The 144,179-nt window shown below is 47.0% G+C and overlaps 1 protein-coding gene across 1 annotated transcript; it reads right to left on the bottom strand.

Annotated features, from left to right (window-relative positions):
• Positions 1–74,103: 74,103 nt before the first annotated feature.
• ZNF541 (zinc finger protein 541) lies at positions 74,104–143,880 on the bottom strand. The gene is made up of 15 exons (XM_088477181.1): positions 143,625–143,880; positions 140,001–140,223; positions 127,758–129,069; positions 95,730–95,788; positions 94,496–94,619; positions 93,848–94,009; positions 92,987–93,302; positions 92,700–92,763; positions 92,497–92,618; positions 90,077–90,180; positions 89,175–89,250; positions 85,593–85,681; positions 85,270–85,416; positions 85,049–85,185; positions 74,104–74,242 (listed from the first exon to the last, which is right to left on the bottom strand). The coding sequence occupies exons 1-15, from the start codon at positions 143,878–143,880 to the stop codon at positions 74,104–74,106; spliced, it is 3,330 nt and encodes a 1,109-aa protein (XP_088333307.1).
• Positions 143,881–144,179: the final 299 nt, after the last annotated feature.

Raw genomic sequence — 144,179 nt, 5'->3', positions numbered from 1 at the left:
ATCTCTGTTCTCTCCCTGTCCGCTATCTCTGTTTTCTGGTCACTCCATGACCATTATTTCTGTTCTTTCCTTGTCCCTATATCTCTGTTCTCTCCCTGTCCCCATATCTCTGTTCTCTCCCTGTCCCCATATCTCTGTTCTCTCCCTGTCCCCATATCTCTGTTCTCTCCCTGTCCCCTATCTCTGTTCTCTCCCTGTCCCTATATCTCTGTTCTCTCCCTGTCCCCATATCTCTGTTCTCTCCCTGTCCCCATATCTCTGTTCTCTCCCTGTCCCCATATCTCTGTTCTCTCCCTGTCCCCCTATTTCCGTTCTCTCCCTGTCCCCATATCTCTGTTCTCTCCCTGTCCCCCTATCTCTGTTCTCTCCCTGTCCCCTATCTCTGTTCTCTCCCTATCCCCTATCTCTGTTCTCTCCCTGTCCCCTATCTCTGTTCTCTCCCTGTCCCTATATCTCTGTTCTCTCCCTGTCCCCTATCTCTGTTCTCTCCCTATCCCCTATCTCTGTTCTCTCCCTGTCCCCTATCTCTGTTCTCTCCCTGTCCCTATATCTCTGTTCTCTCCCTGTCCCCTATCTCTGTTCTCTCCCTGTCCCTATATCTCTGCTCTCCCTGTCCCTATATCTCTGTTCTCTCCCTGTCCCCATATCTCTGTTCTCTCCCTGTCCCCTATCTCTGTTCTCTCCCTATCCCCTATCTCTGTTCTCTCCCTGTCCCCTATCTCTGTTCTCTCCCTGTCCCTATATCTCTGTTCTCTCCCTGTCCCCTATCTCTGTTCTCTCCCTGTCCCTATATCTCTGTTCTCTCCCTGTCCCTATATCTCTGTTCTCTCCCTGTCCCCATATCTCTGTTCTCTCCCTGTCCCCCTATCTCTGTTCTCTCCCTGTCTCCATATCTCTGTTCTCTCCCTGTCCCCCTATCTCTGTTCTCTCCCTGTCCCCATATCTCTGTTCTCTCCCTGTCCCCATATCTCTGTTCTCTCCCTGTCCCCCTGTCTCTGTTCTCTCCCTGTCCCCATATCTCTGTTCTCTCCCTGTCCCCATATCTCTGTTCTCTCCCTGTCCCTATATCTCTGTTCTCTCCCTGTCCCTATATCTCTGTTCTCTCCCTGTCCCCATATCTCTGTTCTCTCCCTGTCCCCATATCTCTGTTCTCTCCCTGTCCCCATATCTCTGTTCTCTCCCTGTCCCCATATCTCTGTTCTTTTCCTGTCCCCATATCTCTGTTCTCTCCCTGTCCCCATATCTCTGTTCTCTCCCTGTCCCCATATCTCTGTTCTCTCCCTGTCCCCCTGTCTCTGTTCTCTCCCTGTCCCCATATCTCTGTTCTCTCCCTGTCCCTCTATCTCTGTTCTCTCCCTGTCCCCATATCTCTGTTCACTGTTATCTCCCTGTCCCCCTATCTCTGTTCTTTCCCTGACCCCTATCTCTGTTCTTTCCCTGTCCCCATAACTCTGTTCTCTCCCTGTCCCCATATCTCTGTTCTTTCCCTGTCCCCATATCTCTGTTCTTTCCCTGTCCCCATATCTCTGTTCTCTCCCTGTCCCCCTGTCTCTGTTCTCTCCCTGTCCCCATATCTCTGTTCTCTCCCTGTCCGCTATCTCTGTTTTCTGGTCACTCCACGACCATTATTTCTGTTCTTTCCCTGTCCCTATATCTCTGTTCTCTCCCTGTCCCCATATCTCTGTTCTCTCCCTGTCCCCTATCTCTGTTCTCTCCCTGTCCCCTATCTCTGGTCTTACCCTGTCCCCATATCTCTGTTCTCTCCCTGTCCCCATATCTCTGTTCTTTCCCTGTCCCCATATCTCTGTTCTTTCCCTGTCACCATATCTCTGTTCTCTCCCTGTCCCCCTGTCTCTGTTCTCTCCCTGTCCCCATATCTCTGTTCTCTCCCTGTCCCCATATCTCTGATCTTTCCCTGTCCCCATATCTCTGTTCTCTCCCTGTCCCCCTATCTCTGTTCTTTCCCTGTCCCCATATCTCTGATCTTTCCCTGTCCCCATATCTCTGTTCTCTCCCTGTTCCCCTATCTCTGTTCTTTCCCTGTCCCCATATCTCTGATCTTTCCCTGTCCCCATATCTCTGTTCTCTCCCTGTCCCCCTATCTCTGTTCTTTCCCTGTCCCCATATCTCTGATCTTTCCCTGTCCCCATATCTCTGTTCTCTCCCTGTCCCCCTATCTCTGTTCTTTCCCTGTCCCCATATCTCTGATCTTTCCCTGTCCCCATATCTCTGTTCTCTCCCTGTCCCCCTATCTCTGTTCTTTCCCTGTCCCCATATCTCTGTTCTTTCCCTGTCCCCATATCTCTGTTCTTTCCCTGTCCCCATATCTCTGTTTTCTCCCTGTCCCCAAATCTCTGTTCTCTCCCTGTCCCCATATCTCTGTTCTCTCCCTGTCCCCATATCTCTGTTCTCTCCCTGTCCCCCTATCTCTGTTATCTCTCTGTCCCCCTATCTCTGTTCTCTCCCTGTCCCCATATCTCTGTTCTTTCCCTGTCCCCATATCTCTGATCTTTCCCTGTCCCCATATCTCTGTTCTCTCCCTGTCCCCCTATCTCTGTTCTTTTCCTGTCCCCATATCTCTGTTCTTTCCCTGTCCCCATATCTCTGTTCTCTCCCTGTCCCCATATCTCTGTTCTCTCCCTGTCCCCATATCTCTGTTCTCTCCCTGTCCCCCTATCTCTGTTCTCTCCCTGTCCCCATATCTCTGTTCTCTCCCTGTCCCCTATCTCTGTTCTCTCCCTGTCCCTATATATCTGTTCTCTCCCTGTCCCTATATCTCTGTTCTCTCCCTGTCCCCATATCTCTGTTCTTTCCCTGTCCCCATATCTCTGTTCTTACCCTGTCCCCATATCTCTGTTTTCTCCCTGTCCCCATATCTCTGTTCTTTCCCTGTCCCTATATCTCTGTTCTCTCCCTGTCCCCATATCTCTGTTCTCCCCGTCCCCATATCTCTGTTCTTTTCCTGTCCCCATATCTCTGTTCTCTGCCTGTCCCCATATCTCTGTTCTCTCCCTGTCCCCATATCTCTGTTCTCTCCCTGTCCCCCTATCTCTGTTCTCTCCCTGTCCCTCTATCTCTGTTCTCTCCCTGTCCCCATATCTCTGTTCACTGTTATCTCCCTGTCCCCCTATCTCTGTTCTTTCCCTGACCCCTATCTCTGTTCTTTCCCTGTCCCCATAACTCTGTTCTCTCCCTGTCCCCATATCTCTGTTCTTTCCCTGTCCGCATATCTCTGTTCTTTCCCTGTCCCCATAACTCTGTTCTCTCCCTGTCCCCCTGTCTCTGTTCTCTCCCTGTCCCCATATCTCTGTTCTCTCCCTGTCCGCTATCTCTGTTTTCTGGTCACTCCATGACCATTATTTCTGTTCTTTCCTTGTCCCTATATCTCTGTTCTCTCCCTGTCCCCATATCTCTGTTCTCTCCCTGTCCCCATATCTCTGTTCTCTCCCTGTCCCCATATCTCTGTTCTCTCCCTGTCCCCTATCTCTGTTCTCTCCCTGTCCCTATATCTCTGTTCTCTCCCTGTCCCCATATCTCTGTTCTCTCCCTGTCCCCATATCTCTGTTCTCTCCCTGTCCCCATATCTCTGTTCTCTCCCTGTCCCCCTATTTCCGTTCTCTCCCTGTCCCCATATCTCTGTTCTCTCCCTGTCCCCCTATCTCTGTTCTCTCCCTGTCCCCTATCTCTGTTCTCTCCCTATCCCCTATCTCTGTTCTCTCCCTGTCCCCTATCTCTGTTCTCTCCCTGTCCCTATATCTCTGTTCTCTCCCTGTCCCCTATCTCTGTTCTCTCCCTATCCCCTATCTCTGTTCTCTCCCTGTCCCCTATCTCTGTTCTCTCCCTGTCCCTATATCTCTGTTCTCTCCCTGTCCCCTATCTCTGTTCTCTCCCTGTCCCTATATCTCTGTTCTCTCCCTGTCCCTATATCTCTGTTCTCTCCCTGTCCCCATATCTCTGTTCTCTCCCTGTCCCCTATCTCTGTTCTCTCCCTATCCCCTATCTCTGTTCTCTCCCTGTCCCCTATCTCTGTTCTCTCCCTGTCCCTATATCTCTGTTCTCTCCCTGTCCCCTATCTCTGTTCTCTCCCTGTCCCTATATCTCTGTTCTCTCCCTGTCCCTATATCTCTGTTCTCTCCCTGTCCCCATATCTCTGTTCTCTCCCTGTCCCCCTATCTCTGTTCTCTCCCTGTCTCCATATCTCTGTTCTCTCCCTGTCCCCCTATCTCTGTTCTCTCCCTGTCCCCATATCTCTGTTCTCTCCCTGTCCCCATATCTCTGTTCTCTCCCTGTCCCCATATCTCTGTTCTCTCCCTGTCCCTATATCTCTGTTCTCTCCCTGTCCCTATATCTCTGTTCTCTCCCTGTCCCCATATCTCTGTTCTCTCCCTGTCCCCATATCTCTGTTCTCTCCCTGTCCCCATATCTCTGTTCTCTCCCTGTCCCCATATCTCTGTTCTTTTCCTGTCCCCATATCTCTGTTCTCTCCCTGTCCCCATATCTCTGTTCTCCCCCTGTCCCCATATCTCTGTTCTCTCCCTGTCCCCCTGTCTCTGTACTCTCCCTGTCCCCATATCTCTGTTCTCTCCCTGTCCCTCTATCTCTGTTCTCTCCCTGTCCCCATATCTCTGTTCACTGTTATCTCCCTGTCCCCCTATCTCTGTTCTTTCCCTGACCCCTATCTCTGTTCTTTCCCTGTCCCCATAACTCTGTTCTCTCCCTGTCCCCATATCTCTGTTCTTTCCCTGTCCCCATATCTCTGTTCTTTCCCTGTCCCCATATCTCTGTTCTCTCCCTGTCCCCCTGTCTCTGTTCTCTCCCTGTCCCAATATCTCTGTTCTCTCCCTGTCCGCTATCTCTGTTTTCTGGTCACTCCACGACCATTATTTCTGTTCTTTCCCTGTCCCTATATCTCTGTTCTCTCCCTGTCCCCATATCTCTGTTCTCTCCCTGTCCCCTATCTCTGTTCTCTCCCTGTCCCAATATCTCTGTTCTCTCCCTGTCCGCTATCTCTGTTTTCTGGTCACTCCACGACCATTATTTCTGTTCTTTCCCTGTCCCTATATCTCTGTTCTCTCCCTGTCCCCATATCTCTGTTCTCTCCCTGTCCCCTATCTCTGTTCTCTCCCTGTCCCCTATCTCTGGTCTTACCCTGTCCCCATATCTCTGTTCTCTCCCTGTCCCCATATCTCTGTTCTTTCCCTGTCCCCATATCTCTGTTCTTTCCCTGTCACCATATCTCTGTTCTCTCCCTGTCCCCCTGTCTCTGTTCTCTCCCTGTCCCCATATCTCTGTTCTCTCCCTGTCCCCATATCTCTGATCTTTCCCTGTCCCCATATCTCTGTTCTCTCCCTGTCCCCCTATCTCTGTTCTTTCCCTGTCCCCATATCTCTGATCTTTCCCTGTCCCCATATCTCTGTTCTCTCCCTGTTCCCCTATCTCTGTTCTTTCCCTGTCCCCATATCTCTGATCTTTCCCTGTCCCCATATCTCTGTTCTCTCCCTGTCCCCCTATCTCTGTTCTTTCCCTGTCCCCATATCTCTGATCTTTCCCTGTCCCCATATCTCTGATCTTTCCCTGTCCCCATATCTCTGTTCTCTCCCTGTCCCCATATCTCTGTTCTTTCCCTGTCCCCATATCTCTGATCTTTCCCTGTCCCCATATCTCTGTTCTCTCCCTGTCCCCCTATCTCTGTTCTTTCCCTGTCCCCATATCTCTGTTCTTTCCCTGTCCCCATATCTCTGTTCTTTCCCTGTCCCCATATCTCTGTTTTCTCCCTGTCCCCAAATCTCTGTTCTCTCCCTGTCCCCATATCTCTGTTCTCTCCCTGTCCCCATATCTCTGTTCTCTCCCTGTCCCCCTATCTCTGTTATCTCTCTGTCCCCCTATCTCTGTTCTCTCCCTGTCCCCATATCTCTGTTCTTTCCCTGTCCCCATATCTCTGATCTTTCCCTGTCCCCATATCTCTGTTCTCTCCCTGTCCCCCTATCTCTGTTCTTTTCCTGTCCCCATATCTCTGTTCTTTCCCTGTCCCCATATCTCTGTTCTCTCCCTGTCCCCATATCTCTGTTCTCTCCCTGTCCCCCTATCTCTGTTCTCTCCCTGTCCCCATATCTCTGTTCTCTCCCTGTCCTCCTATCTCTGTTCTCTCCCTGTCCCCTATCTCTGTTCTCTCCCTGTCCCTATATCTCTGTTCTTACCCTGTCCCTATATCTCTGTTCTCTCCCTGTCCCCATATCTCTGTTCTCTCCCTGTACCCATATCTCTGTTCTTTCCCTGTCCCCATATCTCTGTTCTTACCCTGTCCCCATATCTGCTTTCTCCCTGTCCCCATATCTCTGTTCTTTCCCTGTCCCTATATCTCTGTTCTCTCCCTGTCCCCATATCTCTGTTCTCTCCCTGTCCCCATATCTCTGTTCTCTCCCTGTCCCCATATCTCTGTTCTCTCCCTGTCCCTATATCTCTGTTCTCTCCCTGTCCCTATATCTCTGTTCTCTCCCTGTCCCCATATCTCTGTTCTCTCCCTGTCCCCATATCTCTGTTCTCTCCCTGTCCCCATATCTCTGTTCTTTTCCTGTCCCCATATCTCTGTTCTCTCCCTGTCCCCATATGTCTGTTCTCTCCCTGTCCCCATATCTCTGTTCTCTCCCTGTCCCCCTGTCTCTGTACTCTCCCTGTCCCCATATCTCTGTTCTCTCCCTGTCCCTCTATCTCTGTTCTCTCCCTGTCCCCATATCTCTGTTCACTGTTATCTCCCTGTCCCCCTATCTCTGTTCTTTCCCTGACCCCTATCTCTGTTCTTTCCCTGTCCCCATAACTCTGTTCTCTCCCTGTCCCCATATCTCTGTTCTTTCCCTGTCCCCATATCTCTGTTCTTTCCCTGTCCCCATATCTCTGTTCTCTCCCTGTCCCCCTGTCTCTGTTCTCTCCCTGTCCCAATATCTCTGTTCTCTCCCTGTCCGCTATCTCTGTTTTCTGGTCACTCCTTGACCATTATTTCTGTTCTTTCCCTGTCCCTATATCTCTGTTCTCTCCCTGTCCCCATATCTCTGTTCTCTCCCTGTCCCCTATCTCTGTTCTCTCCCTGTCCCCTATCTCTGGTCTTACCCTGTCCCCATATCTCTGTTCTCTCCCTGTCCCCATATCTCTGTTCTTTCCCTGTCCCCATATCTCTGTTCTTTCCCTGTCACCATATCTCTGTTCTCTCCCTGTCCCCCTGTCTCTGTTCTCTCCCTGTCCCCATATCTCTGTTCTCTCCCTGTCCCCATATCTCTGATCTTTCCCTGTCCCCATATCTCTGTTCTCTCCCTGTCCCCCTATCTCTGTTCTTTCCCTGTCCCCATATCTCTGATCTTTCCCTGTCCCCATATCTCTGTTCTCTCCCTGTTCCCCTATCTCTGTTCTTTCCCTGTCCCCATATCTCTGATCTTTCCCTGTCCCCATATCTCTGTTCTCTCCCTGTCCCCCTATCTCTGTTCTTTCCCTGTCCCCATATCTCTGGTCTTTCCCTGTCCCCATATCTCTGTTCTCTCCCTGTCCCCCTATCTCTGTTCTTTCCCTGTCCCCATATCTCTGATCTTTCCCTGTCCCCATATCTCTGTTCTCTCCCTGTCCCCCTATCTCTGTTCTTTCCCTGTCCCCATATCTCTGTTCTTTCCCTGTCCCCATATCTCTGTTCTTTCCCTGTCCCCATATCTCTGTTTTCTCCCTGTCCCCAAATCTCTGTTCTCTCCCTGTCCCCATATCTCTGTTCTCTCCCTGTCCCCATATCTCTGTTCTCTCCCTGTCCCCCTATCTCTGTTATCTCTCTGTCCCCCTATCTCTGTTCTCTCCCTGTCCCCATATCTCTGTTCTTTCCCTGTCCCCATATCTCTGATCTTTCCCTGTCCCCATATCTCTGTTCTCTCCCTGTCCCCCTATCTCTGTTCTTTTCCTGTCCCCATATCTCTGTTCTTTCCCTGTCCCCATATCTCTGTTCTCTCCCTGTCCCCATATCTCTGTTCTCTCCCTGTCCCCCTATCTCTGTTCTCTCCCTGTCCCCATATCTCTGTTCTCTCCCTGTCCTCCTATCTCTGTTCTCTCCCTGTCCCCTATCTCTGTTCTCTCCCTGTCCCTATATCTCTGTTCTTACCCTGTCCCTATATCTCTGTTCTCTCCCTGTCCCCATATCTCTGTTCTCTCCCTGTACCCATATCTCTGTTCTTTCCCTGTCCCCATATCTCTGTTCTTACCCTGTCCCCATATCTGTTTTCTCCCTGTCCCCATATCTCTGTTCTTTCCCTGTCCCTATATCTCTGTTCTCTCCCTGTCCCCATATCTCTGTTCTCCCCGTCCCCATATCTCTGTTCTTTTCCTGTCCCCATATCTCTGTTCTCTCCCTGTCCCCATATCTCTGTTCTCTCCCTGTCCCCCTGTCTCTGTTCTCTCCCTGTCCCCATATCTCTGTTCTCTCCCTGTCCCCATATCTCTGTTCTATCCCGGTCCCCTATCTCTGTTCTCTCCCTGTCCCCCCTATCTCTGTTCTCTCCCTGTCCCCCTATCTCTGTTCTCTCCCTGTCCCCTTATCTCTGTTCTCTCCCTGTCCCCATATCTCTGTTCTCTCCCTGTCCCCATATCTCTGTTCTTTCCCTGTCCCCATATCTCTGTTCTCTCCCTGTCCCCATATCTCTGTTCTCTCCCTGTCCCCCTATCTCTGTTCTCTCCCTGTCCCCATATCTCTGTTCTTTCCCTGTCCCCATATCTCTGTTCTCTCCCTGTCCCTATATCTCTGTTCTCTCCCTGTCCCCTATCTCTGTTCTCTCCCTATCCCCTATCTCTGTTCTCTCCCTGTCCCCTATCTCTGTTCTCTCCCTGTCCCTATATCTCTGTTCTCTCCCTGTCCCCTATCTCTGTTCTCTCCCTGTCCCTATATCTCTGTTCTCTCCCTGTCCCTATATCTCTGTTCTCTCCCTGTCCCCATATCTCTGTTCTCTCCCTGTCCCCTATCTCTGTTCTCTCCCTATCCCCTATCTCTGTTCTCTCCCTGTCCCCTATCTCTGTTCTCTCCCTGTCCCTATATCTCTGTTCTCTCCCTGTCCCCTATCTCTGTTCTCTCCCTGTCCCTATATCTCTGTTCTCTCCCTGTCCCTATATCTCTGTTCTCTCCCTGTCCCCATATCTCTGTTCTCTCCCTGTCCCCCTATCTCTGTTCTCTCCCTGTCTCCATATCTCTGTTCTCTCCCTGTCCCCCTATCTCTGTTCTCTCCCTGTCCCCATATCTCTGTTCTCTCCCTGTCCCCATATCTCTGTTCTCTCCCTGTCCCCCTGTCTCTGTTCTCTCCCTGTCCCCATATCTCTGTTCTCTCCCTGTCCCTCTATCTCTGTTCTCTCCCTGTCCCTATATCTCTGTTCTCTCCCTGTCCCTATATCTCTGTTCTCTCCCTGTCCCCATATCTCTGTTCTCTCCCTGTCCCCATATCTCTGTTCTCTCCCTGTCCCCATATCTCTGTTCTTTTCCTGTCCCCATATCTCTGTTCTCTCCCTGTCCCCATATCTCTGTTCTCTCCCTGTCCCCATATCTCTGTTCTCTCCCTGTCCCCCTGTCTCTGTTCTCTCCCTGTCCCCATATCTCTGTTCTCTCCCTGTCCCTCTATCTCTGTTCTCTCCCTGTCCCCATATCTCTGTTCACTGTTATCTCCCTGTCCCCCTATCTCTGTTCTTTCCCTGACCCCTATCTCTGTTCTTTCCCTGTCCCCATAACTCTGTTCTCTCCCTGTCCCCATATCTCTGTTCTTTCCCTGTCCCCATATCTCTGTTCTTTCCCTGTCCCCATATCTCTGTTCTCTCCCTGTCCCCCTGTCTCTGTTCTCTCCCTGTCCCCATATCTCTGTTCTCTCCCTGTCCGCTATCTCTGTTTTCTGGTCACTCCACGACCATTATTTCTGTTCTTTCCCTGTCCCTATATCTCTGTTCTCTCCCTGTCCCCATATCTCTGTTCTCTCCCTGTCCCCTATCTCTGTTCTCTCCCTGTCCCCTATCTCTGGTCTTACCCTGTCCCCATATCTCTGTTCTCTCCCTGTCCCCATATCTCTGTTCTTTCCCTGTCCCCATATCTCTGATCTTTCCCTGTCCCCATATCTCTGTTCTCTCCCTGTCCCCCTATCTCTGTTCTTTCCCTGTCCCCATATCTCTGATCTTTCCCTGTCCCCATATCTCTGTTCTCTCCCTGTTCCCCTATCTCTGTTCTTTCCCTGTCCCCATATCTCTGATCTTTCCCTGTCCCCATATCTCTGTTCTCTCCCTGTCCCCCTATCTCTGTTCTTTCCCTGTCCCCATATCTCTGATCTTTCCCTGTCCCCATATCTCTGTTCTCTCCCTGTCCCCCTATCTCTGTTCTTTCCCTGTCCCCCTATCTCTGATCTTTCCCTGTCCCCATATCTCTGTTCTCTCCCTGTCCCCCTATCTCTGTTCTTTCCCTGTCCCCATATCTCTGTTCTTTCCCTGTCCCCATATCTCTGTTCTTTCCCTGTCCCCATATCTCTGTTTTCTCCCTGTCCCCATATCTCTGTTCTCTCCCTTTCCCCATATCTCTGTTCTCTCCCTGTCCCCATATCTCTGTTCTCTCCCTGTCCCCCTATCTCTGTTATCTCTCTGTCCCCCTATCTCTGTTCTCTCCCTGTCCCCATATCTCTGTTCTTTCCCTGTCCCCATATCTCTGATCTTTCCCTGTCCCCATATCTCTGTTCTCTCCCTGTCCCCCTATCTCTGTTCTTTTCCTGTCCCCATATCTCTGTTCTTTCCCTGTCCCCATATCTCTGTTCTCTCCCTGTCCCCATATCTCTGTTCTCTCCCTGTCCCCCTATCTCTGTTCTCTCCCTGTCCCCATATCTCTGTTCTTTCCCTGTCCCCATATCTCTGTTCTCTCCCTGTCCCCATATCTCTGTTCTCTCCCTGTCCCCCTATCTCTGTTCTCTCCCTGTCCCCCTATCTCTGTTCTCCAGTCCCTCTCTGACCCTTATCTCTGTTCACTGTTCTCTCCCTGTCCCCCTATCTCTGTTCTCTCCCTGTCCCCCCTATCTCTGTTCTCTCCCTTTCCCCCTATCTCTGTTCTCTCCCTGTCCCCCTATCTCTGTTCTCTCCCTGTCCCCCTATCTCTGTTCTCTCCCTGTCCCCCTATCTCTGTTCTCCAGTCCCTCTCTGACCCTTATCTCTGTTCACTGTTCTCTCTCTGTCCCCCTATCTCTGTTCTCTCCCTGGGTTCTATTTACTACAATCTGCATTTGTAATGCAGATTGTAGTGTGATATTAACTACTGAATTCGCATTGCGAATTCAGGCAATATCACAGGGATTTGCTAGAAATCCCTTGCGATAAAGCTCTGTCCCTGCGAATCACCTTCGGAGCCTTATCACGGTATTTTCGCAAAAAATACCGTGATCAAGTGCCCGCGCATGCACCGACCGGTCACCGTTGCTACCCCCCGGCGCTAAGCCCCGCCCCGGTGCTAAGCCCCGCCCCCCGCGATCGCGCCCCCCTCGACTCCCCTCTCCCTTAATTACACTTACCTGCATGCTCCAGGCCTCCGGTGATGTTCTCCATTCCTCCGGTCAGGTGATCTCCCATACTGCACTGGGACCCGATCACCTGATGACTGGGCAGCAGTGCACTATGGGAGACCAGCTGACCAGAGGGGAGACATCACCGGAGGCCCAACCACCGGTCCCTGGAGTCAGGTAAGTAATTTTTTTTTTTACTATTTTTTTTTTTTACAGTAATCAGCTTGCGGACTGTTTAGACCACACAGCTGATTACTGGGACCGACTCATGGTTCTGCTCTCCCCGTTAGAGCAGGGCAGGAGGCCGGTAACCGGGGGAGACCCTGGATAACGCCACCTCCAGGTGGCGTTATTATCACAGGGCTTTCCCCGATATTTTTTCACATTTTATTTTTAGTAACTCTGGTCAGATCACATTTCCCATTACAGTTATGGGAAATGCGATCTGCTTTACTAAAAATAAGTGATACTTAGGGGTTGGAGTAGAATTTTATGAATTCTACTCCAATTGCCCTGTAATAACTATAGGTGATACTAAAATAATGTGAAAAGGGTGTGAAAACACCCCTTTTCACTTTATTTTAGTCAAAATAATGTTAATAAATAGTGTCTCTGTTTTCTGGTCACTCACTGTCCCCGCTGTTTTCTTGTCACCAACTTTCCCTCTCTGTTCTCTGGACTGTCTATGTCCCCTCTCCGGACTGTCTATGTCCCCTCTCTGATCTCCCTTGGTTATACAAGCCTATGCTTCCACCACACCACCTTCATCTGTTGGACATGGCACTAGAAATTAGGCTGTGTGTTTGGGGTGGGGGTAGCTGTCCTGTCCGGCTGTCAGGCTGTTTGATGGATGGGAGGTGGTAAAGCTGCAGAAGGAAGCAATGGGGAGTTGGAGACATTACACACAAATAATAATAAAGACATTAATCATTCTCTGACAGTTGCCAGTCACCCCTCTCCAACCTCCACAGCTGCTCCCTCTGCTTACTCCCCCCAGCACCTTGCATGCAGTCCCAGACATGTGGCATTTGATATGCACTGGAGCTGTTTTCTAGGGAGGGAAATCTGCTCCCTCTCTTCCTACAGCAGAGAACGGTCTAGTGTCTTAGCCAGGGAGTACAGTACTTCACCGGCATCATAACAATACTATAATATAGGGGACATTATATATATGTATACAGTCTATAACCTATTATAAATAGCAGACACAAAGACACATATTTTTATGTGAAATTTACAATCTGCTGAAATATCAAATTATTGTGTTAAATTAAAAGGAACCTTCAGTTCAGTGATGCAACCAGGCATTATAACAAAGAATGTGCAATGCAGATGTATAAAGCATCACTACATATGCAATAGTCTGAAAATAGCAGCAAATTTAGATTACAATTGGGAGCACTCTTACATCTATCAGCCATGGGAGCACCCTCACATCTATCAGCCATGGCAGCACCCTCACATCCATCAGCCAATCAGCCATGGCAGCACCCTCACATCTATCAGATATGGGAGCACTCTCACATCTATCCAACGTGGGAGCACCCTCACATCTATCAGATATGGGAGCACCCTCACATCTATTAGACATGGGAGCACCTCACATCTATCAGCCATGGCAGCACCCTCACATCCATCAGCCAATCAGCCATGGCAGCACCCTCACATCTATCAGATATGGGAGCACTCTCACATCTATCCAACGTGGGAGCACCCTCACATCTATCAGATATGGGAGCACCCTCACATCTATTAGACATGGGAATACCCTCACTTCTATCAGATGTGGGACCTCACATCTTTCAGACGTGGGAATACCCTCACTTCTATCAGATGTGGGACCTCACATCTATCAGATATGGGAATATCCTCATGTTTATAAGCCATGGGAGCACCCTCACATCTATCAGCCATGGAAGCACCCTCACATCTATCAGTCATGGGAGCACCCTCACATCTATCAGTCATGGGACCACCCTCATATCTATCAGACCCTTACATCTATCAGACAAGGGAGCACCCTCACATCAACCAGACATGGGAGCACCCTTACATCTATCGGACATGGTAGGAAGCTAACATCTCTCAGCCATGGGAGCACCCTCACATTTATCAGCCATGGCAGCACCCTCACATCTATCAGACATTGGAGCACCCTCACATCTATCCAACGTGGGAGCACCCTCACATCTATCAGATATGGGAGCACCCTCACATCTATCAGACGTGGGAATACCCTCAGGTTTATCAGCCATGGGAGCACCCTCACATCTATCAGTCATGGGAGCACCCTCATATCTATCAGACCCTTACATCTATCAGACAAGGGAGCACACTCACCAAACATGGGAGCACCCTTACAGCTATCGGACATGGTAGCACCCTCACATCTATCAGACATGGGGGCATCCTCACATCTATCAGAGTTGGGAGCACCCTCACATGTATCAGACATGGGAGCACCCTCACATCCATCAGCCATGGGAGCACCACATGTATCAGACATGGGAGCACCCTTATATATCTATCAGACATGGAAGCACCCTCATATCTATCAGACATGAGAGCACCCTTACATCTATCAGCCATGGGAGCACCATCACATCTATCAGCCATGGGAGCACCCTCACATCTTTCAGACATGGGAGTACCCTCACAACTATCCGATGTGGGAGCACCCTCACATCTATCAGACGTGGGACTACCCTCACATCTATCAGATGTGGGAATGTGGGAGCACCCTCACGTTTGTCAGCTATGGGAGCAAGCTCACATTTATCAGCCATGGGAGCACCCTCACATCTATCAGTCATGGGACCACCCTCATATCTATCAGACCCTTACATCTATTAGTTACGGGAGCACCCTCACATCTATCAGACATGGGAGCACCCTCACATCTATCAGACATGGGAGCACCCTCACATCTATCAGACATGGGAGCACCCTCACATCCATCAGCCATGGGAGCACCACATGTATCAGACATGGGAGCACCCTAACATCTATCAGACACGAGAGCACCGTCACCTCTATCAGACATGGGAGCACCCTCACATCTATCAGATATGGGAGCACCCTCACATTTATCAGACATGGGAGCATATATATATATAGTATTTACTTTTTATATGGATGCATATTAGTATTTTTGCTGTACATATTTTTATCCATTCTTATCAATTTATTTGTTTCTGTTATCGCTAGAGCTAAAAGTCCAGGTCTACGCGTACGGGAGCCGGCTAGTCAGGCCCCGCATTTGCATATTCGCTGGGAAGCGTTAAGTTAAGCCAAGCTCCAGGCCAGTGTTGCGAGGTAGTTTTGAATGGTAAATTGTGCAATAGACAAATCAGTGTTATCGCCACAGCTTGATGAATAGACCCGAATAGGTTAAATTCACCAGCCCTGCTGGGTTATGTCAGAACAAATATTTTTCTTAAACCGATATAAAACCTTAACACAAGCTATGTAGCATGGAGAGGGTTACAGCTGCTAAAATTATATATTATTTTTTTTTGAGGGGTGGAGGAGCTTTTACACGTAACTACGGGGAGGGGGATCAGAAATGCTGCTCTTTTCTTTCTGCCAATTTAATTAACCAAAAACTACCAGAGAGCTGACAAATTTATTGCTCGGAGAATGGAAGTGGAGCCTTGGAGTGGAACAGAAAACACTCAGGATCTGTCTATTTTTTCTTGATTTTAACAGGTCGGGAGATTTACACAATCAGGTAGCAGTAAATAAGGCAGCACTGGAGTGGCAGCCGGGCTCCTGTGATGTATGGATCAGCTAATGGGCTGAGTGTACTGGGGTCACTCCTCACAGGCCCTGAGCCTCAGCCAGCAGGCTGGATCCTGTCCAGTGTCCACAGAACTGTGCTTAGACAGGAGAACACAGCAGAGGACACTGGGATATATGCTGCAAACGTCTCTAATTCACGTTGCTTAGTAAAGTGTGAAGAGTATGTCTATGAGCTGTGCTGTTTTAGGTACATCTTTCCCATATAGTGCCCTTTGCAGGAACTCATGTTATCATTATCACTTAATTTCTACAAAAGCAGGTGTAACTGAACATTTATACCTACTTTGGATAAATTAAGTATTGGGGCGATTCATTATAAAGGTAATGCAGGAGATGTCACTAATATCTGCTGCTAATCTTTCTCTCCCAATGTGGCACGCTGTCCCCATACACTAATATAGGGACCTAAATTCATCAAGCTTGACTGTGGAGCACTCGCTATCTTCAGATTGCGTTTGCTCCCACACACCCTATGAGAAGGAGTCCCAGGTCGGTTCCCTTCAGATCTCGTCACCCCTGTATGGCTTTTTCCGACGGACGCCGGGGCTTTGTTCTCCTGCGTCAGACTCAGCAGTGCTAAGTTTCACTGCTCCGAATGATTAATTGCTCCGGAGCTCGGCGCAACCCCGATAATTAACATAATGAATAGACCTCTAAGTAACTAGTATTGCACGTAATTCATTATTTTTTTCCTGGATAGTGTACATCATTAATTTTACATAGCGTTGTACACTTTTTCACTCACAAGCTTCAGTATTTTATCTAGAGATGTGCGGTTCGGATTTGCTTAACCCAAACACACCCGGACTTTGGGGTTCCGAGTCAAACCGTGTTCCGGCTCGGATCACTTTTGGGGGTCCGTGTAGAACCGAGCCCCAGCTCGGGTCTACTGTAAGTTAGGAACATGGATTTAAAAACTAAATTTTGGCTTTGGATTGCATATAAACTAGGGGTGTGCACCGGCCACTTTTCGTGTTTTGTTTTTTGGTTTTGTATCTGGATCTTTCTTCATGTTTTGGATCTGGATTGGTTTTGCCAAAACCACCCTTGTGGGTTTTGGTTTTGGATCTGTATTTTTTTTAAAAAAAGCATAAAAACAGCTAAAATCACAGAATTTGGGTTTTTTTCTGTTCCTACGCTATTATTAACCTCAATATCATTCATTTCCACTCATTTCCAGTCTATTCTGAACACCTTCAAGTTTTGTTTTTAGGCCAAAAGGTTGAACAGAGGTAGCTGGATGATTATGCTAAGTGACACAAGTGGGCGGCACAAACACGTGGTCCATCTAGGAGTGGCACTGCAGTGGCAGACAGGACGGCAGTTTGAAAAACTAGGCCCCAAAGAGTACATAATGCAAAGAAAAAAAAGAGGTGCAAGATGGAAATGTCTCCCACCCACCCATATGTTGTAAAAACAGGACATGCACACTTAACAAACCAATCATTTCAGTGACAGGGTCTGCCACACAACTGTGGCTGAAATGATTGGTTCATTTGGGCCCCCACAAAACAAGCTGGCAAATAATCGGTCCCTGCACAAACTGTCTCTACAGAGGCAAGATGTCGTCCTCATCCTCATCCACCGATTCCTCACCCTCTTCAGTGTTGTGTACATCCTCATCCTCCAAGAGTATTAATTCATCCCCACTGGAATCCATCACCACAGGTCCCTCTGTACTTTCTGGAGGCTGGCCTTCTCGGAAGAATTGATAATTCATTTTGATGAACATCATCTTCTCCACATTTTGTGGAAGCAACCTCCTACGCAATTTGCTGACAAGGTTCCCGGCTGCACTAAAAACTCTTTCGGAGTACACACTGGAGGGGGGGCAACTCAGGTAAAATAGAACCAGTTTGTACAAGGGCCTCCAAATTGCCTCTTTTTCCTGCCAGTACAGGTACTGTCAGGTGCTGTCACCGATGTAATCCTCCATCATTCTTTCAGTGGTGACAGCATCATATGCAGTGACAGTAGATATGTCAGAAATTGTTGGCAGGTCCTTCAGTCCGGACCAGATGTCAAAACTTGGTCTGCCTGCCCTGCATCACCGCCAACAGGTTGGTTAGGATATCTAAGTTGTTTCCTGGCAGCCCCAGTTTCGGGAGAAAATAAAGAAGGAGCTGTTGACGTGTCACGTTCCGCTTCAGCTGTGTTTTCACCAGCAGGTCTTTGCACCTCTGCAGCCTTGTGTTGGCTGGAAAGAGAGACACCACATAGGCACGGTGGCCAAAATGTAGTGGTCTGATTTCAACAGATTGACCACCCTCGGATCCTGGCAAAGAGAATGAAGGGCTTCATCCACAAGTCCCACATACCGAGCGGATTCGCTCCATCTTAGCTCCTCCTTCACTTTCTCCAGCTGATTCTGCAAAAACCTGATGAGGGGAATGACCTGACTCAAGCTGGCAGTGTCTGAACTGACTTCACATGTGGCAAGTTTGAAGGGCTGGAGAACCTTGCACAACACGGAAATCATTCTCCACTGCACTTGAGTCAGGTGCATACCCCCTCCTTTGCCTATGTCATAGGATGTACAGGCTTGAATGGCCTTTTGCTGCTCCTCCATCCTCTGAAGCATATACAGGGTTGAGTTCCACCGTGTTACAACCTCTTGGTTCAGACGATGGCAGGGCAGGTTCAAGAGTGTTTGCTTGCGCTCCAGTCTTTGGCATGCAGTCGCTGAATGGCGAAAGTGGCCCCTGGAATTTTTTCAAAAACATGGGACGTGCTGGAATTTGCCCAGATGTAATGCCTGCACAATATTGGTGGCGTTGTCAGATATAGAGGGTTGAGTTCCACCGCGTTAGGACCTCTTGCTTCAGATGATGGCAGGGCTGCTACTGGTGATGCTGCTGTTGCTGCTGCGTAAGGCGATATATCTACCCAGTGGGCTGTCACAGTCATATAGTCCTTAGTCTGCCCTGTTCCACTTGTCCACATGTCCGTGGTTAAGTGGACATTGGGTACAACCGCATTTTTTAGGACACTGAGGACACTTTTTCTGCCGTCTCTGTACATTTCAGGATCGCCTGCCTAGTGAAGTGGAATCGAGATGGGATTTGGTACCGGGGACACAGTACCTCCATCAATTGTCTAAATCCCACTGCACTAATGGCGGATACCGGACGCACGTCAAACACCAACATAGATGTCAAGGCCTCAGTTATCCGCTTTGCAACAGGATGGCTGCTGTCGTACTTCATCCTCCTCGGTAAGGACTGTTGGAGGGTCAGTTGCTTAGTAAAATAAGTAGTGGTGATCCAACTTCCTCTCTGGGATGATGAACGACTCCCAGCAGCAACAGCAGCTGCGGCAGCAGTAGGCATAGCAATGCAGGATCCTCAGGAGGAATCCTGGATAGGAGAAGAGTCAGTCATGCCAGTGACATGGCCTGCAGGACTACTTCCGATCCTGATTGAGGAGGAAATTGACGAGGAGGGAGTTGATGGTGTGGTTTGCAGGCGCTTGGATACAACAGGACAAAGGGATTTAGGTGTTCCTGGATGAATTATGGTCTTAGCCACAGTTTCTGAACTTGATAGTGACTTTTTATGAACGTGCTGCAGGTGACGTATAAGGGAGGATGTTCCCAGGTGGTTAACGTCCTTACCCCTACTTATTACACCTTTACATAAGCTACATATGGCAAGACAGTTGTTGTCAGGATTTGAATAGAAATATTTCCAGACCAAAGATGTGGAATTTTTGGTCTTCTGCACAGGCATGACGATGGGCTTTTTCATCCCACGGACAACAACTGACTCCCCCGGTGCCTGATTTAAACAAACCGCATCACCATCAGAATCCTCCTCGTCAACTTCCTCCTCAGCGCCAGCTACACCAGTATCCTCATCCTGTTGTACTTGAACAGTGACATCTTCAATTTGAATATCAGAAACTGGACTGTGGTTACTCCTTCTAGCACCTGCTGAGGGCGTGCAAATGGTGGAAGGAGCCACCTCTTCCCGTTCAGTGTTGGGAAGGTCAGTCATCGCAACCGCCACCACACTTGGACTCTCCTTGGGGATTTGTGATATCTTCTTAGAATGCACAGTTCTTTGCTGTGCTTTTGCCAGCTTAACTCTTTTAATTTTTCTACCGGGAGGAGGAGGGCTTCCATCGTCATGTGAAGCTGAGCCACTAGTCATGAACATAGGCCATACTGGCAAGTTTCCGTTTCTCCTCAGACTATTTTAATTAATTTTTTGGGCCATTTTACTGAACTTTGGCTTTTTGGATTTTACATGCCCTCTACTATGACATTGGGCATCGGCCTTGTCATAGTAGATGGCATTTCATTGTCTATCTCATGACTAGTGGCAGCAGCTTCAGCACTAGGAGGAAGTGGTTCTTGATCTTTCCCTATTTTATCATCCAAATTTTTGTCCTCTATTATTTTTATGGAGTGCATTATTTTTATGGAGTGAATAACCCCTGTAAAAATTATTTGTTTAAAGGGCACCGTACCCCTACACCACACAGAGCATACGATGAATAATTATTTATTTGAAGAAGGGCAGCGTACCCCTACACCACACAGGGCAGCTGCCCTGTAAAAAAAATATTTTTTTGGGGGGGGGCAGCAGCCCCATGACATACAGGAGCACAGCTCCCCTGCGCACCTACGCCGATGACAGGTGTGGCTAACACGCACACAGAAAAAAAAAATATATTTCTTTTCACACTGGGGGTGAGTGCAGAGAGCACCTCTGAAGGACAGAGCACCCCCTGGACAACACAGCACTACAGCCAGCCCCTATAGACAACAGTAGCCAGCCAGCCCCTATGTATATGGACAACAGTAGCCAGCAAGCCCCTATGGTCAGTTCAGCAACAGCTCCCAGCTCCCTCCCTTTTCATAGTAGCCAGCTAGCCCAGTACGTAATGTATATAATATAAGTACTTTATAACACACAACAGTAGCCCACAGCTCCCTCTGCACGCTCCACAGCCGGAATGAAAAATGGCGGCGATCACGGGACCTTTATAGAATCCAAAACCCGCGAGAATCCGACAGTGGGATGATGACGTTTTGTCTCATTCCGGGAAAACCCGAGCCGGACTCGGTTCCCAACTCAAATCGGGGGGGGGGGCTCAGATTTCGAAAATCTGAACCCACTCGTCCCTAATATAAACAGGTCCAAATGACATGATTTTACCTGTTTTTTACTTTTTATACATTTTACAGAAATTCAAAACCAAAACAGAAAAACACTTGTGGGTAGTTTTGGCAAAACCAAAACGGGGGTCTGCGCACATCTCTAATTTTACCATCTTTTATGGGCTGAAAGTGTGTGTATTTCTTTTGGACAAATGATTACATACTTATATAGACTATATACTGGTAAAACTCCAACAAACAAAATGTTATAATTACTGTTGCTTGTCGTGTACATACAGAAATGCTCAATTGCTGCCATCTACAGCCACTGCAAGGAGCTCTGCTGCCCACACTGAGGATGTGATCATGGGAACAGATTGGATTTAGTTTTTTACTGCAGATAGATAGATAAATAGATAGATAGATAGATAGATAGATAGATAGATAGATAGATAGATAGATAGATATCGATAAAAGCAGCTAAAATGTCAGAATGCAAAACCCGAGTTCGGTTTTAAAGTCCGAGTTCCAAACCGGCAAAAGTTCCTGACTGGCACTTGGTTCGAACTGGGTCACAAAAGTGAATCCGAACCTTTACCCGGTTCCACTTAGATCCCTTAAATTCGGGTGTGCACATCTCTAATTTATAGGTAGGTAGATAGATAGATAGATAGATAGATAGATAGATAGATAGATAGATAGATAGATGTCTAGATAGATAGATGTCTAGATAGATAATATGCGATAGATAGATAGAGAGAGAGAGAGAGAGAGAGAGAGAGAGAGAGAGAGAGAGAGAGATGCTACCTTACATTGTTACCTTTGGAAGCTATCTACTTTATCTGTTTATTTGCTGCATAATTAGACCATAGCTCGCCACACTCATTTCACTACATTTAGCACCCATCAGAAAGAATGAGACAGCCCTATTAACAAGCAATACTTATTATACAGGAGTAACCTGATCAACTAGCTAAAACAACAACAAAAAATGGAGCCTAGTACCAATATGTCAATCTGATATCTCTAGTAAAAAAAAATCTTTTAGCAATTAAAAATCCTCCTGCAAGACAGATGCTCCGGCAATGCAAGTCCTGACAATAGGGAGGAAGGGGTTAACAGGGGCAATGGGTGACACCAGATTATGGCAGATGTACAAGAACAGAGAGGCTGTCATCTTACTGTCAGACCCCCCCAAACGCCAACCTAACTATTTGGGGCGAGCCCGCTTGGGGTCAGAGGGTATGCGGAGAGGGGGGAAGCGTTGCCCATCAGATCACTTTGGGGACAGAGTGGGATAGGGCCTGGTTCAATTGGAGGGTAATGAAGCCACATCAATCATGCAATTATATACCTGTCAGGGTGAGAACAATGGCAGAATGCCTAAATGTAGAGCGGGGGGCTGGGGAGAGGTGCAATCATTCAGAGGAGAGGCAGTGATTGACAGGACATGATGATGTGTGGGAAGCCATGGAGAATCTGATCACATAGGAGAAAGGCTACACCTGTACACGGCATTATCTACAGTCAGTACCAAATCCACAGCTCAACAAAGCAGTATTTCCCATAAACTAATATAAATGGGAACATCCACCATCTAACCTAGGATTCCTAATCTGTATCTGACCCTCTGCAAAAACACATCCCCCAGGCTATTCATCCTGGGTCCTGGCGTCTGTAGATCTATGGTACATGACCCATCCAAACACTAGTAGGTACTTTCTGATCACTACATAGTGCTAACACTTAATAAAAATAATATATTAGAAAGCCAGTCTGAATGTATAAAATCTTGGAGAAAGATAAAGTGGAGAGAGATAATGTACTAACCAATCACCTTCTAGCTTTCATGTTACAGGCTGTGTTTGAAAAATGGTAGTTAAAAACTGATTGGCTGATACTTTTTTATCTGTCTCCAGTTTATCTCTCTACAAGGATTGATGCATCTCCCCCTAAGGGTAGTTTGGACAATCAGTTTGTTTGGATAATTGGACATGCAATAAATTAAGTATTTGATGTTTTTATTTTCATAATTTTATGATACAATTTAGTTTTATGGCTAATATACCATCAAATAGTATTTTACGTTCCTGTCGATAGAGTTCGGATAGTCAGCGCTCTACTGTATACCAAATTTTAGCCAAATATAAAGTGGAAAACAGGTTATATGTAGGTGAGACTGAGAGGTTATATGATTTTATATTGAAGAGACCATAGTATGTAGCGATCGTTTATGAACCGGAAAAAAAAAAATAGACACGCAGATACCCCGGAAATTGTACACGCTGGAGACAGTAAAAAAAAAAATTTTAAATGACTTTTCAGATTATCCTGCTAAATACCTGCCCGGTTTATCCTCATGTACTAAACGTACACTGATCACCACAATGGGATTATTTTGGGGCCCATTTATGAATGATGACATTTGCAATGCGATCTGGGCATGACATTACAGCCAATGATCGCACTGCAAACTGCGATCATAGCGCCGGGGTGTGTCATCCGGCAGCCTCAGGGACAGGGGCTCTGAAAGGAGCCCGCTCTGTGATGTGCCCGGGGTGCTATCTGGGCTACTGTGTATGCGCAGCGCCATTGCCGGGGGAGGGTCCCTATGTAACCCTCTCCCGATAATAGGAACCCTCCCCCGATAAGTTTTGCAATGTGTAGCCCATAGGCTAGAATGGGCTAATGCCATCTACAGATGCCGTTAGCTGCAGGGGCCAATATCTGGAATGCATCGCATTACAGATGTTGGTAAATTTGGCAGTATCGCGTCCCCCATGGAAACGTATGGGGGGATGCGGCTGCCTGCGGGAACGGAGGGATCGCAGCAGGCATCGGCATTACCTACTGCGGTCTCTCCTTCCTACATCTGGGGGAACTTAATATTTGCAGTTAACCCCCAGAACGGTTGTTTTCGGGGATTAAGCCGCAATTATACAATGATAAATGGGATCCTCAATCCCTCAGAAGCCAACAGCCAAATCTAACCAGTGGCAAGTTACTTATCACCCTGTCCTATTCTGCTCAGCATCTGCGGGATCTGGGCAGCCTGGTTTCAGCTTCCAGTTCTAAAGAATTTACAAAATTATAAAATTAAAGTTTTTTTAAAGACAAACCCCCCCCCCTAAAAACTGAGGGTTTCATTCAGACCCGCTCGCGAGCGCTGTACGCTCGCAAGCGGGTCGATGTTACCCAAATGCGCATGCGCATGACGGAGGCGCCTCCGTCGTGCGCATGCGCGAGACCCGGCGAGTGACGGGGAAGCCGTCGCTCGGGGTCTCGCACCAAAGGGGGCGTGCTGTCGATGGTGAGTGACAGCACGTCCCCTTTGGTGGGCGTGCCGGGAGCGTGGCTGCCCAGACGGAGGCGTTCCCATGGGAACGCCTACCATCTGGGTCCGCCCCTACTGACATCACTAGTGATGTCAGTGGGAGTGTTTTTGGCTACCACAAGGATCTCGTCGCAAGGCCGATGGTTGCGATGGTCTTGACCATCGCGACCATCTTTTTGGCCGCTCGCATAAGCTGTGGGTGGTCACCCACAGCTATGCGAGCGGCCAGGAGGCCGCTCCAATTTTAGGTAGGCCGGCCCTGATTCAGAGTGAGCGCTCTGGTCAGAGCGTCCGGCTGTGAATCAGACCCTGAGCTCAGTGGTCAGCATTACAGAGCTATTATATAGCATGGCATTTTCTTCAGGGGTGGGAAAATAGTTCCATTTCTATCAAACAGATGCAGGGTGGTGTCACACAATCATTTTTTACTGCTGAGTTTCTTTCCCAGCCTTAAGGGCCAGATGAAAAACAGTTCAATGTTATTTCTGTGGCCCCCGCCACACAAGTGATTATACAGCTGCTAGAGAACTGCTTGGATTCTAACTATACATTTTCAGGCAGCGTTTTTTTTTTTTTCCATAGCGCAGATAATCGCACAGAGTCAGCTTTCCTCAGCGCTTACTCACGCGGTATCTATGGCACAACCTTGTAGTTTGCTCACGTCTTTAGCACTGTGGCTATGATTCAGGGATGTAGGTGGGTAATGCAGCCACTCTTGTAATAGCGGTTGCGGGAATATGGAAATGCTATCCTCGGCCTTCCCTTTGTGTGGGTGGATGCGATGGGGTGTGCCAGCGGCGAGGCGCCCACTTACAGGCTGCGTGGCCCAGAGCCGTAACTAGACTTTTTGGTGCCCTGTGCCAGAGAGAGCATTGGTGCCCCCCTCCCCATATTTTAAATAGGGACATAAGATAGTGCACCTGAAAAAGGGCCATGGCCTCATGGGGAAGGGCAGGGAAGAGATAGGGGAGGGCAGGAGATGCTGGGGATTAAAGAAGAGGAAGCTACAAGTGAGAATGATGATAAACAGAAAATTGACAGGCCCAAACAGTGCCCCCTGCCCTGTGGTGCCCTGTGCCATGGCTCTCTTCGCTCTACCCTAGTTACGGCCCTGGCGTGGCATTTACGATGGGGATTGTAATGATACCAACATTGATGCAACATCAGTCACACCATGAACATTTGTGGTAGCCTATGATCTACTCTAGCTACTCTCCTCAAATCCAACTAAACATGGCTTCTGATGCTGTGGATTTGCGATTGGGAAACACAATAGCGCCCCAGACATGCCCATAACACGGCCTTCTTTATGAATACTGTAGGTCACCTCCCAATCTCCACCCTGAAACGCCCTTGAATCGCAAACCTCTTCTCAAGTGTTAGCGATGACGTTTGCAATTGTGAACGACTTAGGCCACTTGGTTGTGTACATGCACAGTAGGGATGGCCATCGACCATCGATGTTTCCAAAACATTGATGGCCGATGTTGATGTTAACTAGTTTTGCCATCGATGACAGATAATCATTGGTTCTATGACATCGATGGATAGGTTGGAGCCGATGTTTTTTTATTTTTTATTACTGAGTGACAGTACGGAGCTTAGCCCTGTACCCGGCGGCTGCTAAGCTACAACCCCATTTTGATTGGCCTGCGGCCGACATATAAGCAGCAAAGGTGACCATTGAGGGGGTGCAAACCATCAATGGTTCACCATTGATGGTTTGTGAGCCATCAGTGTTAATCACCGATGGGCTCATCGATGGCAACCAGCGATGGACACCCCACCGATGGCCATCCCTAATGCACAGTAAGGATTTCTCTGACTTTTCACGCATGCGCAGTAGCAAATAATTCACTCAAGTGCGGGAACATTGAAACTGCTTCCATCACTGAATCAGGCCCTTTGTGTACAGGTTCTTTCACTTCATTATTTTTGGGATCTTGGCATCAGAATAATTAGGCTTTGGTAATGCACATTACACAACTTTGGAGTACTTGATTTCAATACAGCATGGGGATGATCCAACTTTCCACCATATGCTGCCGGAATGCAGAAAACAAGAACAAAGATTCCTTATAAATAATGTAATATGCGCAGGCTGACATCACAGCGCCACAGCGCGTATAATGGAATTACCCCTTATGTGTATGAGATATATTATATGGCTAATAGACCACAGAGAGATATACTGTATTATATGGCTAATAGACCACAGACAGATATATTATATGGACAATAGATCACAGACCGAGAGGTTATATGTAAATGAGACCAAAGTCAGAGAGCTTATATGTAGAAGAGATAACTGGCCAAGCGATTATATGTAGAAGAGAAGGGATGCGGTCAGTATCCTGGTGTGCGGGATGCTGATGTTTAGAATAATGACGCCGGAATATCGACACCTGTCAGAATCCAGGCACCGGCATCCCGACCGCCAACATCCCGAAGGTAAGTAACGGGGTTAGAGGGAGGGTTAGCGTTAGGGTTAGGCACTAGGAGGAGGGTTAGCGGTTAGGGTTAGATTTAGGGTGCGGGGAGGGGGAGATTAGGTTTAGGCACTAGTGGGGGAGGTTAGGAAGGTTTAGGAAGAGGGGGAGGGTTAGGATACCGACCTACAGGTGTCATTATCTTTACCTTGTCGAGATTTTGACCGCCGGGATCCCGAGCGCAGGCATCCTGTACCCAACCCGAAGAGACAACAGGCAGTGAGGTTATACGTAGAAGAGACAACAAGCAGAGAGGTTATACGCAGAAGAGACAACAAGCAGAGAGGTTATACGCAGAAGAGACAACAAGCAGAGAGGTTATACGTAGAAGAGACAACAGGCAGAGAGGTTATACATGAAAGAGTCAATAGACAGACAGGTTATACGTAGAAGAGACAACAGACAGAGAGGTTATATGTAAAATGACCGTGTGGCTCTCCAGCTCTTTTGAGACTACCCTCCCACCAATGACTGGTGACCAATCAGCTGGTAAAGCATGCTGGGATGTGTAGTTTCACAACAGCTGGAGAGCCACAGGATGGCCAGGCATGTTCTAGGGCTAAGAGACCACATGCAGAGATGCTATATGTATAAGGCAGACATGATAAGCAATATGTAGAAGAGATAGATATTATATGGAAAATACAGTATATTCAGAGATGTCATATGGAAAAGAGACCACAGACATGTTATATGCAGCAAAACACTATTGAAAGATGCACTGAATACAGAGACTATAGACAATAAGAGACAAATATGCTATATACAGACCACAGATAGGTGATATGGAGACAAGACCATACACACAGATGTTATACATAGAAGAGATACCATATAGAGATGCTAAACTGACTATGCAGCATTTTGCCTGGTTCCTATCCTTTCTTCCCAGATGCAGATCTATGTGACATAATAGAATTGTGTCCTGCAGGAATGTTAGCTGTGACACGTCTCTTTCAGCCCCTCTGTCACTTTGTACCCCCCTGGGAAGTGCCTCCTTCAGTCTAGCTGGATTCCTGGGATAGTTCTTCGGCAGAAGAAAGGAGGAGAGTAGACACCTGCCCGGTGCTAACAGCTGGCTCTATTCTGCACTGCGTGAAAGCCATTCTGACCCAAGCCTTCCATTTACTGCAGAACCCAAGCAGACCCACCACACAAAACAGCACCATTCCCAGCAAAGAAAGGACATTTCTCAGAATCCAAGGGTTCTTTTCTTTTGGTTGCTCTTGTCTGTACCTCAGATTCACAGCAGAGAATTACATAAATACCTCTGGGAATGCCCGCCATACATTTGTAAAGAAGCTATTACCTCAAGGAAAACATGGCCAGACTGTCTCCAAACTGGTATAGGGAACACTATTCATGACCAAGTAATACTGGACACCATTATGGTCCCACACAAAGCCTACACATATTGCTAACACTTCCCGGCATAAGGTTATTTACTAACCGGTCCATCCATTACATGGCAAGATGCTGTATCAGATACCTATCCGCCTAGCACATATATAGCTGCACGGCCCTTTGTGCGATTGCGGATCTAGATGAAAATCATATGCTGGAAATGATAAGAAATCTTCTAGGAAAATACCTTTACTCATTTCAGCTTACATATCTAAATGGTGAGAAAAAGGGTCAAAGGGTCACATGTTACATGTATGTATCCAAATGACTTAAATGACATTGGTATTTGAATAAATAAATTTTAATTCTCGTGCAACAAATGCTCCTGGAAGATGCAGAGTGCCCTCCCATGGAAAGTAACTGGTGAATTGTGATTAATACCCCTTTCAGACATACAACCCGGGAAATTTCCTGCTCAGACACGGGAATTTCTCCTGTGCAAATTCCCGGGTATTTGGTTGAGAATCCCCCTTTCACACTACAGTGTCTACCCGGGAAATTCCCAGGTAGACCCCTTTCAGACAAGAGCAGGGTTTTTCTGCTTACCTGCCTCTTCTCTGCCGTCTGCTCCTCCTAACCTATCCCCTCTCTGGCTGATGATGATGATGTCATAATTTGTCTGCAGGAAGCCGGCCAATCATAATGTAGCTTTTTTTTTTCTTTTATTATTATTTTTAAATTTTTTCAATTTCTTTTATTTCATTGCTGGTCCAGCGGGAGTGCGGGTGGCCCGCTGTGGCAGAGACCCATCCGGGTGGGGTTCTCTGTACACAGCCGGCCGGCGCTGGGGGTGGTGAGCAGCAGCGCTGAGCATCCTATAGGACGCTCTGCGCTGCCAACTCAAAGCAGCAGCGCTGAGCGTCCTATAGGACGCTCTGTGCTGTCAACTCCATGTAAAAGCTGCTTGGGTAGCACCATTCAGGCAGAAGCAGAGTAATTTCCCGAGACTTAAGTCCCGGGAAAAACCCTGGTCGATTGAAGGGGCGGCTACCCGGGAACGTGTTCCCGGGTAGGTACCTTTCAGACAGACGCGGCTACCCGGGAATTTGGCTGAGGCAGGCCAAATTCCCGGGAATCTCGAGATGTCTGAAAGGAGTATTACAGAACCTGCAGAGTACCCATAGAAAGCAGGTCATATCCCAGGAGAAAATTGTGTGTATATTCACTTACAGTACTAGTCTGGGTACACCCCTAACTTGCACATTCACCAGCCCTTCATGCTTATTTAAATATCTCTTTATTGGATGTGTGAGCAAAGGGAGGTGCATGAGCGCACATAGGGGCCCATTTATCCATAATCACATACAGTGCTCAATGTGATCTGGGCACATTACTAGCGCCCACGATTGCATTGTAGTATACGATAATACATTCCGGACGTATTAAAGAGCACCCGCAGGGACAGGGGCTCCTCTGAAACCCTCTCTCGACTATTTTTGCAATGTGTAGCCCATCTTTAGATGGTGTTAGCTGCAGGGGCCTAGCTACTATAGGAGAACGCCATCTTGGTAAATCTGACAACATCGCAACTCCCACAGAAACCTATGGGGGGTCGTGACTGTTGTCAGAAATGGAGGGACCTCAGCAGATATAGGAGATATCTTTTGTTATCACTCCATAATCCATCTGGGGGATACTTAATATTTGCGGCTATCCCCCGAAAATTGGTGTTTTCGGGGAATAAGAAGCAAATAGTTAATGATAAATGGGCTACATAGCCTATATTCAATAAGAATTGCGATGATCAACCCTCTGATCAGAAGGGACAAAGGCCCTCATTCAGAGCTGTACGCTCTGAGCAGAGCGCACGCTCTGAATGAGGGCCGCCCTCCATGAAAATGGAGCGTCCTTCTGGACGCTCATATAGCTGTGGGTCACCACCCACAGGCTATACGAGCGTGCATTTTGATGGCCGCGATGGTCGAGACCATCGCGACCATCGAAATTGCGAGCCGGAGCCTGCGGTTGAGGTTTTCAACCGCAAGCTCCGGAGTGATTTTGGATCTATCAGAGCCAAAATCACTCCCACTGACATCACTAGTGATGTCAGTGGGCCGGCTTTTGACGGGAGGCGTTCCCGTGGGAACGCCCCGTCAGGGAGGCACGCCCCCGACACGCCTACCAAAGGGGGCGTGCTGTCAATCAACATTGACAGCACGCCCCCTTTGATCGGACACAACGAGCGAAGGACTTTCCTTCGCTCGTCGCGTCTGGTGCATGCGCACGATGGAGCTCCCTCCGTCGTGCGCATGCTCAGTCCAGAACATCGACCCACTTGCGAGCGGACAGCCGCTCGCGAGTGGGTCTGAATCAAGCCCAAAGTTTTCCCGAGCACTCCAATCCCTCCTCTTTTTGGATTTATAGCATATTGTAAATGTTGAAATATGGATGGCGCATCCTTACATGAAGCATTCTCCTTTACCAAGATGGCTGCCGTTTGGTCTTCTGCACATGGGCGGCGCCATCTTGTCTTGTCACTGTGTATAAGCACCACAGTTGGCCCTTAATTTTTTCCTCCAGAGACCATGGGCCTGATTCAGACCCGCTCGCAAGCGCACAGTGCTCGCAAGCGTGTCGATGGTCCCCCACTGCGCATGTGCGAGCCCCGTAGTGAGAGAGAAATTCTCTCGCTCCGGGACTCACTACAAAAGGGGCTGCTGTCGATGTTGATTTCAGGGGAATCACAGATTCTCTTAAGCCACATATCCAGTAGACGAGAAAAATGAGCGATTGAACGATTATGATATCGTTATATCGTTCATTAATCGTGCAGTAAAATGCCAGCAATGACCAGCGAAGCGCGCTCCCGCTGGATGTTTCCAGTATATGTCATCGCCTGAACATGCAGGCCAACCTGCCGATAGACTTGTAGTGCATGCTTGGGGATGAGGGAGGGTGCCTGCACTGAACGACATATCGTTCAGTGTGGGCACATTGGACCTCATTCAGAGTTGGTCGCAAGCGCCGATGCGCTCGCAACCGACTCGATGGTTAGACCTGCGCATGCACGGCGGCCGCACTGCGTGTGCGCAAGTCCCGGAGCGACAGAGAAACGCTGTCGCTCCGGGACTCACTACAAAAGGGACGGCTGTCGATGTTGATCGACAGCTCGTCCCATTTTGTAGGTGGGGCGGAGGGTGGCTACACAAATGGAGGCGTTCCCGAAGGAACGCCTGCCATTTGTGGGCGGCCCTACTGACATCACTCGTGATGTCAGTAGGTTGACTTCCTGCTCTATTAGAGCAGGAAGTCCACTGGGGCTTGCCGCCACGAGACCCTGCCACAAGGGACTCGTCGCAAGCCCGATGGTCGCGATGGTCTTGACCATCACGACCATCACCTGGCCGCTCGCATAAGCTGTGGGTGGTCACCCACAGCTATGCGAGCGGCTAGGAGGCCGTCTTTAAAAAAAAATACGCCCTGATTGAGAGCGAGCACTCTCAAAGAGCGTCCGGCTCTGAATCAGGACCCCTGTCTGTATATATCATGCGTATCCTGCATGTACCTGCACCGCTATATTCATACATCACTGGCTCGGCCCCATTCAGATTACATAGGAGCCTATTCATCATCGAAGGTCGTATGGCCTCCGATGATGAAGTATTGAACTCGTTGCGAGGGATACTTAAATAACCAACTCGCAGCGGGGGAAGCCTGACACCAGAACAATTCATCATTGTTCCGGTGAGGGGACAGCTGCTCCGAAAAGCAGTTGTCCCTGTGGTTATCGGACCCCTGGTAATGAAGAGTCTGGTAATCTAAATATGCGTTTGAGAATGGTTACCGGGCCATTTATCGTATGATGAATAGGCCCCTAAGTGTATAACTGTGAGTACGGCTTCAATAAACCTCACACCTGGTTAAGTACTTGGGATGCTTAGTGCATCTGGAGTCTGCTGGTGCTTACTATTATAACCTGCATTCCACCGCCATTAGTACACATATCAACAGCAAAAACTCAAATATCACACTGCTGTATCTTACATCACCTTTCCCAACTTTCCCACTGTAAGCGGAACAGTCCTAACCCTAGTTGGAGTCCTCTGTCCTTCCCTCCCAGCTTTGTCTGGGTGGCAGTTGGATAGGTATGTTATCTGCAGATGGTTGCACACCAGCCATGTTGTGCACAGGCTGCAATTTGTGTTTTCATGGGAGGGGTAGGTACAGGGGGTAATCTTGCGCATTGGAAGCCCTGTGATGCACGGTTATGTCCCCTTTTCATGTGCACCAGAACTTGTCCCAATTGCCCAACAATAAATGTTGGAAGATGTGCCATTACAATGTAACACCAACCCGCTCCTCATGTGATCCCAAGAAAACATGCTTCCATTTTCTATTATGTAGAAAGAAATGTTGACTACTGTAAGTGATTTCACCAGTAATTATCCCAGCTGCTGTCCTAGGGGGAATCTCACCATAGAGCATGCTGGGGGCTGCTATAGTGTAGTCACCACCTAAGCACAGTGGGTGTACTAAGGTGGACTGAAGCAATGTTCCAGCGAATGCAGCCTATCAATTGTCTAAATAAAGGTACCTACACACTTGGCGATATTTTACCTGATCTGGTCGATTCCGGTGCATCGGAACGACAGATTGTGTGAAATATGCCCAAATCGTGAGTCCCCACTCATGCTCACGATGGGATGCACGTCCCCGCTGGTCGCACATCGCATCGTCAGATCTGCCGTGCTGTAGGGCAGATCTGCCAATCTGGGACACAAATGCACTGGAGAAAGGCTGGATGCACGATAGATCGTTGGTAAATTACACATTTTAAACACCAAATCGTGTGCAGAGCTGCCGGGGAGGAGTTTCAAGGGAAATCGTACACATCGTGGGATCGTGTGCAGATCGCCAAGTGTGTAGGCATCTTAACAGTAGCATCACTGAGACTCAGGCGCCTAATCAGTGGTGTAGCCCACAAAATGGCTCCCTAGAATGGGGCCAATTAAGTGCTGATCCAAAAACGCAGGCACAATTTGTGTTTGTTAGGAAAGCTGTAAATGCATTTATATGCATAGCTGAGGCTGTCACAAGTTACGTGCAGGCAGTGAGGCAGGCACCAGGAGCATATGTGCCATTTTGCTAGCAATTTATTTTCCCTAATCTATACCATAACCATCCCTTTGGTGCCTAACCCTCACCCTCCCTCCTGGTGCCAAACCCTAACCATCAGGGTAGGTGCCTTACCTTAACTGTTCCTTTTAGTACCTAACCATAACCCTCCAGTAAGTGCCTAACCCTAACCCTCCCTCCTGGTGCCTAACCCTAACCATTGGGGAAAGTGCTTACCCCAAACCATCAGGGGAAGTGCCTAACCCTAACCCTGAAAAAAAAGAAAAAACATCATGAGTCGACCAATGTTTTTTTTGTGTCAACCATTTTTGTTTGTGTTGACCTGTTGTACGCGTCGACCTTCCTACAAGTCGACATTTAGTGTGTCGACCTTTTGTCCCTGTCAATCTTTTGTCCCAGTCGACCTATTGACTGTCTAACATCTGGTGACATCCAGACATTGTTGACCTTTTTACTGTCTATCTATAGTCCGAAACCCATTTATTAGAAGATGCAGTAGTGGATAATATTAGGGACAGATGAGAGGATGTGGGGGTTCACCAGAGTCCAAAGACGAATGGGGCCCATGACTTTGGCTGCATCCAACCTAGTGATGAACAATATATCAGTATTATAGTAATGTAATGGTACCAAAGCTAGTAAGGCAATAAAACATATTTTTTATTACCACTGTGTTATTTATATATTAGCCTTTATTATATAGTAAGTATATATTACAGATCATTTTGCAGACAATATTTAATCATTCACATCAGCCCTTGCCCTGGTGGAACTTATAACCTATATAGTCCCCAATCATCCCATGGTCAGCCATAACATTAACACTACCTACCTAATATTGTGCAGGCCGCCAGAAACATGGACTCCACAAGACCTCTGAAGGTGTCCTGTGGTATCTGGCACCAAGACATTAGCAGCAGGTCCTTTAAGTCCTGTAAGTTGTGATTTGGGGCCTCCATGACTCAGACAGATGATCCATCGAATTTAGATCTGGGGAATGTGGAGGCCAAGTCAACACCTTCAACTCTTTGACATGTTCCTCAAACCATTCCTGAACAATGTTTGCAGTGTGGCATCCTGGTGTCATCTCTTCCCCAGGAAAATGATGTCCGCGATCCTGGCCGTCCACATGATATAAAAGAACTTTGGTAGGTACTAACACCGTATCCACAAGACGTGCCGTTTTGGAGATGCTCTGACCCAGTCGTCTAGCCATCACAATTTGGCCCATGTCAAAGACGCTCAGATCCTATGCTTGCCCATTTATCCTGCTCCCAACACATCAACTTCAAGAATGGAGTGGCCACTTGCTGCCTACTATATCCCACCCCTTGTCAGCTGCCAACTCTCTCATTGTAAGGAGAAATGAGATAATGAATAATGAATGATATTCACTTGACAGTGGTTACAGTAAATGTTGTAGCTACATTGTGTGTAAATATATATATATATATACAGTATATATACAATACATATACTTACTGGTATTGCTAAATCCCCTTCAAAATGAGATACTTAGTACGAAAAACTTATACAGCCACCATGGTATTCAGAGTATAATTTTTCAACTTTATATTAAACTAAAATTATAATACATATAACTAAAAGTGCCAAATGAAATGCCTTACATATAGGCAGGCTGGCTAACATTAAGTAACGCAGCTACAGAAGTAGCTGCGTTACTTACCGCCTCCCCGTCGGCATGGTTACGCATGTGTGACCCGAGGTCACACATGGACACAGCCGCTGGTGAGTCCGCGAGAAGACGGCGGAGGGATCCCTCTTCGCATCCCCGGATCTCCTTCCCATAGGGAGATGCAGGGATCCGTGAACAAGCGTCGTCTGGAAATGGCGCTTGTTCTCGTGAGCAAACCCTGAAAGCTTTCAGTTCTTGGAGTTTGCTGAATATCAGGGCCACTGATGATGAATGGCCCGGTAACTAAAATATGGCGAAACTAGTGTTTCCGCATGGTTACTGGGCCATTTATTGATGATGAATAGACCCCTGTGTCTGGTATGGGGTACTAGGGCATAGATACATTGGACTGATATTCAGCACAATGATACTTACTCTGACTAGTACCTTTGGGTTCCTGCTTCACTTGTATTATAGCGTATGGAGTTTTCGTTTATGTAGGTTTTACTTATTAGGGGCTCTATTTAAAGTATTTATTAACATTATTTTTACTAAAATAATGTGAAAAAGGGTGTTTTCACACCCTTTTCACATTATTTTAGTATCACCTTAAGTTACCAAAGGGCAATTGGAGTAGAATTCGTACAATTCTACTCCAAGCCCTAATTATCACTTATTTTTAGTAAGCAGATCGCATTTCCCATAATTGTAATTGGAAATGTGATCTGGCCAAAGTTACTAAAAATAAATTGTGAAAAAAATACCGGGGAAAGCCCTGTGATAATAACGCCACCTGGAGGTGCTCAAATGTTATTTACAAAGTACAACAATATCACTGTAATAACTAAATGCATTTTTATTTTCTATGAAACATTTTTTTTTTTCATTTTAATTAAATTACTTTCAATTATTCGGTTATTAGCCAGGGGTTAAGTATGAGATCCTGGTGGTCGGGATGCCGCTGGTCAGAATACCGACAGCGGCCTCCCGACAGTCAGAATCCCGACACCCTGAAGGAAAGTAGGCAAGACTAACCCTAATCCCTACCCTAACCCTCCCTGGTACCTAACCCTAACCTCCCCCTCCCACACTCTAAACCTAACACACCCTCCTCGATGCCTAAACCTAACCTTACCCCCTAGTGCCTAAACCTAACCTTCTCCTCACCGCACCCTAAACCTAACCCTCCCCCCTTAGTCCCTAATCCTATAACCCTCCCCCTAGTGCCTAACCCTAACTTCGCACCCTAACCCTCCCCCTAACGCCCGATACTTACTTTCGAGTTGCCGGCAGTTGGGACTCTGGTACCAGGATCCCAACGCTGACGGGATTTCGGCGCCGGTATTTCGACCACCGGCATCCCACATGCCGTGATGCTGACTACAACCCGTTAGCCAGATTTTTTTTTTTAACAATTTTAGTAGCTCTTCAGGAGGTTTCATTTTTCTAAAGTAGCTCACACCTCAATTAACGTTGGAGACCACTGGTGTAAAACGCTTTAGACCTATGGAGGCTTAGGAGCAGGATATCTTCCAATCTCTCTCCCGCAGCCTCCAGCTGGAGGTGGAAACTAATACTGTGCGCATACGCAGTCTCAACTTCCCCCAGAGAAAGCAAAATGCTGGGAAAGTGATTCGCAGGGACAGCGGTTATTGCTGCCGCTGTCCCTGCGAGTAAAGAGCGGGGATATTTTCATTAGCAATCCACGATATGGATACTGAATAATCGCAGCAGTTCAGTGATCATTATATATACTTAATGTTTCGTCTACTGTGCTATTTACTAGATATCCTGTGTTAGGAATCCCTGCTTCCCACTGTGCCGCTCACTCTGTGCTATATTACTATGTTCTGCCCTCTTCCGGTCTGTCACATTCATTATCCTCTCTTTAGTTGTCTATTTTCATAGGTCTCACAGTGATACGTGTTAATTGTTATACTTTTGTACACTGCTCCTGTCTCTCACTTATATTGTCTGTTGTGTGTCTGTGGGTATAGACTACAAAATCTTATAAAGAAACACAAACTCAGAGGCTAAACAGAACAATGGAACTTAGCAACATTAAGATGTATTATATATTAATGAATGAGGGTCTGATTCACTATGGAACGTAACTGCGAATGCAATAGCGATTACGCACGCAGTTCAACTATGACAGTATGCTAATACATTTCTGCTGCACTACATAAGGACGCCCACTTTACCTTACACACACCTGTAATGTTTAGTAAAACTGCGAAACCATCAGTACCATCGCAGCCTCACGCACACGGACACAAGCCCTGACCTTACTCAGGAATTACTTACTTCCACGCACGCTATGTATGGCATCGCAGTGGATAATTTATACATGCCCCTGGAATGGCGTTCAAAGGCACTGGCACGCCTGCGTTCGGACGACCATCCCCCCGTTACCTCCCACAAACGGAGCTTCCTTTCAGCCACTCTGCGATGGATCTACGTAGTCACTGCGATCGCAGTCCCGATCGCAGTGGCTGGTTCGTGCACTGCGATGTATACGCATGCAAAGTATGCAACAATCAGCCGATTGCGTGTGTATTAGCAACTGCGATCGTTGCTGAATCAGGCCCTGAATTCAGGATTTCCCTCACCTGGTAACTTGTACTATTTTCCCTGTAACCAAACCTAAAAGCTGCTCTTGTTCTCAGGGGCCTATTTATCAAATAATATTTGAGGGATATTCCCCGAAATCACCCATTTTGGGGGGATAACCACAAATATTAAGGCTTTCCCGAATATATCTCCAATATCTGCTGCCGCCAACCATTTTCGACACCAGCAGTGGCCCCCCATAGGTATTTAAGGGGGCTACGAAGCTGTCACATTTACCAAGATGGCGTTACCCTATAGTAGTCTATGGGCTACTATTTTGCGAAAAATTACCGCGAGAGGGTTCCTCTGGTACCCTCTCCGGCTATGGCCGCCTCCATGCGTGGTCAGCAGACCGCATGCGTACAAGGGCCCCGCCTCACGATATAGAAAGGAAATTATGGCTTTTGCTAACATTTCACTTCTTTACACAATGTCCTGGATGTGATTTATAGTACATTCGGGAGAATGTGAATTTCTTATTGCTGCAAATAGTGGCTATAAGAATTTCTAATTATTAGCTCTGAAACCTGATAATTAGTAAATATGCCCATATATGAGGAAATTTAGTAGCCAATTAATTCAGACGTCTAAAAACGAGCTTTAAAGGCCTGCATCACACACACTGACCTACTGTAGTGGTAGTACAGTCTCTTTAATCAGTGTTCATGTTCCAACCATCAATCAGTGTTTCTCTTTTCAATGTTTAGATTTCCCGGTCTCCAGCAGTTTTTTCCTGATGAAAAAAATTTCCTGTAATTTCCCTGGCAAATAATTTTCTTACAACGCGGTGGTAATTACATAACAGGAGAGCTGACAAAACGAATGGTCCCATACCATACTCGCCTACCCTCCCGATTCGTCCTGGAGCCTCCCGAAAATTGCGTGTAGCTCCCGGCCCCCCGGAAAAGCAGGCAAGCCTCCCGGCCCCAGCCGCCCCCCCCCCCCCCGCAGTTTGTTTAAATCCCGGCAGCGGGGGGCCGGTGACACGATTTGCGCTGAATTGAGTCATCGTGGCCCCACTCCCTGCTTCACAATGCCATTGATAGCGGAATTGTAAAGAGGGGGCGGGGTCACAATGACATGTTTGATTGGCACGCCCCCCATGTCCTGCCCCCAATGATGCATCAGCTGCTGGGCCACACCTCTTTTTACAGCGACACGCCCCCCGCTGTGAAAGCCCAACAGCTCCCTCCAGGGAGCTAAATGTCGGCAAGCATGCCCCATACACTAGCGATGGATTGTCGTAATTCTGCGATCCCCAGATGCCAGGTTGGATTTCACTAATTTGCCGATCACAATAAAATATGATTGCGAAGTCCGTGAAATTTAACATATATGATTTCACATATCGTCTGACAGATCGTGGCACATCGATGCCCGCCGGTTGGCATCGGGCAGCAAATCGCAGGAGTGAACAATACATTTGTAGGTGTATGGGGGCCTTAACTACAGTAGAAAAAAGTCCAAAAGATAAAAACACTATACTGTAACACTGCCAGATTTCCCTTTAAACAGGCTGCTGCAAACCAGAAAAAGCAGGGGGGAAAAAAATCTTAAAGCGGAAACACAATATAACTCTTATTGTTTATAAAGACACCGTTTTCTTTGCAAAGTCTTTATCAGTGATTCTTAACTCCAGTCCCCAACAGGTCATGTTTTGTGGATTTATTTCATCATACACAGGTGAGTTGATCTAATGTGCTGAGTCAGTAATTATCCCACCTTCTCCCACAGACATGACCTATTGGGGATACTTGAGAGTTGAGGATGAGAACCACTGAATTTATGTTACTTTCTAGGGTTGTTGCTTGTTGCTCTCTTTAGCATGAGATGTAAAGTGCATCACAGAGGACATCTGCTGGCCAGACAGTGCCTTGCACACACTGAGAAACATGACTGATCACTGATAAATATGACTGACGTGAGACTGAGGACATCTAGTGGTCACCTGTGGAATTGATCCCTGTCATGCTCACTGAGGCATGCCTAAATGTGATCACATTAAAGGTCACATCAGTATATGTCCCCCTTAGCTGCTATTTATCTGACTGTGATCAATTAAGTCTCAGCTTGGTTCAAGAGAGGCTCGATCAATAAAATAAACTATATAGATCTAATGGAGCGTACACACGGTCAGATTTGTCAGACTTGTCAGATTTGTCAGATGAACGACTGAACGATTGAACGATTTGAACGATTTGAACGATTTGACCAAAGTTTTGAACGATTTGAACGATTGAACGATTTTTGACTGCATTAAAATGAATGGAATCGTCCAAGTCTGACTGCAAACCCATCAGATGTCAGATATCGTTATCTGACAAACGGGAACGCGCATCGTTGATCGTCCATCGTTCAGGCATGTCAGATATGTCAGATTTTCCTTCAGATATGAACGACTGAACGATTTTTAAATCGTTATCGTTCATATCTGAAGGAAAAATCTGATCGTGTGTATGCACCATAAGACTGTACAACTAGAGGCACATGCTGTGAGTGCAGAGTCTGTAAGAGAGTATCCTGCAGACTCGGCGATATCATAAGGCAGCTGTCTACAGTGCAAAACCTGGAGGCACCACTGAGTTCCCGCTGTGGTCCACAGTTATATGGCGAAGAGTTAATGTAGGCTGCTGGCCCGAAGGCAACAGCGATAACAGAGTAGTCATGACCATCGATGGTGAGCCACCAATGCCAGAGAACCAATGTTTCTCCACTATCAATAGCAGAGATAATTTTCCCCTCTTTGTATGGTGCTTAGCCCCACCCCCTGTTGGCAAACAGGTGGGCAAGGGTGGCATGTGAGGGAAAAGCTGGTGTGCAGGTGGTCATGTACAACAACGACTCTCACCAATTTCTACATTCACTTCTCCTGAGACTGCTGCATCACACTTAAACCAGATTCTAGAAAAAGCCCTCGATGAAGTAGCTCCAGCTACCCATCACACACCAGGTAGACTTAGACGTCAACCGTGGCATTCTAACTTTACAAGGCATCTACAAAAACTCTCACGTAAAGTAGAACATCGGTGGCGAAAGTCTCATACTCCAACTGACTTCCTCACATATAAGACTATCTACAACTCTTATCGTACTGCTCTGGACACCAAACAAACATATTTCCAATCTCTGCTGAAGCCTCTAACCCCAAGCGACTTTTTAATACATTTAAACTGTTTCTTACCCCTCCCTCACCCAAACCACCTGCTACTATCTGTGCGCAAGTTTTTGCTTCCTATTTTAGGGACAGGATTGATGAGATCCGAAATGAAATGGTATGCTCTTCCTCAGCTAGTGACCTGCTCAATTCGCTACCTGAATCCTCTGGTACATTCTCTACATACTACAACAAGTATCTTCCCACTTCTCATCCTCCTACTCTATTACCTCTCCTCTAGATCCTATACCCTCACAAATCAGTAAAGCTCTGTCTCCTGTGATTATCCCAACCCTAACTAAAATCTGTAATCTCTCTCTCTCTCTCTACTGGCAACTTTCCATCACTGTTCAAGCATGCAGTGATTACTCCTATTATGAAAAAACAAAACTCTGACCCCAACACTCTCTCAAATTACCGTCCTATCTCCCAGCTCCCATGCCCCTCCAAGCTACTTGAGAGACTTGTATACACCCGCCTCACACACTTTCTTAACTCACACAACTTATTGGACACACTTCAGTCTGGCTTCCGTTCCCAACACACAGAGACAGCACTGACTAAGGTAATAAATGATCTGGTCACTGCCAAGGCTAAAGGCCATTACTCACTCCTAATTCTTCTAGATCTCTCTGCTGCTTTTGACACTGTTGACCACTCTCTTCTCATACAAACACTACAATCCCTAGGTCTTAAGGACACGGCTCTTTCTTGGTTCTCTTCCTACCTATCTGATCGCTCTTTTACTGTTAATTTTTCTCATTCTGCCTCCTCTTCACTACCTCTATCAGTTGGAGTACCGCAAGGCTCTGTCTTAAGGCCTCTGTTATTCTCAATCTATACATCCTCTCTTGGCAAACTAATCAGCTCTTTTGTATTTCAGTACCATCTGTATGCGGATGATACTCAAATCTACCTATTTTCCCCAGATTTATCACCAACTGTACTGGTCCGTGTCACTGAATGTGTTTCTGCAATTTCATCTTGGATGTCATCTCGCCACCTGAAACTTAATATTTCTAAAACAGAATTATATTTCCACTAGCCAATAACAGTTACCAACCTGATCTCTCTATCACTGTTGATAAGTTGACAATCCACCCTGCCCCACAAGCTCGCTGCCTTGGTGTCATCCTTGACTCTGAACTGTCCTTTGTTCCCCACATTCAATCTGTCTCAAAATCATGTTACATACATCTAAGAAACATATCCAAAATTCGACCATATCTCACACAAGACACTGCAAAAACTCTAATCCATGCACTTATTATTTCCCGCATTGACTATTGCAATAGCCTCCTTACCGGTCTTCCCAAAAACAGGCTATCACCATTACAATCAATTATGAATGCAGCTACAAGGCTTATCTTCCTTGCCAAACGTTCATCGTCTGCTGCCCCGCTCTGTCAGTCCCTCCATTGGTTGCCAGTTTTCTACCGTATTCAATACAAAATACTCTTACTTACACATAAGGCTATTAACCAAACCACACCAACATACATCTCTTCACTCATCTCAAAAAATCTCCCTACCCGACCTCTCCGCTCAGCACAAGATCTGCGGCTCTCATCCCCATGCATTACTTGCTCCCACTCACGGTTACAGGACTTTCTCCGGGCTGCACCCACTCTATGGAATGCCTTACCACGCACAATACGACTTTCCTCTAATCTCCAATCCTTCAAGCGATCCCTGAAAACTCACCTCTTCAGGCAAGCTTATCAGATCCCAGAACCGCCCACATAACCTTCATAGCTTCCATATCTAATTACATCCCCTTTCACAGTCCACACACAACCTCACACATCGTCTTTCTCTCACATCCTCATGACATTTGGCCGACTTTTCGGTGTGAATGGATCATGCAGCCCACCAAGAAACTCTCCATTCTGGCTGGACCAAAATGCAATATATAGCACCTATCCTTGTGTATCAATGCCTATTTCCCTATAGTTGTAAGCTTGCGAGGAGGGCCTTCCTACCTATATATCTGTCTGTTATTACCCAGTTTTGTTCCATTAATGTTGACAATTGTAAAGCACAACGGAATATGCTGTGCTATATAAGAAACTGTTAATAAATAAATATAAATGTACGGGATAATCTGTTGAGAGTGGGGCATGTAAGGGAAAATCTGTTGGGCAGAGGGGTTGGTGAGTGTAAAGCTGTTGGTTAAAGGGATCTGTGAAGGAGAAGCTGGTTGGCAGCAGGGTATGTGAAAAAAAGGCTGGTGGGCAGTGTGAGGCATGTGAGAAAAAAGTTGGTGGGTAGATCTGCATGTGAAGAAAAGCTGGTGGTTAAAGGACATGTGAGGGGAAATCTAGTGGACAGGGATGGCATGTGAGTAAAGCTGGTACGCAAATGGGCAAGTGAAGAAGCTAATGGGCAGAGGAGGATGGAAAAAAATCTGGTGGGCAGATGGTCATATGAGGGAAAAACTGGTGTACAGAAGGGCCTATGAGGGAAAATATGATAGGTAGACTTATGTGAGGCAAAAGCTGGTGGGGAGATGAGCATGTGACATACTTACAGATTTTATGTATCTGCTCTTTGTGAGAAATCCAGAGAGGAGATGCAGCTGACCACTTCAGGGGTGGGGCCAGGATCTTTATGTCATTAGGCCTTGTCCCTGTTTTGGCAAATGCCACAAATCTCAGTCCATGCGGAGGGTACTATGGCCCTCATTCAGAGCCGTACGCTCTGAGCAGAGCGCACGCTCTGAATGAGGGCCGCCCTCCATAAAAATGGAGCGTCCTCCTGGACGCTCGTATAGCTGTGGGTCACCACCCACAGCCTATACGAGCGTGCAGTTTGATGGCCACGATGGTCGTGACCATCGCGACCATCGAAACTGCGAGCCGGAGCCTGCGGTTGAGGTTTTCAACCGCAAGCCCCGGAGTGATTTTGGCTCTATCAGAGCCAAAATCACTCCCACTGACATCACTAGTGATGTCAGTGGGCCGGCTCCTGACGGGAGGCGTTCCCGTGGGAACGCCCCCGTCAGGGAGGCACGCCCACCAAAGTGCTGTCAATCAACATTGACAGCACGCCCCCTTTGATCAGACACAACGAGCGAAGGACTTTCCTTCGCTCGTCGCGTCTGGCGCATGCGCACGACGGAGCTCCCTCCGTCGTGCGCATGCTCAGTGCAGAACATCGACCCACTTGCGAGCGGACAGACGCTCGTGAGTGGGTCTGAATCAGGGCCTATATCTGCATCCTGCCCACTTTAATAGGAAGTGAGCAGGATGTGGGAGATCCATCCACTCTTCCAGAGGTCATGGGGACTACCCAAAGAATCATAAGTCTCCTGAATATTCCAGGAGATAATTATGGGATATGAGGGAAAAGCTGGTGGGCAGAGGGATAGGTGAGGCAAAAGATGATGAACAAAGGGGCCTGTATGAATGTATGAAAATTGCTGGTGAGTAGCAATAGGCATGTATGTAATGAGATGCTGGCAGGCAGATGTTCATGTGTAAGAAGAGTAGGTGGGAAGGGGTTTCCTTCACACTTACAGTGCACATGGATGTCACGCCTGGAGGTATATAGGCTACAACTGCTGGAACTTGGGTCGGTGGGCTAAGGGTAGCAAGTGAGTGGAAACGGGAAGGCAATACATACGTCCTCTTCATACGTCTCTCCCAGGTGTTGGCAAGACCTACCTCAGGGCGCAGAGTCTAGTCCACTCGATGGTATTCACCATTGACTCCTCCAAGCGGGATGTGGGTTTCGCTGCGCCAAGTGAACAGGTTGCGGCCCCCGAAGCAGGTACTGTACCTGGAGAAAACACAGAGATAGATATGGGAGGACTATATAAGCACCGATGAGCAAGGATGATGCTCCAAAGACTGACATGTGAGTTGCACTGGTAATCAGCACCTGGTATGGGATGCTGAATAGCGATGGTAACCAGGACTTGGCATGAGACGCTGCGTGACTATGGTAATCGATAGTTGGTATGAGATGCTGATGCTGAGTGACAGTGGTAGTCAGCACTTGGAATGACACACTGAGAATTGACGGTAATGAATAGTTGGTATGAGATGTTGAGTGGCGATGGTAATCGATAGTTGGTATAAGATGCTGAGTGGCACTTGGTATGAAACACTGAGAATCGATGGTAGTCAGCACTTGGCATGAAACACTGAACAGCAGTGGTAGTCACGAGGAGGGTTCACTGGGAAGGAACACTGAGGAGTCACAGTCAAAACCACTATAGGAGCGAAGTTGTACAGGCAACTTCCTGCTGCAGGAAGTGCCCTAAAATACCCCTTGGTAGCTAGTCATTGGCCAGAGACATCAGCTGAACAACCACATAACTACCATAGGAGGATACTGATCAGATGACATGAACCAACATGGCGGCGCCCCCAGGACTTCACCTGCAGCAACCAAGATGCACACATGAAAGCTCTAGCAGTCCCTGGGCAGAATACTGGGATAGTGAATGTGGTTTAGGTGCAGTGTGTAAGTGGTGCTGTTGCGACTGGAACGTTGCTAGTGAATGCGAGCAGAGGAGGCACCAACAACTACCTCACCTCCGGGCTCCTGGCATGAACTTATGCCCCTGTTGTTGGAGTTTTGCATACTCCTATGAGGCTAAATTATAACTATGCAAACTGCTGTGGTTAGTAATGCACACTATGGGCCTGAAGTAAAGCAAAGAGGAGCAGGTAACTGTGCACCTTGGCAAAACCATGTTGCACTGCAGGAGGGGCAGATATAAAATGTATAGAGAGAATAAAGCAGGGTATACACCATATGATATATCATCCGATATATTGTTCCGACGTGGATTGGAACGATATACTGTATCACATACATCATACAGTGTGTACGCCAAATCCGTTGTTTCCAGCCATCGTTCATTGTATCGTCCCATCGGATGTTCTGCACATCCAGTGAGAAGATTCAATGAACGACCTGGTGTAGTTACATCCAGCATGCAACAATACATTGCGCCATCGTACAGCGATTTGTGCAGTATGTAAGGCGTGGGCGTTCCGAAAATCAGCTGTCTCCGCGGTCCTCTCCGCTGCTCCTTTTGGAACAGTGAAAGTTAGCATTGCCGTGTCTAACATGGCTGTGCTAGTGTGCCTGTGTGACCTGGGCTTTACGCAGGTGCACAAAACCCCCACGTCCGGCAGAAGGACCCAGACAGGGGCGAGAGGGATCAGAAAGAAACCCTCTTCACAACCCGGGACTCCTTAGCATAGGGAAAGAGCAGGAGTGCGGGAGCAATCTGAAGATGGCGAATGGTCCCACAGTCAAGCTCCGAAAATATAATATTTTCAGAGCTTGATGAATTTAGGTCCCCATACTAGTGTATGGGGACAGCTGGACAGATCGGGGCTGAAAGGTAAGCAGGAGATATCTGTGACATCTCTTGCTTTACCTTTATAATGAATAACCCCGATCCTTTCTACAAAAGTAGGGGAAAATTTTAATTTTCACCTGGAAATTAAGCGATGATGAATAGACCCCTAGGGGAGCAATGTCTTTGGAATGGTCACGAAAACACTTTGCAGCAAAGTATCCTCTCATTTTGGCTCATATTCAATTTGAGGCAAAAAGCCGGAATCCACGGAAAAGTTTCGCTGATGACGTCATTTCGCCAGGTGGAAAAGTATCGCCATATTCAATTTGAAAGACTTTCCGCCTAGGCTGAAAGTCAGTGCAATGTAATAGGCGGAAAAGTTTCACCTATGAATAGCAGGCGGAAAAAAGTGCAGAATTGGGGTTTAGGGTGCAACGTTGTGGGAACCCCCGTGCAGCCTTCAAACAGTCCCCCTAAGGTAATCTGTGTCAAAAAATGTAAAAAATAATTAAGAACACCCCAAAAAATCACTTTGAATTTGGGGGCGAAAAAAATATGTTGGGGGACAAAGTTAAAAACTAGTGAACTAGACTCTCCCCAAGTATGCCCCAGGTGTTTGTTACATTGCAGGGGTTTGTGGCAGGTGGATTTTTCACGATTTTTTAAACTTAACTTTAGCAACTTTAAAATATGCTGACCCCCATTTTCAAGTACCCCAAGTAGGCTGGGATCAGTTATTTTCTGCAAAAAAACCTCCTGAATACTATTCTGCACCACGTATAGCAAAACGCTATTTAGCAGCTATTGAGCCCGTTTAAAAACACAAAATACCTTCAGCAAGCCAAATCGGGGGGTATCATAGGGAACCCCCATGTCAGAGCATCTTTTGGGGGTTGTCAGGCTGATTTCCAGAAATCTGACAGGACTTTCCGCTTGTTTATGTTTCGCCAGGTCCCGTTTTTGCCTACTTTCAAATTGAATACGAGGATAAGCGGGCACGTGCGCGATACTTTTCCGCCTACAAAACACGCGATGTAGGCGAAAAGCCCGGGAGGCGGAAAAGTATCGCGGGTCCGCTCAAATTGAATACGGGCCTTTATCTTAGGAAACTTAGCAGAGATTGCTTACCATAGTAAGCGGTAAGGTGAACAGACAGACATCTTGGAGGCACATACTGGAGAACTTTTTTGTTGTTATTATTACCAGTTATTTATATAGCGCAGCACCATTTACATCACAAATTGGGGGTAGATTTACTAAAGCTTCTGAAACAGACAAGTGGTGATGTTGTCCATAGCAACCAATCAGATACTAAATATCATTTCTCTATTGCACTCTAGAACATAAGAAAACAGAATGCGATTGGTTGCTATGGGCAACATCCACCACCACTTTAGAAGCTTTAGTAATATAACCCTGGGGGTTATTTTTGTCAGGAGCCAACTAACCACTACATTTTTCTATTGTGGAGGAAACCAGAGTACCTGGGGGAAACCCACACAAGCACGGGGAGAATATACAACCTCCACACAGTTAGGACTATGGTGGGAGTTGAACCAAGGACCTCAATGCTGTGAAGCAGTAATGCTAGCCATTACACCATCCATGCTGCCCCACTGAATCGCCCCCTAAGAATCTGCTATAAGGATATATAGTGTTGTTAGACAGGGCACTATTTGCATATAGATTTAGCGTACTTCCACTTGAAAGCCAGAAATACTTAACCCAGCATTGGTAAAACATAACTTCCCAAACAAATCAAATGCACAACATGGATATTGTGAACAATATTTTAGTAACAACAGACTCTGCTGCTGCGAAAATAGCACCAGATCACCTGGCTACCTAATAATGTGCTAATCTAACGCTGGGTACACACTTATCCAATCCTCGGGAGATCCAACTCCAGATCAGACTGTTTGTACAATCCTACTGCAGACCTGGTCGCAAATTCTACAAGCAATCTATGCGTACAGTACACACTTGTCCAATTCCTCAACAGACCTTCAATCTGCATCTGCTGAAAGAATTGTGACACTGTACACCCCCCCAGCAACAGCTCCCCTTGCACCCATGGTAATGTCCTTACTTTGCCATGTTTTGCAGAGATTAAATAGTTAATTATTTAAAAAAAAAATATGTGCCTCACCCCTCTAAAAAAACAACCAGCCTCTGATCAGTCCGGTATTGGAAAATAGGGGAAAACCCATTGTGGGGTTCCCGCTATTAATACCGTAGCAGGAGGACACACAGCATGGGGTCCTCCTGCCATCACATTACCTAGCCCTAGACGGGTCAGTCCAGGGCTGGAATTCCTTGGAATGTGGGGACCCCAAAATAAAAAGGGGTCCCCACTCCTGAGTATAAACCAGTGCTGGGCTGAAATTCCAGGGCTATTCCCCACACCCCTGGTGGCGGCTGCTCGGTTAATGGTATTGAACAGAAAAAAACAATCACAATGGTTGGCCCCCACAGAAAAAAAAAAAAATCGATGACATTGCTCCCCACAGAAAAAAAAAAATTTCATTGGCCACCGCAGAGCTGAGAAGGCTCACGATCATCCCTGTCCTGTTCCTCATTGGCTGGGGTTGCTCAGTTATACAGTGCAGAGTTGGGAGAAGTGTGCAGGCGGGGTTGCAATACGGCATGCGTGACCTATGTCATGCCGCCTCGTCTCCATAGGTCACAGCCCGGCGCGCCTGAGCCACCCAGAAGAGCCTAACACTGCCTGGACCAGCAGTATAAGTAAAGTCAACTCTGACTTTGCTGACCGCACAGCACACTTGACAAACGTTCGCAGAACACTAGTGTGCCACGGCACAGTGGTTGAAAAACGTTGCTGTAGACGCGCTGCACAACTGCACTGACTGAGTCAGACCTAGGGGCCTATTCATCAACACTAAAATACAGTTTTTAAGGATATTTTCCTTAATTAACGTTATTTTAGTATTCATGAAGAGACTTAACACAGGAGATATCATTGATATGTCCTGGTTAAGTCCCCCTGCGTAAATTTCCACACTCCCCATAAATTTGTATGGAGATATGGAAATTATGGTATTCATCAAATTACGAAAATTATGCATTTACTATCCCCTGTGAGGTGGCGAATAGCAGGTAAAACTTACCTGCTTCCAGCTTGTGCAGGTCTCCTGGTGTCTCCCTCCGGCGCTGTGGTCCATCCTCTGGCTCCGGTGGCTGGTCTGACACGTGTTCTCCCAGCAGAACACAATAAAGTTTAGAAAAAAAAATACAAAACATTTTTTTTTTCTAAACTGTACTGTGTGTTGCTGGGAGAACACGTTTCAGACCAGCCACCGGAGTCGGAGGCGCAGCAGCGGGCAGGTAAGTGCAGGGACGGGAGGAGGTGAGTGGAGGGGGACACAAAATTACCCCAGCTGTAGGTAGTGCTGCGCATGCGCTGGTTTTACAGATGTAACAGCGCATGCGCAGCACAGATTACAGCTGCGGTAATGCAGTGCAAAGAGGGAAAACTATCTATTTCCCGAAAAGCTGTCATCGCAAAAATGACAGCTTTTCGGAATAGATAGTTATGGAGAGGAAGAATGATGAATTCCCCCGGTAATTAGGTAGAACTCCATGCCAGTTCTAAACCTATTTACCTCCATCGAATGTCTAGGTATGATGAATAGGCCCCTCAATTACAGTACTATGTATAATAATCTCACATACATTAGTTCTTTCGCAATCAAGAATCTATGAAACTATCAGAGACAGTTCAGATGTCCAGGATGACCTGTATCTGCTCCAGACATGTAACACATCATCTGTTGACTACATAGTATAGCCACAAAGTCCTTCATGGAAAACCACCTGGGAGATGCAACAGAAGCCAAACTGGAACATGTAACATATTACCTTCCCTTCTGGGCACCTCGCCCAAAATATTGTTTTCCTCTCATATAGGTTGGCCCTGGCACATGATAAATCTCTCACCTCCTGGATAAAAATAACATTTGCTTTTCATCTTCCATAATTCCTACAGTCGAATAGACCTCATTTGACCTATCATTCTCATGTGTTGCCTGGAGCATCTACACATATTATATAATGGGCCATAAAGACTATCTTATAAATGCATCTGCTGGTTTAATAAGTCACTTCTTAATGATTCATTGTACTTCATGGCCATTACACCGACCATATCTAATTTTCAGACATCTCTTGCCGCTAATGAGACAGCATTATTCTTCGCTGGGAATGATTTCACTGTGTTTTTAGCGTGTCTCCAGTATGGTGCCATAACTAAAAACAGATTAAAAAGTAAAGGCACTGTATGTCCCAAGTCTTTATTTCAGTTCACCAGCTGGCAGTAATTTAGCCTAAGGCATTATCTTGGTATTAGCTTGACGAGTCTATGACTTTGGCAACAGAAGCGACATCATTCTAGCTATTAGCAAACCACTTATAGTCCCGATGCTCAAAACACTTTGTGTCACTTAGGTCATGGATCAAAGAGCATAAAAAAGCTTAGCAACCAATAAGGTGGTGTAGATGGTGGAGCACTTAGAACCACCAGCGATGTTACACCATGCACGGGCATTGAAAGTGGGCGTCTAAGTGCTTGCACATTCCGGTGCACGCCAGTAAACAGGGGCGAGACTGACACTAGCGTCTGCTGCCGTGACTCTGCAAAAACCGCAGCGGCCACGGCGTGCTCCTGTGATCAGGCCCTCATTCTACTGTCGCTTTGAGGTTTTGCTTCACTGCAGTTTAATTCCTCTGTTCAACTTGACACTGGCTGATCTTTCTTCACCTTTTTCCTGGCTTGCTCTTGCTATTCCCCTGTACTTGGCCCCAATTCACTTAATTCACAACACAGTGAAAAAAAAATGATGCACACAAACTAAATTCACCAACATACTACTAAGACAAGGAAGCTTAGTGTGCGGCTTGAGACGAAAAAATCTCCCCACCCCTTTAACAAGGGTATTTCTTGCATAATTCTCCTCAATTAGAACAAATGGTTACCCCCTTCCACCCATCTGAGAACTCTGCTCAAGAAGAGTGGGGGTGTCAAAGGTCAATTTGTAGCTATAAATAGCAATCTGGGAACAGTTATTTAGGGAGAATTATTACGTACTCCGTAATTCGCTGTCATTCTCTGTCTCAGAAGAGGATTCCCTGCTGGCAGGCGTTTGTACTGTTGGTCCACAGAGCTTTGGCAGAAGCTACATACATACAAACACATACCAGGTCTTGCCTCTCGTCATTGCTTCCAGTGGGCTCATTAGCAATAAGCTGCAACCAAGTGACACTTTCGACTGGATTTACACACTGGCAGGTGTAGAAAACATGGCACATTTTGCCAGCAGAGGTGGTATTGGCTACACTGTAATGGTATAATCTAAGCCAAGTCAAGGCATATATAGGCATTACAAACAGCACAGGTCATTTATAAAAACACAGGAAGCGGGTTTAATTACATATAGATATTGGCAAGCTTCATTTCCCGTTTTATATGGGGAATCGGCCTGAAATAATTATTCAGGCCGTTTCCCCATATGAAATGGGAAATGTAGCTTGCCAATATCTACATGTAATTAAACCCGCTTCCTGTGTTTTTATAAATGACCTGTGCTGTTTGTAATCCAACAAGATGCCTATATATGCCTTGACTTGTCTTAGATTATACCATTACAATGTAGCCAATACCACCTCTGCTGGCAAAATGTGCCATGTTTTCTACACCTGCCGAATGAATGAAGTAGTATTTTGACCTATGAATTTGACCTATGAAATGAACTTCCTCATTGGGTTCCATGCGGAACCATTGAAAAATCATGAGGAGGATAGGGGGGGGCAGAGGATGGCAATTATTGTCAATTCTCTCTGGGAGCCCCATCTCTGCTCCTCTATTATTTATTTATTTATTAACAGTTTCTTATATAGCGCAGCATATTCCGTTGCACTTTACAATTGGACACATTTATAGAACAAAACAGGGTAATAACAGACAAACATAGAGGTAAGAGGGCCCTGCTTGCAAGCTTACAATCTATAGGCAGGCTTGCCTACCCTCCCGATTTGGACGGGAGCCTCCCGAATATCGGGTGCCACTCCCGACCCCCCGGAAAGGCAGGCAAGTCTCCCGGCTGCCGCCTGACCCCCCCCAACTACTACAAGAAACCCCCGCAGCGGGGGGCCCGATGACGCGATTCACGCTGAATCGCGTCATCATGGCTCCGCCCCCTGCTTCACAATGACAATATTTTTGGCATTGTGAAGAGGGGGCAGAGCCACGATGACACCCCCGGGTCTGCCCCTAAACCCGCGTCATCGCCCGGCCACGCCCCCCGGTGTGCACAGACATTCAGCTCCCTCCCGGAAGGAGGGAACCGAATGTCGGCAAGTATGTCTGTAGGCATGGCAAGGGCCTATAATGATGCATGCGCAGTTTAGTCCAGGGTTGCCTACCTTTAATATTCTCTTCCCGGGAGAAGCCCGGGTAAGAGAAGCAGCAGGGGGCCGACGGGGGCGTGGCTTGACGATTCGCGTCATTAAGCCCCGTCCCCTCGTGGTAAAATTGCCGCGATCGGGCACAATTTACATAGGGGGCGGGGCCAAATGCTGTGATTCATGCAGAATAACAGCTTAAGCCCCGCCCCCTTCACGGAGACCCGCGATTGCCGCGGGTATTCTCCTAATTCTGCCCACTTCACTAGGAAGTGGGCAGAATGCGGGAGAAATGCTTACCCTTCCGGGGGTGCGGGGGGTTACCCGAAAAATCGGGAGCCTCCCGCGAAAACCGGGAGGGTAGGCATGTATGGTTTAGTCCCACTTGAGGCTTCACTTCATATAAATTGCACTGTGCACTCGCCGGCTCTTCTCAATGCATGGGCATTCGCCATGCTGCTGCAGCACTACATAGAGATGCCTACTTTACCTTACACACATCCATAATGTTTAGCAAGATGTTTACTGTTAGTTCTATGTAATCAATAATAATTGAGACAATAACATTTATATTTTTAGCAGTTGTCTTGTGTATAATGGCGATTGTGTACAGTTCCCATTGCCAGCAGTGGGGACCCAGGAACAGCCTTTCCGGCTTCAGCAAAGGCCTTCCAGGCTTTGCTGTGTCCCCGCTGGGTGAAAGTCATGTACATGTGCAGACTGGCAGTCACACATGGGCATAACACAACGATTGGTTTCCAGCAACAGAGCGGAGGACACCACCGAGTAGTGGGACATCTCTGGACCACGCCGGAGGGCTAAAGTAATGTTGAATACTAGTGGTATATTGAATAGTATAACTGAAGTACTAAACTAAATATGCCACTGGTATATTGGTCCTTATTGAGGCAATTTCATAACCTCAGTGATAATTATTAAACATTTGTTTAAAAGCACAAATAGGTTTATTGTACAAAAACACTCTCAGAATTCCAGCACTCCTTTGAAACAATTACCAAATGGTGAGGGTGTTTTAAAGCCTGAGGGGGCCTGTGTGCAGCGGGCCCCCAACTCTGAGCAGCAGGCTCCTCTTTGGGGCAGCCCTGCATCTTACTTGTATGGTGTGCCAACATGCAGGTCTGCTCCTCTGCTGCATCTTCACAGTGCCATCTTTGGGAAGATGACGCAGGCCCACAGGAGAGCAAGGCACTCTGGCACAGTGTGAGTATTTGCTTTCTATGCATTGCACCATCTTCCCGAAGATGTCAATGGGAAGATGACACAGCAAGCTGGAGGGACCCGCTTGCCGGCACAAGCTAAGTACACTTTGGGTGGAGGATGTGGGGCTTGTGTGCACCACACACCCTGCACCCATTATAAATACACATATGGTCAGTACTGTCTGAACTAGAAGACTCTTATACAAGTGCATCAACCATAATATAGTACTCCATGAGGGAGCTTCATTGCATGTGCTTGCTCTAGGTACCAGATCTCAACCCCACCTCTCTCGGTCTACCAGGGTTTTGGGCAGAGGAGGAAGGCTCTGCCTTTTTCATTTGCATTAAGCGCCCTGATTTCTAATGGCAGCCCTGGCAGTAGGTGCTGGAGAATCATTTGTAGGAAAATACAAAGGTATAAGATTGTAGTGCTAGACTCCATTTCATCAAATATCTTGTGTCTTCCATGCTCTAGGGTAGCCGGTTTAGTGATTGTGGCCATTCAAGAAAAGAGAACGCCCTACGCTACAGCTGGCGTTTCAATGGCAAGGAACTCTCTCTTGATGATAGTACAGGCACAACAAATAGCTCCTAACCATCCTCCGCTAACAGGCTATGCATTTCTTCCAGTCTACAATCCGATGCATCCTTCCACACGCTGATCCACCATCGGAAGTAAGGGGCGGTAAGAATGAAAGCCTGTGCTAAAATATATGAAGGCTTACTCACATTCCAGGGACCATCACGTCTTGTATACTTTTTGGTCATCAGATCACTCAGCGGTTTGACGATGGAGCTATTCTGGGGTATAAACCTATGATAACACCTGCCCTCCCAAAGAAGTCATGTATTTGTTTTGGTTGGAGGGTTGAGGCCAGTTGGGAATGATTTCAACTTTGGCCAGCTCTGGCGTAATCTATTTTCCTCCAGCCTGGTGCCCCTTATATAGCACATGCTTCCTCCCCATCTGATATTAGTCAGGGTGGATCATCAGCACGGCCTTGGCAATGTGCCAGGGCACCTAGGTACCATGCCCAAGATGTTCCTCCCAAGTTTCACTAATTATGGCTATGGTGTCAAGAAAGGTTTGGTTGAACGCCTGGCACATGTACTGGAAGGTGGATGGAGAATTCTTCATTCAGAAGGACATGACAGTAAACTCAAACAGTGATGAAGGCAGTCGGCTCCTTTAACCCCCATGATAAGGGGTATCTTCCAGTACCCCTACCCAAGATCAGTAGGCCACCATAATATATACAGTAGCACATTAAAGTGTGGCATGGGGGGATGCACTTGGTGCAGTCACGTTGTTTAGCTGCAGGAAGTCCACGCAGAACCAGGCGATTCGGTCCTTCTCAATGTCTACAAGTTATATGCAAGAACAATAACCCCCATTGCCAGAATGTCATCAAATCTTTATGGCTCGTGCTGTGCACTTCAGGGTACTCACTAGGCAAAAGAATAGGATGACTCTGATTGGTCAGAGCAAGGCCTCTCCTTCGGCTCTGACCAATCAGAGACAACTTATTCATTTCTGTGAAAGTGTACGTGAGTGACCTCAGTCACGTTGGGGTACTGGAGGGAGAAGTCGTGTAATTTTTTAGTTTTTTTTACCTACAGTACATGGACCAAAGAAGAACTGTTCAATGGATATGTAAGTTATAAATTGAAAATTGGTGGAGTTAGCTTTATTTTAATAAAATACTTTGCGTGGGTCTTGTGTTTTGTTTAATATTTTTTTTAAAGGTGGCAGCGGGTCCCGACTACATGGAAATGCTTGCACTTGTGGTTCACTAAGTGCCATCATAATGTACAGTAGGGCGCTTGACTCCTGCAAGGCTTAAGCTCCGCCCTCCGGTAATCCAGTAATGCAGGTAGGAGTCACTGGGAGGGTTGGATAAACAGAGGCTGTGACGCAGGCTAGCTGTGTTCCTGCTAGGGGGCATGGCAATGCACAGACACAATCGCATTCCGGCTGCATGGCTGTGCGGGCGTCATATAGTCTATAAAGACTATAAGGTTCCTGGTGTTCATGTGAGGAGGTGGCCATTAAGCTGGGACTGCGGGATGGCAAGAGGGAGATCCCATGGTACCCCCCGTGCGGGGTTCGTGACCCTAGCCAGTAGGCAAGGCAGTAGGGGTGCCCAATTAATGTGCAGGAGGAGTTGGCAGGATGTAAGTGACCTAACATTAAGTGACCCTACTTTATCTACATCTATATATAATGAGCAGGGAAGTGTATCTGTCTGTCTTTTTGCCCTTTATGCAGGCCAGAGTTTTGGACCTAGCTCTACCAAATTTGCCCAGGTGGGGTAGTTTGACCAGGATTAGGCTGTTGCCTAGGATTGAACTTCGTCAGGTCCACACACTGTCACACAATTTCTAAAAATGGGGATAGTCTTAAATTACACAGGTTCCAGGGCTGGCTCTAGTGGAAATTGGCAGTCTGCCAAAAACCTGTGAAAAGGCAACAAAAGTATCCTTTTAACTTCAGCCTGAGCAAACTTGATGACATGCAAGATCATATTAAATCCAGAGCCTCTGTGTTTGCATGCAAGGGCGTAACCAGGGGCGTAGAGAGCCGCCCCGGGCCCGGGGGAGTGGTCTAATTGTGGGCGGTGTGGCCACACACCTTTAGAAAAAAAACTTTTTGCAGGAGAGCGCTATGAGCCCATCAGCCCAGCGCAAATCCAGGGTGTAATCATTCCCCTCCACAGGCAGAGGAGAGCAGCAGCAAGCAGTCACCCATTGCAGCCCAGCACACAGCAGTTTGTGCTGGCTTGCTGACAGGTAAGAAGGAGGGGGGGCGACGTCAGAGCCGGGCCCCTTCAACAAGCCCGGGCTTGGGTAATTAGTTCCCGCCCCCTCACAGCACCCTGGGCATAACTATAACTTTGTAAACCGCATAGCAAAGAGGTAAAAAATATATATTTACCCCCACACAAAGCCCATTCAGGTTATGCCATAGTAGTACCCCTTATACACATTATGCCTATGCCACAAAGTAGTAGTGCCCCTTATACCACACAGTAATGCCCCTTACACTACACAGTAACTCCCCTTACAATTTTTATCACACAGTAATGCCCTTTCAGATTATGCCACATAGTAGTGCCCATATAACACATTCCACACAATAGTGCCCCTTACACAATATGCCCTCCACAGCAACACACCTTCCCGTGTCCCTCCAGCAGCCTCTCGCCTCCACCTGTGTGCCATCAGCAGCCAGCAGGTGGATTTGGGACTGGGTCGCCAGCTAATTACAGCTGGCGCACCGGCAGACATAGACAGTCTGCGCTGGTGCACTCGAAATCTGGTGCCAGTCGTGAAACAATCGAAGCTCGCAAACCAGCAGCCAATCAGGATCCGCTACTGCTGATTATCTGCCAGTCCGCAAGCTCTGAATGCCTCACGACTGGCGGCGCTGTCTCTCCATGATTGCCTGCCAGCTGTAATCAGCTGGCAGGCCGGCACCAAATCAGCATTGCTGACACCCGGGAACCCCTTGACGGCCCTGACTGGACTGGCCCACCTTGTGTGCATGACTGGGTGCAGAGGGAGCGGCGGGCCACAGAGGCAGCTCAGGCACTATAGCAGCCGCACTCCTTGCACCCACGATAGTTACGCCACTGTTTGCATGCATATTAGCAAACGGGTCCTTTTCAGGATCAATGGAATGGGTTTATAGGCGAGGACAATGTAAACAAGTAAAGGCTGCAGGTGTACTTCAGGGTCCAGTCTTCAACCCGGGCAATGCCGGGTATCCCAGCTAGTTTCAAATAAACCTTTTCATCCTATTATCAATGCCATGGCCTGCTCTCAATTTATCTGCACTGGCACCTGTAATCCACTCTACCACAACACACCTGTATTAAACACCTGAGTATTCGGGGGACTAACTGGTACCTCTACCTCACCCACGACCAGTTGGAGCTGAGTAAGAGTGGTGCACCATACACCGTGACACTGCAGACATTTGTACCCAGTACAGGGGGGTTGACAATGGCCTGGCAGGCTTTGTTGGAACAGTAGTACACCTGTAAAGAAAAATTTACTATTTATTAACATACTAGGGTGCGGGGAATAGCTCTTGGGCTGAATGTCCTTAGTATGGGGGCCCTCATTTTATTTGGGAACCCCATTTCCCTACAGATGTGTCCTGCTACATCTTTGCTCCATACACCATGTATCTGTGTTGGCCAGAAAACGCACAACCAGCATGAAATAAAGACAGAGCAATTCAAGTTCAATATTCTTAAGGAACTCTACTGAACTAAGTACATTGCTCCCAACTTCCCTCCACCCGGCATTTCTATGCTACTGTATGTCACCCAGCTGCATTTTATGGTAAATCACTATCGACATTGTACAGTATTGTACACTAAACCTGCTGTAAAGTCATACACATCACATCACATCCACAACAGGTGTGTGTCTCAATATGGCTGGCCTGTGTGAAGAAGTGGTTAAGGTGAGCACCTTACTGCATGTGCGCCTTGGGTTCGAGGCCCGGAAAGGAACAAAGTCATATTGGACAGCTGTATTTTTTTTAATCTTCACTACAGAATTAAACATAAATCAGTTGGTGTGTGAGTCCTGTCATTTATAAAAATACATAGCTGTGTTGGCCAGAAGACGTGCAACCAGCATTAAATAGACAGAGCAATTCAAGTTCAATACTCTTAAGGAACTCTGACTATTCTAGAGCTGGGTGACATATGGCATGGGGACCCCGCGCTGAATTTGCTTCCCAGCTGTAGTATCAACAGTCCTGACTGCTTAAGCCTAATGCTGATTAGTAAGAAATAGTGGACCCCATGATGCCCCCCACTCCTCCCCCGATTTTTTCACTAGCAGCCTAGGATAAAAGTCTTAGGACTGATCATCAATTTATTTTTTTTATGGTTTTTTTTGCATTTTGTTTACACAAAAACAGTACTTTGTATAGGTATGCCTGAGTCAGGTCATTTATTTGGGCCGGTTAAGTGTCAGTTTTCCAGTGATTTCTTGCTACTTGTACTGTTAAATACAGCAATGGACAGATATTCAATAGTATTCTAAAGTCTGGTGTCTTGGTAGATTTCCTGCGGGTTGGGCATTAGAAAATCTTTGAGCTGCAAAACCGACGGAAGTCTACCGAAAAGCCAAAACCACCGTTTAGTAAATATAACCATAAAAATCATCTTTTCCCCACTCCTGGATTTAATGATCAATTTACAATGCAGAATGTTTTCTCTGTAAGGGGCCTATTTGTCATTGGTGGCAGTGGAGCCCGTAAATTATGTTTGCAGTGATAAGAAATTATTTTGTGTATGGCTATTTATCAAAATCCTCTTACCAGGATAGCAGCTCTGATAAAAGCCTATCCTGGCGAAGAGCGACAAGTAAAGTGATAGGTATGAACCTGGCTTGCTTACTGCATATGCTGGGCCATTCTGACATGCATGTGCAAGTATAGGCTTTCAGGGATGGGCCTGGAAATCCCTCTCTGCCGAACAATCGTGAAAAAGTAGCCTATAGGCTACAGTAGCTAATGCCATATAAAGATGTTATCAGCTATCGATAGGTTAAACTCTAAAAAGTTTTCTTTTTCGGGGCTGGATAATTAGAGAAGACAACAGTCCGCACTGCAAATTCTGTGGACTGCTGTACTGTACTGTACTGATCGCAGGCCATATTTCTAATATATTGTGCATTCAGCCTGTTATATAGCACCGATACTAAGAAAGGTGCCATAGAAACAGCTATTTCCCCATTATTTTGGCTTAATAAGTAGGCTCCTTAATCTTTTATATCTGTAAATGTTACAACTGGAAAATCGGGCCTCAATTGCTCTGAAAATGACAGCTAATAAGGGGTTAACCTGTCCAGCTGTCACTAAATTCCACCCCACCCCTCTCTCGCCCATAATTACTTATAACAAGGGATATTAACGCTAATAGCATCTCTCACTTACATACTGGAGTGTTTAGTGCAGCAATTGGACACAGATTGAGACACAAATATCCCCTCATGCACAGGTCACAATGTATAGTATATGGTGCATTAAGCATATACACAGTGTGTGTATGGGGGAGGAGTATGTGTTCCCAGCTGGGGGAGGTGTGTACATATCTGGGAGGGGGGGAAGGTGAGTGTACCTGGTACACACATACACAGTGTAAAGTGCCTATGTGCAGTAGGCACATGTACAGTCAGCGCCGACCCAACTGTTACGCAAAGCATGCTGGCATGTAGGGCGCCATGGTCCCTGCACGGAGCAGAACATAAATCCCCACCCATCCACCCTGCCTCCGGCTTGCTCTGGAGTGAGGTGAGTGGAAGGCGCACAATAATTGTACAGCTTACCAGATTTAATCATGTGTCCCCGTCACTGTGTAAAGTGAGAGTTAAGGTAAGTGTGCCCAGTAGGGCGAGATGTGTATACCCAATAGACATGTTGGGGTGGATAAATTTGCAGGAATACACAAATAAAGTGTAAGGGTGGGTAAGTTTGGCCAATAGGGGTAGAGGTGTATGCCCAATAGCCACATATATGTTTGGGGTAGATAAGTGTGTCTGGTACATACATGCACAGTGGAGGTGTATGTGCATACTTGCCGACTTTCTGGGACATGGCGGCAGGATTGCGTCACAGTGGCCCCGCCCTCGCTATACAGTGCCCACATCTCACAGGCATGGTAAAGCGGGGGACGGGGCTACATTGACAGGGATCATGTCATCTGCCCCCTCCGCAGGACTGCCACTTTTGCTCGGTAATTGGGCAGCTGTGATGGAATGGTGTTTTGGCAGCTGGGGGGGGGGGGGTGGAAAGTGCATGTGTGCAAGTTTGCCCAGTAGGGGAGGTGTGTATGCCCAGTAGGCACATACAAAGTAAATCCTATAAGTCCTCTTGATCAGTGGTTCCCAAACTTTCTTGAATCACGGCGCGCTAGAGTCTCAACATTTTTTTCTGAAGTACCTTAGAAATTCAGCAAACAATAAAGAAAATGAAGAACGTACATTGTGCTTCCTGTGTTTAGGTGGTAGACAGGGTTGTGCTTCTGTATGGCCACACATTTTATGTTTAGGTGTTGTGCTTCTGTATGTGCTTCTGTATGGCCACACATTTTATGATTGGCAGCCACCAGCTCTGGTTTTGCCTATCACCATAAATAATTTGATCTGGTCCTGGACCACCAACCTGTGGCACCCCTGCAATGGCCACGGCACCCAGTTTGGGAACCACTGCTCTAGATGGTAAGCTTGTGAGCAGGGCCCTCTTTTCTCTTTGTATGTCAGTTATTACCCGTCTTGTTTTATTACTGTTTTTTTCCCCCCTAATTGTAAAGCAAAATGGAATTTGCTGGCGCTATATTATTATTATTAATAATAATAAACTTTATTTATAAGGCACCACAAGAGGTCTGCAGCGCCATACAGAGGGCACACAACAGGACATCACTGGTAATGTCAGTAGGGCCACCTACAAACGACAGGCGTTCCTTCAGGAACGCCTCCCTTTGTCCGGCCACCATCCCACCCCGCCTTCAAAACGGGGAGAGCTATCGATCAACATCGACAGCCGCCCCTTTTGTAGTGAGCCATGGAGCGAGTGTATTTGTCAGTGCGAGCGCTGCGTGTGCACAGGCCCTCACCATCGACCCACTTGCGAGAGGGTCTGAATGAGGTCCAAAGTACAACAAAAAACGGAAGACATCTCTCCTTATAGGGGGTCATTCAGACCAGCTCGCGAACGCTCGCAAGCGGGTCGATGTTCCCCACTGCGCATGCGCACGACGGAGGGAGCTCCGTCATGCGCATGCGCGAGACCCGGGGAGCGACGGGCCTTCCATCGCTCTGGGTCTCGATGTTGATTGACAGCACGTCCCCTTTGGTGGGCATGCCGGGGCGTGGCGGCCAGACGGAGGCGTTCCCATGGGAACACCTACCGTCTGAAGCCGGCCCCACTGACATCACTAGTGATGTCAGTGGGAGTGATTTTGGCACTGATAGAGCCAAAATCATCACTCCAGGGCTTGTGGCAGGGAGACCCTACCGCAGAGTCTCCGTCGCAAGTCCGATGGTCGTGATGATCAAGACCATCGCGACCATCTTTTTGGCCGCTCGTATATGCTGTGGGTGGTCACCCACAGCTATGCGAGCGGCCAGGAGGCCGCTCCATTTTCATGGAGGAGGGCCCTGATTCAGAGCGAGCGCTTTGGTCAGAGCGTCCGGCTCTGAATCAGGCCCATAGATCACAATGGAGTATGCATGAGTTTTCCTTTTTCAGGATGGTGTCTCGTAGATTATGTGGAAAAGCAGCAAAAACCCCCCCCCCCAATAGTGTTATACAGAGGGGTGATGACACCCTAGCCGCATGTAGGTCAGAGCAATGAATCTATGTCACGTGGGAGAGGGGGAGAAGCAGATGGAAATCTTTAAGCTCTATAGATATTGGGCTGACTTCATACACACTTGATAAGCAGCATGTAGTAATAGCTGTACCAACCCATGGGCTATTCCACTCAATCTCGGTACATAGAATTTTGAAGATACAGCATATAATGTGCCATTCTGTTCTGTGATGGATTGGGTCCACTTAGGAAAAACAACATAATAATAATAATATGAGCTGCTATCTTGGGCCCTCATTCAGAGCCACTCGCTAGCGGCAGTACGCTTGTTCCGAGCGATGTTCGCACATCTGCGCCTGCGTACGGTTTTTAGTACGCATGCGCGAACCAGTCAGTGCGGCTGAAAATCGTTGGTACGCAATATAGCGAGGGCCTGCTATTTTGAGTGACAGAATGAGGCGTATGTGGGTGGTAACTGGGGAAGGTGCTTGAAAACGGGGAGTGGAGATCCGAACGCAGGCGTGCTTAAAGGTCAAAACGGGCGTTTTAAGGGAGTGCATAATTAATACAGCAGCGTCATTGACCACGTCACTTGGTTTTTTTAAACTCAGAACTGCTCGCAAAATAGCAGTTGAAAACACCAACCACAAGAATAGCGAGCAGTTCATACGCTGTACGATGTACTCGATTAATATAATAAATAGCGGACATGACGTATGGTGCGTGCGGCCAGGGGGCGTTTTTATCAAATAAACGAGCGTATGTTTTGCTCGCTCGTTCAGACTTAGAGGTGTGAACAGACTGCAATTTGCGAACGGATCATTTGAATAGCCACCCCTTGTTTTTGAACGAACGACCGCAAATAGCGAACGGCTCTGAATCAGGCCCTTGGTTTTCAGCCCCTGGCTATCTTTCATGGAGCAAATAGGATGACCTTAGGCTTAGATCAGGGTGGTGCTTGTCAAGTCACATGCATATTAAAAACGTATCCATAGTGTAATACTGTAAAAATAGTATTTATTACACTGGATCATAAATGCATAACATACATATAAAACCACAAACTGCATGAGCTGTGGACGGAACTCGTATTAAATAGCAGAAAGAACTTGCTTTAAAGAAGACCTTAGGGTTGGTCCCGGGTACCATTCCATGGTGGATAGTGTGGTAGAGTCCTCCTTCCTGGGAGGTACTCCGATAGCCGAGGCATTTAGAGCATGGCGCAGTATCTCTTTATGAAGGGATGGAGTTAAACTGGGTATAATGTCCCGTATTTATTCACTCTGAGGGAGTCACTTCTGCGTCACGGCTCCGTGCTGGAAGTAAACCACCATAGCTGAGAGATCTTTAAAAATATATAATAAACATTATGGGCAAAAGTGAACGCAGCAAGGTCTATTGGCGGCCGCCTGTCGCTACAAACTCTTTCCCCGGTGTACATCAATGCGGACGAATGTGCAAGGACTGAGATGCCCACTTTTAGTGTCTGTGCATTGTTAGGAGCCACCATCGGTCGCACCATCGAAACTTGCATCAGTCCTATGGCAGGTGCTGTGTCTCCGTCTAACTATGGCCTCCTGTGCGACTGGGAACGCAGCCACTTGAACTGACATGACACGCTACACCCATATAAGACGCCCACTGCCCAGGAACGACCGTCACTTTTCCACCACATTTATGATACCGTCTGAGACGATGGCCACAGCACCTTTGTGCCTACACTCTGTGTGCCATAGGTGTTTTCAGGAATTTTCGCTCAACTACATGATTATTAGCGATGTGTGTGGATGGCTTGCGACTCAGAATCGGGCCCCATGACTGGAAAGATTTAGGGCCAACATTTACGCAGTTGAGCGATGTTTTGCTACTGGAGATAAAGTACCAACCAATCAGCTCCTAACTGTCATTTTTCAAACAGAGGGCCTGATCGCTCGCAAGCGGGTCGATGTTTGGCCACTGCGCATGCGCAAGCCGGAGCCGACTCCAACGTGCACGAGACCCGGCTAGCGACAGGCGCTCCGGGTCTGGCACCAAAAGGGGGCGGGTGTCGATTTTGATTGACAGCTCGCACCGTTTTGGAGGCGTGGCGGGGGGTGTGGCTTCACAAACGGAGGCGTTCCCACCAGTGATGTCACCGGAAGCCGAAAGCTCTCTGGGGCTTGCGGCCACGAGACCCTACCACAAGTGTCTTGTCACAAGCCCCGAAGGTCGCGATGGTCTTGACCATCGCGACCATCATCCTGGCCGCACAAAATGTAAAAAAAGCAGGACGCTCGCAAGCGGGTTGATGGTACCCAAATGCGCATGCGCATGATGGAGGCTGCTCCGTCGTGCGCATGCGCGAGACCCGGCGAGCGACGGGGAAGCCGTCGCTCAGGGTCTCGCACCAAAGGGGGCGTGCTGTCGATGGTGACAGCACGCCCCCTTTGGTGGGCGTGCCGGGGCATTGCTGCCCAGACGGAGGCATGGGTACGCCTACCGTCTGGGTCCGGCCCCACTGACATCACTAGTGATGTCAGTGGGAGTGATTTTGGCTCTGATAGAGCCCAAATCACTCCAGGGCTTGCGGCAGCGAGAACCTACCGCAGGGTCTCGTCGCAAGCCCGATGGTCGCGATGGTCTTGACTTGACCATTGCGACCATCATCATGGACGCTCGCATAAGCTGTGGGAGGACGCACCAAAAAAAACCAAAACGCCCTGATTCAGAGCGGGCGCTCGTTCAGAGCGTCCGGCTCTGAATCAGGCCCTTAATCAGGTAAGACATGTCCTCCTTTCTTCTTTACAATCCATGGGGACACAGGCTTAGACCATGGGACTTCCCAAAGCTATCCCATTACGGGAGGGAACGCGCCGGAGCTGCGATGAGAACCCATTCAGCCAAAAGCAGCGTGCGCCGCAGCGAAGGCGTCAAATGAACAGACCGGAAGAAAGCATGGATGGAGGACCATAGGGCGTCTCTACGAAGCTGCTCAGCCGAGGCAGCTCTAGCGAGCCACCCAAAAAGTACAATCCGGTGAACAAAGCCGACTGCAAAGATGGAACAAAAAGGACCGCCATTGCGGAAGCGTGACGGAAAATCAAACTGAGCCAGCTGGCTAAGGGCCTGATTCAGACCGGACGCTATGTGTGGCCGCTCGCTGGCTAAAAGGGTCCGGCTATTTACATCATGTGCTCGCACTGCGTCGCGTAAAGGCGCCCACTAAGTAATAGCGAGCGGCCGCACTGTGCGCTCACACCTGTATAAAGACGCCCCTTTGCCACTCGCAACACACGTCATCTCCGGCAGTTGTAGGATTAATCGGGAACATCGAGAGCCATCGAAGCTGCTCGCAGTGCTTGTGGTAGCCTTTTTCTACCACCACATTGCGAGCAGTTCAGGCTAAAATACACACCCAGTCACGTGTGTAATGACGCTACTTTGCTAATTATGCACACCTATTAAACGCCGTTCTGACGGTCGGGCACACCTGCGTTCGCACATCCACACCCCTGTTTACAAGCACCTTCCCCTGTTACCACCCACAAAAGGCACTCAAAATAGCGGCCCGACTGCGGGCTACGGGCGAGCACTTTCCCATCGCAATGACTGGTTCGCGCACGTGCATTGCGACTCATACGCACGCGAAGATTGTGAAAAATCAATCAATGCGAGCGAGCGCAGCATAGCATCCTGGTCTGAATCAAGCCCTAAGTCCAGAGTGGAATTCGGTCAGTCCCAAGTACGAAATTCATATAGGACCAAAGGGGGGTCTGTCCCACTGAGAACCCGAGTCTGAACCACAAAGATCCAGAGGGCCGGTACAATCCGTAGAAAAATAGCAACAGGAACCAAACAGTCCTGGTGATGAGAAACCGAGGGACTATCGAAGGAAGAAAGCCTAAGCAAATTCAAAGGACAGCGCGCCCCAGAGAAACACTAGCCAGGAGCAGGAAAGCAGTCATCCATGTGAGCCCACAAATGTCAGCAAAGCCGAAGGGCTCAAAGGGCGACGACTGAAGAGCTCGAAGCACCAAAGTCCAAGTAGCCGAAGAACAACGCCGTCCGAGGAGAACATCTTAAAGGGAAGTTTGTATGTTAAGCATCAGAGCAAACTACCGCAGATGAGGACAGAAAGTGTGGAAATCTGCAAATTCCAAGAAGAGCGGCAGAGGAACAAGCCAACCCCACCTGCAGTTGGGAGAGGACTCAAGAGAGGGAAACCCTCCAGGAATAATAATCCAGTCGGAATCCCAAGTGAAGTAAATCCGCCCAAGCAGTGACAAAGTCTTGCAGTGGAGAACTTACGGGCATACGACATAGGACGAATGACCGACCCGGGGAACCCAAAAGTGCTCAAGACTGAGTCAGGAGCAACTTGGTGGGCCAGATTCGGATAGAAGCATGGGCCCTAAGACAGACGATCCAGCCACAGGAAAGATACAGCACAGCGTTGAAAGAAAATCTGCGTACCAAGCACACCAAAGCCCATAGGAGGCAACCAGGATTGCCATGCCTCCCTCCCACTGCAGCCTGCGGAGGACCCCCGGATCCACAAAATCGTAGGGAAGACATACAAGAGACAAAACTCCTGCCGGATCGGCAAGATGTCCATCCGAAGGGCTCCCGGAACCTGTGTTTATGCCGAGATGCCACCAAGGCAATGTCTGGCCACCACCAGCGAAGAACTAGGATACAAAAGGCATCTAGACAAAGCCCCTATCCACCTGGGTAGATGCCAAGGTGGCCAAGGAAGCTCTCTTACCCAATCAGGACTCTGGGAAGGAAGATTACTGACAGAGCTGGAAGTTGACACACTGCCCAGATGAGAACACGACTCACCTTCTTCAATGCGCTGTGACTGTGAGTGCCACTGGTTTAAGTAGGCGATGGCAGTCGTGTTATTGGATTGAACCTGGACTGGATCATGCTGTAGGAGCAGCCGAGCCAGGCAGGGAGCTTTGAAGATTGTTTGGAGATCCACAAAGTTGTTCAGCACCCGGCTCATGGAAGTTGTTCACTGACCCTGAAAGGTTGTTGACATCGGTGGTGAGGAGGACCTTGTGTGGGATCCCAAAGGGCATGGCCCCTATCTAAGTGGGATGCCTGGACCACAAGAGGAAGAGCCTAACCTCCCAGGAAGGTGTGAGCCATCGGTGGAACCTGTTCCACGGGGACCATCATCTATCTGTAGAGGCCGGGAGTGAAACTGGGCATACTCCAAGACGAATGTGGAGACAAATGAGCCCAGGATCTGAATACATCGATTGATGAGCTTTACGTGGGACAGGAGAGACCTATTGAGAGATCAATGTGTTCCTTGAGACTGGGCAAGGATCAGATGGCTGCTTAGAGAAGGTAGAAACCTGATATCTCTGCTGTGTAAATAATTTACGATGACTTTCGTTAAAAGTCAATGAGCTCTGGAAAGACCAAATGTCTGAAAATGAAAATGCTCCTCTCGGACTGCAAGCCAGAGGAAACTCTGGTGACTGGGCCAGAGAGGAAACTGCAAATAGGCCTCCCAGAAATCCAAGGAGGTCCAGAGATGCCCCAGAGCCAGAATGATGGATAGAGACTCCGTGGCTCAACAAAAAGCCTGTTGAGGAAATCCAGGTGAACAAAGAAGAGACTGGCAAAAAGTCCCACTCAGGAGGCCAGCAGGGCGTAAACAGAGTCCCCCAAATGGAAAATATAGGATCTAAGGCCTTTCCGGAAAAGCTACGGCGTAGCCCCGGGAGAGTAACTTTCACCCTCAGGCATCCAACGTGGTCGCCATCCAGGTGATGGAAACTGCAAAAATCGGCCTCCCACGCTGGGACCGCCTAGTGAAGCGGAAGCTGTCAGTAGGCCTGGAGGAAGGATAATCTGGTAGACCTGGGTAACCCGGAGCCCTGACAAAAGGTTGGCCCTTGGTCCTTCCCTTCTAGGAAAGGAGCAAAAAATAGAAGTTTGCGACCTAAGCACGTAAGGAGGATGGTCGTCCTAGACGCCACCATTGTGGCTACCAACCTGTCCAAAACAGGATCCAAGCGAATGACCTGAAAGCAGAAGCGCCCCTATGGCCTTCCTAAAGTCTGAGACAGCACGCCAGAAAATAAGCCAGAGAGCTCGCCTAACAGCCACCAAGGATGCTGACACCTGAAGTCAAGACACCAGTAGCTATTGTTGCCTCTTCTATATAAGAGGCCTCAGATGGTCTCACCTGATGCAGCTCGTTCTAATGGGAAACAGAGCTGAGGCTCTCCTAAAAAGCATCCATCCAACCTCCAATGGCTTTAGCTACATAAGCAGAAGTCAGGACTGGATGCGCTATAGCATCTGCAGAAGATAAGTCACTTTTGAGGAAAGTTCCATAGTCCTGTCCAACGGATATCAAGGGATGCCGTATTTGGACTAGGAAGAGCAGTGTTCTTGACTAGGCAGGCCAAGTGAGCATCCACTGAGGAGGAGGCTCATTATGCCTGGTCAGCAACAGGTAGAATTGAAGGAGGAAAGAAGCTCAGAAACCTGGGAGGTGCCTATTAGGGCAAGCCCTCTGTAGAAGGTACACACACACTGTGCAAAAGACGAGAATGCGAGGGGGGCGTGGCTTGGTGGCACAAAGTGGAGGACAGAAGTGTTTTTCCCTAATAGCCACTGCCAGTTGCTGGACCTGCCTATTTGAACCTCTGTATTTGGCTCCCAATGTGGGCTATCTCTTGAGCAGGCCATCTGCTACAGGTGCGCAGCCCTGCCGGTGTTCCCGGGTCTGCGGCCTTCCCTACGGATCTACCCTGCCTGGCGCCTCAGCAGGTGGTCCCGCTGCTTAGTCCAGATAGACTCCTTCAGTGCCGGCACCGCCGCTGTATCATCCTCCGACAGTCACGGCTGGACACCTCTATGAGCCAGAGTCACCTCCCTCTCAATCTCTGGAAACTGCACTTACAGCAGGTGCTGGTCGTCTCACGCCCGCGCCCTCTCTTTTCTCCCTGGAAAGGCTTCATCAATATTATAGCGGTGTGCATATTCACACCGGGAGGTGCGCCCTGGGCCCCATCTCAACAATGAGACAAGTGCAGCCATATTAATGGTGATGGTATAGAGCCCTATCCTGTCAGCTACTGTTTTATTTTGTTCCTGCAGCTTCATAAATAAAGAGAAGATTGCTCATGGGCAGAGGCGGTGCTGATAAACCTGCTGTTTGCCAGCGGAAGGAGAGGGAGGTTCCGGGGACAGGAAACAGCTCAGCAGCCACGGTGGATGCTTGGAGCTGCGTTTCTGCGGCTGTTCTCACTGAAGGGACGGGGGAGCCGCGGCTACCGCCTTCTTTGAACGTGCCAGGAGAGGTGAAGCCAGCTACAAGGAGCCGCGGCTTAAATAAAAGATTATATATATTTTTAAAAAAGACGAGAATTCAGAAACCGTCTACCGAAGCTTGAAAACCGAAGCCTTAGGGTCTGTAGCCTACAGCACCTGGTATTCCCAGGCGGTCCACCAAGGCATGACCATGTTTAGCTTCCAAGATCAGGCGACATGAAGCGCATACAGGTTGGTGTGGCCGTAGGCCTCGCAACCTATAAGCGAAGAACAGCTCTTATCCCGTTAAAACGGGTGGCTACATTAAGCTGCAGTTTGGGATTGACAAAGGCCAATTACCGGACAGGAACGCAACACTACCTAGAGTGGGATGCAACACTATCTAGACTGGTGTGGGAGGAACCCGGAGTACCCGGAGGAAACCCACGCAAGCACAGGGAGAATATACAAACTCCACACAGTTAGAGCCGTAGTGGGAATCAAACACATGACCTCAGTGGTGTGAGGCAGAAATGTGCCTGAAGTGCGGTTCCTGTCCAGCCTCAGCAGGAAAGATGCAGGCACCTGCGCTTAAAGTGAGAAGGGGTGCATCCATGGCTCCTAAGGCAGAATGCTATAAGGTACCCAGCCAGGCCCCAGTAGGGGGAGCAGGCCCTGGGGCTGCCAGTCTGTGTGACGGACACACTCTGACATGCAGAGGATGTGCACTATCCCTTAGCCAGCTGCAACCTTACCTATAAGAGAGGTAATCCAGGCCGGTTCCAGGTAGAAGTCATGGCTGACTGTCACTCTGGGTGCGAAATACCGGAGCACAGCCCGTTGTGGTACGGAGCCTGAGGAGAAGGTACAAAGGTACAAGTCCTGCAGTTACACAACACTGAAGCACCCCCATCCCTGGGTGCTTTGCCCTTGGAAAACCTGGTAAGCAATCCAGGGCAGTCCCCACACACCAGTTAGGTAAATTACTGTGTGCAATAAAAGGGGAAGAGCAATGAATGTGACCTCACCCGACAATCAGCAGGGATTTACTAAACTGTCAGAAGAAATTTAGAAATAAAAGATACTCCTGAACACAAATACATGCACACAGAAACATTCAATGCTGTAACAATGGGCAGGTAATGCTCAATAATCCAAACCCCAGTCGGTAGGAAGGAGCGTAGTGTATAACCAAACCACAAAGGGAGGTAATACAGGGAGACAGCAGACTTTTCTGCTCTCCAGAGACTGACTGAAGCAGGCACCATCTAAAATGGCTGTTGGGAGGGGAGAGGAAGAATCCCTGTGGAATGACTGTATCAGTGAGGGAGCGTGCCAAGGGAGCGGGGGAGGGGCTGAATAGGGAGAGCCTACCTCCCTTACTGAACCAGATCCCCCAGGGCAATGTCTGCTTCTAATGAAGCGCCCCATTGCCTGTGCCCTGGTGGTCTAGCGGAGGCACCAGGTGGCCTGGGAGGCTGCTGTCAGCGCGGCTCCCTGTAAACAGGGAACTGCTCTTACCTTTGAGCTGCAGGTCCTGGTGTGCTGCTGGGGGACCGGCTGGCCGAGGTAACTGACCCGGTCGCCAGTGCTGTGCTGCCGGCGCAGGGGGTTAGTGGAGCGTCCTATAGGTCGCCTAGAGCTGCCCGCTCATAGTGAACATTTTTTATAAAATAAAGAAAAATGTAAGAAAAAGCAGCTTAGACTGTAGAGCAGTCTCTACATGTACCTTGCTCCTGCAGGGCACCAAACTGAACTGGCCTGGCTGGGGTATAGGGGGGAGGACCCGGGGCTGCTGGGAGAAGAAGTTTAACTATTTGGTGCCCGGACTCCTCCTGCTCCACCCTATACCCATGATCTAAGCCTGTGTCCCCTATGTATTGTAAAGAAGAAAAAAAGGATATAATTCATTATGAAAAATGTGTAATTACATAATATTACACTAAAAAGAAAGCGGAATATTAAAGCATAGATGTGAAAACAAATTGCAAGTGACTGAAAAGGTTGTGCACTGCACACTAACTTTACTAATTAATCATTGCGTTATAATAATAAGGTAATGGATTTAAGTTTCACCGCTCACTGGTGTAGCTCCTATGTTATACTGTATACCACTTATTCAATCACTATTTATGGGAAATACCCCCTCTAGTGGTGACAAGGAGAATAATATGCATTCATTAAATCTATTACCAATATCTGTGTAAATTGGAAGGTGGTTTTCTGAGCCTGTGTGTAAATCTCAATTATATTAATAGAATTAATCGTATAATAACAGAACTAACAGTATTTTATCCAATGCAAAAAAATTGGGTATACCGAGGAAAATCTCAGCTAGCTAAATATTTTTTTTTAAACTATTTTCTGTAGCATTCATTTCAGCAATACTGATCTATATTTTATTTATTCAACTACATGAGTCAAATGCTTGTATGCATCTCGAATATGGATTAGCCTATACTTAAGCTGGCCATCCACTATCCAAGTTTCAGTCAGATATCTGTCCAATCTGGCTGCTTGGAATGAAAACCTGGTAATGTATGGGAGCAAATGACAATCATTCATATGGTTTTAAACACTGAAAAAAGGACAAGGAAGTGACTCTGCCCAATGGTTATGTGAATGGGAAATGTAACATCTGAGGTATTGTTCTAAAGATTGGCTAACCTTTTCAGCATGTCCATTTATTGGGGGAAGATACGCAGTGACGAACTCGAAACCATCAGCCAACATGTTACAAAATTGCCTCCAGGACTGAGATATGAACTGATACAAGTAGCCATCCTAATGACACTGGCTACACTACCCATATAGTATTCAGACCTTGGGACAATGGTAACTCAACAATAAAATACATAGTATATGTGAGATGTCCAGCAAACATAACAGAACAATATCTTAAAAGAGTATTACTGATACCGGGGTCACCCAGGATCTTCCCCTCAAGGGTCTCCATCAACATAGCTGCCCTTAGCTTTACAGGAACACAGAATATTCCCTCAGGTGTGTTAGAAGGTGCCTGTCTCTGAGCATCCTCTAATAATGCAGATAAATGGTGGTGCCCACAACAATGCTGTCAGCAAGAATTGTCTCAGTGCATGGAGGAGGATATGAGTGTTGTAGAAAACTTCTAGACAATGCATCAGCATTAAAATTCATAGACCCAGGTCTATATCTTATAACAAAAGTAAACCTTGACAAAAACAAGGCCTGCCAGGCCTGTCTATGGGCAGTATTTGAGACATTTTTATGTAAGCAGCTTTTTATGATCAGAAAAGACCGAGATGCAGTGTTTAGAACCCTCCAACTAGTGTCAGCATTCAAAGGCCATTTACAGAAGTAGCCAACAATTCCGCCTCCCCCACCATCACTCTTCTCAGCACATGAGAATCTCTGTGAGAAGAATGCAGAGGGATGCACTCCCTTGTCTTTGCCAGTAACCTGGGATAGAATGGCTGCACATTGGGTGCATCTTCTTCTTCTGCTAAATTTAGGTGGCACAAAGCAGCTGCTGAAATGAAATCCAGACCCTCTGGTGTGCTCTTATCAGGGTCACCAGTGTTGGTCTTGGCTCTCTCGCTGCTGCTTCCTATGCTCAGATGGAGTCCTGCTCTGTAGTATAGGGAGCACAAGGGATCGCAGTCGCAAGGCTGAGACACGCCGCGACACGTCTGCATTTAAGTCCCCCCTTCCCCGTTGCCGCCCACAAACGGCCACTGCCTGTCAATCACTTTGTGAATAAATCCTCACTGCGTGCTACAGCGGTAATCTATCAAGACGCATGCGCAGTATTTAAAACACGCCATTTGCAAAAATATCGATATTGCATCCATCTCTGAAGCAGGACCTACTGTAAGTCACCTGTGCTCAAGTATGGCTATCCTTAAAACCTGGACTGTTAGTGAGCCTTGAGGACTGAGGGCCTGATTTAGACCCGGACGCAAAACTGCAGACGCACATTATGGGCGATTGTCCCCCTTCTGCGCATGCGGCAAAATACGCATGTGCGAACCAGTCACTGCGTCCGGGAATAGTGCACTCGTAGTACGCAGACTCGACGCTACTTTGAGTGACAGTGCCGTTTGTGGGTGGTAACAGGGGAAGGTGCTTGTGAGCGGGGAAGTGGTGCAGCGAACGCAGGCGTGTCTGGGCTTCTAAACTGTTTTATGGGTGTGTATAATTAGCATGGAGGCGTCATTGTACACGTCACTTGGTTGTATTTCAGCCTGCAGTGATCACAGTACATTCTGTGGGGTAAGGTCTACCTCAAACGCTGCGTCCTGCTCCGATTGGCTCTTGATGGTTCTGATTAATCATACACTTCCTGGAGATGACGTGTGCTACGAAATAAAAGTGGGCGTCTTTAGACTGGCGTTCGCTCACTCTGCCGTCGCTCTATAAGACATAGAGGGCGTCCTTACGCCAGACAGTGTGATCGCGGAATTTGCATACCCGGACCCTTTTGGCTGCGAGAGAGCGCAGCTTAGCGTCCGGGTCTGAATTGACCCCTGAAGTTGGGAATCACTGTAAGCTGGAAACCATGCCCAGGTGTGTTTCCTAGCAATACTTTCACATTTGTTTTATTATCGGCTATCTCAGCAATTCCCAGTGTATAATGATTAAGTGGCTGCTTGTGTTGCCTTTCTCGAAATAAAACTTAAACATAGATACAGGACTTTCAGTAAAACTGTTTTTATTGTGCAAACGTTTAATTAAAGAAATACTTCGGAAAACTAAAACCTTTTTAAAGTGAAGAAACTCTGTATTAGCTGTAGAGGCTAGGAGATTGTTTTATACACTGTAACATCAAGTTTTGGGTGAGCTATTAACTGTACCCAGATGATGAACCGCAGGGCAGGTGCCACTCTTTTATATGAGCTCTGAAATCCATTCATTGTATAAGAGGAGGAAATGATAAATCTATTTGTTCTGTGCAGTTCTAACACTTGAAGGGATGATCTGGTAAACTAGCAATTTTAATAAGGGTCAGTAGGATCGGGCCTGCTTAATACTGCTGCCGTACACTATAGATATGAGTGTCTTTTAAGCAGAAGTATGGAATCCTTATACCCCAGCTATGAAACTAAAAGTTTTCAGCTTGTACGAGCCGTCCCATTCATGTGTGTTATTTAAAGGGCTCGTTCCAATCAGGAGCGAATTACTCCCAGCGCGAGTAAGTGCGGCTGCATGCAGCACTTACGGTAACGCCGGACTTGCACTTTTTTGTTTGCAGCCCCATAGGGCTGCGAGCAAAAGTGTGCGAGTGGCGGGTGAGAGTGGGCCGCGAGGAACCTATAGGGATAGAAGCCAGGAACTCTACCAAATGGTGCAATAATACAACCAACAGCTATGACCTGTGTATAGATGTATATGTAAGCCGCTCATATACAGCACATCTGCTAGTGATTTCACAGCATGTGATTGGTATCTGATGGGGTTGGGACCTGCTTGGAGATCCACCATCCTCCGTGTGGTAAGTGAAGTGCCCTCTCCTGCTGCCGATGTCGCTTCATGTGAGCGTTCCTGCTCTTCACCCGGTCAAACACCCTAAGAGAAAAGTCATGGTCAAAGAATTATTACATTGTACTGATTTTACCGGGAGCTGATTGTAGATTTTGCAGTAACAAAGTGCAGGACCCATAGTAACCAATCACATTAATGTTTTTATTACACCTCATGTATTATATCATTTCCAATGTGATTGATGAAAGCTGACCATTTACTTTTATTTACTTCTTTATGTTGTGAGGCTGGAGTGGGATGGAGGAGGAATCGTCTGTGACCCCAGAACACATCCTCCACAAGCCAGGGAAATGCATAAGCATATTTAGCACCTCCTGGTACAATTATTATACATTAAAGGTATACGTATTTCCCGGGATGCGGTCACAATGCTGACGGCCAGGAAGCCTTCTTACTAAATCCCGGCATCTAAATCCCGATGTGGGACTAAAGAGAGGCGTTGAAATCCCGACAACCGTCTAGATCCCGACGCCGGAATCTATACAGATGGCTTCCCGAACGAAGATAAGCCGGGCACTGTTAGTGCTTAGCCGCAGGGGGGGAGGGTTAGGCTTAGGTACCCCCGGGGGGACTTAGGGTTAGGCACCACCCCGGGAGGGTTAGGTTTAGGGTGAGGGGAGGAATAGGTTTAGGCACCCCCGGGGGGAGGTTAAGGTTAGGCACCACTAAGGGAGGGTTAGGGGGGGAGGATTAGGGTACTTACCAGCCCCAGTGGGGATCTATATGCTGCATACTAGGCCTTATCTCTACCAAAAACCCTCTCTACAACTGGGAAGAGACCAGGGGTAATACAGTGGATGTTAAAGTCCCAGTCTGTCCCACACGAGTTACATGGATTCCACAACGTCTGAGAAGCCACTGGCTGCTTACTGTATATCTGCCCTGTGTCACAGTTCTCCAACCCCGTCCTCACTTACTCCCCACAAGTTATGATTTAAATGTGTCAGAAAGAGTGTTAGAATTACTGGCCCTATTTTAATGATATGTTGGGTCATACCGTGAGAAGTCCTGCACTAACGAGCGCTAATAAGGGTTAAACAGTCTGTACATGGGGCGGGGCTTGGACGCCATTGAGGGAAGCTGCATGTGATCGGAGCTCCGTGTAGTAGACCCAGACAAACACCGATCCCGCAGTCCCTCTCTGCTGCTCCTGCCTTAATGGAGCCATCTACAACCCCCCCCCACCCCTGCCGCTGTGACTAACCCGGTGCTGCTGAGGGCCGCCGAGAAGCGCCCAGCACATCGGGCCTTCTGCTGCCTCCCGGCTGCCATTACAGCCGTGAACGCTGGAGCCGTTTGCCCGCATTGCACTGGGAGCGCCGGTTCGCAACCCCAACGCCACACACGGGTGCTACCTCGGCCGGACTTCCCTGTTGTCACTGTCAGCAGATGTACTCGGCTGAGGCTGGCAGGCTGCACACAGGATTGTCCACATATCCGCTCTCCCATCCCTGATACAGGAGTCGCTGGTGGCCATTTTGAGGAGCAGACTCCAGTGGCTTAGATTAATAGCAGCTTCCATACAGCTGCTCAGGCAAGTTTTATTTTTGTTTTTTCTCACCATCCATTTTTTTCTCTACTTTGCTCAAACACAATTCTGTGTGATAAAGGAGGATGCAGTGATCAATGCAGTGGGCGACTCCATCATCTCTCTAATACCATCTCTATGAAGTGCTCTCACAGAGATCTGCTCTGTATATCTCTGAAGTTTTCCATGCTGTATTTCTAGTATGAAGTTTACTGACAGAAGATAAATTGCATCAAATTGAGCATACAGACTATATTATATACAAATCTCCTTTTTCAATCTCACTCTGCTCCATTATTGATACTCTCACGCCACCTAGTGGGGATATGGATAAATTCATTATGCCATCCACACCAGCAAGAACCCAACGTACAAAAGCTGGCAAAAAAGGGGATAGCACTACATCAACAGAACATTTAGATTCTGACTCTGTGGGCCCTACAAGTTCTGCTACTCCTGCCCTGCCAGATCCCAATTCTTCTTCACTCATAGTTCCTCATCAACGCCAGCCTATCCATTAATGTATGAAGATATGGTCAGAGCGATCAAATATACAATGGCTCCTATAATAGAACAAGTGACCAAATTCGCTGAAGCAATTAAAGATATTGATGCACATTTAGCTTCCACAGATCTACAGGTGGTCACTAACAAAACAATAAATGGGGAGCATGAACAAGCTATTTACGATATGCAACAACAGATGCAAGTACTGTAGAAACAAAATGATCAACTTCTAAATAAGGTGGACGACTTGGAGAATCGCTCCCACAGAAATAACTCGAGAATAGTTGGACTGCCTGAAAGCCTCAGAGGCCCTGATCTGACCAAGTTTCTTTGCACTGATTTACTACAAATTCTTGGGGTAGCTAATGATATTCCTGACTTTGCTGTGGAGACGGAGGGCCTGATTCTGACTTGGGAATAGAGAGAGATATCTCTCTCAACTGATCATCTTGGTGAGACCATGCTACACTGCAGGTGGGGCAGATTTAGAATGTGCAGAGAGAGTTAGATTTGGGAGGAGTGTTTCTAAACTGACATCTAAATTGTAGAGTAATAATAAAGCTGTGCAGTATTTGTGGGCTACATGCAAAAGCATCCAGTATTTACCCTACATGTAAAAACATTTACGTATTTACACCCCTTGCTTTGCAACACGGTTTGTTCATGTTCACAGTTGAGAGAGATATCTCTCTCTATTCCCAAGTCTGAATCAGGCCCTGAGTCCGTTCAGTCATTCTAAAAGACCTCGGACTGTCATCTTCCGCTGCCCCAATTTTGCACACAAGACTATAATTTGGTCGGCAGCCCGCACGCTAAGCCGTATTGTCCTTTACTAATTTTTCAGGATTGCTCTGCAGAGGTGACCAGAGCTCGCAAGGAGATGGCTGAACTTTGCTACAAACTAATATAAGATCAGAGGAAATTTGCATTGTTGTTTCCGGCGAGATTGAGAATTTTTCAAGGCAAAGAATATAAGGACTTCACTACCGCGGAGGATGTGGCTGCATTCTTAGAAGAAGAAGTGATGGAGAACGCATATACTTTTACCTAATTGGTCAATACTACGATTGTTAGTATGCTCCCCCTTATGGACGAATATACTTTTCAGGAATGTTTTCTCTCACTGGGAATGTTATATGCTATCTATTTGTCTTTACGTTAGTTATATTATTCTATCTTCAAATTATATGACTCTTAATATTTGAGTCGGGGTTCACCTATAATATATCCATTTATTTTCATAGTGTTCAAATTATATTATTTGATTTTGTTATATATTATTTCCACCATGGCCAACTCCTTTTACCGTTGGTTCCTGACAGAATTGTTTTCTCTTTTATGTCTTTCTTTTCTTTCTCCCACCTCCTTCTCTCTTTCCTACCAAAGCCTTCCTATCCATTGTCATACAGTCATGCAAATTGGGTGTTTATAATTGCCTTTTACGATAACTGGATTAGGTTATGGCACATGGGCGACCTGGGTCTGACTTTTGCGGTGTTTTGTACTGTGACACAGTCGGGATAGGGGTCCCTCTCCTGGGGTAGATGGACTCCCTCTTTACACACACAGCAGCCGTAGAAACAGGATACATGTCTGGGGTCCTCGTACAAACTGGTCGGCGCCAGTCTTTATTGTGCCAAATGAATATAAACATAAACAAAACATAAGTCCTAGCCCGGCTGGGCACTAGCTACACAGCAGATTCCCTCTCTATAATAATTGTAGGGCCTATTGCCCTCACCATCAACAAAACACGTACACAGTACTTACAAGGAATATCACCAAGTGTCTCTGAACAGGCCAGTCTGCCTGCTCTCCCAGATGTGAGCCACAAACAAACCATGCTTATATTAGCCATTTCCAGCTGCAAGCCCTAATGAGCCTGTTACCAGGTTGAAAGGCCCAAAACTTGGAGTGGCCTGTGGATGGAGCTCTCCCTCTCCTCACACCCACACCCCCAGGACCCAAACCGGTTTTCCAAAAGCCGATACTCTGGTCTGCTTACAAAACAGACTTCTCCTGGGTTTTTTTTAGAACACATAGGCCAGAAACCTAGGACAAATGTACCTGCCATTGACCACTTTACCAGTGCTTCTATCACAGTACCTACTGTATGCAGTATGCCGGATATTAAAATTTGCTCCTGCAATGTACAGAGCATCAACTCAACTAAAAGACGTAAGATTATCTCTTATTTAAACCTCCAGAATGTAGATGTTTCTTTTTTACAAGAGACACATCTAACTGATTCAGAACATCTAAAACTCTCTAAGCTGGGATACCACGTAGTAGCCTTCTCCTCATTTAATTCTAAGTCACGTGGTGTGGCAATTCTTGTAAAGAAGAATCTTTCTATAGAGGTCACCCAGCAGAAGTCGGACCCCAACGGCCATTACATTTTGATTACCACTAAATTGTATGGAATGTCCTTTACTTTTTGCAATGTTTACGCCCCAGCTATCTATGATAGATCGCTTTTTACTTCCCTTGCCAATGTATTGTATCAATATTCTGACACACAACTTATACTAGGAGGAGATGGTAACCTCATTATTTCACAATTTATGGACCGACAATCGCAGGCATCCACCACGTTTAGACAACGCAAAATAGGGATTCAGTACCTCCTGAAGCATTTGCATTTAGTTGATATCTGGCGTCTCCAACATCCAATTGATCAAGAATTTACCTTATTTTCAGCACCGCATGTTACATTTTCTAGAATAGACTATTTCTTACCCTCAAATTTTTTAGTTCCCAGAATTAAGGTATCTGGTATTGAAGCCCCAGGTTTGATAGACCATGCCATGATTTGGATTAGACTTAGCTCTGCAACTCCCACAGGTAATCATAGACTATTGTGCTTCCCGTCTTTCTTAGCTTCATCTAACAAATTTAAAGATGTTTTGCAGACTGCTTTCAATGACTCTGCATTCTCTAACTCCCAACATCTTACTGACCCTTTTCTATACTGGCAGACTGCAAAAGTGGTAATCAGAGGGAGGATTCTGTCCTTTATTTCTCATTACAATAGACAACAGTCGGAGATGACTCTTTCAGCTCAAGTCGCTTTGACTCAGTCCTACGAAAATTGACGTCAATCACCCTCGCCTTCCAACAAAACAAAATTTGAGGAATGTAAGGTGGCTTTTGACACATTGGTGCAGCAGGTTGGTTATCGTAGGGCCCGCAATAGCAGTTATGCATTTGGTAACAAAACATGGTAACAAAAATAGTAGACTACTATCTAATCTACTACATGGAAACAGACCTAGTTCAACTATTTTGTCTCTGACTGATGACAACGGCAATTTACAAAACAGTGGCCTGGCCATTCTAGATATACTTCACACTTTTTATTCCAAAGCTACTCTCAAGATCCCATTGACATACAGAATAAAGCAGCTTTCTGGAGTAAAACTATTCTCCCACAGTTATCAGAAGAACAAGTTCAAACTTTAAACCAGCCCATGACTGATTCGGAGTCTCCACCGCCATCAAAGGCCTTAAGACATTTAAATCCCCAGGCCCAGATGGTTACTTTAATTTTACAAAATTCTCTTATCATCTGTAGTTACTCCGCTCACTAATCTCTATAATTTTATTCTCTCTGGTAACCCCCTATCTACTTTAATGAAGCTATAATAAAGGTGTTACCTAAACCAGATAGAGATCCAACCCTCCCCGCCTCTTATCGCCCGATCTCATTACTAAATGTCGACTATGAACTTTTCACTAAAATCATTGCAGACCGGTTTAAATTGATAGTACCTTCTTTGATTCATTCAGATCAAACCGGTTTTATATCGGGACGTAGCACGGTTTCTAATATCTGCAAAGTTCTATCTGTACTGCAACACTTTGACGAAATTCATGAGGACGATTTATCTATTCTTTTATCACTAGACGCGGAAAAGGAGTTCGACCTTGTGGTGTGGGATCATTTATACGAAACACTCAATAGGTTTGCTCCCCCCCCCCGCCCAAATTGTAACTTTTCTCCAATTACTAAACTCGGCTTCCTCTTCTCGTATTCTGACCAATAATCTTTTGTCACCTCCAATTTCCATGCAAAGAGGCACCCGTCAAGGATGTCCTCTCACCCCATTAGTGTTCGCACTCGTCTTGGAACCTTTAGCCATTACCCTTAGAGCTAATACTTCCTTCCATGGTATCCAAGTGGGTAACATTGAACTGAAGCTTTCTTTATTGACCGACGATACGCTCCTCTTTATTTCTCGACCCACAACGTCTCTTCCCGCGCTACTGGATGACATTTCTCATTTCAGCTCTTTTGCAGGATACAAAATTAATGTTATGAAGTCTGAAGTTCTCCCATTAACTCGCTCAGACCTGCTGCACCAATGTCCTATTTTTCCCTCTAATTTTCAAATAGCCAAATCTAAAATAAAATATTTAGGTATCTCCATCACATCTTCCATACACCACATTTATAAAGCCAATTTCCCCCATATTGTCGATCAAATTATTAAAAAAATTCAACATTGGATGACTCTCCCCCTTTCATTATTAGGAAGAATTGCAGTCATCAAGAGTGTATTATTCCCTAAACTGGTGTATCCTCTACAGATGCTTCCCATAATTTTATTAAATTCAGATATAACAAAATGTACATCTGCCTTTCAACGATTTATTTGGAATGGTAAAAAACCCAGAATAGCTCGAAACAGATTGTTATATACTAAAGATAGAGGGGGTTTGGGCTTACCAGGCATTCAGACCTTTTCTTATGCGGCAGCTTTTCGATATATCTCCGACTGGTGTCTAAATCAATCCAATTTCACTAACCTTAGACTGGAGGAAGAATTATTCGCCCCCTTCTCCCCTGGAGCACTTCTACACATCCCACGCACAAAACTGCCGAAGGGAATTTTCTTCATGGATATATTTAAGGCCTGGTCTGCCATGAACAAATGCCTAAATTCAGGTCCACATGTCACAAAATATTTACCTTCGGTCAGGTGCATAAATATTGGGATATTGACAGAATTTTCAGATTTTGGCCTCTATTCACCATCACAATGGCTTTGAAATGAAACAAACAAGATGTGCTTTAACGGCAGACTTTCAGATTTAATTTGAGGGTAATTACATCCAAATCAGGTGAACGGTGTAGGAATTACAACGGTTTCTATATGTGCCTCCCACTTTTTAAGGGGCCAAAAGTAATGGGACTATCAACTCAAAAGCTATTTCGTGGACAGGTGTGGGCTATTCCCTTGTTATTTCATTATCAATTAAGCAGGTAAAAGGTCTGGAGTTGATTCTAGGTGTGACATTTGCATTTGGAATCAGTTGCTGTCGACTCTCAATATGAGATCCAAAGAGCTGTCACTATCAGTGAAGCAAGCCATCATTAGGCTGAAAAATCAAAACAAACCCATCAGAGAGATAGCAAAAACATTAGGTGTGGCCAAATCAACTGTTTGGAACATTCTTAAAAAGAAAGAATGCACCGGAGAGCTCAGCAACACCAAAAGACCCAGAAGACCACGGAAAACAACTGTGGTGGATGACAGAAGAATTATTTCCCTGGTGAAGAAAAACCCCTTCACAACAGTTGGCCAAATCAAGAGCACTCTCCAGGAAGTAGGTGTATATGTGTCACAGTCAACAATCAAAAGAAGACTTCACAAGAGTGAATATAGAGGGTTCACCACAAGATGTAAACCATTGGTGAGCCTCAAAAACAGGAAGACCAGATTAGAGTTTGCCAAACAACATCTAAAAAAGCCATTACAGTTCTGGAACAACATCCTATGGACAGATGAGACACAGATCAACTTGTACCAGAGTGATGGGAAGAAAAAGAAAGGAACTGCTCATGATCCAAAACATACCACCTCATCAGTGAAGCATGGTGGTGGTAGTGTCATGGCGTAGGCATGTATGGCTGCCAATGGAACTGGTTCCCTTGTATTTATTGATGATGTGACTGCTGACAAAAGCAGCAGAATGAATTCTGAAGTGTTTCGGGCAATATTATATGCTCATATTCAGTCAAATGCTTCAGAACTCATTGGACAGCGCTTCACAGTGCAGATGGACAATGACCTGAAGCATACTGCAAAAGCAACCAAAAAGTTTTTTAAGGCTAAAAAGTGGAATGTTATGCAATGGCCAAGTCAATCCCCTGACCTGAATCCGATTGAGCATGCATTTCACTTGATGAAGACAAAACTGAAGGGAAAATGCCCCAAGAACAAGCAGGAACTGAAGACATTTGCAGTAGAGGCCTGGCAGAGCATCACCAGGGATGAAACCCAGCGTCTGGTGATGTCTATGCGTTCCAGACTTCAGGCTGTAATTGCCTGCAAAGGATTTGCAACAAAGTATTAAAAAGTGAAAGTTAGATTTAGGATTGTTTAGTTTGTCCCATTACTTTTGGCCCCTTAAAAAGTGGGAGGCACATATAGAAACCGTTGTAATTCCTACACCGTTCACCTGATTTGGATGTAATTACCCTCAAATTAAATCTGAAAGTCTGCAGTTAAAGCACATCTTGTTTGTTCATTCAAAGCCATTGTGGTGGTGAATAGAGGCCAAAATATGAAAATTCTGTCAATGTCCCAATATTTATGTACCTGTCTGTATATGGGGCAACCCAGATTTTAGCCCGTCTCTCTCAATCTCTTACTACAAAATTTTTAAACAAAAAGGGATTGCCGCAATCAGAAATGTGTTCGACCCTGGAGGCACCCTTTACTCTTTTCAACAACTCAAAGACATTTACAATAGTCCGAACTCCCATCTCTTTTTATATCTACAAATACGACATACTACATTAACAGTAAATCTCCTCAGGCTCCTATATTTCGCTGCTCAATCCGCCTACCCCCTCACCTTTATACTCACTTTTTACATTGATTTTTAATACTAAGTATGAACTCCAATATCTGTATAATGATTTATTACCTACTGATGTTATAGCTCTATGGAAACGAGTTTGGCAATCTTGATCCTAGGATTACCCAGAATTTGATTTTTCAGGAACATATCATGGCCACGATTCCAACTACAGGTTGAGTCTCCGATATCCAAATATTCCGAAATACAGAGTTTTTTTGGCTTGACTGAGATAATGAAACCTTTGATTTTTGATGGTTCAATGTACACAAACTTTGTCTAAGGCACAAATTAGAAATTTTTTTGTATAAAATTACCTTCAGGCTGTGTGTATTAGGTGTATATGAAACATAACTGAATTTTATGTACGTACACAAACTTTGTTTGAGCCACAAAATTATTGAAAATATTGTAAAAAATTACCTGCAAGCTGTGTGTATAAGGTGTATATAAAACATAAATGCATTCTGTATGTATATTTGGGTCCCATTCCCAAGATATTTCATTATGATATGCAAATATTAAAAAATACGGAATATTCCATTATCCAAAATACCCCTGGTCCCAAGCATTTTGGATATCGGAGACTCAACCTGTATTATGAAATGGTTATGCTCTGCCCAACTGCAGGAAATTCATATTACATTTCTAAACAGGGCATATATATCACAAGCCCAGCGAAGCCATATGATACCAAATGCATTGAGTACTTGTCCATAATGCCATGCAACATCAGCTAATTTTCTACATAATGTCTGGCACTCTTCTAAAATCAAAAAGTTTTGGTATAAAGTGTATGATTTTATTGTTCGGATTGTTGGAGTCAGGTTGCCATTTTCTTGGGAAATGTTCCTTCTAGCAGACTTTACCTCATGCTCCCCAGCACATGTCCCTTCTAACGTATTACCTTTTCTCACAGTATTGGTCACTCTAGCCAGGAAATTGATTCTACGGTATTGGATTTCCAAAACTGTGCCTTCTTTAGAAATGCTTAAGTTGGAATTTATTAATATACTTTATTTTGATAGACATACAGCATTATATGATATTGAAAAGGGTGTTCTTAAATTATATAATAAGTGGAAAATGTACCTTACATTTTTACCCAAAGCCACATCAGATCAGATTATGAAGATATTTGAAAACACAACATGGTCCCAACGTCACCTGATTGTCTCCCTCAAGAAATGTTGCTCAGTTTATACAATAACACCTACAGCAATGACAAGATAACTGACTATCTCTTTCCCTCATCCCTCCCCTACTTCCCCAATTTTTCTCCTGACTTTTCTTTCTTTCCTCTATTTATATTTTAGTTCTAATTGTTTTCTCTCTTTGATTAATATCCATATTGTTATTGAGTTTAATGTTCTTTAACAATTAAAAATAGAATTAATAAATAATATATAGATTACAGGTTTTGACTGGAATAAATATTACAATTCCATTTTATTATGGTTTTATTTCAGATATTTTCTTATGTTTACAAGTTATATAATAATAATAATAATAATAATAATAATAATAATAATATGGGCTGCATATTTTGTATTGTATTCCAGTCTAATTTTTTAAATATATTTTCAATTTACCCATTCTGTTACATGGCACGCTATATTTATGGCTTTTCAAATTATTTGTTAACAGAATATATTTATATATTTTTCTGATGTATGTATTTCAGGATTCAATAAAATTTGTTTTTCCAAAAAAAAAAATAAAAAAAAATCAGTCTGTCCATTTACATTTTTGATCTCGGCCCAAATTTGTATCATGCTCTAAAACACTCTGGGTTGCAATTCCCTGAATCCTGTTCTCCTGAAAGAGTGTCTTATTTGCATGTTATTCCCTAGGCTGTAGCTCAGACAATTTATTAGACCTACTCGTTATTCCATATGAGCTGAACCCTTATGAAAAAGCCTCAATACCTGTCACACTCTTTGCATGCAAACTGTCCGAAAGGTTCTGCCCTGTCTACAGAGTCCTTCTGGCTGCTATGTGACGCCTCCTTAGACTCTGTGTTCTGTCTCTGGATGGTGTTTTTGATACCACAGAAGTGTCCTTTCTGCACAAGGAAATACAGAAGTCTGGTTTTAGCAGCTAAATACCAATACTGGTGGCCAGAGCAGAAACGTCTGTCCTTACTTACCGTGCCGCCTCCACACTTGTCTCCATCATAACTCTGCTCATTGCTGGATCCCTGTCCTGTAGCCAAAGTCCGTGGTCTATCAAAGCGAATGATCTTTTTCCATGTGTAGTAATACTCCACACACTGGTACACACTCTTCTCGGGAAGCTGAAATATCATTATTTTGTCTTATATTACAATAGTGATGCTCTAGAACTAAGACTATGTACAAGTACAATGAAACAATCATGTTTTCTGTCCTGTAGCTGATTTATTGAAACAGAACATAAAGATAAGAAATGTGATTACATCCCCTCCCATTCTTCTATTCAGGGTCTTCTCACCATTGACTGGATAGAGGAGAAATTCTTTCTGTCCTTGGAGTAAGCTTTCTTAAACTGCCTTTTCTCTGCTAGTGACCAGTGATCCGATCCTGTGAGCCAACAAATACATATTAGAATGTAAGTTGTGTTTCTATAGTGGAACTAAGAAAGTTGTTCTGTACTACTGTAGTTAGAGGCAAGCCCTGGTATGTGGACTGAACGTTGCCTGACGGCTGTTTATAGTATAGACCACCATAGATGTCAGTATCAGAAGAAGTACCACAATCTGAGAGCCAGCCATCACAAACCGCAGGAAGACTGTGATTGAGAGTGATAATTAGGACACAGAATCCGTTTATCGATTGACCTGCGACCGGTCCTGCGTCTTCACACGCAGTTGTTTGGATTTGCGAAGCCGCAAGTGGGCGTCTCGATGCAAAACCCAGTGGCTGTGATATTTGCATATTGTCGCACAGCCGCTGTGTACAATTTCCAGCTGTGGCGGCATTAGCATAGATCTCAGAATCAGGCCCAGGGTTGCTGTAAAGATTTGGGTGAACAGTAGCAGAAATGTGAGGAGCGTTCCTTGACGGTGACTGGGAAGTGGTTAAGAAGACGTACCGGAATGTTGCATTTTATGGGAGTGTCGGAGGCGTGTGGGGGAAGCTGTAGCATACAAAGATGCTGAACCGCCCACATAGGATGCCTTACTGTAGAATAGAAAAACTGCAACTTCCGTAAGGCTGGTGCAAGATTCGATGGTGCGACCGATGGCGGAGTCTTAAGCAGCACCAAGCAGTACTTCGGCGTCTACGGACGTTGACAGTGGACGTCTCAGTCATTGCACATTCGGACGCACCAGGGAAGGACTTTGTAGCGGCATTAGCATAAAGATGTAGATGTGACTGCACAGCCCATAGGAAAACATGTACTGTACAGGGAAATCTGTGATTTTTGTACTTACGTAACGTGCATTGGAGGACGCAATAATACCATTGGCGTGTAGAGGTGCAGAACAGGAGTTTGGGCACTTTAAATCTAAAAGATCAAGATCGCCCCCACTATACTCCTGAGGGTGCCTTTGTATTTTCCTTACAAAGCCTCAAAAGACAGAATCAAGGGTACGAACAAGGATAGAAGAGAGATCAACAATGGAACGAGAACCACAATCCTAAGAAGGATAACATAGTGAAGGTAAAGAAAACAAAGAGATAGTCCCCCAATAAACTAAGAGAAAAGGATTTAATATAAGTACAGAAATCCCATTTGTTCTGACATGGAAGAACATGTGTCACTATTCTCAGTCAGAATGTGTATTCGCTCTCCCAGCTAGGATTTGCATTACCAACGACAGGAGTCTGGTGTGCATGTGGTGATCACCCATGGACCCCTGCACACAGTAGTGGCCCCTGAGTTGGTTCCTAGCAGGTAGACTTAGAGATAGCAAAATGGGTTTGGTCATACCAGAGCCAAAAAGGTAAGACAAAGGAATGGTCAGGTCACAAGACAGGGTCATACCCAGAGAACAGTATTTCACTGGCGGTACCCTCTTCGGTTAGTGTCAAAGCCATTTTTAACCTGATCCCTGAGGGAAAGAGTTTGTTCTTCACATCAAGACCTCACTGCCTAAGGGTCTTAGTTCTTCATATTTTGCCCCACAGGTTAGACGAGGGGTTCAATCCCAGAGGATATTTTCTGCTACTCTTAAGAGGTCAGCACAAATGGATCACAGACTTGTCAAGCTCACAAGCCTTCAGACAAGCAGGAAACATTATTGAGAAGGCTGCTAACATGGGTTTCCCGTTGAGGGAGTCTGTCTTTTTCTCTTCTGGGACTATTAGTTCTTTTCCAACAATATTACTTGGGTGAGAAGAACGGTATGGTTTATTCATTGAGGTAGTATACTCCTCAAGATCCCACTGGAGGATACTTCCAATTGAGCTTCTTACATAATAGAACAAGTCACAGTCGTTAGTTGAATCTATCATTTCATTGGTGGCTCTGGGGCAATGGCCATAGTAGGAGTCGTCTGTTTTCCATCTGAGTCTGGAAGGTTTTGACCAGAAATGCCCGCGGCTGAAGGTCTGGTGCTCTTTGATGCTGCTCTATGGATTGTATGTGGAGTTTTAGCATACGTATAATATGCAGGAACTCAAATAGTTTTCTATGCTCTCAGGACACCATTTTGGTGAGGATGGACCCGCTCAGACAATGCCAGGACGGAAGTTTATTTCGTAGGGAGATTACGAAATGTGCCCTGGCCACGTGAGAATCCTGCCGGTTGTGGGGCTAATAGTTCCAGCCAGCCATTATAGTGATTTTCATCCAGTGGTAAAAGGCAGACTCGCAGATGTTTTCTGATTGACATTGTTTGATCCTTGGTATGGCCTTGCTCTGCCTGTTCTTTTTGTTAGTGGTGTTTCAGCGAATGCTATGGTAGGGAAAGTATAAGGCCAATGGTAGTACAGGCTTGGTCCAAAAGGTCATGGTACACTGACATTCTCAGCATGGCAGGGGGCAGCATGACCCGATCTTCGGGCCAACTTTATTTAACAGAATTTACTTCGACTTTCACAGTTTTGCCTAGCGCTTGGAAGCTTTTTAAGATGAGAATTTCCCCAAGGTTGTGTACATCTTAGTGTGAAGAGACAGGCTTCTATATCTATTGGTCTGATTACTGCTGTTCTGGTAAGGGGGGTTATTAACTCTGCTCTTTAATGGTTTAGGTTTCAGCCATTTTTATTTTCATTAAATGAAAACTGTCTCTTTTCTATTTTCAAGAATGATGTACGTGCAGCTTCCATACATAATGACTAATACACGAATGGCTAAAATTGTAACTATCTGCATTAAGCAAAAAAAAGAACTAACAAAGGGCCTGATTCATTACCGATCGCAACTGCGATTATGCACGCAATTGGTCGATTGTTGTGTTCTGCGCACATCGCAGTGCGCATGATCCTGTCACTGTGATTGGGATCGCAGTGACTATGCAGATCCATCGCAGAGTGATTGAAAGCAAGTGCTGTTTGTGGGAGGTGTTTGGGGGGTGGTCGGCGAAACGCAGGCATGCCAGGGCGTTTGAAAAGCCTTGCATGGGCGTAATTCAGCCACTGTGATGCCGTACGCAGCTTGAGGACTCATAGCGTACGATGAGGTTAGCAATTCCTGAGTAATGTCAGAGCTTGTACAAGTGTGCCTGAGGCTGCGATGGTAGTCGATTGTACCGGTGGTTTTGAAGTCTTGCTAAACATCACGGATGTGTGTAAGGTAAAGTGGGCGTCCTTATGTTGTGCTGCGATGGCATAGCGATCGCAATGGATTAGCACACTATCGCAGTGAGACTGCGTGCGTAATCGCTATTGCAATCGCAGTTGTGACCAGTCGTGAATCAGGCCCAAAGACTACTTTAAATTGCATGAGAATCACATATAAAATGTAACCCTCCAAGTGGCAAGCGATGAGGCACAAATCATAAAAAAATTATCAATAATTAAGTATACATTTACAGTAAATAAAATGATTGTTTTGTAAAATGCAGTTTTAGAGAAGTTACCATATAACTCTGAATTTAATAAAGACATCAGGCTAAGTTTTACTTACCAGCATAGTGATAATCTGCAAGCCACCGAGGCAGATATTCCTGAGGTTCCATAAGTAACATTTTATCCAGGGCTTCCTAAAAATACATGTTCTGCTAATCAGTGGCTTACTTCAATCAGATACAAGCAGAGAGGAATAGTTACTGGTATCTTAGGGCCTGATTCAGAAAGGAACGCAAGTGTGCGCATGCATGAACCCGGCCGCTGCGTGTATATGCTAATCAATGCATACGCACGGCAACCGCAGCATAAGATGCAGACGCCCAGCGCTACACAATGCCGCCCACTTCCCTTTACTCAAAGCCTGAGCAGTCCGCAAGTCAGTAACATCGAGAACCATCGGAACCATGAACCCAATAGAGGTTGACCTGATGTCGTGCATGATTTTGGCCACTTCCTGCGTGCATCGAGTCGCCTGGCTGCGTATGCCGCTGCACTGCCTTAATTATGCAAGCCCCTATAACGGCGTCCCAACGCACAGGCACGCCAGAATTCGCACGACCACCGCCTGTCACCACCCACAAACGGTACTTCCTGTCAATCAATATCGGAAGGGTCTGCGTACACATTGCGTGTAGTCTGCGTACCCTTACCCTTACCCGATCGGACTGGCTAGTTTGCGCGTGCGCAGTGCGATGCATACGCATGCGCAGTGCGAGAACATTGGCCGAGTGCGTGCGTTCTCTCACTTGCGTTCCTTGCTGAATCAGGCCCATAGTCCCCACAATGGGATAGATCAGCATGGCATCTTGTGCAACTTTAAACTGGAGGACTGATGGACACTTTAGTGGCTTAGTTCATGTAAAAACCGTATAATTTTCAACACAAGTATGCATATCTAATTCCATATAATTCCCACTGATTTATAAAGCGAGTTGGTGATTGTGGTAACACGGGACTCACCATGACACTGCCCTGGGATAAGTGCAGGCAGTGCAGAGCAAACTCCAGGTTGTTGCCCCCTCCTGGTACAGCACTGGAGCAGGCCAGGTTAAGGAGACTGGAAACTGGGGAGAAAAGAGAGAGAAGGAGTCCTGTGGATACAATGAAGGATCATCTTCATTTTGTTATCTCTTTGTCTAAAGAGGAGTCAGGACGATACATCACCATTCTGATGCATACCTCAGGCGCAGAGGTAAAGGCCTTTACACACAACACTGCATAGAGTGTGAATGATCACTTACTCATTCACAGACCACCATATTGTGCTTCGAGAAAGTTTTGTATGACAATACCACGTTTCAGTTGGCCAGCTACCCACAAATCATTAATATTGGTCCTAATATCCCCCAGTAATGTCACTGGTTCATAGTGAATTGATAAAGCTGCAGTGTCATAAACACTGGTTCAGTCCACAAAATGGCTGCCTGCATCCTGCAGAGGACAGGTACTTTTTGGAAGCTGTAAAGGATGACAGTATAGAAGCTCCAATTCCCCAATCAGGAGGCTGATCTGTTCTTCTTACATTATCAAGGGATTGTGGTGTTGGTTACCTTGCAGCGCTCATCTCCCTCTGATACAATTTAAAGGCAGCTGTATAACAGTTGATTAAAATAAATGAATTGTCTGTGAATAAATATCCATTTGTAATATAGATGTCAGTCATGCAGAGTTGCGGAACCACTATGGGCTGAGTGAAGTGCTCCACAAGTTTCCTTCTTCCCTCTCATGATCACTTGTTCTGTGTCTGCCAAATGCCAGCTCTTCATCACTTGCAGGATGGTGAGTGAGGTGACCGATCGCCTGTTTCCTTTGTATACAGACAATGCATGCAGCGATTTGACAGCAGAATTGCTCTGTTTTCACAGAAGAGCATTAATCATTTGCTTTAATGTCAGGGTGACTGAGTGTCTCATCACTTTAGAAAGTCGTGTTTTCCATATCGGGAAATTGTGGAGATCTTGAGCACCTGTGACCTTGCCTTGAGAGCAAACACACACTGAAGCTATACAAAACAGATTTATTCTCTGCACTAGTAGAGGTACTTCCATGTGATCGGTTATGATAAAAGATAGACAGGAATTAGATAGACAGGAATTAGATAGACAGGGGTATATTTACTAAAGTGGGGGTTTCTAGAAGTGGAGATGTTGCCCATACCAACCAATCAGATTCTACTTAACATGTATCTAGCACCTTCTAGAAGATAACAACTAGAATCTGATTGGTTGCTATGGGCAACACCTCCACTTCTAAACACTTGCACTTTAGTAAATATACCCTAGATAGACACCAGATGTTAGACAGGCAATAGGTCGACGGGGACAAAAGGTTGACATACTAAAGGCCGTCATGGAAGGTTGACGGGTACAAATGGTCGACAGGGTCAAAAGGTCAACATGAAAAGTGTTGACACACAGATGGTCGACACATTTTTTTTTTCTAACCCTAATCTTCACCCTAACCCTAACCTTGGTGTCTAACCCTAACCCACCCTCCTGGTGCCTAACCCTAACCGTCGGGGTAGGTGCCTGACCCTTCAGTAAGTGCCTAACCCTAAAAAAATTATAATAAAAAGAAACCTCTCCCTCCTGGTGCCTAGCCCTAACCTTCAGGGTTAGTGCCTAACCCTAACCATCAGGGTAAGTGCCTAACCCTAACCCTAATAAAATAATAATAAAAAGAAATGTGTTGACCATTTGTACCTGTCGACTTTCCATGTTGACATTTAGTGTGTTGACCCTTTGTCCCTGTCGACCTTTTGTCCCTGTCAAACTATTGCCTGTCTAATGCCGGTACACACTAGACCACAGGTTCTCAAACTCGGTCCTCAGGACCCCAAACAGTGCATGTTTTGCAGGTCTCCTCCCAGAATCACTAAAATCAATAGCTCCACCTGTGGATCTTTTAAAATGTGTCAGTGAGTAATGAACACACCTGTGCACCTGCTGGGTGACCTGGAATACGTGACCTGTGTTGGGTCCTGAGGACCGAGTTTGAGAACCTCTGCACTAGACGATATGTCGTCTGATTTTGCAATTGAACACTGCAGCCCAGCCAATACAAGTTGCCCTATCAGTCTTCTAAGGAGTTAAAATATTTGCATACTCTCTCTTGTTATTCATTCTCTCTCCCATCTTCATTTTCTCTCTCTATTCCTCCCGTCTCCCTCTATTCATTTTCTCTCTCCCTTATCCCCCCTATTTTCTCCTCCTCTTCCTCCCTCTCCATGCTGTGCTTGCGGTAGACAGACACCACACACGATTATAGAATAGATAATAATTGTAAAGTGTTTATTAATAGATGACCAAAGATTAGTGGCCAGAAATCTTAAAAGCTATGGAAAGTTCCTGTGTAAGCAGGTCTCCAGAAAGGATTCTTACCTGCCTTAGTCTCCAACCAAGGCCTCCAAACCAGGTCAGCCTTCTCTTCTTCACCTTCCAGGAATAAAGCGTCCTGCATATCAGGGATCTCTGCCTGGAAGCGATCTCCAATGTTAATGTGCCTTGGGGCAATAAACATGAATATAAACAAGTAGCATGGGAGATATGTCTCTTAGGACTGACTACACAGGTACGATACTTACGGATGGATAGTAAACACCATGTCGTCTTTCACAAGGGAAATCCCACAAGTGGACGTCTCTTTCTCTGCAGGGATAACGTACACTGTATAATTTATGCAGCAGCCAATACCACCAAAATGTGCTGCCCCATGTGTGGTATAAATGTGCTCTGCAGCAGTTCTCTTCTGATGTTCTAGATTTAAACTGATGTTGACCCCTTACACTATAAGTGCTCAATGTAAACCTGTGTTCCATATTTACCAACCATCAAACTGACACACTCTGACAATGGCTGTACTAGTGCTCACCTGGCAGGCTGAGAACGGGGCCCTTGGCACAGGAAGGAGTGCAGAAAGTATTAAAGTAGAGCCCTAATCCCTGGCGAATTGGGCTCAGCATGGGAGGTGGAGTGTACGGTGGGCACTGGAAGGTGCCACTGTTGAGATACTCAGAAAGATAAATAGTTGGTGAGTGCAGATTGCTCTGGAAGCAACCAGAGGGAGAAGAGCTGGCCTCCAGGAGTGGTGGGGGAATATATAATGATTTATGGCTAGGTCTCTTCTTCTTCTTCTTCTTCCCTGTTTTGGTAGTAATGCTTTGTAGATGACTCGTCGTTCCATTTACCTGAACAACAAGGTGAAGAGTAATAAGGAACAGCTAGGAGAAGCCTTGTCATACACATTCAGGAGCAGTAGCATGAGAACCAACGTGGTGACAAGTAGGAAGAACAGCCAGACAAAAAGCAATAGACATCATAGGGGAAGGGAGACAGAAGAAACTCAAAAGATGATTTAGGGGAAGAACAAAGACCCAAGATAAAAGTTCTGTAAGACAGTAAGAACAATAACCAGGAACATTAAAGAAAAAAGACATGTAATAACATACGGCCAGAGTTTTAGTGGAACCGCCAGGAAATAGGTCACAAGGAACGTCCAGCATGCTTAGGAAATACCAGCTGCCCACCTAGTGACATCAACTTCCCAGCAGAACCACTGAGCTTAAAAAGTGAACCACGGGCTTGTATCGTGTGCCAGTGACAATACTGGGCTGTCACAGAAATGATTGAAGCATTATAAATCTGGAGACAATGCTTCATGTTACTATAGAACTGGTGCTGGATGCAGGACAGACGGGACATTATCTGCAAAATACACATGAATCCAGTTCACCTTATCCTCTTCCTGCTGATCCTTCATAGAGACGGGGACAGACACAGGGATTACAAGGTGTCCTGCAGCTGCGTCCTGTGCAATCCATGTGGATGGTATTAAACTTTCTGGCAGTAATCCTGCCTTCTCTCCGCTGCTCTCTATGTCACCTTTATGGACATCCTATAGAAGAAACTTTACTTTGATAGTTCCACACTAGAATGTAAGAAAACCTCATCTATACAGCCATTACTGGGGACATGTGAAGTTTAATGTAATGGAGAGATGTACTGTATAAGGAGCAACAATTCACATCCACAACCAGAAGATATTGCTTGCTCCCTGGACCAATGACTGAAGATTTGTTTTTTTCTAATGACAAAAGATAACTTCATTGTAATTTGCTGAGAGTCAATTACCAACCAGCAGTGCAGGGAGCAGAGGAGAGTTGGTGCTTCTACCAGTTTATGTGTGGTTGCTTGACCTCGGTATGCAGTCGCAGAAGAACAGACTATGGTTTGAGGGTCTAGTGCCACTCACACAAACCTCCCCGATGTGGACATTATACTATAATGAGCATTATTACATGTAGTGTAAGATTTGTGGCTTCACAGTGATAGCTTCTAACTCTGGCAGTGATTAATCATCCTCAAGTCCCCTATTGTATACCTGCAATGGTTGGCTATGCTTGCTCTCCCCATCACACGGAACGATGTCCTTCACTCCCGCAGAGGCACCGAGCATGAGGGCAGTGTGATCTGTTGACTCCTTCATACCAGAATCTGTGTGCAATCTTCCCGGAGGTAGGAAATGAGATATAGGTAGAAAATAACACGTATCACTTATCTGAAGCAATCAGTGCAAGTTTGGACAGGGTAACAATAAATTAAGTGAATACTAAAAATGCGCGCACTATACAAAAAAAGTGTTACTAAATAAATAACACTTGCTAAAAGCACCAAGTTCCTCTAAACTGCTTAAAACACACAAATAGTACACAGTTACACTCATGGAGGAAAAACAGTAACTGAGAACTCATTAAAGTGCACCAGTCTTGTACAGTACACACTGTGGGAGCGGCCATTTTGTAGTGAGAGTGAAACAATTAGCATTGTAATGCAGCCTATCTCTCTACTAGGAAGTAGTGTCATCACAGACGGGTGAGGAATGCCAGGGACAGTCTGTTCTGAAAGTGAAGAGGACTCAGACAGGGTGATGACTACAAAACCATGGCAGCCATTCAGTTATACGCAGTCAGCACCATGGCTGAGTCCAAAGTTCTCTAAGCTGTTCTACCAGGTGGGCAAAGTCAACAGAGGCCTATGAGGTGGTGCGCGGTGATATTCTAGGGTTCTAGGTATAAGAAGGAGGGTGTGCACTAACAATAACTGGAGACCAGACACTTCCTTAGGAGTCACCTTTACAACTTGTCCTACCACATTGTCATTTTTCTTCTCCTTTTTTTGATTATCCCCCCCAGATTATTAGAGCAATTCAAGACAACTCACTGTAACCAGCCTGGTGGCTAATATTTGGGTTCCAACACACTGAACGATTGAGTTGAGCGATTGAACGATAACGATATCGTTCAATCGTTCATAAATCGTTTGCAAAAATGTCTAAAACGACCAGCGATGCGTGTCCCCGCTGGTCGTTTAGACATCTATCATCGGCCAATCATGCTGGACACCCTGACGATAATGTCAGGTTCAGCATCTTTGCAGACTATTGATGTGCCTGCACTGAGCGACTGCTCCTCCAGTGTAGGCACATCACAGACTGACAAACGACTGCATGATTACAATCGTTTTCATGTCTTTAAGTGGATGGGCACACTAAGAATGGGTGGACTATATATATACATATAAAACTGAGAGTGAAGCAGGGATGTGCCAGTAGTTACCTGTGTGGAATGACGATGCTTCCTCTCCCTACACTAGGAAGCGTATTGTTATTTTCTCCCTGGGAACCGAGATAGAAATAGGTGAAAACAGCAATTCCATCACACAGTGTGAATGACACTAAGGGAAGGGGGGAGGAGGGGGGGTATTCAATTCTGTGATGTGCGACCCAAACATGGTATAATAATAACATTGCCTCATTTTCTCTGCACCGCTGTAGGCAGTGTTCTGAACCATTCCCGACGGCTCTTCTCACACACCGCCAGCAAGTGATTACCCCTGAATATGTCTGTCTATCTAAAGTTTGATAATCTCTCTGTCTTTCTCTACAAACATATAAAAATTCCAAACAATTCTTTATTACAGACTGTGGGTCTCATTCAGACCTGCTCGCGAGCGCAGGACGCTCGCAAGCGGGTCGATGGTACCCAAATGCACATGCGCACGACGGAGGGAGCTCCGTCATGCGCATGTGCGAGACCCGACGAGCGGCGAGGAAGCCGTCGCTCGGGGTCTCGCACCAAAGGGGGCGTGCTGTCGATGGTGAGTGACATCACGCCCCCTTTGGTGGGCGTGCCAGGGGCGTGGCTGCCAGACGGAGGCGTTCCCATGGGAACGCCTACCGTCTGGGTCCGGCCCCACTGACATCACTAGTGATGTCAGTGGGAGTGATTTTGGCTCTGATAGAGCCAAAATCACTCCAGGGCTTGTGGCAACGAGACCCTACCGCAGGGTATCGTCGCAAGCCCGATGGTCGCGATAGACTTGACCATCGCGACCATCATCATGGACGCTCGCATAAGCTGTGGGTGGTAACCCATAGCTATGCGAGCGTCCAAGAGGCCGCTCCAAGAATAGGTAGGAGGGCCATGATTCAGAGCGAGCGCTCTGGTCAGAGCGTCCGGCTCTGAATCAGGCCCTGTGTTATTATCCCCTTAAACATCTCCCAGTGCACAGTATTTATTTTGGGGGCTTAATTTTTTTCTGGAGGGTCTTAAATAAACAGAGGATTAATATGCCGCAGAGGGTCAATATCTATTATTTATTAGACACATGTATATGGTGCAGCCAATACATTATAACCAATAAGTTGTTGTACAATAGTCTTCCGGTCATACGCCCAAAAGTTCACTCAGCAAAAGGAAATAGCCGGGGTAACAGCTCTTCGGTATTCATGTTACCAGGAATAACTCTATAGTATCTCAGCAGCTGCTGCACAGCACGGTAATCGCTTGTGTGTCAGGTATATGAAAATAACGAACATTGGGCTGGATTCACCGGTGCACGCAAATGTCATCCACCTCCTGCTGCATTCGCATTATTGCCTGCATGCAGCTTTGCTATTGCGATTATTGCTGAATCAGGCCCATTGCCTTGAATGCTGTATGAATATTTTTGAAAAACTCTGCAAGCATTAAAAGTAACCATATGTGTTATCTAGAGAAAAAAAAACTATAAATTATTATTTATATTTAAATAAACAGCTGTACTTTCCTAGGTGACATAAACACAACAGAAAAACATCTACAGTACATGCATGGGTCCCACATCTGTGTGTTCAGGTTTCTAGAGGATTTTTGTAGAGAGCTGACACCTAGTGGTCATAAATCTGTACTGCGCAAATATACACTTCCAAGGGCTAAATTTACTAAGGGGCATCCACTAGACGATTTTATCCCTGTCCAACCTCTTAACGATTTTCCCTTGAAGTTTCCCTTGAAATATGATCTTCCACTCTGAACAATTAGCAAAAGATTTGCAAAAGATTTGCAAACGATTTGCAAAAGATCTTACGATAAACTATGTTGTTTCAATCTGTGATTGAGAGCTTTCAGCTGTAGTGGGCAGATAGTGGTTCATCGTTTGATCATTCAGCGTGAACGATGTGTAAACGATTTGTAAGCAATCAAGTGAAATTGACCTGCATGTTCAGTCGATGGAGGAGACGATCAAACGACCAGCGGGAGCGCGCATCGTACATCGTTAGAAACAATTACTGCACGATTTGCAAACGATGTTCAAACGATGTTTGAACGATTATCGAACGATTATCAAACGATTTTATCATTATCGTTCAATCGTTCAACTTTATCGTCTAGTGGATACCCCCTTAATGGGGGGCATCCACTAGACGATTTTATCCCTGTCCAACCTCTTAACGATTTTCCCTTGAAGTTTCCCTTGAAATATGATCTTCCACTCTGAACAATTTGCAAAGGATTTGCAAAAGATCTGCAAACGATTTGCAAAAGATCTAACAATAAACTATGTTGTTTCAATCTGTGATTGAAAGCTTTCAGCTGTAGTGGGCAGATAGTGGTTCATCGTTTGATCGTTCAGCATGAACGATGTGTAAACGATGTGTAAGCAATCAAGTGAAATTGACCTGCATGTTCAGTCGATGGAGGAGACGATCAAACGACCAGCGGGAGCGCGCATCGTACATCGTTAGAAACAATTACTGCACGATTTGCAAACGATGTTCAAACGATGTTTGAACGATTATCGAACGATTTTACCATTATCGTTCAATCGTTCAACTTTATCGTCTAGTGGATACCCCCCTTAAGGTACTTTGTAAATGCTGGCAGTTTTGTGGCAGTTTTGCAACCTGAAGATTTACTATGGCCAAAAACGCTGCAAACCACATTCTAGAATATAATTGAATATCAAAGCACCATCGATGTTTTAGACCATGTAAAGAATAGAAAAGAACAGAAACCCCAGATTTATCAAGCGGCCTTTTTTAGAAAACTGCTGTAATACAGTCGTTACCGGCCTAAAAAATGAATATGCACAGACAGACGTGATTACTGAAACAGCAGGTAATAGAATTGATTTTGACAGGCAAGATTGATTAACAAGAATATCACCCAGTTGGACTATTATTATTATTATTATTAGCATTTATTTATATGGCGCCACAAGTGTTCCGCAGCGCCTTACAAAGTACAAAAACAAATTGTATACAAGTGACTTACAGAACAATACAATACAGGACATGGATAATATATATTGCTACATTAGTGACCATATCACCTAGATAAGCAACCAAGTGTTAGGTGCCCTAGTGGTGAGTAAGAAGTAAATGACACTATAGTAAGGAGAAGCACAAGAGGGTAGATGGCCCTGCTCATGAGAGCTTACATTCTAAAAAGGTGGGGGAAGACAAACTGGGTTGACACAGATGGGGTAGATGGGGACGAATGAGCATGTAGCAAGGAGTTAGAATGATAGCTGGAAGGCTTTGATGAAGTAGTGGGTCTTGAGAGCCCGTTTGAATGATTGCAAACAGGTGGAGAGTCTGATGCAGAGTGGGAGAGAGTTCCAGAGGTGGGGAGCAGTGCGGGCAAAATCTTGGAGGCGGGAGTGGGAGGAAGTAATCAGCTGGCATGAAAGGCGGCGTGCATTAGTTGAGCGAAGAGGGCGGAGAGGAGCGTGAAGGGAGATGAGAACAGAGATGTATATGGGAGAAGATTGGGTGAGGGCTTTGTGAGCGAGTGTGAGAACCTTAAATTGGACTCTGAAAGGGAAGGGGAGCCAGTGTAGGGCTTGTAGGAGAGGGGAGGCAGATGCAGAATGTTTGGAGAGGAAGATAAGCCGTGCAGCAGCATTGAGGACAGACTGGAGAGGAGAGAGATGGGATTTGGGGAGGCCAGATAGGAGGAGGTTACAATAGTCCAATCTGGAGATGACCAGTGAGTGTATGAGGGTTTTAGTAGCATCCTGGGTGAGATAGGGTCTGATCTTAGAAATATTTTTGAGATGGAAACGACAGGACTGTGAAAGGTTCTGGATATGTGGTTTGAAGGAGAGGGATGAGTCCAGGATAACTCCAAGACAGCGCACCTTGGGACTAGATGAGATAGTTATTCCATCAATTGATAAAGAAATAGTGGGAAGTGAGGTGATGTGGGAGGGTGGGAAGATGATTAGCTCTGTCTTAGACATATTAAGTTTAAGAAATCGCTGGGACATCCAGGAAGAGACAGCAGAGAGACAGTTGGAGATATGAGTCAGAAGAGAGGGGGAGAGATCAGGGGAGGAAAGGTAGATTTGAGTATCATCAGCATAGAGATGATAATGGAGGTCAAAAGAGCTGATGAGTTCACCTAGAGAGGAAGTATAGAGGGAGAATAGGAGAGGACCAAGAACAGAACCTTGGGGAACACCTACTGTAAGAGGCTGTGGAGGGGAAGAGGAGTCGTGAGAGGAAACAGAAAAAGATCGGTCAGAGAGGTAGGATGACAGCCAGGAGAGGGCAGTTTCACGTAGACCAAGGGAGTGAAGGATATTCAGCAGGATAGGGTGGTCCACAGTGTCAAAAGCAGCAGAGAGATCAAGGAGAATGAGAAGAGAGTAGTGGCCTTGGGATTTGGCAGCAAGGAGGTCATTGCTGACTTTTGTGAGGGCAGTTTCAGTGGAGTGGAGAGAACGGAAGCCAGACTGAAAAGGGTCAAGGAGGGAGTGGGAGGAAAGAAAAGTGGTAAGGCGGTTGTAGACAATCCGCTCAAGGAGTTTGGAGGCAAAGGGGAGGAGAGAGATGGGACGGTAGTTAGAAAGAAGGTTAGGATCAAGGGTAGGTTTTTTAAGAATGGGGGAGACAAGGGCATGTTTGAATGCAGAAGGAACAGTGCCTGATGAGAGGGAGAGGTTAATGAGGTGGGCAAGATGGGAGCAGGCTGAGAGAGAGAGGAAGCGGAGGAGGCGGGAGGGGATGGGATCAAGGGGGGAGGTGGAAGGGGAGGAGGACCGGATGAGGGCCATGACTTCCTCTCCAGATACAGGGGAGAAGGATGTTAGAGTTGGTAAAGTTGATGGGGAGGGGTGACTAGGGAAAGGAGGAGGTGGAGAGCTGGGGGACTGATTGGATATGATGTCCTGACGTATGGAATCAATTTTAGATGTAAAGTAGGTAGCAAAGTCAAGGGCAGTGAGCAAGGAGGGGAGACGAGGAGGGGGTGGGCGAAGGAGGGAGTTGAAAGTAGTGAAGAGACGCTGGGGATTAGAGGACTGAAAGGAGATGAGGTTCTTAAAGTATGACTGTTTAGAGAGGGAGAGCGCAGCACTATAGGATGAGAGCATAAATTTGAAATGGAGAAAATCTGCCTTAGAGCGTGATCTTCTCCACTGTCGCTCGGCAGTTCGAGAACACTTTTGCAGGTATCTGGTGCATTTGGAATGCCAGGGTTGAGGAGTAGATCTGCGAGTGTGAATAGTGATCGCTGGGGCAACAGAGTCCAGAGCAGAAGTAAGGGAGGCATTGTAGACTATGGACCATTATGATGTCTCTCACTAGACATGACAGGACTTTTGCAGAAATACAAAAACAAATATATAAAACATAGAGAAACAAACCACAAATGCACAATCAAACCACATTCACCCCAAAAAAAACATACACATGACTTTAAAACAGATTATAGGGGGTACATTTACTAAGAATCGAGTTTGGGAGGGTTTGCAATCTCACGTGAGTTTAGGCATGTTTTTCAACTCGCAAATTTACTAAAGACAAACTGGAGTGAGTTTGGAAGTGAGTTCTCTCTTTTCACTGATAAAACTCGTGTGAGATTGCAAACTCGAAAAAACTCACCATCGGCCAAACTAGGAAGTACTTTTCATGAAAAAGATGCAACTCGGGAATTTACTAAGATTCAAGTTTACAATCTTGGGTGAGATTGTGGCAAAACACTGATAAATTGAAGTTTCAAATAGACCACCTCCTGAACTGCGAGTTTGCCAGAAACATACACAGATCAGTGTGATTTGTGTATGTTTCTGCCTGGAAATATTATAAATAGTGTTTTTTAATAAAAAGCCATAACCAGCCCCGGACAGGTCAGCCAGTCCTGGTTCCTAAAATTTCGGGGAACAAACCGTGTAGGGTTCCACTGTAGTTTAGGAACCAGCACCAGGCTGCAGGGCCAGTCCTGGTTTTAAATATAGGGGGAAAAAAATGGCGTAACCTAAGGCCGGTCAGGCCAAGCCGGGGATCTCAGGGGAGGTGGGGACCCCCCCAAAAAAGGGTCCCCCCTCTCCCGAAACCCCAGTCTTGGTTTGAAGCCCAGGGCTCTTCCCCACACCTCTGGGCTGTGGGTACGGGGGTAATAAAGTGGATAGTAGTAGTAAACTATTGTATTTTACAGTGGAACTACAGGTGCCAGCATGCCTGCCCTTTTGCCCTTGTGGAACTACAAGTGCCAGCAGGCGGCCGGCACCTGTACCTCCACTGTAAAATAAATAGTTAAATAAAGACACAACACACACACCGTATACAGTAAAAGTTTATTACACACCTACCTCACTCACTCATACTGATACTGCCAGATGCTCGCGTCCCCTTGTGCCATGTAGAAATCCGTGTGGAATGACCTGCAAAAAAGTTTCTATACTCACCTCCATCCTTGCGCTGGTCTCCCTAGAATCCAGGGGGTCTTTGCAAAAAAACAAACCGAGTATCCAATCCATATACTTACCATTAGCGGTGTATGTGTGTGACCACATACACAGCTAACCTGCTCATGACTGATCAGTGAGAACTGTCAGGAGACGCCAGCCAATCAGCAGCCGCTGTACAGTTAGCAGCCGCTGATTGGCTGGGGCTCCTGACTCACTGAACATCCCACGTGGGAACAGTCAGGAGCCGGAGCCAATCAGCGGCAGCACTACAGTTAGCAGCCGCTGATTGGCTGGGGTTCCTGACAGTTCTCACCGAACAGTCGGGGGCCGGTTAGCGGTGTATGTGGTCACACACACACACCGCTAGTAGTAAGTATATGGATCGGGTGGTGGTTTGATTTTTTGCAAAGACCCCCCTGGATTCTACGGAGACCAGCGCGAGGATGGAGGTGAGCATAGGAACTTTTTTGCAGGTCATTCCACACGGATTTCTACATGGGAACATCTGGCAGCAGGTAAGTATGTGTGAGTGTGGTATGTGTGTATTAAACTTTTACTGTATACGGTGTGTGTACTGTCTATATTTAACTATTTATTTTACAGTGGAGGTACGGGTGCCGGCCGCCTGCTGGCACTTGTAGTCCTACAAGTGCCAAAGAGCAGGCATGCTGGCCCCTGTAGTTCCACTGTAAAATACAATAGTTGACTTTGATTTTACACTTTATTACCCCCGTACCCAGAGCCCCGGGCTTCAGACCAAGCCTGGGGTTTCGGAAGAGGGGGGACCCCTTTTTACGGGGGTCTCAGACTCCCCACCTTCCCTGAGATCCCCGGCTTGGCCTGACCGGCTCGGGTGAGAATGCTTTGGCCCTGGAGACCCGGTAATAGGGTCTCCTGCCCGTGGTATTACACCCCGGTCGGTTTGGGTCCGGTACTGGATTTAAATATAGGGGTATTCCTACGCAATTTCCACCCCCCCTATACTTAAAAGCAGGACTGGCCCTGCAGCAAGGTGCTGGTTCCTAAAGTACAGTGGAACCCTACACATTTTGTTCCCCGTATATTTAGGAACCAGGACTGGCCGACAAGTCCGGGGCTGGTTATGCTTTTGGGGGGGATCCAATGTAATTTTTTTTTATTACATTTTAACAAGTTTTTAACAGGTACAACACAAGCAGCTTACACATATCTCACATATTTGCAGGCTGCTTGTTCGGGTGAGTTTGGCAGAGAGAAAACACTGCAATCTTGGGTGAGTAATCTCTTCTAAACTCGCAACTAGGGGAAGAAATATCGATCTGCTTCACCATCGGAAAACTCACTTTTCAGCTAAACTAACTTCTTAGTAAATTAGCGAGTTGAAAAATGGATAAATCACCCGAGTTTCAGCGAAGTAAAGAGTGTTTAAAAAAAACAAAACTCGACCAAACTCGATTCTTAGTAAATGTACCCCTAGGACTAATTCAATTAGCCACATTAAATTTGGGATAGGCTCAGATTTTTATGCCCGAGGCTATTCAATTAAAAACCCTTTTTCTCTTTTCTCATGCAGTAAATCTGCCGCTAACACACTTTAACCAATAGATTCTAGGATAAATACCTGGAACTATGGGTTAACGTGGTCGCAGCTGCTGCGATAAGTGTAGAAAAGAAAAAAATAACCAAAACCCTCTCATATCCATCTGATGACGTGCAACAGCGTAAACATCGGTAACACTGATGCACATCGGGCAGTCACGCAACATGTAAGGCATAGCTGACCAGCTGAAAAACACTGCCGCTCTCCTGACACAAAAGGAGATCTCTCACGCTGCAAAGGAGATCGCCATGGCTAATTTATGCACGCCCACAAAACGCCGTTTAAACAGTCAGACATGCCTGCGTTCTTCTAACCATCCCCCCGTTACCGCCCACGAACGCTGACTACCTGTCACTCACTTTGCGAATTGATCTTTCATACGAACGTGGTCAGAAAACAATTGCTGCACGTTCGCAGAGCTGCGTTCACGCATGCGCAATAGCAAATAAATCGCTTGTTCTGTGTATATATCGGCATTGCGTTCGACTCTGAATCAGGCCTCCAATGTGAACGATTGAGCGTGTATGCAAACACTCCAGCGACACTCCCATAACGCACCATCAGACAGACCATCTCCATGCGTCTGTTTAGTCACCGCCTAGGAAAGCCCGGCGCTTTTCAAAGACATTTCTAGTACCATGTGTCTCAAACGCACGTGCGCCTTTGTGCATACACACCGTGTAACGCATGTACTGTAGGAGTTTTTACTATAGGAGATATATCTCTGCTATACTGTTTGCCTCATTAATATGAAGTTGCTGCTCCTCCTCTGTGTTAGTAAAGGGATGGCAATGTAGCGCTAGGCTATGATGTCACAGCCAAACGGCGCACACACTGGATAAGAAGATGCCACCTCGGCCCTGCTCTACACTAGATAAGAAGTGTGTGCGGGGCAGGGTGCGACGGGCTATGGCCCACACATGGGACCTGATTCAGACCCGCTCGCTAGATGCGATCGCTCGCATCCAGCATATTCAAATTTGTCGAAGTGATGCCATGGGAAGCACTCGCTCGGCAAATCATAAGCACACCCACTTTGGCGGTGCGAGCGATCGCACTGTCTATGCAGATTCCCATTAGCGTATGTTGAGCAGCCCACTAACGCACGTCATCCCCAGGAAGAGTATTAAAATATTGGTACATCGAGCACCATCGATAGCGAACGCAGCGCTTGTGGTTGTCTTACCCTGCCGCAAGCACTGCGAGGACTTCAGTGTAAAAAACAGGCATGTGACGTGTACTATGACGCTGCGTGTTAATTATGCACGCCTTTAAAACGGTTGAAACACCCAGGTACGCCTGCGTTTTCGCACCTCCACTCCCCCCGTTATTAGTGTCCTACCCCTGTTACCACCCACAAACGGCCTCTCCTGTCACTCATTACACTGGGTTGTCTTTGCTGGGCGAGCGAGCGGCCTGCGATCACACAGAACGAAGCGTGCGCATGCGCATATGCAAACCATCCGGCCGCTTGCGAGCGCACAGCGCTAGCGAGCGGGTCTGAATGACGTCCACGGTCCCTGTTAGAGCACAGAAACTATATTTGCATTACCTTTGTTTTAAAAGAAAGTACGAGGTATACCTCTGATGTCTCCATACTTTTAAGTACAATTAAACGACGCTGCGTACATAAATAAGTCAGACCCCTCATTATTATTTGATGGAGGCTCTAAGGAGCTGATTCAGACCCGTTTGCTTGTACCTGGCCGATATTTGCAATCTGCGCATGCGTATGCATCGCAATGCAAGTGCGCGAACCACTACGAAAGATCGGGAAGCGTTCGCTCGCCCAGCGTAGAAAGCCCATCTGAAGGAGTGACAGGAGAGGCCGTTGGTGGGTGGTAACAGGGGCAGGACACTAGAAACGGGGGAGTAGAGGTGCGAATGCAGGCGTGCCTGAGCAACTCAACGCCGATTCAGGGGCGTGCATAATTAACAGGCAGCGTCATTGTACACGTCACCTGGTTGAATTTCACACTGAAGTGATCGTAGTGCTTGCGGCAGGGTATAGGCAACCTCAAGCGCTGCGATCGCATCCAATGGTGCTCGATGTACCAATGGTTTCATGCACTTCCAGGAGATGACGTGCGCAAGTGGGCGTCTGCATACACAAAGTGATCGCATGCCAAGATATAGTGGGTGTGCTAATGCCTTGCCGTGCGATCGCCTGCCTTGCTGGGCATGCTCTGGATTTGCATACACTAGGGGCCTGATTCAGAGCCGGACGCTATTTGCGGACGCTCGTTCTAAAAAAGGGGCCGGATATTTAAATTGAGCGCTCGATCTTTGCGGTGTGTTGACGCCTCTATGTCTGAGTGAGCGTTCGAAAAATGCGCTCGCTATTTTGTAAAGACGCCCCTTTGCCGTTCGCATCACACGTCATCTCCGGTATTTATTAGATTAATCGGGAACATCGAAAGGCATCTGAACTGCTCGCAGTGCTTGTGGTAGGATTTTCTGCCCGCTATCACTGCGAGCAGTTGAGGCTAAAAGACAACCAAGTGACGTGGTCGATGACGCTCCTTTACTAATTATGCACTCCCATTAAACGCCCTTTTGACCGTTAGGCACGCCTCCGTTCAGATCCCCCGTTTTCAAGCACCTTCCCGTTACCACCCACAAACGGTACATTCTGTCAATCAACTTAGCAGCCCCTCGCTGTTTTACGAGCACACGATTTCCGACCGCAATGACTGGTTTGCACATGCGCATTATGACCCATACGCATGCGCAGTTGTGCGAACATCGCTCAGAGCGAACGAGCGGCCGCTTACGAGCGGCTCTGAATCAGGCCCTAGGTGCGAGCGAACACATCTAGCGAGCGGGTCTGAAAGAGCTCCTAAGTCCTTTTGATTAAGTAGCCGTCAGAAAGAAATCCAGCTGTTGGGCAGAGCTACAAAACTGACCAGTGTCCGGCTTATTTTCTGCCTGTACCATGGGCCTGATTCAGAGCCGGACGCTATTTGCGCTCGCTCGTCCAGAAAACAGGATTTTGGTACTTACCGATAAATCCCTTTCTCCGATTCCACAGGGGACACTGGAGTTCAAGACAGTGGGGTATAGACGGTGGTAGAGTAGAGCCTGGCACTTTAAATAATCTAGAAGTGTGACTGGCTCCTCCCCCTCTATGCCCCATCAGCCCCAGTTTAAGAACTGAGCCCGAGAGGAGACGGAGGACAACAGGAAAACGAGGAGAAGGAGAAGACCACAGAACGGAACAATACCGACTGAAGGAGAACAGAGGAAACCACTGCAGGGAACACATGCAGCCACACAACTATATAAAGACCCACAACAGGCAGGTACGCCGCGCCGGGCGGGCGTCCAGTGTCCCCTGTGGAATCGGAGAAAGGGATTTATCGGTAAGTACCAAAATCCTGTTTTCTCCTTCATCCACTAGGGGACACTGGAGTTCAAGACAGTGGGGACGTCCCAAAGCCAACCTCCCGGGTGGGAAGCGCGGAGAACATGCCGACCCTTCGGGCAACCGAACAGGGACCGCATAGAACCGGAGGTTCAACGGAAGGCAAGAGCTGAGAATCAAGTGTCGTGAGCCAGGAGACAACCAGAACTCCGTGCGGAACAGACACAGAATACCACAACGTACAGTAATCGAATGGAATAAGCGGCTAGCGAGAAAACACCCTCAGATGAGAAGCATCAGAACACTGTAAACTCAGCTGAAAACAGACCAAGCCAGACTGTTGGGAGCAGAGAACTCCTACCCGAATCCATAGGAGAAGGGCAGTAACCCGAGAAGAAACCTCGAGGAAACCGTACCAGATTCGGAAACAGGAAGCTGCCACATTTTGCAGATAGCAGAATACCAGCACTGCTGGACATAACTCATATAGATAGAAGTATAACGATACCAATCTACAAAAACAGAGAGTCCACAGACTCCTCACAAAAAGTATAAGGTAAAAGTCAAGGCCGCACAGTCGCCCTGAACCCTTCCGAAAGTCCAACTACTACAAAGTTGTGAACCAGCGGAAGGATGAGACCATAGAAATCTCCAACGAGTGGAGATCACCCTGGGCATGAGGCCGAGGCGGCTTCGAGAAGATTGAGATTACAATACCTTCCAGAGGGTCAGACCGCAGTACAACCCCTTCTGAGAACAGGAATAAACCAGCAACTGAAACCCTGACGCTAAAGAGAAAACAACGGACAACTTCCAACATGATGGAAGTGCATAGGTAGTAGTAACTGCTGGCCTGAACATAGCATGAAAACAACCAGGAAGATACCAGTCAGGTACCTGTCAGTATGATAAAAATATCAACAGCTACTGAACAGGAAACCCACCAGGCCCCCTGAGTGGAACATAGTGACTGTCACACTTCTATGTAAAGATGTGCAGTAGCCCAGAGATGTGCTTTGGTCCATAACGCCAACAGATTCTAGTAGAATTGGTTCTCAATGTTGTAACTATGCACCCACACTCCAGGAAAATTCTAAAGTGTAGAGCCAACTGATTAAAAGAGCGGATGGCTGCTAGGAGGCAGTAAGGGAGAAGAACTCTATGTATGTCAGTTTACATGAAATAGGAGCCTCTACCGAGGCATTAGTGGGTAAGCTCTCACCTGTGAGCGACCAGAAGCCCTCTGGCCCGAAATGTAGAATGTCACTGACCTGTTGTATCGCAAAGCAACCCGCCACATTAGGAATAGAGAGTAGCTTCAGTGGGCTAAGACCAATGCCCTACAGCACGTACTTCAGTCTGGAGATGTGCAGTAGAAAATACTGTGGAAACTAGCAGAATGTTAGTGGAGACAAGAAGGTCGTAAAACAGGACTCTATACCTGAGCCTGTTCCATTAGAGACGTGTATCTGAAGATTATACTTATACCCCAAAAACGGTCTGCTAGTTTAAGTATCCTTACATAAATATTTACAATGTGTATTATGCCCACCAATCTAATATAACCCAGGTCTGTCCCTGCCTAAATCGGTAGGTGGCCCTAGGCCTTCAAGATATGAATTGTACCTAAGAGCCCTTTAGACTCATTCTATTGAGATATACGACAATAATATGGAGTATCGGAATCGATACTGAGAAGGGTACCTGTACTTAGACATAGAACTCGTTAGTTATCCCAAGCAAAGAAGGGAGATAGCAGTAGTGATAACCCCAGTAGGGTTAAACAGAAAACAGGTTTTTGTTTCCCAATTATTAGGAAATATACATACAAGGAATGGGCGTCTTACCAGTTTGCTACCAAGTGCATCACTGTAATGATAATAGGTCCCCCGAAACGGGGCGCCATAGATATAGACTAACATGAACCGAGCTATATAAGTATATATCCTTATATACATGTGACATGGCTAGGGTCCATACTAGAAGCAATGCCTTAGGGAATTGTGACTATCACTATGTAAGCTGCAGCACATGACTTTAGATTATAGAGCCACCATATAATATGTATGGATATAGCGTACAGCTTCTGGTAATCCCTGGCGGCTTCCCATGCGTGGTATTATAGGTAACCTAATGCTTGTAGAAGTATAGGCCTCCTACACATATACATGTATATACACACAACCCAATCCCCCGGGAGAGATCGTGTTAAGCGGAGTTATTGTACCATCTACCGCATCAGGAGTCCAGCCTCCAATCGCAGCCTTCTATCAATATGCAAGGTATCAGACATAAAACTGATAACAACAGATCCTACCCCTGCTCTTATGGTAAGGATAAGAAGCGATATCCACATATGCATATGCATACCTACATACAAATTTAGTAGGTGACAATAATATTGTAAAATTAGAACATGAGCAAAAATTAAAGCCATGGAAGGAACTGAGCCCAAGGACAAAATTCACTCCAGCATGTATATGTTCTACTGCAGGGCTAGTATAAAATACAATATACATATTACATATATATATATATACACACACACATATACATACCATACACGTGGCTTACCCCCACGCAGGGGGACTGCTCATGTACCGCGTGTGGCCGTCACTCTGCTACTGCGCAGGGGCAGGGTATGTTAGCTGCGTGCTGTCCCAGACTGGTTTCAATCCTGGGACCCTTCTGTTACAGGTGTACTCGCCTTAGCAGGTGAGCCATTTTAGCGCCAGATTAACCCATTTTTCGAAGTGGGAATCAAAAAGACCACCTCAGTGCTGTGAGGCAGCAATGCCACGTTACTAACCTCTTCCTGTATGTGCTGCCGAAGGGAACACATGAGAAATAAATAGATGCACATATGCATACCTTCTAAAGTAAGCACAGAAAACTGGTGAAAGGTTTTAAGACCAGCCTATAATGTAGTATATGTAGTAATGTAGTATATGTGCTGCCACATATATGCATGGGAAGATACTGCCCCTCTTTAAGGCGAGCCCATGTGAGGCATAAGCCTGGGGATGGGACGCCAAAATGTGCTAACCCTGGGTGAAGGGTATGCTATAACCATAAGTTCTGGCAGCAGCACCAGAACAGTAGAGCTAGTACACCATGAGGCTATGATACTTCACAAGCTAAGATACCAAGCCATTAGATTAAGCTAGGCGCCCTTTGTTATAGAACGAAGGGAAGCCTGCCAAGCGGCGCTGCATTGGCGGGACTGTCTCGTCAATCCCTCGCTTCTAGCTGTGATGCATCGACTGAACTGGCCTCTTTCAGAACCGCCTAACGTGGTGTTATGGTGCAAAAGGGAATTGGGCTAGTTCCCATACAGCTAGCAACCAGCTATGCACTGTAGCTAGCACTAAACTCCTGTCATACAAGGACAGGGCCTCCCCTACCCTTTGCGCTGAAGCACTCCCAGTGTGGAAGGCGTAAGAGACCCACGCTAAAGCACTCCCTGCTGCAGGTAGTGCACTGAGCTATCATGCTTGTGTGCAGTAGTAACTACAGTCCTTAAAAGGGAAACAGGGGGCGCTGTTTGTACATGAATACCGCGCTGTACGTGTGCAAACTGCTACACTCCAGTTAGCACAGCGCTGCTAGCCCCCTTAATAGTATAAAGCGGTGATGCTGTCCTGCTGTGACAGGAGTGTGAAGGTCATACAGCACTGAATCGGGGAGCCGCATTGTGCTGGTATAACGTAAGGCTATTAGCCCTATGTTATAGCTAACAGGGAAGCCTGCTCAGCCCAGCCAGGAGCTGCGGGACGCGGCATCTCCTCCTGAGATCTAGATGAGGAGCGTTGCTAATTTTTTAAAACCAGCCTAAGCAAAGACAGTGCTGCCTGCACCGGGAGAACATACAAACTCCACACAGCAAGAGCCGTGGAGAGATCCGAGCCCTGCGCTGATACTTATTTGTAGCCAGCCCTATACTCCTATCTCTACTTTTGTGCTAGCAGCACTCCCAGCGTGGGAGGAGGGAGTCGCGTAGGATACCCACGCTAATTAACCCTGTTGCAGGAGTTAGGAGGCAGCCGCGCTCTTCAGGCACTGGTCTGCACTGCACCTTTAACCAGCGGCAGGCAGTGGTACAGATGGCGCGGCTATTATGCATGACGCGCCCTTCCCTAAAATCCCGGCTATCAGTGTGTGCGCGCGCGCGTGCACTGTTATGCTCGCCTCTGCCCACTTACTAGGAAAGAGTGGGCTGGGCGTAATGTAGGGAACACAACCTTCCTCCCGGCCCTGCAGAACGGGGTGCGGGACCAGCAGATACATTTATAAGGCTGGGCCGCTCAATAAGGGAAGCCTCTTTACGCGGGTACTCCTTACCAAGGATCGCGCTGCTTGTCAGCGCTGCAACTGCCTCTGTAGAGGGACGCGTCTGGCCTCCTGAAGCCGGCCATTACACCAGATGGCAGGACCTCGCCTGTGCTGCACTATTTAGTGAGCAGCGGTGCGGCGTCTGTCTTACTCACACCTGGCTGCCCCGCTGGTTGGGCTGCCCCGCAATTAGGGCCGCGAAGGGGGGCGTGGCTTTTCCCCGAGTGCGGCCGCCATTTTAATAATGGGGGGGCTGCTGCTGCCCGCTCTAGACGCGGCAGGATGCCCTCCCAGGTACCTCTGAGGTCCCTTCCCGGGGGGACTAATGCAGAGTATGTCAGCGCAGCAGCGCTAACGGACCGGCAGACCGCGCTGCTCTCAGATGAGGGCTTAGAGCACGAGCCCGACTCCATCCCCTCGTTAATAGGAGGGGGATGGCTAGGAATAAGTCAGTCAGCAGCTCCGACACTACCACTTTCACTGGCAGGGGGAAGGAGCAGTGTGTGACAGCCATGCAGTGTGCGCTGTCCCTGAGCCCAGCGTTTTGGCCCACCACTCCAGCTAGTCAGGAGTAGTGGGATATACTTACGGACTGCTGCGGCCGGGTTGCTGGGCTGGGGGGCAAATGAGGAAACCCGGACACGAACCGGTTTCAGTTGTGGCGGGTCCTCATGGAGTCCGATGACTCTGTTTAAAGTCCCCCCTCAGGGTCACCGGACACAGACTGCAGTAGCCGTGTGGTGCCCTCCCGGCGGCTCCCACGTAGCAGGCAGACTGCCACAGTAAGCAGCCTGCCTGTCCTCAGTGCTTGTATAAAAGCTTAAAATATGATTATATGAGAAAGGCTGGAGACAGCCTGATGTGCGACCGGCTCTCTCGGGCACATTCTAAAAACTGGGGCTGATGGGGCATAGAGGGGGAGGAGCCAGTCACACTTCTAGATTATTTAAAGTGCCAGGCTCTACTCTACCACCGTCTATACCCCACTGTCTTGAACTCCAGTGTCCCCTAGTGGATGAAGGAGAAAATAGGGGTGGCTATTCAAATCAACCGTTCGCTGTTTGCGGTCTGTTCACGCCTCTAGGTCTGAACGAGCGAACAAAACTTGCAGACGTTTTTTGGGAAACTACGCCCCCTGGCCGCTCGCATCCTACGTCATGTCCGCTATTTATTAGATTAATCGAGTACATCGACCAGGGTATGAGCTGCTCGCTATTCTTGTGGTTGGTTTTTGCTACCACAATTTTGCGAGCAGTTCTGGCTCTAAAATAACCCAGTGACGTGGTCAATGACGCTGCTGTTTTAAATATGCACACCCGTAAAACGCCCGTTTTGACCTTTAAGCACGCCTGCGATCGGATCTCCACTCCCCGTTTTCAAGCACCTTCCCCAGTTACCACCCACATACGCCTCATTCTGTCACTCAAATTAGCAGGCATTCGCTATTTTGCGAGCACATGAATTTCGGCCGCACTGACTGGTTCGCGCATGCGTATAACGATCCGTACGCATGCGCAGTTGGGCAAACATCGCTCGGAGCGAACGAGCTGCCGCTTACGAGTGGCTCTGAATCAGGCCCCATGTTCCTAATTAGAACAATTACTGCTGGGTCCTTTCTCCCCAACCTCCCTCTGCATAATACATATTTTCAGCACTATACTCAATAGCTCACGCCACAAGTATGGTAACCCAGCATTGACATCGGAAAAATACATTGTTAAAGTTAGCAGTTTACAAAGCAATGATAACCAGATTCTTCTCCAGTTTTTCCATCTTAATATTTATTCACTCAACTAATAGTCTTTAAAATGCATTTTGCTTATATAGGTAGTGGATAAGAACTGGAAACACCAATATAAAGTGAATTTGAATGTTGGGACACCATGTTCGTGTGGTGTGGCCTGTGGCCCTGATTCAGAGCCGGACGCTCTGACAGAGCGCTCGCTCTGAATCAGGGCCGTCCCTCCTCCTTTTTGGAGCGGCCTCCCGGCCGCTCGTATAGCTGTGGGTGACCACCCACAGCTATAGCGAGCGGCCAAAATGATGGTCAAGACCATCGCGACCATCGCGCTTGCGACGAGACCCTTGCGGTAGGGTCTCGCTGCCGCAAGCCCTGGAGTGCTTTTGGCTCTATCAGAGCCAAAAGCACATCCACAGACATCACTAGTGATGTCAGTGGGGCCGGCCCCAGACGGTAGGCATTCCCATGGGAACGCCTCCGTCTGGGCAGCCACGCCCCCAGCACGCCCACCAAAGGGGGCGTGCTGTCAATCACCATCGACAGCACGCCCCCTTTGGTGCGAGACCCATAACGACGGCTTGGACGTCGTTATTCGGGTCTCGTGCATGTGCACGACGGAGCAGCCTCCGTCGTGCGCATGCGCACTTGGGTAACATCGACCCGCTTGCGAGCGCTCGCGAGCGGGTCTGAATCAGGCCCTATATGCCTTAGTATTAAAGGTGCATACACACACAACGATTTAGTAAATGAACGATTTTAGTAAATGATTTACGTTCATTTTTTCAAGGGAAAAATGAACGAAAATCGTTTACTAAAATCATTCATTTACTAAATGTAATGAACGATTTTTTTGAACTACAAACGATTTTTGCATATTGCCTTAATGAAAATCGTTGAGTTGGTCAGTCTGACTGAACTACAAACGTGAACACGCATGAACGATAATCGTTCGTTTTAACTTAGAAAGTGAACGTTTTTTTCAACGATTGAACGATATCATTAACGATAATCGTTCAAAAAATCGTTGTGTGTGTATGCACCTTAAGTCTACAAATGTCTGGAGCTGTCCAGAAGAATGTTACTCGACTGACGCCATCTCCTTGGAGGTAATACAGTCTGGGTGAGTTGCTGACACAAATCGGTACACTTTGCTGGTGTGGTTAAAAAGATTAAGGGAGGCAATATTCACCAGTCGCTGTTCCCAGGCACCCGTGCACCTGTGCACTAACACTGCTGTACCCTCATTCTAGTGTCGCCAAGGATCTAAGGTAATTCAGAGCTCCTCCACCTCTGCCTATTAAAGAAGGTCTCTACCTAGCAGTCAGGTTATTAGTCTTCTCCAGACTCTAAGGGGTAAATTTACTAAAGTGAGAATTTTTAGAAGTGAGTTTTAGAAGTGATGTTGCCTATAGGAAACAATCAGATTCTAGCTATTATCTTCTAGAAGGTGCTAGTTAAATGTTAAGTAGAATCTGATTGGGTGTTATGGGAAACATCACTTCTAAAACTCACTTCTAAAAACTCTCACTTTAGTAAATTTACCCCTAATTCTTGCTGCACTGAATTCTATTCTTAGACTTGTTGCATTGAATCCTGCTTTCCTCTGTACTGAATCTTGAACTTGTAACTTGATTTTACACATTTATAACTCAAGTCTGCACCTTATTGCTTTGCACCTGTACGTGACCAGATATGCAGTTATCAAGTGAGGTTCAGGAGAGGATTTCCGTAGCAGGGGTTAGTGCAGGCATGGTAGCGAGCTACCAGGTACTGTATACACTTATAAAAGGAGATTTATGGCAAAACTTACCTTCGTTAACTCTCTTCCTTCAAAGTCCATAGGGTCCACAGGGAGACATTGGGGTGTAGGTAGGACCTGAAGGACCGGACACCAACAGCAAAGCTTCTCAATCCCAGGATGCTCCAGGCCTTCCCCTATACCCCACCCACAGCCTGAGGACACTTCAGTTTTGTTAACAAGCCCAAGGCAGGAGCTGGACAGGAGAGAAGGAAGACTGGTACACTGAGGATTCACACTCTCACGCAGAGAAGGAAACAAGTGACCAAGAGGAGAAGCCCATAGAAGCCAGGTGCGTCAGGTTGGGTGCCCTGTGGACCCTATGGACTTCGAAAAAAGAGAGTTAAAGAAGGTGAGTATTACCATAACTCTCCTTTTCTTCTTCAGAGTCCATAGGGCTCCACAGGGAGACATTGGGGATGTCCCAAAGCAAGGGCGAGAACGCTCCCGAGCTGATAAGAGAACCCTACACCTGAAGGAAGCATCCTGAGAAACAAATGTATCAAAGGCATAAAACCTAAGAAAGTTGTGGACAGAAGATCATGTGGCCGCCTTGCATAGCTGTTCAGCTGAGGTGCCACACCGGGCTGCCCACGAGGGACCCAGAGAGTGAGTAGAGACGGTAGTCGGCACAGGAAGGCCAGTCTGTTTGTAAGCCTGTGATGTAGTCATGCGAATCCATCCAGCCAGAGTCTGTTTGTTAGCTGGCCATCCCTTCTTATGGAATCCATATAGGACAAAGAGGGAGTCTGATTTCCTGATGGAAGTAGTAAGGTCCACATAGATCTTCAGGGCACGGTCCACATCCAAAGAGGCTTCACCTGCCGAAAGGTCTGGTAAATTAAACCACAATTTCCTCATTCAGGTGGAAGTGAGAACCACCTTGGGAAGGAAGCCTAGCATGTTCGAAGAACAGCCCTGTCCTGATGAAATATTAAAAGGGGGGAGCGACAGGAAAGCGTCCCTAAATACGATACCCTATGCGCAGACGTTATAGCCAGAAGATTTGACATCCACTGATTCCAGGGGTTCCAATGGAGGTTCCTGAAGTGCTTTGAGTACCACTGACAAATCCCATGGAGCCACAGGAGGGACAAAGGGAGGTTGTATACACAGAACACCTTGCATGAAGGTGTGAACATCCGGTATAGGAGCAATTCTGCGCTGAAACCAGATAGACAAAGCAGAGACCTGCACTTTGAGAGATGCTAGGCGGAGGCCTAGGTCTAGTCTAGCCTGAAGAAAGGCAAGAATAGAGAAACTTTAAAGACTTGAGGGTCATAGTTTCTTGGAGCACACCATTGGAAATATGTATGCCGTATTCTGTGCTAAATCATGGCTGAGGCCGGTTTATGTGCTCTGAGCATTGTCTGCACCACAGAGCTGGAGAAACCCTTAGCCGTTAAGAGGGATGTCTCAAAAGCCACGCCGTTAAAGACAGACGGGCCAGGTCCATATGAAGACATGGACTCTGAGACTATAGGTCTATTTGTAGAGGAAGTTGAAGAGGAACATCTGTGGAAAGCCTTTGAAGATCGGAGTGCTAATGATGTCTGGGCCAAGCCGGAGCTATTAGTAAGGCGTCTATGAAGGCCATGTTGGGGTCCTTTGTTCTGGCTCCATAAACTGGTCTTGAGGCTATGAGATCCACTTCTGAGACTCCATTTGTCCACCAGAAGCTGAGACTTCTGGATGTAGAGACCATTCTCCTGCATGCATGTCGTGACGGCTGAGGAAATCCACTTCCCAATTGAGAATTCCCTGGATGAACACTGCAGAGATGGCTGAGAGATTGTGTTTGGCCCACGTGATAACGCGGAACACTTCTGTCATTGCTGACTGACTTCGAGTTCCCCCTTGGTGATTGAAGTAGGCCACAGCCGTGGTGTTGTTGGACTGTACTTGTGCTGGCCTGCTCTGAAGGATATCCTGAGACAGAGTGAGAGCTCTGTAGATGGCTCGAAGTTCCAGGATATTGATTGGTAGCACTGCCTCGACTGGGGACCATCGACCCGGGAAGGAGTGCTGGCCGGTTACTGCGTCCCACCCTCGGAGGCTTGCGTCTGTGGTGAGGAGAGCCCAGACCGGGATCCAAAAGGGACGACCCTTGTTCAAATGGGAAGTCTGTAACCACCAAGATAGGGACAGGCAAACCTCTAGGGGGAGGCTGATCGTCTGGGATCTGAGCAGATGGGGTAGCCCGTTCCACCTGGAGAGGATCAGCTGTTGTAGTGGCCTGGAGTGAAACTGGGCAAATTCCACCATGTCGAAGGTGGACACCATTGATCCCAAGGCCTGCATTGCAGAGTGAATTGACACTCTGCGATTGTGGAGCAGTCTGCGAAGCCTGTGTTGCAGTGCTGGAATCTTGTCTGATGTTAGGAAGATTCTCTGAACTCGAGAGTCCAGGAGGGCTCCCACATGTACTATCCTTTGAGAGGGTGTCAGGGAAGACTTTTCCAGTTGATCAGCCAACCGTGCATTTGTAGAAAGGCAATGGTTACCTGCAGATGGCGGTGAAGAGTCTCTGGCGAGCTGGCCAACAGCAAGAGATCGTCCAGGTATGGTAACAGTCTGATCACTTGACGACAAAGAGAGGCCGCCATAACTGCCATGATCTTGGTAAAGACCCGAGGAGCCGTTGAAAGGCCAAACAGCAGAGCCTGAAATTGGTAATGTTGCTGCAGTGTAGCAGCCCGGAGATATTGTTGATGAGAAGGCGCTATAGGTACATGTAGGTAAACGTCCAGAATGTCTAGGGATACCATAAAATCTCCAGGCTCCATAGCTAGGATAATAATCTTGTTCAGAGACTTGAGGTTGAGGATAGGCAGCTGAGACCCATTGGGGTTCTGAACTAAGAAAAGGGTAGAATAATAGCCCTTGTGAGGAGGGGACCCGAATTATTACTCCTGAATTCAGAAAGGACTGAATGGCTTTTTGGAGCAGCAGGGCCCTGGTTGAGTCCGATGAAGGCCCTGTGCAAAAGAACTGTTGGGGGGGTCGTCTCAGGAAGGAGAGGGCGTATCCGTGGGAGACCACCTCTCTTACCCAGGCATCTGAAGTGGTTTGATGCACAACTTGGGTGAATTGAAGAAGTCGGCCTCCCACCATGGGAGCTCCCATGGAGAGACCCGCCCCATCGGGCTGCAGGCTTGTCCTCAGACTTGGCAGGTGGAAGTCTAGTGGCCCAGGCTTGTTTGGCCCTATGCTTGGTGGCCTTGGCTGTGGTCTGTTGCCGTGGAAAGGACTGACCCTTGGCTTTGCCTTGAGGGCTAAAGAGCTGAAAGGATGGTGTCCGTGGCTTTGTATTATATGCAGAGCGCAGGAACGCCGTCTTGTTAGCCACCAAAGTAGTCACAATTGTATCTATTTCTGGACCAAATAGGACGTCTCCTGCATAAGACAGAGACTCTAGAGCCCGTTTTGATTCTGAATCTGCTTTCCAGGAACGTAGCCAAAGGATACGTCGGGCCACTACCGAAGTGGCAGATATACTGGAGGCCAGGAGAGCTGCTTCACCTTAGTAGGAGGCTGCATCACTAATGTGAGATATGGAGGACAGCTGTTCCCTTGAAGCATCAGGGGGAAAAGGGCCTCTACCCAACTCTCAATGGCTTTTGCCTCCCAGGCTGTAGCCCTAGCAGGACGAGTAATAGCTTCTGTAAGAGAGTATATAGATTTATGACAAGCATCTATAATTCTATCTGTAGTCTCCTTCAAGAAGGTTGCAGTATGAATGGGTAAGGTGGCATTTTTAACCAGACGTGTTACATGAGAATCCACTGTTGGGGGAACTTCCCATTTAGTACAATCAGTAGCTCGATGCGGGTAAAAGAAACTGAACCGTTTTGGAATTTAAAACCTTTTACCGGGCATGTTCCAAGCTTCACTCATGTGATCAGATAGCTGGTCAGAGTGAGGGAACTTTGGTAAAATGACCTTTTATCGCTGAAAAACTGAATGTTTTTTTCTTAGGAGTGGGTTCATCCTCTTCTATTTGTAGAATAGTTTTAACAGCTCTCACAAGAGCAGGTATATTTAGTATAGAGGGTGGCTCCTCTTCTCCTGAGACGGAGTCAGAGTGAGAGAGATCTGCATCTTCTGCCTCCCCAGATCATATCTCAGAATCAGATAACTGTATGGATTGGGAAGACATCATAGTACGTTTAGTAGGCTTAGTACAGGGATGGGGAACCTTTTTTCTGCCGAGGGTTATTTTGAAATATATAAAATTATTAGAGGGCCTGTTGCAGACCACGCTGCTCCGTGTGCCTCACATTAGGTGGGGTCAAAATCACCAGTGATTACAGCAATGCAGTGTGACCGTCTGAAGCGTCCTATGGACGCTCCAGACGGAACTGCTGCTTAGATTCTGGCTGCAGGGTGCCATTCTAGGTACCCTGCTAGCCAGTTGAGGCTAGCAGAAAAAAGCTCAGAGGGCCAGACCAAATGATCCTGGGGACCTTATACGGGCCCCGGGCCTGAGGTTCCCCTTCCCTGGCTTAAGAGGTAAAGGTTTATCTTTTTGCAGCATTTGCTGAAAAACTGTAGAGTATTAGCCAAACTCTTTACTGAGGTAGAGAGTACATCTATCCATGGGGGTGGCAAATGATTTGCAGGGAGTACCTGCTGTGGCCATCCCATAGGGGTAGCTACCACAGGGACTGCTACTTGGTCTGCAAGTATTGCCAGCATTTGTGAAAAGGCAGCCAAGGGTGGGTCTTGAGGGAGAGACACCGGGGGTCCGGGGAGCCTGCTAGTTAGTCCCCTTCGGAGCCCCACCGGAAGTACCTAGCACATGTTTGGTGTCACGGCGCCGCGGAGGGGTGATGGGGCGGCAGGACAGTCTGGAGCTGCTCGCCCGTTTGTAAAAAAAATAAAAAGTAAATTAAAGAATAAAAGAGAGTTAACAAAGGTAAGTTTTACCATAACTCTCATTTTCTTCTTCAGGGTCCATAGGGCTTCACAGGGAGACTTTGGGGATGTCCCAAAGCAGTCATTCAAGGGTAGGGACGCTCCTGCGCTGAGAAATGAATCTGGCACCCAAATTAAGCACCCTGAGAGGCAAATGTATCAAAGGCATAAAACCTCAGAAAGGTATGGACAGAGGGCCTGATTCAGAGCCGGACGCTCTGACAGAGCGCTCGCTCTGAATCAGGGCCGTCCCTCTTACTGTTTGGAGCGGCCTCCTGGCCGCTCGCATAGCTGTGGGTGACCACCCACAGCTATAACGAGCGGCCAAAATGCATGCGCACTTGGGCAACATCGACCCGCTTGCGAACGCTCGCGAGCGGGTCTGAATTAGGCCCAGAGGACCATGGCCCTCATTCAGAGCCGCTCGTAAGCGGCCGTTCGCTCGTTCCGAGTGATGTTCGCACATCTGCACATGCGTACGGTTTGTAATACGCATGCGCGAACCAGTCAGTGCGGCCGAAAATCGTTTGTTCGCTAAATAGCAAGTGCCTGCTACTTTGAGTGACAGGAGGAGGCGTATGTGGGTGGTAACAGGGGAAGGTGCTTGAAAACGGGGAGTGGAGATCCGATCGCAGGCGTGCTTAAAGGTCAAAACGGGCGTTTTATGGGTGTGCATAATTAAAACTGGAGCGTCATTGACCACGTCACTTGGTTTTTTTTTACTCAGAACTGCTCGCAAAATAGCGGTTGAAAAAACCAACCACAAGAATAGCGAGCAGTTCATACGCTGTACGATGTACTCGATTAATCAAATAAATAGCGGACATGACGTATGGTGCCAGCGGCAAGGGGGCGTTTTTGTCAAAATTACAACTGCAAGTTTTGCTCGCTCGTTCAGACTTAGAGGCGTGAACAGACCGCAATGAGCGAACGGATCATTTGAATAGCCACCCCTTGTTTTTGAACGAACGACCGCAAATAGCGAGCGGCTCTGAATGAGGGCCCATGTGGCCACCTTACAAAGCTGTTCAGCTGAGGCGCCACGGCGAGCTGCCCACGAGGGACCCACAGAGCGAGTAGAATGAGCAGTAACAGTAGCTGGTACAGGAAGGCCTGGTCCACATATATCCTGAGGGCACAGACCACATCGAAGGAGGTTTCACCTGCCGAGAGGTCTGGTGATTGAAAGGCCGGGACTACAATTTCCTCATTAATGTGGAAACTAGTAACAATTTTCGGAAGGAAACCAGGGCGAGTCCGAAGCACAACCCTGTCCTGACGGTATACTAGAAATGGGGAGCGACAGGAGAGCGCCCCTAAATCTGACACTCTTCAAGCAGACGCTATAGCCAGAAGAAAAAGAGTCTTCGCTTTGAGCCACTTGAGTTCCACAAAATCAAGGGGTTCCAATTGAGGACCCTGGAGGGCACAAAGAATTACTGACAAATCCCATGGAGCCACTGGAGGGACAAAGGGAGGTTGTATACGGTGGACACCCTGGAGGAAAGTGTGGACATCCGGTAGTAGAGCAAGTCTACACTGAAACTAAATGGATAAAACAGAGACATGCACTTTCAGTAAGGCAAGGCGGAGTCCAAGGTCCAACCCAGCTTGAAGGAAGGCCAGGACTCTGGAAATCCTAAATACGTGAGGATCGTAGCTTCTGGTACGACCCCATTGGAAATATGTATGCCACACTCTGTGGTAGATCCGAGCAGGCTTACGCGCTCTGAGCATAGTTTGGACTACAGAGCTAGAGAATCCTTTGGACCTCAGGAGGAATGTCTCTAGAGCCACGCCGTCAAAGACAGACGACCCAGGTCCGGGTAAAGGCAAGGACCCTGAGACAACAGGTCCGGACGTTGAGGCAGCAGGAACGGATTGTCGATGGAGAGACTCCGAAGATCTGAGTACCAGTGATGTCTGGGCCAAGCTGGAGCCACCAGCAGGACAGTGCCTCTGTTTGAACTTCTGAAGGACTCGAGGAAGAATGGAGACTGGAGGGAACAGGTTCACAAACTGGAAGGTCCGCTTCACTGACAATGCATCTACGAAGGTTGTTTCGGCATCCCTTGTTCTGGACCCATACACCGGCAGTTTGTAATTGTGTCGGGAGGCCATGAGGTCCACCTCTGTGATACCCCATCTGCTCACTAGGAGTTGAAACACATCTTGGTGAAGAGACCATTCCCCTGGATGCACGTTGTGACGGCTGAGGAAGTCTGCTTCCTAATTGAAAATGAACACTGCAGAGATGGCCAGGAGGTGACCCTCGGCCCATGTCAGAATGCATGACACTTCTGTCATTGCTGCCCGACTTTGAGTGCCTCAAAGTGCAATAGCCATGGTGAAACGGGCAACAGTCCTTGAAAGAGAGTATATTGATTTTAGGCAGGATTCCACCTCTCTATCCGTAGGATCCTTCAAAGAGGTTACTGTAGGGATAGGCAATGTAGCGCTTTTAATTAAACGCATAACATGTGAATCCACCGCAGGGGGGGTTTCCCATTTTAAACAATGAGCCACAGGAAATGGGTAACAGTAGGTCAGACGTTTTTGTGGCTGAAACCTCTTCTTACCGGGCGTCTGCCAGGCTGCAGCCATGTGTTCAGCTAGTTGATCCGAAAGAGGGAATATTGCTGAAGCCACTTTCTGTCGTTTAACAGAGGGTGCTTAGATTTAGGGGCTGGCTCATCATCTTCTATTAGTAAGATGGATCTGACAGTTTGCACCAAGGCCCTGATTCAGAGGCGCTCGCTATTTGCGAGCGCTCACTCTGAATCAGGGCGGGACGTTTTTTTTTACCCCGGCCTCTAGGCCGCTCGCTAAGCTGAGTGACCACCCACAGCTTTAGCGGGTGGCCTGGCGATGGACCATCGGGCTTGCGACGAGGCCCCAGGAGGTAGGGTCTCGTCCACCGCAAGCCCCAGTGAACTTCCTGCTCTAATAGAGCAGGAAGTTCACTACTGACATCACGTGTGATGTTAGTAGGGTCGCCCACAAACGGCAGGCGTTCCTTCGGAAACGCCTCCGTTTGTGCAGCTACCCCCCCGACCCGCCTACAAAACCGGGCAAGCTGTCGATCAACATCGACAGCTGCCCCGTCTTGTAGCAAGCCCCGGAGCGAGTGATTTCTCATTCGCTCCGGGGCTCGCGCACGCGCCCGGCCATCTGCGCTCGCGAGCGGGTCTGAATCAGGCCCCAAGGCAGTAATATACATTTTTGACCGACTATCATCCTCCTCCAGAAGGAGATCAGCATCTTCTGCCTCCTCAGATGACACTTCAGAATCTGGGAGCTGATGATAGCACAGGACGCTTAGAAGGCTTACTGGATAGGGGCTTCTCACCTTGCAACATAGTTTGAAAGGCAGTAGAGGTAGCCACCAGACTCTGTACCGAGTTAGAGAGTACATATACCCATGGTGTGGGCACAGGAGGTACCTGTATCGCCTGAACCTGTTGTGGCAACCCCAGAGGGGGAATTACGCCCTGCTGCGAAAACCCCATAGGGGGAATTATAGCCGGAACCGAGAGGCGGTCCGCAATAGTAGCCAGCACCTGAGAAAAAGAAGCCCAGGGGGACTCTTGTACATGCGCTGGGGGATCTGATGGGCCTGGTGGAGTATAACACTTAATACACAACCTATCTTGTATCAAATTCTCCTCACTTAAGCCTGCAGCACATAATTTCCATGAGGGGCGTGGCCTAATCACGAGCGGCGTGGCCACGTCCCCTATAGATAAAAATATTTTAAAAATCTCTTTCGGCGCTGCGCGCTGGGGAGGGGGGCACCGTGAGCCCCTCAGCCTAACGCAAAGCCGGGGGGAGGGCGCGATCAGTGTGATTGCTCCACCCCCACAGGAATAGACTACTGTGGCTCCTGCACTGCAGCCCAGCACATAGCAGCGTGTTCTGTGCTGCTGAGGCAAGAGGGGAAGGGGGGCGCGTCGGACCCCACTCCCGGCCCCTCTCGGCGCCCCTGTATATGAACTTATACCTCCTACTTTCACTTTGCATGGCACGGAGTTGTAATAGTAAGGATAAGCGCTGACAAAAAACTGTGCTTTTGGTTTTGCACTAATGCATCAATCGGGATTGCCCAGCACATTACTCTGTTCTGATTGCCCTCCGAGACTCTCTTGCCATTGTCGCTGGCTGAGAGGCCCACTCACCTGTCAATATCACGGCCATACCTCCCAGGCTGAATTACTCAGTTCCTGGATGCTACTCTACTTTGGACCTGGTGCGGAAAGGCTCTGAAACACCCTGGTGCCTGTCTGAAGCCATTGAATCTGTGCTGGCCTCTAGGCTTCTGCTGCACTCACCTCTACATCCTGTGACCTGTAGGACGGCTCCTGGGCCCAAAACAAATCTACAGTGGGGCAAAAAAGTATTTGGACAGCCACCGATTGTGCAAGTTGTTGCACTTTAAAGATGAGAGAGGTCTGTAATTTCCATCATAGGTACATTTTAACTGTGAGAGATAGAATCATAACAAAAAATTCCGGAAATCACATTATATGATTTTTAAACAATTTATTTGTATATTTTTCGGAAAAAAATTATTTGGACACCTACCAACCAGCAAGAATTCTGGCTTTCACAGACCTGTTTCTTCTTCTTTAGGAAGCTCATCTATCCTCCACTCATTACCTGTATTAATTGCACCTGTTTGAACTGGTTAACTGTATAAAAGACACCTGTCCACACCCTCAAACAGTCAGACTGCAACCTCTCCACCATGGCCAAGACCAGAGAGCTGTCTAAGGACACCAGGGACAAAATTGTAGACCTGCACAAGGCTGGGATGAGCTACTCGACAATAGGCAAGCAGCTTGGTGAGAAATGATCAACCGTTGGCGCAATTATAAAAAAATGGAAGAAATACAAGATCACTGACAATCTCCCTCGACCAGGGGCTCCATGCAAGATCTCACCTCGTGGGGTATAAATGATCTTGAGAACGGTGAGGGATCAGCCCAGAACTACACGGGGGGACCTGGTCAATGACCTCAAGAGAGCTGGGACCACAGTCACAAAGGTTACCATTAGTAACACACTATGTCGTCATGGATTCAAATCCTGCAGCGCCCGAAAGGTCCCCCTGCTTAAGCCAGCACATGTCCAGGCCCGTCTAAAGTTTCCCCGTGACCATCTGGATGATCCAGAGGAGGACAGGGAGAATGTCATGTGGTCAGATGAGACCAAAATAGAACTTTTTGGTATAAACTCCAAATGCCGTGTTTGGAGGGAGAAGAACGATGAGTGGCATCCCAAAAACACCATACCCACTGTGAAGCATGGAGGTGGAAACATCATACTTCGGGGATGTTTTTCTGCAAAGGGGACAGGACGACTGATCCATATTATGGAGAGGATGTATGGGGACATGTATCGTGACATTTTGGGGAAAAACCTCCTTCCCTCTGCAAGAGCACTGAAGATGCAACATGGCTGGGTCTTCCAGCATGACAATGACCCCAAACACACCGCCCGGCAACAAAAGGAGTGGCTCCGTAAGAAGCATTTCAAGGTCCTGGTTTGGCCTAGCCAGTCTCCAGACCTCAACCCAATAGAAAATCTGTGGAGGGAGTTGAAAGTCCGTGTTGCACGGCAACAGCCCCAAAACATGACACATCTATAGATCTGCATTGAAGAGTGGGCCAAAATACCTGCTGCAGTGTGTGCAAACCTGGTCAAGAACTACAGGAAACGTCTGACCTCTGTAATTGCCAACCGAGGTTACTTTACAAAGTATTGAGTTAAACTTTTTGATTGTCCAAATATTTTTTGTCAGAAAGAATATACAAATAAATTGTTTAAAAATCATACAATGTGATTTCCGGAATTTTTTGTTCTGATTCGGTCTCTCCCAGTTAGTGTACCTATGATGGAAATTACTGACCTCTCTCATCTTTAAAGTGCAACAACTTGCACAATCGGTGGCTGTCCAAATACTTTTTTGCCCCACTGTAAATAATCGCCTGATCCCCATATTAGTGCCAAGTTTAAGTGCTAGATTCTCTAACTACTATTGTGCATCTAGCGGCAAGTGTTTCTAAGCCTAACTGGGAACGTAATCTGATGTTTTCACTATCTCTTACAATCAATGCCTAGCTAAATGTCGGTAGGTATCCTAACCCATCCCCTAATCCTCCCTCCCCGCATCCTAAACCTAACCTTCCTCCCCTAATGCCTATTCCTAACCCTCCCCCTAAAACATTACCCATCCCCCCCCTTCCTCCACTACTTACCTTTGGGATGCCGGTGGTCGGGATGCCGGTGGTCAGGATTCTAACATGTGCCGGGATTGTGACTACATCCCCTTCTCTGTTGTCTTTTCTATTTTTTCTTTCTGTGACCAATTTTGGCCATTTGTAGATCTCCTTTGTGGTTTTCAGGGCCTGATTCATTACGGATCACTATTGCGATCGCATCTCCGTGATCGCACGTAGGTCTGCTGCAAAAATATGCTAATGAATGCTATCACAGTGCCGTCACACTGACAGCATGGAGACACCCACTGCCTCCCACTACCGCTATCTCACATCCGTAATACCTTGCACACCTCCATAAACATCAGTAACATCGAGTACCATCGGCCCCTCACGCAGAATTACAGCAGCCCTGACCCTACTTAGAAATTGCTAACTTCGTTGCACGCAGTAAGTACTGAAGCTGCGAATGCAATCGCACTGGCTAATTTATGCACGCCCATGCAACGGTGTTCAAATGGACAGACACGCCTGCGTTTCTCCGACCACTCCCCCGTTACCACCTCCAAACGCTCACTGCCTGTTAATCACACTTCGAGGGCTCTCCGTGATCGCAGTGGTGCCTTCCCGACATGCAACAATCGGCCGTCTGCGTACGCTTTTGCAATAGCGAGGCCCTCAATTTTTACATCCACTTTATTATTTGTGCAACAGCACCATCTTCTGGCGATAATGCAAAACTTCATAACTAGTTTATAAAGTCTGCATACTCTGATTCTTGATCTGACAGGCATAGCTGTTCTCAGAGGCAAGATGACTCTGAATCGGAAGAGTCTGATCATTCCATGCTGACAACATCCGATCTATGTTTCGGGAAGTTAAGAGACATGACTGTCAGTTCAAATTTTACAAGCAGAAGGCCATCAGACTATCATTTACCTCAAATCAATGATCTAGCTAATAGAACCGACCATTGTGAAACTAGACTGGATAAAGTAATATCCTTACAGCAAACCATAGAGTATGCTGTCCACCACCTAAAACTGGACATTGTCTTCAGGAACAAGAAGACTACAAAAATAGGGCGAGGTGCAACAATGATCACATTAAGGAACCCCACTGTAGAGCCATCCTTACTTGATTGTTATATACGCTAAATAGACGACTTGCTAAAGAATAGACCATTATGTAGATGAGAGGTAAGGCTGGATACACAATGGCCGATATAGCATCCGTTCATTTGAACGGCCAATATATCATGGGTGTCTTAACTAAAGGGCGTCCGACAGAGCAATTCAATTGTTGCCGTTTGGGCACCCGTGCCACGTGTGTGGGCCCGACAGCACTTGATTTAGCAGCGGAAAGCAGCTAAGCCTGTATAAAGTACTGGAGTTTAGACACCCAAAGCGCCGACTTCTCGCACATTTCAGGAGGCTTCAAGCAGAAATGTGTCTACCCGCGGCTATGCGCCCCTGAATATAACAACTGAATTTCTCCCTCGGGCCCCCATTCGTTAAGGTGCTTGATAAAAGAATTGCATCGTCCCCCTAACATCTAAATGTTGGGAGGTAAGTGATTAACCATTGATATGCAGAAAATGTTGCCTGTATCTTTGCCTCAGGCCATAGTGATGTGCTATTATTAATCATGTGTCAAATTTTGCACATGACTGTAGTTACCTGGATCCTGTTGAAATGCCTAGATTTAATTTCATTGCTCGGCGATGTTTTTGAGGTAGAAAATGACTCTAGCGCCACCTGGCTTGGAGGAACTGTACTGGACAGAGTGAAGTTGAGCTTTCCCTTGTTGATGGACCATTTATGATGGGGGGTTCCAAGTTTCCAAGTCCATGGTTTACTGTTGCTACTTGTAACAGGACAGCAATCTGCGGCAGTGTCTGAGGTAAGACGTTCTCCAAAATCCTGTTCTGTACCAGTCACACTCTCTGTAACACAGAATATCCCAGAAAATGCTCCCACTTCTTCAGCTTCAGAGTATGAACTGCTTGTATTAGCTATCAGCACATGATCCCTTTGTACATTATTTGTGCTTCCCATGTCCCTCTTCGGTGGGATGGGCGTTATCAATGTTTCTGTAATGCAATGGTGGACGGACAGGTTGGGTAGAGCCTGGGTTGTGATGTGGGATGTAGCTGACTGGGTCTGTGGAATTTCTATCTCAAAGGTTGAACTTTCACATGGCTGAATAACGTGTTCTGAGAAATCTAGGTCATTTGAAAACGTGATCTCCTGACTGCTCATCGCCTGGTGACTTAACTCATTTCCACTGTATGGACATAGTGAGGTGTCTCCTGGTGTTTTCACACTAGGAGACATATACATTTGCGAAAGTGTATTCAAGCTTCCTGAGTTCATGTCAATGGGTTTTCCATTTAGTGTATAATCATCTAAGGTCCCTAGAGAGCCAGTTATGGAAGCATCCAGCTGATTCTCTCTATAATTCATCTTCTGACTTTGCAGAACAGGACGGTCCTTCAAGAAGGTATCTTCTGAGCAAAGGTTCAGCTGCTGTGAACTTGGATCTGAGAATAGGACAGTTCCTGGACACATAGAGTCTTTGCTGCTTGTATTTATTAAGGTATAAGCACTCGATGATGTAGCATTCATCAGTAGAGATGAACATTCTTTTATAATCTTGCTGCCAGTTAAAGTCATAGCCTGGGATACCTTGGGGACTTGGAAGATGGACACATTTGATGTAATCTTCTGTTGCACAACCCCAGTCACAAGACAACTGAATGCATCTACTGTCTCGTTCTGTATAAAAAGAGGGTTTGTCTTTGGTAGTTCCTTCTTCTGAGGCTCTTCACATTGAGCGTCGTTCTTGGCGTTTGCCTCTTTCAGTGTACAAAGCCCGTGCTGGACTAAATAATGTCTCCTCAAGGACCTGGAATCACAGTAACTCTTATTGCATCCTTGCTCGGTGCATATAAATGGCTTTGTTTTCAGGTGAGTCAACATGTGTCCCATTCTGAAATAAAAGACACAGACATCGTTGCTTCACTATCATTATTGAATGCACTCACTACAACCTGTTTATATACTTTTAGCACAAGTGTCTGCATAACATACCCTCTGCCTTTCCCACCTAGGCCCATACATGTAGCTACTGTACTAACGCAGCAATTCTGCCGAAGGCGGGTTCAGGGAGTCAGGGAAATTCAACATGTTGGAAATCTTCGATACACGGATCAAGACCAGAAAATGGCTGATGGTATGGCCCGCATAAGGGGATAAAAAAAATATTTTGCAAGGGTTTCAAAATGTAGCCAATCATAGTTCTTTTTTTTTATTTTTTAAATTCTTTATTTAGAAAGCTCACAGAAAAGAACATAGACAAACACAAATGTAATAAACAGTACAAATGAGCCATTTTTTTATAGCGATAAGTATATAAGGGCGGGGGGGTTAGTAAAAGGGGTGGAAGGGTATTGGGGGGGAGGGGACAGGACTACCAAAGGAAGCAGGAGATCATAGAGAGTACCAAATGCTAGACAAGAAGCGTTATAAGGAAGAAAAACGTGTCATTTGGGGAACAGGAGAGTAGAGTATGCGGTTAGTTAATTAGGGGGGTTTGTCACAGAGGAGTCAGATTGGAAGGAGCAGACTCGGTCACCGCGCATGAGTCACATATGGGCATTCAGCGTAGAGAGCAGAGGTGGTCAAGTGCTATCGTAGGAGAGCCATGGGGCCCAAACCTGAGAAAACATATGGCTTCTATCGTGAAGATAGTAGGTAATGTTCTCCATTTCCGCTATATGTCGGATTTGTGATTTTAGGGCAGAGAGGGTTGGTGGAAGAGGGTTTTTCCAGTTACAAGCAATCAATCTTCTAGCAGCAACTAAAATGTGGGACAGCAATTTAACGGAGCGTTTGCAGAGATCTGGAGGGGGGTAACTTAAAAGGAAGGTCCATGGGTCTTTCAGAATCGGGTCTCCAAGGACAGTGTTCAGAAGAGCATGAACCGTGGTCCAGAAGGGTTCAAGAGCCGGGCAGGTCCACCAGATATGGGCTAGAGTATCTTGGAGGCCACAGTTTCTCCAACAAAGGGGTGAGGCAGAAGGGAACATATGGGAGAGCCGTACTGGGGTATAGTACCAACGGCAATACAATTTATAGGAAGTTTCTTTAAGGCGGGTAGAGATAGAGGTTTTAGCAATTGCCAGTCTCATGTCGTCCCAAGCCTCTTCATCAGGTGGAGGGCCAAGATCTATCTCCCAGGAAGATTCATGGGGGTTAGTAATAGGCAGAGCAGCATCAATAAGAATGCCATATATTTGAGAGATCATCCCTTTAGACAAGGGGCAATATTTACAGAGTCGTTCAAATGGGGTGAGGTCGCAGAGAAGTGGGGTCTGTGGTAAGGAACCTAAAAAATGTTGTATTTGGAAATATTCAAAGGGATTTAGGGATTGGGTTGGACATTGCAGTTGTAAGTCTGGGATGGAGAGCCAGAGCCCTTGTGAACAAAAATCAGCAGGAAATTTAAGGGATGCTGTTATCCATGATTTCGTGCGAGCCACATGCAAACCTGGGGGGAAATTGGGGTTGCACCATATGGGGGTAAGAGGAGATATAGGGGTGGTAATATCAAATTTAAATTAATATAATACCCATATGTGTAGGAGGAATTTAAGTGTTGGAGGAAGGTTAGAGGGAGGAGGACGGTGTTTCTTTTGTAGGCCCCATAGGGAAGATAGGTCTGGAGAATTAATATAGCTGGATTCAATATCAAGCCAGGAGGATGTTCCGTGGGGGAAGTAGGAGGAAACAATTTGGGAAAAATGTGAAGCCAGATAGTAGAGCTTAAAATCCGGGAGACCCCTACCCCCTTTGGAGACAGTTTTTTTAAGGATGGATGAAGATAGTCGAGGGGGTTTACCATTCCATATAAACGGTTGATAGATTTCTGAGGGTTTTGAAGGAGGGTAAAGGGAACCGCCACTGGGAGGGTCTGGAAAAGGTAGAGCCACTTAGGGAGAATAGTCATTTTGACTGCGATGATTCTGCCCAGCCAAGAGAGTATACCGTTTCCAGGTCAAATCCGCTTGTAGTTTTGTAGAAAGCTGGGGAAAATTTTCCTGATGTAAATGCTCATAACGGGATGTCAGGAAGACCTCAAGGTATTTAATTTTCCTATGTTGACATTTAAAGCTGTAGGAGGATTTAAGGGCCTCAGCGTCTTGGTGGGTTATATAGAGGCACATGGCCTCAGATTTTGAAAAATTGATTTTGTATCCGGAGAGTGTACTATAACGGTCCAATAGATTGTAAAGATTGGGTAAAGATATCCGGGGTTGAATAAGGGTAAGTAAAATGTCATCGGCAATAAGGGCGATTTTGGAAGATGAGTTCCCAACCTGCACTCCATGAATGCTAGGGTTCAGTCGGATGAGGGAGGCCAGAGGTTCTATCACTAGGGGGGCGAAGATCAAAGGGGACAGAGGGCAGCCCTGTCTGGTGCCATTTGAGATGGAGAAACGTTTGGGACACCGTTGATAGAAGCAATAGCAGAGGGAGTGGAATAGAGGGCCATGACACCAGTCAGGAAGTCTCCCGATATCCCAAATGATCGCAAGGTTTGGGACATAAAGGTCCAGGAAATCCTATCGAATGCTTTTTCAGCATCTAGAGAAAGGACCACAGCTGGGGATCTCCTGGAATTTATGGTATGGATTAAATCTATGGTCCTACGGGTATCACCTCGAGCTTGACATCCCGGCACAAAGCCGACCTGATCATAATGGATCAAGGAAGGAAGGAGCCGGTTAAGTCTATTGACTAAAATTTTAGCATATATTTTAACATCTAAGTTGAGGAGGGAGATAGGCCTATAACTAGCACAATTGTGCGGATCCTTACTCTCCTTAGGTATCACAATGATCCTGGCCTCTAGCATGTCTGTAGGGAAGGAGCCCACTTGTAGAACAGCATTAAAGAGGGAGTGCAGGTGGAGAACCAGGTGTTCCGTAAATTTTTTATAAAATGCTGCTGTGAAGCTGTCAGGTCCAGGGGCCTTGCCTAACTTCTGCTGTTTAATGGAAGTTATGATTTCCTCCTCTGAGATTTCCTCACTCAAGCCCCGGATCGCTTCAGGAGATAACTGAGGAAGATTGGCAGCAGAAGAAATTCTTGAATTGCCCACCTCAGTAGGTGGGACGGAAGTAGGGGATGAGGCAGAGTGCAGGTTGTACAAGTTACTGTAGAAGCTCTGGAATTCAGAGCGAATAGCTGCCGGGTCGTGAAGAAGGTGATTTTTGGAATTTTTAATCATGAGGATGTTTCTATGGGTTCGTGACGTACGGAGCCGAGACGCCAAAATCTTATCAGCCTTATCTCCCTTTTCATAAAAGGTTTAACGCAACCATTTTAGACGTTTGGCCGTGTGTTGAGGAAAAAGGAGAGCGAGAGAATGACGAACAGCGAGAAGTTCTTGTTGGAGGGGGGGCTAGGGAACTGTTAATGTTGTGACTCCAGTTGTTGAAGGCGGATGGAGAGGGAGTTAGTACGAGTTAGAATTTTGGATGCTATACTAATTAGATGTCCCCGTAGAACAGCTTTATGGGCCAACCAGAAAGTGGACGAGGACGTTCAGTGATACAGGAAAGGTCAGCTGAAACAGGGTCGTTATCAGACCATATCAGAGGATGGACTTTAACATCCACAAGTCATAGGGCTATGTCGTGGCTGAGCAGGATCATGTAAATACGGGAATAGGAGTTGTGCACAGAGGAGAAGAAGGTATAGTCCCTAGTAAAGGGTTCTTGAACCCGCCAGGAATCATAGAGGAGCTGGGACTTAATGAGATCAAGCAGCACCTTGGAGTTACTGAGATCTGCCCTATTGGAGTTAGTGGCCCCCCGAGGTAGATCTATCTAGGGAGGGGTTCAGGACTGCATTAAAATCACCAGCTACTGAGCCCCTAACCACTTTTTTTCATTTTTATCCTGGGACATTATCCCGTGGTGAGAGTTACATCATGGGACATATTTTAATAGCTACGAAGGCAGCAATTGCTCAGGGGTGGAAGACTGCTTCCTTGCTAACATCACAAGTATAGAAAACAAGGTTCATAAGCACTTTTGTTTTTGAAACATTGGATAGCAAATATTCCTCCTCTGCTAACTCCATCCATATGAAATGGTTTCAATGGGGAGTATATAGGGAAAAACAAGGTAATTCCACTATTTATAGTGCTCCTGTTGATTTAGGTGTTCTCTGCCCACCTCATTCTACTCATCACTCCTTTAGTATCTTGTTTCTAATTACTCTTATGTGTATTAAAAGTTTTATGTCTATGAATCAAATGTTTGTAAGCTGATCAATGATATTTTGTTTTGTGATATGCAATATGTCTGGCTTCCCCCTTTTTTTCATTCTGTATCTTCATTTATTTTTCTGTACTAAATTTTCAATAAAAACTATTATGGAAAAAAAAAATCACCAGCTACAATAAGGGAGCCTGCCGTTTATGAGAGAGAAGGGTATCTAGTCTAGTAAAAAAAAGCTGGCTGGGCTTGGTTAGGGGCATATATGTTGACAATGGTGCAGAGAGTATTGTTAAGAGTACCCACAAGAATAAGGAAGCGACCCTCCTTATCTTCATAAGAGTCGATAATATCAAAAGTGAGGTGGCGGGCAAAGAGGATAGCAACACCTCATTTTTGTTACTTAGTCACAGGCGTGATAGGTGGTGGGATAGGTTTTAGAGTGGAGTTCTGGATGGAGATTTCGCAAAAAGTGGGTTTCTTGAAGAAACACCAAGTCTCCTTTGTATAAATTAAGGGTGGTAAAGAGTTTGCTACATTTTTGGGAACTGTTGAAGCCTTTCACGTTGAAGGAGAGTACCTTAAGACCAATGCGAGATGGTCGAGAGGAAAGCTAGAAAAGAAAATGATTGAATATGAAAAGGTAAACAAACATGACACGTCATCAGGCATATAGAAAGGAGAGGGTGGTCCTGTATGAGAAGCAGTTGAAACCGGTGAAGGAAAAGGAAGGTAGGTCGGCCAAATGGCACAGGAGTCCAAGGCCATGGGTGCTGAAAGTGGGGAGGGGAACTATGCACTAGTAAAGCACATAGGTCAGCAAATGGGTACAAGACCTTGTAGAGGCGCGGAAGAAGTGGGCTGCATATCCATAGTGATGTCATAGAGAAAAAATAGGGCCCTCCCACAAGCCCTAAATATAATAACGTTACGAGGAGAGAAAGTGTAGTATCGTACAAGTGGAGTGTAGGGAGAGGACACAAAAAAAGAAGGGAAGGAGATCACAAAAAGTAGGTGAAAATTTAGGTGAGCCAAAGCTGCGGAAAAATGGAAAACAATATAAAGAGGGGAATATATAAAAATGGTGGAGGGAAATACAATAGAAACAGAAACATGAAAATAATAAACAATAAATGGCAATGAATCGGGGGATAAATCATACCAGACAAACCTTAAATACAGACTAATAAGCAGGGTTTGTAGATTTATAGACATATACTCATAAACAGTTCAACAGAGTCTCAGTAAGGTTTGTAATAAGCGAACAGTTAAAACATGAACATGTATAGATATATCTGATACTCATTATAATGGAGCTTCATCAAAGCACAATAACATAAACCTCTGTAAATATTTAAAAAATAGGCTAAATGAATTACAAATATAAATAGTGAGACTGTAGTATAATGTATTTATAACGGGGGCTGTCCTCACAAGTGGAGGGGCCCCACCATGAAACCACAAAAAACGACGCAACAATAAACCTTTTAGAGGGTCTCAGGTTTCAGGGATCAAAGTGGAAAACTTGGAAGACGCAGGAACAGTAGACCATTCTGATGGAGGGGGGCGTCGAGTCGTCTGTCGAGACCTTTGGGGGAGGGGGGCGGAGGATGTAGGGACAAGTTCTTCGGATATACCCAGGGTTGGAAGAAGAGATTGAGCTTCAGGGAGAGATTGAGCAACATGTAGTTGGTTCTGATGCCATATTAGAATGCGAAAGGGGTAACCCCAACGGTATCTTATATTATGGTGACGAAGCAGGGTGGTAAGAAGCTTAAAGTCCCTAGGTTTAGCAAGAGTCAAGGGGGAAATATCTTGAAAGATCTGGAGAGTAACATCCCTAAAGGTGATCGAAGGGAGTTTGCGAACCTCTCTCATTATATTTTCCTTGGCTGTAAAATAGTGCATTCGTAGAATAACATCTTGAGGTTGAGAAGAAGATTGAGAGCGCGGTTTCAGCGCACGATGGGCTCGGTCTAGGAGTAGGTGGTCTTCTGGAGTAGAGGGAGAAAGTTGCATGAAGGGTCTTTGAGATAGAGCTCAAGGTGGGGGAGCTCGACGTCTTCAGGTATACCTCTGATGCGGATGTTGTTACGCCGGGCCCTGATATCTTGGTCTTCTTGGCCGTCTTGAAGTTGAGCAACATCTTGGCGTAGTTGTGTGAGGTCGGCATCGTAAGATTGTTGGAATGTAACCACCTCCTCAACTCTACGTTCTAGTTGATCTGTTCTGGAACCAATGGCAGTAATTTCTGGTTGCATGGTATGAAGAGCCTGAACAGAATTTGTCACATCTTTGAGTTCCTTGAACAGTATAAGAAAGTCTCTGCGAGTAATAGGGGAAAGGTCATCTTCTTCCGATTCTGAGTTAGAATGGTCAGGAGCTGAATCTGGCACAATACCTTTAGCGTCAGAGATTTGTGCTTCATGAGGTATGGTGTGATTTCACCTGCAGAGGGTTTCTTCGTTCTAGGCATTATAAATAGGGGTATATATAAAAGGAGGTAAAAGAAACTCCACGTGTACTAATTAGGGGTGGGAGGGGATGAGGGTTCAGCTAGTACATATTGCAGCCGTCAGGGCGGGAATGTAAACTGTATATCAATCTCTAAGTAGGGACCATAAACGGATTGAGAGGTCTTGAGTTATGGGCAGCCGGAGGAGTGTGTAGGATAGGGGGACACAGCCAACTTAGGAAAAAGCGATAAGTGAAATGTGGCACAACAGACTTGCGGGCTAGGGCAATGGGCGCCGCTCTGATGACAGGAAGGATTTCCAGCAAAGGAAGGACCAGACCCAGCAGGAGGGAGACAGCCAGGACAGATAGGAGAATGTCAGCGTGTCCTGGGGCGCAGGCTGGCTTTATGCAGGTATAGAAATAATACAGGTGCCCCTGGATGGTTTTTGAATTCCCTGTCAGCATTGGGGAGGAGGGCAGCTGCAGCGAGGGTCACAGGCCAGGGGAAATTGCGGGAAGATGGCGGCCTCCGCGATACGCGGGTCCAATGGTGCATGCGTCTGGGGGTCCCCTGGGGATATGGGTGGCCACACCTGAAGTCCCAGTCAGCCTGCAAGAGTCCAGGGGGATCACGGCTCCGTCAAGTGGCAACTGCGACCACTCCGGTCCTGTCCGCGGGGCTCCCAAATCGAGGCCGGGGCTCCTGGAGGAAAACTAGGCCGCAGGTATATAAAGCCAGCTACGCTGGCTATCAGGCATCCGAACGGGGCGCTGGCATCACCTAAGGCAGGAGAGGGCTGCAGGAGCTCGGTGGCAGTTAACAGTACAGTGGCCAGGAGGAACACCTTCACCGGCCGATTCCAAGATGGCGCCGACGGCATCAGTGTCTCCTCTGCTTTCCCTGCTTCTATGTGCAGCAATGGGGCCGTCCGGTATAGAGGCTGCCTTCTAGTGAGGGAAGGCCAGCAAGCGGGTAGTGAGGTGAGTGTCCCGGTGTTATAGTGGGCAAGCGATCCAGCGCTCTTTGCCCAATCAGGGACTTCCACGCAGGGGGACAATGGCGGATAGGAGCCTGGGAGAGGTCCGGTGATCGGGACGTTCCCCGGGGCCGTTGCGCAGGCAGCCAGTGAGTCACAGTGGTGCAGGGGGCTGTATGAGCGGACTGCAGGCAGAAGCAGCAGACAAGGGCAGCTGTAAAGATGTTGTTTTAGGGACCCGTGTACGGAGCTCAGGGAATCTGCTGCTTCCCTGTATGGCGTCCAAGCCCCGCCCCCACCAATCACAGTTCTATGCAATCTTATACTGATTCCCACTTAGAACACAGAGATTTCTGTACAGTTTCTTCTTTAGAGCTATTTACTTACCTGGCTCAAAGGGGCAAATCTACACTCTCTCTCAATCTTTCCAATTTCATGAGACCAAGGCATAAGGGGTACAGTCCCCCCTTGCGCTCTAGAGCTGTCAGAATTGCTGCGATAGTAGCTACATGTATGGGCCCCTTTAGCCGCTTCACAATACCGCTAATATATAAGTCCTCCCTATCACTCGTCTTCAGTGAGAAGGGTAAAATACATACCCTACAGCAACAGGGTGCCCACCATTAGTAGGTGGAAAGCTTATCCCGCTTGTGTTTGGACTAAAAGGAAGGGCGACAGAAACCCCAATTGGCAAACTTGTTGTGTTCTTAATGAAATGTTGCACAATAAAGAGCCAGGGATACAGATATATATTACTGGTGACAGAAGGGACTTATTTTTTTTTTTATTCATTTACTTGTTCCTTAATACAATTATGATGTAGCTTGTACTGTAATAAATAGGTCTCAAAACACATGGGATAGTTTTATGATCTTTTTGCTGCAATCCTATTAGGTTGGCCACAGACCTAACAAATTTACAGGTCTGAGACCTAACAATTGGCCGCATAGAGCTAGAATTATAAAGGGGTATAGCTTTATATAGGCTCAAATGAAGAACGAATGATCAACTCCCAAATTGTGGTTAAGACTTAAGGTGCCCACACACTGAACGACTCGCAAACGATGCGATGTCGTTAACGATTTCCCTTGATTGAACTCTCCCCGGCAGCGCCACGGCACTCCAGGACACGATATGATGCTAAAACGTGTCCAATCTGACCAACGATCTAACGTGCGTCCTTAACGATTTCTAGGGCGTCGTGTACGAGATTGGCAGATCTTACCTGCTGTAGGTAAGATCTGAAGATACGACGGACGATTTGCACATATTTTGCACGATGTCATGCCGATGCGTCGAAATTGGGCAAATCGTGCAAAATATCGTCCAGAGTGTGGGTCCCTTTAGTTGCATTTCATAAAGTGCTACATCTCATCTTACTTAATGAATATTCACCCCCTTGTTTTTTTACACTTTAATTACAAATCATTAGATTTTAAAACAATACGGCCATCTTTAATTTTCAACTGTACTGTGACCAAAAACAATTGTCCTGTGTGTGGTGACTTTGGAATAAAAGAAAAAACTGCACCGTGTATAAAAAGAGAAATGAGGCTGCGCTCGGAGACGATGTGAAGCAAACAAGGCATGGATTAAAAGATTGTGGGCCTGATTCAGACCCACTCGCGAGCGGCTGTCCGCTCGCAAGCGGGTCGATGTTCTGCACTGAGCATGCGCACGACGGAGGGTGCTCCGTCGTGCGCATGCGCCAGACGCGACGAGCGAAGGACTTTCCTTCGCTCGTTGTGTCTGATCAAAGGGGGCGTGCTGTCGATGTTGATTGACAGCACGCCCCCTTTGGTGGGCGTGCCTCCCTGACGGGGGCGTTCCTAAGGGAACGCCTCCCGTCAGAAGCCGGCCCACTGACATCACTAGTGATGTCAGTGGGAGTGATTTTGGCTCTGATAGAGCCAAAATCACTCCGGGCCTTGCGGTTGAAAACCTCAACCGCAGGCTCCGGCTCGCAGTTTCGATGGTCGCGATGGTCTTGACCATCAAACTGCACGCTCGTATAGGCTGTGGGTGGTGACCCACAGCTATACGAGTGTCCAGGAGGACGCTCCATAGTTATGGAGGCCGGCCCTCATTCAGAGCGTGCGCTCTGCTCAGAGCGCACGGCTCTGAATGAGGGCCTGTGTCTTCTTTGCTTCATATTGGAGTGGAGTCTAATTTCTCCTTTTTTATAGATAGATACAGGGTCTGATTCAGAGCCGGACGCTGTTTGCGGACGGTCGTTCTGTTAAAGGGGGTGGCTATTTAAATGAACCGTTCGCTCTTTGCGGTCTGTTGCCGCCTCTATGTCTGAACGAGCGAACAAAACATGCGTCGTAATTTTGAAAAGTACGCCCCCTGGTCGCTCGCACCATACGTCATGTCCGCTATTTAATAGATTAATCGAGTACATCGAACGGCGTCTGAACTGCTCGCTATTCTTGTGGTTGGTTTTTCCTACCGCAATCTTGCGAGCAGTTCTGACTATAAAATAACCAAGTGACGTGGGCAATGACGCTGCTGTATTAATTCTGCACACCCTAAAAACGCCCGTTTTGACCTTTAAGCACGCCTGCGTTCTGTTTTCCACTCCCCGTTTTCAAGCACCTTCCCGTTACCACCCACATACGCCTCCTCCTGTCACTCAAAATAGCAGGCACTCGCTATTTAGCAAGCACACGATTTTTGGCTGCACTGACTGGTTCGCGCATGCGTATTACAATCCGTACGCATGCGCAGATGTGCGAACATCGCTCCGAACGAGTGAACGGCCGCTTACGAGCGGCTCTGAATGAGACCCACAGTAGATAGACCAATAAGAGCAGCCAGCAACAGCTCCGCCTCCCCCTGCTCTCTGCCCTTCTCCCAGCTAACAGTTAGTTATGGGCAATCTTTAGGGTTGACCACCTCTTACTACTGGCTGGGAGAGGGGGAGAAAGCATTGGAAGGTGGGGCTGCTGCTGCCTGCTCTTCTTAATGGTCCATCTACTGTATCTATCTAGGCAGGTGGGCGATGCTATTAGGTGCGACCGTGGAAAGCCCAGTTTGGCGTGGATGCATCGGGCAAGTGGTGAACTTATTCAGATGAAAACATAACGTAATGTCTGGGTACCATTAGTGTCTTCTTACGTGTGTGAATGCATATGGAAAACAATAGTTGCGTAGGTTCCACTAATGTGTATGATAAAAAGATGGCTCACGGTACATACAGGTGGTCGTTTCGTTTGAAGCCTTTTTTGCAGACTTTACAGATGTGGCTTCTCTTTTGGCTGTGGATCAGGATGTGTTTGCTGAGGGAGCTCACAGTGGTAAAGACCTTTCCACACACCGCACACTCCAAAACGGGGGCCCGTGAACACTTCTTCCTGTAAGTGCCTCCTGGTTCGGGCTTGCCCTGCAGTGATCTGTCCTCTTCTAGACACATTCCGAGATCTGGGAAAGTGGAAACAATATAAAGCAAAATTAATACAACCATTCTTACAGATGTGTCCACATACACTTATCCTCACATCCCACCAAGTAGCCCTGTTGAGCGTGCCACGGACTTTGCGACTTAGGTGCGCCAAAACACTAATCCTATCTACCTGGTACACTGCAGGGCTGATTCTGAGTCACGCGCTGCTACAACAGCTCTAGCATCTATTGCCGTAGTTGTATCTTCCAATATTTGCTATTACTTGTATTAGCCCTTCCCGGGGTGTACAAACGTGCAAGGACTGAGACGCCCACTATGAGTGTCTTCAGACGCTGTAATACCGCTTGGTGAGTCTTTAGATGCCACCATCGGTCGCACCGTCCAAACTTGCACCAGCCCCATGGTAGGTGCCGATTTTCTTTTTGAGTATGAGTGACAAAGGGGCCCATTTATTAACCATCACATACTTCAATGCGATCTGGGCGCGATATTAGCACCCATGATCGCATTGCAGTATGAGATAATACTGGTCGAATGTATAAAATAGCACACGATGAGACCGTGGCTCGGAAAGGAGCCTATTCCCATGATGTGCTCGGAGTAGAGTGACTGCATCAGCGGACTCTTCACTCCTCTATATCGGGACTACTGTGCATATGTAGTCTACAGACCAAGCATGTGCGCCGGCCATTGCCAGGAAGGGTTCTGGAGAAACCCTCTACTGGTAATTATTCCGGAGTGTAGCCCACAACGCCATCTTCAGATGGAGTAAGCTGTGGGGGCCGATCTCTTGAGTGCGAAGTAAATCTCACAGCTTCGTAACAACCATAGAAACCTATGGGGGTAGCATCTGCTGTCAAAAATGGAGGGACTGCAGCAGATATCCCCCAAAAACATCTGAATATGCCGCAAATATTTAATTATAAATAGGCCCCTAAGTGTCTGTGTTTACAAGAACTTGAGTGACGTGCCCACAACACTCCCATAAGACGGACCATCTTCGTGTGTCTGAATAGCCACCATCCAGGAACGCCCAATACATTTCTAGCATGCGCAGTACAGAAACCATCGGTTTGCGTACATCTCTGAATCATGCCCATAGTTCAGATCCAAACACTGATAGTTTAGATGGAATCAGTATGAAACGCATGGGCGGCGGTTCGATTCCCGGCAGCTCCTGGCCGACAAAAGCAGCGGAAGCTCCACAGCGCTGGAAATCCCAATCGTCGCTAAGGTAAGTATAAACTAACCTAACCCCCTAACCCTCCTTAGGGGTGCCTAACCCTAACCTCCCCCCCCAAGTGCCTAACCCACTCCCCCCTCTAAGTGCCTAACCCTAACCCCCCCCTTCCCCGCTGCCTAAAACTAAGTCCCCTGGGGGGGTGCCTAACCCGAAGACCCCCCCCGGGGGTGCCTAACCCTAACCCTCCCTTCCACTAGCCTAACCCTAACTGTCCCGGGGGGGTGTCTAACCCTAAGTCCCCCCCGGGTGCCCTAAACCTAACCCTCTTCCCCCCCCCCGCGGCTGTCCACTCGCGGCACCCGGCATCCCATCGATCGGGATGCCGGGCGCCGGTCTCCCAGCGTTGGGGAAATGTCAGGCGTCTGCATCTATACGCCCGGCATTTCACCCTCACCGGGATATGACAGTCGGGAAGCCGGCTGTCGGTATTAAGGCAGCCGGTTTCCCTATTGTATACCGTTTAGACCAGTTATTTTATCTGGGCCATCTAAACGATTATAGGGAGTGATGCAGAGGTGCAAGCAGTACCGATGTTTGCCCAGTTGAGCGATTATTTGCCATTGCACATGCGCATAAAGTCTAGAAAACCCTTAAGGGCCTATCGAGTTAACGACATGAAAGTCTGAACGTCCAGCGTTCATGTCGCTGAGGTACGGGCACGGCACTGAAAGACGTTCACTGAACGTCTTTAGTGCAGGCGCCCAACCTCCCTATCTATTAACATGTGGAACCTGCCGATCGTCGTCAGGTTGACCAGCATGTTCGATAGATAGTCAGGGTCGGCAACGATAGAGCGTGCACGCGCATCGCTGGTTCTTGCCGGCTATACACTTGCAGACTTTCTGCATGATCCGGCCAAAACCTCCTGGTTTTGGTCGCATCGTGCAGAAACTCAGCAAATGGATAAGCCCCTTTACTACGGATGCGCGAACCGCGCGTTCAATGACGTACACATTTGAGGGCAGCATCGCTATGACTTGAGACGGCGTCTGCAATCTATGGGCGTTTCAGGGAGGACACCTAAAGTGATTGCAAAAAGAGGAGATAGCATGGGCATGTTATGGGCGTTTCATGGCGTATTTCACAGCACCGCAGCCACATTTTGATAAAGTTACAAGGGAGGCTGTGTGTCAGGCAGGGGCTGCTCGAAGAGTCAATGTTGTGACCGATGATGTGCGTGACGGTTGAGCGATCGGATACACCAGCGCAGTTGAACATTGATCAGATATGAATGCAAAGTGGGTGTCGCAGGATTTGCTCAGTCCATTGCATGGAAATACACAAGAGGAATGCTCAAGCTGACATTTGCATATTTTCGCACTTGCGAATCATTACGAAAATGCAGGCGCGGAATAACTGCGTGCACAATCAGGCCCATAGGTCAGTGTATGGCCATCTAAATCTGTACGTTGATGTCTAATGTGCCGAATTGGAAACAGTTCTGTATGAGCAGTTTAGCTTTTAGTACATTTCATGGAATCGGTATGAAACGACTGCGGCATCCCGATGGTTCAAATCCCGACAGGGGAACAGTAACCCCCTAACCCTCATTTCCTGCACCCTTATACTAAACCTCCCTACCCCGCACCCTAACCTTCCAGGTAAGTGCCTAAACCTAACCCTCCCCCCTTAGTGCCTAACCCTCCCCCCTCAGTGCCTAAACTCTCCCTGGTGGTGCTTGAACCTAACCCCCACTGCCTGGAGTCTAATCCTAACCTCTCCCCTCCCGCAGCCTTACCTAAATCCCCCCGGGCTGCCTAAGCCTAACTCTCTGAGTGCCGTCTGATACTTTTCCCCGCTATCCTTACGATCTGGATGCAGTGTGCCGGGATCCCGGCGCCGTGCGGCTGATACCTACTTTTCCCCGCTGTCTTTACGATCTGGATGCAGTCTGCTGGGATCCCGGCGTCGGCATCCCGGGTCATGGCGGGATGTCGTCACTGCTGTTGTCTCGGCGATCGGGATTCCGATGCCAGGGTCCCAACAGACGGCATCCTGCTTGTCGGGATGCTAACCTCATCCCCATTTCACTGGGTTTAAGATCGCCCAAAACACTATCACAAAACCATACTTTAGTAAATTTTCCCCTACATCTTATAGCCCGTATGTGCCTGTGTCACCCTGCAGTGCAAGTATGAGAGGGAAGTGCTCTATCTAATATATGCTTTTACAAACCTGTAACCCATTCATTGTTAGATGATAAAGTATCAGGATCTGATGATCCCTCTTGAGTCCTGCAGAGCAGAGATATCGTATTATCCGGATTATCACCCAATGTGGCTTCAACAGAATTTAGATGCATTTCCAGGCTTTGCTGCGGATGACCAGGCTGCATAATGTCACTAATGGGCTGACACATATCCCAGCAGAAGTCTGGAACAGGGTGACCAGATTGGAGGCCATCTTCATCACCTGGACTGTAAAGACTCATCTTCCTGGAACTACTCCAAATCCTAGAATAAGAGACCACAGTTTTGCAAAGAGATTGAGAATGCTTCAGTGTTAATGCAGGAGCCACTGTGCCTGATTCGGGGGTGCACACTAACTGCACGCAATGCCAATGCTTGCGCAGTTCAGCGAATATTTGCAACTGCGCAAAATATTTTGAAATCCCCTACAATGCATGCGTTAATCTGAGTGTAGGCAAAACGCGCTGCTGAGTATGGGACTGCTGGTATCGGAAGTGACAAAGCAAAACCATGGGCGTTCCTGGGAGGAGACCTGAAGTGA

The sequence above is a fragment of the Taudactylus pleione genome, unplaced genomic scaffold (assembly GCF_031769625.1).
Source record: "Taudactylus pleione unplaced genomic scaffold, aTauple2 ptg000199l, whole genome shotgun sequence".
NCBI lineage: Eukaryota > Metazoa > Chordata > Amphibia > Anura > Myobatrachidae > Taudactylus > Taudactylus pleione.
This window is presented reverse-complemented; position numbering and strand designations above follow the sequence as displayed.

What these genes read in the sequence shown, in the direction of transcription:
- ZNF541 (XM_088477181.1), bottom strand. Translation starts at nt 143,880, where the DNA reads ATGAGTCTTTACAGTCCAGGTGATGAAGATGGCCTCCAATCTGGTCAC. An exon ending in AGCATAGCCAACCATTGCAG is followed by an intron (nt 94,010 to 94,495) that starts GTATACAATAGG and finishes TTTCTTCTATAG; the next exon opens with GATGTCCATAAAGGTGACAT. An exon ending in TCTCCTCTATCCAGTCAATG is followed by an intron (nt 85,417 to 85,592) that starts GTGAGAAGACCC and finishes ATGATATTTCAG; the next exon opens with CTTCCCGAGAAGAGTGTGTA.